The sequence below is a fragment of the Physella acuta genome, unplaced genomic scaffold, assembly GCF_028476545.2.
Source record: "Physella acuta isolate Inbredline_101_S28 unplaced genomic scaffold, ASM2847654v3 ptg000308l, whole genome shotgun sequence".
In the NCBI taxonomy this organism is placed as follows: Eukaryota; Metazoa; Mollusca; class Gastropoda; family Physidae; genus Physella; species Physella acuta.
Genome location: NW_026731827.1, coordinates 1238336 through 1363469, shown reverse-complemented (window position 1 = coordinate 1363469; position 125134 = coordinate 1238336). Strand labels below are relative to the sequence as shown.

The 125134-nt window shown below is 36.4% G+C and overlaps 6 protein-coding genes and 1 long non-coding RNA gene across 16 annotated transcripts; 4 read left to right on the top strand and 3 right to left on the bottom strand.

Annotated features, from left to right (window-relative positions):
* The first annotated feature begins 27510 nt into the window (after positions 1 to 27510).
* LOC131940050 (3-oxoacyl-[acyl-carrier-protein] reductase FabG) lies at positions 27511 to 47675 on the top strand. 2 transcript variants are annotated; one of them, XM_059298598.1, is made up of 11 exons: positions 27511 to 27634; positions 42153 to 42286; positions 42448 to 42543; positions 43141 to 43226; positions 43403 to 43496; positions 43703 to 43772; positions 43952 to 43988; positions 44382 to 44445; positions 44599 to 44805; positions 45047 to 45067; positions 46146 to 47675. In XM_059298598.1, exons 1-11 carry the CDS (start codon positions 27583 to 27585, stop codon positions 46146 to 46148), a joined length of 864 nt encoding a protein of 287 aa, XP_059154581.1. In that variant the 5' UTR covers positions 27511 to 27582; the 3' UTR covers positions 46149 to 47675. The 2 variants fall into 2 exon arrangements, with proteins under 2 accessions (XP_059154581.1, XP_059154580.1); XM_059298597.1 differs by having other exon boundaries at positions 45047 to 47675.
* Positions 47676 to 51512: 3837 nt separating this feature from the next.
* On the bottom strand, positions 51513 to 54641 carry LOC131940009 (uncharacterized). The gene is made up of 3 exons (XR_009386507.1): positions 54398 to 54641; positions 53002 to 53163; positions 51513 to 52871 (listed from the first exon to the last, which is right to left on the bottom strand). It is a non-coding gene; the product is annotated as an uncharacterized LOC131940009 (long non-coding RNA).
* Positions 54642 to 55185: 544 nt separating this feature from the next.
* On the top strand, positions 55186 to 75893 carry LOC131940019 (mitogen-activated protein kinase kinase kinase 4). Of its 2 annotated transcripts, XM_059298556.1 has the most exons (23): positions 55186 to 55252; positions 59096 to 60983; positions 61479 to 61748; positions 62524 to 62682; positions 62882 to 63039; positions 63561 to 63755; positions 63860 to 63959; positions 64141 to 64224; positions 64429 to 64731; positions 66524 to 66673; positions 67312 to 67461; positions 67767 to 67900; positions 68425 to 68506; positions 68652 to 68721; positions 68904 to 69107; positions 72281 to 72475; positions 72582 to 72652; positions 72868 to 72984; positions 73245 to 73404; positions 74042 to 74161; positions 74418 to 74524; positions 74664 to 74843; positions 75259 to 75893. In XM_059298556.1, exons 1-23 carry the CDS (start codon positions 55191 to 55193, stop codon positions 75301 to 75303), a joined length of 5004 nt encoding a protein of 1667 aa, XP_059154539.1. In that variant the 5' UTR covers positions 55186 to 55190; the 3' UTR covers positions 75304 to 75893. The 2 variants fall into 2 exon arrangements, with proteins under 2 accessions (XP_059154539.1, XP_059154540.1); XM_059298557.1 differs by lacking the exons at positions 72281 to 72475; positions 72582 to 72652; positions 72868 to 72984; ... (3 more) ...; positions 74664 to 74843; positions 75259 to 75893 and adding an exon at positions 69921 to 70858.
* Positions 75894 to 79005: 3112 nt separating this feature from the next.
* LOC131940020 (transmembrane protein 161B) lies at positions 79006 to 87816 on the bottom strand. 2 transcript variants are annotated; one of them, XM_059298560.1, is made up of 2 exons: positions 87715 to 87780; positions 79006 to 81662 (listed from the first exon to the last, which is right to left on the bottom strand). In XM_059298560.1, the coding sequence occupies exon 2, from the start codon at positions 81635 to 81637 to the stop codon at positions 80153 to 80155; it is 1485 nt and encodes a 494-aa protein (XP_059154543.1). In that variant the 5' UTR covers positions 81638 to 81662; positions 87715 to 87780; the 3' UTR covers positions 79006 to 80152. The 2 variants fall into 2 exon arrangements, with proteins under 2 accessions (XP_059154543.1, XP_059154541.1); XM_059298558.1 differs by having other exon boundaries at positions 79007 to 81662; positions 87725 to 87816.
* A 74-nt stretch (positions 87817 to 87890) lies between these two features.
* Positions 87891 to 93136, top strand: LOC131940047 (uncharacterized). Its single transcript, XM_059298589.1, has 7 exons — positions 87891 to 88087; positions 88689 to 88762; positions 89434 to 89565; positions 89839 to 89923; positions 90061 to 90166; positions 90393 to 90513; positions 90792 to 93136. Exons 1-7 carry the CDS (start codon positions 88057 to 88059, stop codon positions 92220 to 92222), a joined length of 1980 nt encoding a protein of 659 aa, XP_059154572.1. The 5' UTR covers positions 87891 to 88056; the 3' UTR covers positions 92223 to 93136.
* A 111-nt stretch (positions 93137 to 93247) lies between these two features.
* On the bottom strand, positions 93248 to 100259 carry LOC131940048 (dehydrodolichyl diphosphate synthase complex subunit DHDDS). 7 transcript variants are annotated; one of them, XM_059298595.1, is made up of 8 exons: positions 100235 to 100259; positions 95942 to 96130; positions 95247 to 95389; positions 94984 to 95100; positions 94794 to 94895; positions 94589 to 94703; positions 93806 to 93913; positions 93248 to 93708 (listed from the first exon to the last, which is right to left on the bottom strand). In XM_059298595.1, exons 2-8 carry the CDS (start codon positions 96122 to 96124, stop codon positions 93409 to 93411), a joined length of 1068 nt encoding a protein of 355 aa, XP_059154578.1. In that variant the 5' UTR covers positions 96125 to 96130; positions 100235 to 100259; the 3' UTR covers positions 93248 to 93408. The 7 variants fall into 7 exon arrangements, with proteins under 7 accessions (XP_059154578.1, XP_059154575.1, XP_059154573.1 ...); XM_059298592.1 differs by lacking the exon at positions 100235 to 100259 and adding an exon at positions 99590 to 99726; XM_059298590.1 differs by lacking the exon at positions 100235 to 100259 and adding an exon at positions 98641 to 98719.
* Positions 99721 to 117693, top strand: LOC131940046 (bromodomain and WD repeat-containing protein 3). Its single transcript, XM_059298588.1, has 35 exons — positions 99721 to 99851; positions 99938 to 99996; positions 100072 to 100101; positions 100285 to 100344; positions 101277 to 101427; positions 101522 to 101617; positions 101850 to 102010; positions 102091 to 102312; positions 102443 to 102543; positions 102641 to 102812; positions 102934 to 103073; positions 103314 to 103476; positions 103656 to 103790; positions 103877 to 104005; positions 104108 to 104333; positions 104421 to 104702; positions 104809 to 104950; positions 105152 to 105242; positions 105379 to 105534; positions 105654 to 105694; positions 105800 to 106112; positions 107144 to 107395; positions 107786 to 107910; positions 108028 to 108110; positions 108262 to 108373; positions 108498 to 108559; positions 110930 to 111203; positions 111618 to 111743; positions 111896 to 111998; positions 112215 to 112361; positions 112497 to 112649; positions 112846 to 112958; positions 113078 to 113235; positions 113333 to 113578; positions 113704 to 117693. The coding sequence occupies exons 1-35, from the start codon at positions 99803 to 99805 to the stop codon at positions 114849 to 114851; spliced, it is 6021 nt and encodes a 2006-aa protein (XP_059154571.1). The 5' UTR covers positions 99721 to 99802; the 3' UTR covers positions 114852 to 117693.
* Positions 117694 to 125134: the final 7441 nt, after the last annotated feature.

The window sequence follows — 125134 nt, the reverse complement described above, 5'->3', positions numbered from 1 at the left end:
AAATGTAGGTTCTACGGGCGATCAGAGTTTCTTCCCTCTTCGGGGGGGGGGGGGGGGGGTTTATATAGAAATATATACTTTTACCAGTGCGCCCCTCCCCCCCCTGAAGAAATTTCAAATGCCCCCCCCCCCCCCCCGGAGAAAAAAGTCTGGAAGAAACACTGTTAGTGAGGACGGCGCGTGGAGGGCCGTCAGCAACAACTCACAACATGAAACCGTCAAGTGCCAAGATCCGGCATTCAGCTTTGAGTTTTTGTTTCGCCAAGAGAGACAACCCTCCGCCCGGAAGTCATTCATTCACTCAAGTGACGTAGATAGGTTACAGTTATGACAGGCATGTTCCTAGCCAACTACGGTTTGATTAAGCTAGCTGTCGCACAGCTATCATGACTGATTTTAACAAAGCAGGTGCCCAGGACATCAAGGAAAGACGGGGTTGGAGGGGGGGGGGGGGGGGGCACCAAATACGTACAAACCGTGTTTATAGCGAAACAAATCCATTCTAGAATGGTTTTAAAATGAATCGATTTCACTACCCCCACATACATTTTCTAGATATTTTATTATTGAGGTGTTGATTTTTTAAATATATATTGTCATTGCTGTAAAATTGGTGTATAAAACGGTAGGACAAGACTATAGTCCAACTTGTCAAGCCGAGTTTACTTAAAAACAAAGAACGAAATATTATTTAGGCCTACACATAAAATATGATGACCAGAAAGATGCGCAACGGAAAAAAGCGCAAACAAAATTGCGTATAAATGTGTCATCTAGTCTTTGTGCTAAAATTTCTCTTTGCGCATTTTCTGTGTGCGCGAATTTCTGCGTTGTTTTTTTTCTTTTTGCGCTTTTTTCTGTTTGCGCGTTTTCCCGTTGCGCATCTTTCTGGGAACCTTAAAATACATACCCCCCACCCCCCAAAGAAAAATGTCTGAAAGAAACACTGATACTGAACGATTAGATTTAGTCGGCCTCTGACTTAAAAAAAAAGTTGTCTAATTCAAATCATGTTAATCAACTTCCTGTGGCGAGTTTAGATTATTTTTTGCGCTATTTATATTTGAAAATTATATTAAGTAGTTTCCCCTCCTCCACCTTCACACAATAAATCAACAAATCCTTTAAATAGAGGACTTTTATCGTTAATTCAGATCGATGCTAATTCCAAGTTGTTTTACTTATTGAAGCGATTTAAAAAAAAATATTATTCAAGTTTTGTTATAGCCAACGCTATATCTTTTGTCATTTGAAAACCCTGCACGCATCATTAGGCTTTAGTATTTACTTGAATCTGAGTTGTGTAGTATTGGTGTATCAGGTTGTAGTTTTTGTCTTTACCTCAATCTTAGCTGTAACACACGTCTAATGCAACGGGGTCTTGTTTGATGGTCAGGCTAGAAATCTATGGTGACTACTGAGTCTGATGACACAGGCCAAAGTCAACGGGGTCCCGTTTGATGGCCAGAATTAAATGGCCAGACTAGTGACTCAGCCCAAAGCCTCTCAGGAACTGAATATTAGATGTAGAGTAGTTACCCATAGGCTTGATTATATCTATCGTAACTTGATGAAAATGAAAATGATAAGCACGCGGTTCCACGTCAATTGAGTAAGCCGCCACACTTATCTGTGTCTTGTCTTCATGTGAATGTCACTAAGGACTGCAGTAACCCACACCACAACCACGGAGTAAGTCTCTGAGACCTCTTAATCCAACACTCCACAATCTACAGAGTAAGTCTCTGAGACTCGTTAAACCAACACACCACTCGTGTTAATTCCCCACTGACACACACACACTTGAAACAAAAAGAACACAATCCCATTGCTCGTCTATACAAATATATCAGGTGTATACAAGTATGTGTATACAAGTATGTGTTACAAGTATGTGTTACACAAGGTCGTCACTGCCATATTTTCCTGAAGCTCGGGTCTATGAATTATGGGCAGAGGTCACTGCTAGAATGTTGAGTACTTGCCTACAACGGTTCTCATTCATTTTTAGCCTTGGGACTTCAACTTTTTATCTGCTTTTTGCATTACATTTCGTGCTTGGAGGAAGTATTTGTAGAGTAGAAAATAGATGAGAAAAGAACAAATGACCACTTAAGCTAGGATTGTCGACATCAGGGCCGTGGTTTAGAGGGACCCTGGGTACACACAACGCCGCACACGTCCGGTTGATTTACAGTACGTAAACAAATTAACAAAAGCTGTTCAGATAAGTTTACAAAGGGTTGGTAGTTGGTTTTAGTACCTTGTTGTTCGTACCAATCAAAGAAAAGATTTCGAACGAACATACGCTGTTTTTGTTGTAAATCGTTCTAAGATTAAGTCATATAAATCAAATAGTTATTTACTTGACCTGGATTTCTCGGGCGGTACACACTCAGCTCTAAGTAGTACCCGGCACCGATCCGGCTACACCATTACTGTAAGACCTGGTGGTTGACATAGGGGGTTCTGTTCTTGTGTGTGGGCTGGGGGTTCTGTTCTTGTGTGTGGGCTGGGGGTTCTGTTCTTGTGTGTGGGCTGGGGGTTCTGTTCTTGTGTGTGGGCTGGGGGTTCTGTTCTTGTTTGTGGGCTGGGGGTTCTGTTCTTGTGTGAGGACTGGGGGTTCTGTTCTTGTGTGCGGGCTGGGGGGTTCTGTTCTTGTGTGTAGGCTGGGGAGGTTGTAACTGAGGGAAAGATTGGAGGGGGGTGAGGGAGTAATGTGGGGGGTGGAGATTATTTCAGGTCTCGCCCACGTGTAGATGAATGTGTGCGTGAGTGGCTCGTTCAGCCATATCCTGCCACGTGGACGTCCAGTCCACGTTTTAAGATTTCTCTTACACGTTATGATTTATAACTTTTATTGCTGTCTTAAACATGATTCGTTAGTGGTAAAAATCTGTGACGTCAGGGCATCCAGCGTATGTTGTTTTGGCTACATCAAAGCGCGCCCCGCCCCGTGGGTAAACAATAAAACACGAGCAGATGTCACCGTTCCACTAGAGATAACACGGGCCGGGGGTAAACACAGGACACGCCCACAACATCCTAACTTGCAGACGAGAGTTTTTGCTGGAGAATAATTGGCAATTAATGATATAACACCACTTCTTAATTAGCTGTAGTTGTTTAAAATTGACCTCACCTAACTGCCTCTACCGCTACCTGTAGTCTGTTTTTTCCAGGCATTCCACCCCTCCCCCCCCCCCCCCCCCCTAAGCACGTCTACCGCCCCTCGAACGAAATTGAATTTATATCAAAATATATACAACCTGTGTCCGATCCCCCCTCCTCCCCCCCCTCCCCAACGAAATTTAGCGTCCCCCTCGAAAGTTTTAAGTGTACCCCTCCAGATTACAGAGTCTGAAAGAAACACTGGCTGTAGTTGTATACAATTGTCACACGCCTAATTAGCATAGTCCACTACTCTTTCTGGATCTTAACTAGAAGTCTTTAACCTGACAACTTTTACCTTAATGTAGCTTTAAGGGAGGGGGGGGCGTTGTAAATCAAGAGCTCTGATTTAATGATTTGCAACGTGGTGTGAGAGGAAAATGGGGAGGTTTAAGAAATGTGACACCATCATTGGCTTTTTTACTTTCTCGTATATACGAAGTATAGAGAAAGTCTTGTAATCGTGCAAAAAAAAAAAATCGAGATTTTTGCAAATCTCGACGTTTTGCATCTCACTGATACGGAAAAACATAATTTTGCAATCTTGTCCGTATGTCTGTGTGTCTGTGTGTGTGTCTGTGTGTGTGTGTGTCCGTGTGTAAACACGATAACTTGAGTACCGTTACAGCTAGGTTGATGAAATTTCATATATAAGTATTTTATCAAAATCGTAGATCCGTATCAACTTTTGAGCGATTTCCGATAACCGGAAGTGGTACTTTTCCTACTTTGAATTTTTCAAAAGCCTATAACTTGAGTACTATTTCAGATAGATAAATGAAATTTCATACGTAAGTAAAAGATCTAATTCTCTACCTTCTATTAAATTTTGAGTCATTTCCGTTGACTGGAAGTAGTACTTTACGCTACTTCCGATTTCTCAAAAAACTAATGTAAATTTTAAAAGTAATAATAATATTGCGCACTATTATGCGCTTTTTTATTTCGCGTTCACTTGGTGTGCAATTAATTTGTCTACGAGATTTTATTCTATTTTTAAAACTTTAAGTATTTAAAATGGATTAAAAATCATGTCTATAGCCCGAGTTCCCATCCCCTGTTATTTTATATAAGAATATTCGAGAAAGTTTAGGGGAGATCACTCCCGGTTTATTTCCCACGTTTTCTTTAACTTGCTTTCGCGTCTGTTTGATTCTCCAATCAAATCTTGCGATCGAAATTTCGGGAACTTCCCGGTTAGCTAGTGCGCTGAAATTTTCAGGGAAGCTTTGTTTCCGATGACCATAGAATATTCAATTGTTATTATTACTAAATTGATCCATGGAAACATTTTATTGATCATTTTAGGCCGCTATATAATTGTACAAAAACGTGGGGGGAAAGGGACATAACCCAGTAACTGTAATTTGATGAAATCAAGGTTCGGGACTCTCCCTCTTTTTGCTTACTGACTAGTGTTCACGCAGTGTTTGTGTACAAACAACCAGAACGTAACAACTGGTGGCCAGTATGGGGGAGACGATATGGTCGAGTGGTTGGGCACACGATTGCTATCCCACTCGGCGTGGGTTCAAATCTATGTGTTCTAGTCAGTAACGTATTCACACAACGTGTTTTTTACGAGTTGTCTTTTTACGAGACTTTAATGCTATACAACTTTTACGAGATTTTAATGCAAACAAACAGACAAAGACTAAAAAGTAGAAAATAATAATTATTAAAAAAGTTTTAAAAAACCCACGTTTTCTGATTGAACTAAAAAGTAGAAAATAAATGTTATACATCACAATAATGCAAGCGATCACTCTACTATAAGCGATCAAAAACGTGGGGCGCCGTGATTTTCTTACAGTTTCTAATACTGTTGACTCTCTACAAGCTCCCTAATAAAAAAAACTATTGACAAAATATTCACCCTTAGAAAATTAAATTAAACACACCATTTCATAAACGTATGTATAAACGTTTTGTTGTGTCCATTCTTTCGGTTAGGTTTACCTGCAGTTACCTGCAGTTACCGGCAGTTACCAAGTACTAATTACCACCAATTACAAGCTCAATAGTTCCGTGTGGGTCGAGTGAACTCGCCTATACCACAACACGATCAACTTGTAATCTCGCTAACCGTATGCAACACCTTTCAGTTCCGTGTCACGTATTTGTAAACTACGGCCTCACCTGAACCAGAGCAGGTCGCAGCCTCGGCCTTGAAATACGTGTGACCACTATATTGGTGCGGCACTATTTAACAATCCTAACCTCGGCATTTGTGTTAATGATTTTTATCACGACACGGTTTCCTACAAATAAATGTAGGGCGTCAGTCGGTGAACAAACTTTACTAGTTACCGCACGAAGGGGGGTGGGGGGGGGGGGGGGGTTAAGGCTGCACCGGTTTATGAAAGGGGGAAGGGAATTTTTGTTGCATATAGAAAGACGTGTAAATGCGCGCATTCAAAAATTCAAGCCCCTGCACTGACAGCGATTGCCAAAACGTCAAGGTTATGTGAAATACGATACATTCTCATGTCAGTGTCTTTTGAATCAAACATTTCTTCACGGCTACGTCGTTTTGTCACTTGTATCAAACATTTCTTCACGGCTACGTCGTTTTGTCACTTGTATCAAACATTTCTTCACGGCTACGTCGTTTTGTCACTTGTATCAAACATTTCTTCACGGCTACGTCGTTTTGTCATTTGTATCAAACATTTCAGCACGGCTACGTCGTTTTGTCATGTGTATCAAACATTTGTGCACGGCTACGTTTAAAACCAGTTGAAACGGTTGATACAAGAGGAACTGTTGAAGTTGATAATGGCTGGACTGTGCCTGGGGGGAAAAAAACAAATATGCTCCTCGATTAATAACATGGGGGGGGGGGGGAGGAGTGGGGGGGGGGGGGGGGGAGTGTATACCTAACTTTAGTTTTTAAAAAATCTGAGGTAATACATAAACATTTTTCTTTTGAATTATGGCTATTTATGGATGAAGTGAAGTTGTTTTGTAGCTTTGTAAAGTCACTTAAAGTGAGGTTTCTGGGGGCGATGATTGACGATTGTATTGGGGGGGGGGGAGGAGATGGTGGGGGGGGGGGAAGAATGATTCAGGAGAAGAATCGCGTCCCCGAAGACTGGTTTGGTTGAAGTTTGAATTAACAATCAATATTTAACAAATGCAGCAACTGCCTCGGTTGTGATCAGTGTCTCTTCCAGACTTTTTTCTCGGGGGGGGGGGGGGGGGGGGCACTAGAAATTTTCGGTGGGGGGGGGGCTCTAGACTTTTTTCGGGGGGGGGGGCTCTGGAAGAAATTCTGGTTGTGATCTTATAGTTTTAGATAAGGTCATCTGACATTGCACATTTGTGAATCATCGTCTGCTTTGATGGAGTTTTAGCACGTCTGTATCAGCGTGTGTTGGCGGGGGGGGGGGGGGGGGGGGAGTGGTGTGGCAAGACAGTCAAAAGTTCAGTTCCGATTTTATCTCATGCTTTTTATTATCGAAATTTGTAACATTCTTATCGCTGATATAATTATCAGGCTTATTCCACGACCGTAAACCATTGTTCTTCTTATACAAACAAAAAGAGTTACTTCTCTAAACTCACAGGTTTTTTCCCCTTTCGGTAACCGTATGTATAAAATAAAACGAGTATAAAAATATTTATAATAATAAGCTTTCAAAAGCACTAAAAAAATGATTCGGTCTCTCATAAGATCTCTTACAAATGTTTAGCGACACTGATTTTTATTTAAAAAAGCAAGTTTGTTTTATTTTCTTTATTTTCAGTGCTTTTGAAAGCTTATTATTACAAAGGTTTTTGCTGTGTACAACAGTGTGTGTTGGTCACTGTAAAACTACAGTAAAACTATCACTGCTCTAGTAGATATGTTTTGTTTGTACAAAACCACTAGTCTATCAAGGTGCAAAAAATAAAATTAAAAATGTCGGAATTTTGGCCCCTAAACGGCCTGCATCCCCCCCCCCCCACCACCCTCACTGCGGGGTCTGGCGGTATATTAGTTCCGCCCATGGTGGTCAAATTTGAGAAGAAGGGATTCTAGCTTTTTTATTGACTATTTTCGACGATAGGGGGTGGGGAAAAATATGGGCTAAAATAGCATGGCGCCTCTTATAAAATTCTATGGGGTTGGGGAGGGGAGAGAAATGTTTGTAAAAAGATCCATTAACGAATATGTTCTACAGCAATGGGTCCTACTCTCTATCAAGAGTCCATAGAAATGTACTTTAAATAACGTTTGGTAAACACGATCAACTCTGCTGATTGTCCACCAGCATCAATTAATTAATTAGCTTGTCTCCGTTGATAAGCCGTGAGATAAAAGTGACCGCGACTGAGGTCATTCATCTACTGAGTGGTTGTAGTGACGTCACTTTCTGACCTATAGCTTGATCTGCCCATTCCCCTGGGCAGGAACTTACTGATGAACTTTTAATGGAAGTTAATGAAGACTTAAGGTCATTGCACTAACTAGATGTCTAATGAAGATTTTGAAATGTAATGAAAACCTAAGGCCGTTGTACAAATTTAACGTCTAATGAAGATTTTGAAAATTAATGAAAACCTAAGGCCGTTGTACAAATTTAACGTCTAATGAAGATTTTGAAAGTTAACGAATACTTAAGGTCATTCTACAACTAGACGTCTAATGAAGATTTTGAAATTTAATGAAAACCTAAGGCCATTGTACACATTATACGTCTAATGAAAGTTTGAAAGTTAACGAAGACTTAAGGTCATTCTACAACTAGACGTCTAATGAAGATTTTGAAATTTAAAGAAAACCTAAGGCCATTGTACACATTATACGTCTAATGAAAGTTTGAAAGTTAACGAAGACTTAAGGTCATTGTACTAACTAGACGTCTAATGAGGATTTTGAAAATTAATGAAAACCTAAGGCCGTTGTACAAATTTAACGTCTAATGAAGATTTTGAAAAAAAAATGAAAACCTAAGGCCATTGTACAAATTAAACGTCTAATGAAAGTTTTGAAAGTTAACGAAGACTTAATGCACTAACTAGATATCTAATGAAGATTTTGAAAATTAATGAAAACCTAAGGCCATTGTACTAACTAGACGTCTAATGAAGATTTTGAAATTTAATGAAAACCTAAGGTCATTGTACAAATTAAACTTATAATAAAAGTTTTGAAAGTTAATGAAGACTTAGGGTCATTGTACTAACTAAGCGTCTACTGAAGATTTTGAAATGTAATGAAAACCTAAGGCCATTGTACTAACTAGATGTCTACTGAAGATTTTGAAATGTAATGAAAACCTAAGGCCATTGTACTAACTAGAGTCTGATGAAGATTTTGAAATTTAATGAAAACCTAAGCCCAAGTCTTAACCAAACGCCCAAGTAAATCTGTATTCATCTCCTCACGATGGTTCATCTCTCTCCTGGGTGACCTTTACTGGTTGTCCTCTGACCTTGACTTTACAAAACCTCTCGTGGTTGGTTGAAATGAATTTGAAATACCAGGGCTGTGAGGTCAGCTCAATTCCCTGTTGACTTTTGGAGTACGTATATTAGCTGAGTAGACGCAGGAATCTCCAGTACACCACGTAACAGCCATCTCCACTCTGGCGTTGGTTGAGCTTAGGGGAAATTATTCGTGTGCTCACAACTTTGTTTTTATTTAAACCAGAAAAAAAATACACGGACTATAAAGCTGGTCTTAGTACACACAAAAACATGGAGGAAAGTGGTACTAAAGATTGTCTTGATACATAATGTCAGAGAAACAGGCAATTCTCCCCACTCCAAACAATATCTGCACCTCTCCCTTTCTACTCGACCCCCCTTCCCCACCCTTCCAAACAATAGCTGCACCCCCATACCTCTAAACAAACAATATATAAATCCCTCCCTTAAACGCCGCTTTCCTTACGCTTTGGCCCTAGAGAGGAAATTGACGTATGATATGTTTTAAATTCATTTTATATTAAAACAATTTTTTTTTAAAATTACTGTTTAAAATTAGATTTATCATCTCTTTTTATGCATGTATTATTAAACATATCTAGCGCGTTAATTGGATTTCCATTGATGCACTTGAAAATAATTGCCGTGTTGTTTTTTTCTCAGTCGATTGTTTTCCCAACACTGAGTCTCTCTGGCATTTTTTGTTTTTGAGACTGCCACTTACCCTGTACCACATTTAGCCTAAGTTCGATACACCCTTTGGTGATACACTCCACCATATCATATACTTTCTACCCCCACCCCTCTCCCCCACCACCCCCCCACCACCTCACCACCACCACCCCACCCCCCCACCACCCCATTTATCCACCTGGTCAAACAATCACTCATCCGTGAAAGCCGAATTTATAAAAGTTAATTTTTCTAAGCCGATTGACGAATAAATCAAAGGTAGACATTACTTTTTCTAATCGGGTTGACGAATAAATTACCGTGCAAGTTTTTCACCAAGTTGTTGTGTTACTCCTTCGTGATTCATTCGCCATTGTAATTGTTATGAAGGCTAAAAATCTTCTTCCTAGGCGTCCTTAGTAAATATTTCTGTTAGCTGCAACATTAAAATCTGTAAAGCAAGAAAAAAAAAGCGTATAGACATGTTGTTGTAAGCCAAGGATTTAATCCAGTAATAGATCAACGGTCGTGCTTTAAAAACACATCTGTTACTGGACCTCTTCCACCCCACCCCCACTGGTCGTAACACCACCTCTACCACCCCACCCCCACTGGTCGTAACACCACCTGTTCCCCCCCCCCCCCTCTGTCACTGGTCGTAACACCACAGCGGCCACCCCCCCCCCCCCTCCAAGGTTAAAATATATTTGTTATTTTTCGATCGGATATGTTTAATAGCTATTTCCAAAACTCTCGCAGGTAAAAACTAATCGATGGGGTTTTCGGGACTTCGACTGCCCGCACCTGTTGACTAGTCCAAGCTGGTTGGGATTAGCGGAAGGAGTTAATCAGAGAACAAAAGCTAAATGTAAGTGAGCAGTCACGGGGGACTTGAACACCTGACAGCAGGTGGGAAGACACGGTCCGAAGGTTACGGTGTGGGGCTAGGGTGAGGGCGGGATGGGGGGGGGAGGTTGAGGTAGGGTTGTGGGCTCTGGGTGGGGCTAAGACGGGATGGGGGTGAGGTAGAGATGTGGGTGGGGGAAGTTGGGATGGGAGGTGAGGGTGTGGCTGGGATTGGAGAGAGGTAGGGATGTGTAGGGGGGGGGGCGCTGGGATGGGAGTGAAAAAAGCAACCAACATCCAATGGCATAAACCACCAACATCAAATGACACAAACCACCAACATCAAATGACTCAAACCGCCAACATCAAATGACACAAACCACCCACATCAAATGACACAAACCACCAACATCAAATGACACAAACCACCAACATCAAATGACACAAACCACCAACATCAAATGACTCAAACCGCCAACATCAAATGACACAAACCACCCACATCAAATGACACAAACCACCAACATCAAATGACACAAACCACCAACATCAAATGACACAAACCACCAACATCAAATGACACAAACCACCAACATCAAATGACTCAAACCGCCAACATCAAATGACACAAACCACCAACATCAAATGACACAAACCACCAACATCAAATGACACAAACCACCAACATCAAATGACACAAACCACCAACATCAAATGACTCAAACCGCCAACATCAAATGACACAAACCACCAACATCAAATGACACAAACCACCAACATCAAATGACTCAAACCGCCAACATCAAATGACACAAACCACCAACATCAAATGACACAAACCACCAACATCAAATGACACAAACCACCTTCATCAAACGACATAAACCACCATGATCAAATGACACAAACCACCAACATCAAATGACACAAACCACCAACATCAAATGACACAAACCACCCACATCAAATGACACAAACCATCAACATCAAATGACACAAACCACCCACATCAAATGACACAAACCACCATGATCAAATGACACAAACCACCCACATCAAATGACACAAACCATCAACATCAAATGACACAAACCACCAACATCAAATGACACAAACCACCTTCATCAAACGACACAAACCACCATGATCAAATGACACAAACCACCATGATCAAATGACACAAACCACCCACATCAAATGACACAAACCATCAACATCAAATGACACAAACCACCAACATCAAATGACACAAACCACCTTCATCAAACGACACAAACCACCATGATCAAATGACACAAACCACCATGATCAAATGACACAAACCACCAACATCAAATGACACAAACCACCTTCATCAAACGACACAAACCACCATGATCAAATGACACAAACCACCATGATCAAATGACACAAACCACTAACATCACGTGAGAAATTCCACCCTACAACATTGTCTACACTGCCTGTCCATCACTTTATGCCCCAACTTTGTCTGGCTACACATTCCCACGATAACTCATCCAACGAAATGTTTGCCTTGTTTTAAAAAAAGTGTTAATCTTTAACAAGGTAATGACAAAACGTGCCTGTCAACTTAATCTGCTTGCAATACTCAATTTCTCGAGGGACAATACAACTTCGTTTCCGGAATTAATTAATCAACTTAGCGTTACTTGCATTCGGGAAAACATTTGATTTGTTTATAGGCCTACAGATTATCTCTGATATTTGCATTTTTTTTCTGCCATTTGCACAATCTCGAAGGAGAATGTCCATAATTACTGTGATATGTGCACTATTCACTTGGTATAGGCGTTTGTAAACAGTTAACTATATTATGTTAGTACAATGCTTTTGAAATATGTATAAAAAATATTTGTCATGTGTAAATATTTCCTGTAATGTGTACATTATGTTGACGGTCGCCGCTAAACATGGCGTGAACTTGGCAAATACTCTCCTGGCTTTATGTCTCTCTACAGTCCGTAGTCAAGCCACGAACAAACAGACAGCAACATCGAACCAGTCCCGTCACATTCGTGACGAAAGATCTCCCAGAAAAACGAGGTTAGGTACGGCCCGACGTCAGTACAACACCTTAGTGTAGTCGACAGTCGTTCGTCTGAAAGACGTGTTTGTTACTGGCACAAACCAGACGTCAGTACAACACCTTAGTGTAGTCGACAGTCGTTCGTCTGAAAGACGTGTTTGTTACTGGCACAAACCAGACGTCAGTACAACACCTTAGTGTAGTCGACAGTCGTTCGTCTGAAAGTCGTGTTTGTTACTGGCACAAACCAGACGTCAGTACAACACCTTAGTGTAGTCGACAGTCGTTCGTCTGAAAGACGTGTTTGTTACTGGCACAAACCAGACGTCAGTACAACACCTTAGTGTAGTCGACAGTCGTTCATCTGAAAGACGTGTTTGTTACTGGCACAAACCAGACGTCACAGTACAACACCTTAGTGTAGTCGACAGTCGTTCGTCTGAAAGACGTGTTTGTTACTGGCACAAACAAGACGTCACAGTACAACACCTTAGTGTAGTCGACAGTCGTTCGTCTGAAAGACGTGTTTGTTACTGGCACAAACCAGACGTCACAGTACAACACCTTAGTGTAGTCGTTCGTCTGAAAGACTTGTTTGTTACTGGCTCAAACACGAATGAAAGACTTGGACTGTTTGCTTTGAGACACGGGGCGGCTAGAAACGTTCTGGCACTGGGATTCCTTTATATTTCCAGACATTATTCTAAACAACACGCGTTTCATTTTATATATATATATATATATATATATATATATATATATATATATATATATATATATATATATATATATATATATATATATATATATATATATATAAGCTGATGAGGCTGCAGATTTACATATTTTTTTAAGATAAGAATTATTCCAATATACATTTGGACAACTAAATATTAGCAGTATGCTTATTTAAATTATTTGTTCCATTCAATTTTCCTCAATCTGTTGACAACTTACTCCTACAAATCTCTTACAAATCGAGATCGATTAAAAAAATCGATTTAAAAAAATGTCCAGGTACAAAATGTCCAGGTACTAAATGTCCAGGTACTAAATGTCCAGGTACTAAATGTCCAGGTATAAAATGTCCAGGTACTAATTGTCCAGGTACTAAATGTCCAGGTAATAAATGTCCAGGTACTAAATGTCCAGGTACAAAATGTCCAGGTACTAAATGTCCAGGTACAAAATGTCCAGGTACTAATTGTCCAGGTACTAAATGTCCAGGTACAAAATGTCCAGGTACAAAATGTCCAGGTACAAAATGTCTAGGTACTAAATGTCCAGGTACTAAATGTCCAGGTACTAAATGTCCAAGTACAAAATGTCTAGGTACTAAATGTTCAGGTACTAAATGTCCAGGTACTAAATGTCCAGGTACAAAATGTCTAGGTACTAAATGTCCAGGTACTAAATGTCCAGGTACTAAATGTCCAGGTACTAAATGTCCAGGTACAAAATGTCTAGGTACTAAATGTTTAGGTACTAAATGTCCAGGTACTAAATGTCCAGGTACAAAATGTCTAGGTACTAAATGTCCAGGTACTAAATGTCCAGGTACTAAATGTCCAGGTACTAAATGTCCAGGTACAAAATGTCTAGGTACTAAATGTCCAGGTACTAAATGTCCAGGTACTAAATGTTCAGGTACTAAATGTCCAGGTACAAAATGTCCAGGTACTAAATGTCCAGGTACTAAATGTCCAGCTATAAAATGCCCAGGTACAAAATGTCCAGGTACTAAATGTCCAGGTACTAAATGTCCAGGTACTAAATGGCCAGGTACTAAATGTCCTGGTACTAATTGTCCAGGTACTAAATGTCCAGGTACTAAATGTCCAGCTATAAAATGCCCAGGTACAAAATGTCCAGGTACTAAATGTCCAGGTACTAAATGTCCAGGTACTAATTGTCCAGGTACAAAATGTCCAGGTACTAAATGTCCAGGTACTAATTGTCCAGGTACTAAATGTCCAGGTACTAAATGTCCAGGTACTAAATGTCCAGGTACAAAATGTCCAGGTACAAAATATCCAGGTACTAAATGTCCAGGTACAAAATGTCCAGGTACTAATTGTCCAGGTACAAAATGTCCAGGTACTAAATGTCCAGGTACAAAATGTCCAGGTACAAAATGTCCAGGTACTAAATGTCCAGGTACTAAATGTCCAGGTACAAAATGTCCAGGTACTAAATGTCCAGGTACAAAATGTCCAGGTACAAAATGTCCAGGTACAAAATATCCAGGTACTAAATGTCCAGGTACAAAATGTCCAGGTACTAAATGTCCAGGTACAAAATGTCCAGGTGCAAAATGTCCAGGTACTAAATGTCCGGGTCATAAATGTCCAGGTACTAAATGTCCAGGTACAAAATGTCCAGGTACAAAATGTCCAGATACAAAATGTCCAGGTACTAAATGTCCAGGCACTAAATGTCCAGGTACTAAATGTCCAGGTACAAAATATCCAGGTACAAAATGTCCAGGTACAAAATGTCCAGGTACAAAATGTCCAGGTACTAAATGTCCAAGTACAAAATGTCCAGGTTTGTGTTCAACTTTCTCCCTTACTTGCCACTAGGAAATCCCCTGAGCCGCTCCTTCTTTCAAGCCTCGCCTCCAAAGCTCGAGGGTATTGATTTAAAAATTATTTTGGAACCTAACCCCACAGCTGAAACCAGGTCAAAATTATCGAGTTGGATTAGCCTCGAGGAATAGTGGGTCAAAGTTTCCGTACTTTTGTCTCGTTTATCCCGGAGATTGAAAATAAGATTACCACAGCTGCACAAAGCTTGAATCATGCTTAAAAAATCTAAACTAAGTCATCAAATTAAAGACACACCCTCTCACTTGTAAACCTCTACCTCTACCCCCTCTACAACAAAGCTCTCTAGCACCACCCAACCTAACCTCACAGATCAACAAAACTCTCCAGCAACCCTCCCCACCCACCACATATTTTAAAAACCCAGTAGTACAACGACACATTTAAAAATTGTTCACATTTATTTGCCCAGTCTATCACACATTTTGACAAGTACAAGAGCATATTTATTATTTTTTCAAATTCAACAAATAATTTTTTAACATATATAAACTACCAGATACCATTATCGTTACCGTTACCATTGTCATTACCATTACCATTGTTATCATTAGTATTATTATTATTGGCAACGATGTTTGTTAATATTTATTTTAGCTTTTAGGTCAACACAAACGTGTGTTAGCATTTGTTAGCTACCTGTTACATGGCACCCAAAAGTTAAACACTCAACTACCAGTCAAGGTCTATGTGTTGTTGTGTTGAAGCTTACGTACAGACGTGTGTTAGCATTTGTTAGCTACCTGTTACATGGCACCCACTAGTTGAACATTCAAATACCAGTTAAGGTTATGTTGAAGCTTACGTGCCTGAAATCAATGACAAGAGCTTAGCTTTTGTTAAACCATTTTGGAGAATCTCAGTCACGGCATTGATTTTTTTATGCCACTTTGTGTCTGCTGACTACTGACAATTTGAACATTTTAATAGGTCATTATCGTGTGGTGGTGCCATGGTGAGATGTATTGTTTGGTGTTGGTCCAAGTTGTATGGCTGTGTTATGATGTTGTAGGCTACAGTTGTATAGCTGTGTTGTGATGTTGTAGTGGACTACAGTTGTATAGCTATGTTGTTATGTTGTAGTGGGCTTCAGTTGTATAGCTATGTTGTTATGTTGTAGTGGGCTACAGTTGTATAGCTGTGTTTTTATGTTGTAGTGGGCTACAGTTGTATAGCTGTGTTGTGATGTTGTAGTGGGCTACAGTTGTATAGCTGTGGTGTGATGTTGTCGTAGGCTACAGTTGTATAGCTGTGTTGTGATGTTGTAGTGGGCTACAGTTGTATAGCTGTGTTGTGATGTTGTAGTGGGCTACTGTTGTATAGCTGTGTTGTGATTTTGTAGTGGGCTACTGTTGTATAGCTATGTTGTTATGTTGTAGTGGGCTACTGTTGTATAGCTGTGTTGTGATGTTGTGGGCTACAGTTGTATAGCTGTGTTGTGATGTTGCCGTAGGCTACAGTTGTATAGCTGTGTTGTTATGTTGTAGTGGGCTGCAGTTGTATAGCTGTGTTGTGATGTTGTCGTAGGTTACTGTTGTATAGCTGTGTTGTGATGTTGTGGGCTACAGTTGTATAGCTGTGTTGTGATGTTGTCATGGCCTACAGTTCTATAGCTATGTTGTGATGTTATAGTAGGCTACTGTTGTATAGCTGTGTTGTTATGTTGTGGGCTACAGTAGTATAGCTGTGTTGTGATGTTGTCGTAGGCTACAGTTGTATAGCTGTGGTGTGATGTTGTTATTGGCTACTGTTGTATAGCTGTGTTGTGATGTTGTCGTAGGCTACAGTTGTATAGCTTTGTTATGATGTTGTTGTGGGCTACAGTTGTATAGCTTTGTTATGATGTTGTTGTGGGCTACAGTTGTATAGCTGTGTTGTGATGTTGTCGTAGGTTACAGTTCTATAGCTGTGTTGTGATGTTGTGGGCTACAGTTGTAGATCTGTGTTGTTATGTTGTCGTGGCCTACAGTTCTATAGCTGTGGTGTGATGTTGTTGTGGGCTACAGTTGTATAGCTATGGTGTAAAGTTGTAGGCTACAGTTGTATAGCTATGGTGTAAAGTTGTAGGCTACAGTTGTATAGCTATGGTGTAAAGTTGTAGGCTACAGTTGTATAGCTATGGTGTAAAGTTGTAGGCTACAGTTGTATAGCTATGGTGTAAAGTTGTAGGCTACAGTTGTATAGCTATGGTGTAAAGTTGTAGGCTACAGTTGTATAGCTGTGGTGTGATGTTGTCGTAACCTACAGTTGTATAGCTGTGGTATGATGATGTCGTGGCCTACGGTTGTATAGCTGTGGTGTGATGTTGTCGTAACCTACAGTTGTATAGCTGTGGTATGATGATGTCGTGGCCTACGGTTGTATAGCTATGTTGTGATGTCGTGGGCTATAGCTGTAAATATATGTTGTAGTGCTGTATCTTGACATGTAGTGTCGCCACCCCCCACCACCCGTAAGAACAAAACCTGGTTATGATTGACTTCAACGACCCTTTAACACATCAACTCATACCTGAGCAGGTGAAAAGAGTTACTTGGCAGGTAAGTTGAGGGAGTCACATGACCTTCTACGTGACATTGATGGAGACATGACACGTGGGTGTGAGATTTTGGCGCGTATTTTTCACCAACAAAGGTAGTCAAGGTGTCCATGTCGATATAGAGCTTTCAGATGTAGTCTTATTAATACTACGTCAGCCGGACACTAGGTCAGCCGGACACCAGGTCAGCCGGACACCAGGTCAGCCGGACACCAGGTCAGCCGGACACCAGGTCAGCCGGACACCAGGTCCGCCGGTAACCAGGTCCGCCGGACACCAGGTCAGCCGGACACCAGGTCAGCCGGACACCAGGTCAGCCGGACACCAGGTCCGCCGGTAACCAGGTCCGCCGGACACCAGGTCAGCCGGACACCAGGTCAGCCGGACACTAGGTCAGCCGGACACTAGGTCAGCCGGACACCGGTCATCCGGACACCAGGTCAGCCGGACACTAGGTCAGCCTGACACTAGGTAAGCCGGACATCATGACAGCCGGACACCAGTCCAGCCGGACACTAGGTTAGCCAGACAATAGGCAAGTCGGACACCCCGCACTTCTATATTTTCCATCAGATGAAAAAAATTGTAATGAACTTTATCGACCCCCCCCCCCCCCCAGTCAGCTGTAGACCCACCAAGTTCGATTATCGACGCTAAATAAACTAGTGAACGTAGAGTTGACATGATAAAATCAATATGTTTTATTATAGCCTTCCTTCGATTCATTCTGTAGAAAACACGATAATAGAATTTTAGAATAGATTCGATACAAGGCATAGACTAAACAACTCAATTACCCCACTGTTACCCGATATACATCTCTTCTGTTACCCTGCTGTTACCATCGGCCGTGAAGTTACCTGCCCTGTGATCTTAGGTTACCCTGTATCTAGAAAGATTTAAAGTTACCTGCCCTGTGATCTTAGGTTACCCTGTATCTAGAAAGATTTAAAGTTACCTGCCCTGCGATCTTAGGTTACCCTGTATCTAGAAATATTTGAAGTTAACTGTCCTGTGATCTTAGGTTACCCTGTATCTAGAAATATTTGAAGTTACCTCCCTCAGATGATTGATACAGGGGCCATAACTATAAAGATTATCCTGTTTTATAGTTAACTATTGAATTTTCAACAAGTGTTTCGCTGATTTTTCTATCGACCGTCTTATTCTTTTTTTTTTCTAAAGATAATCCAAGCCAAGCCCCGCCCACCATCAAGATAGCATCCCCCCCATCTCCCCCACCCAACCCCACATATACACAAATACGTGGCTAAAATATGATGGATTGCTGTGGCGTTTTTCTTCACGTCATCAAGTAGCTGATTTGTTGTTGTGTGTTTGTTTGTGGACGTGTGTTTGTGTACGTGTGTTTGTGTACGTGTGTTTGTGTATGCGTGTGTACCTCTGTTTGTTTGTGGACGTGTGTTTGTTTGTGTACGTTTGTTTGTGTATGCGTGTTTGTGTACGTATGTTTGTTTGTGTACGTGTGTTTGTGTACATGTGTTTGTGTACGTCTGTTTGTGTACGTGTGTTTGTGTGCGTGTGTGTGTTTGTGGACGTGTGTTTGTTTGTGGACGTGTATTTGTATACATGCCTTTATTTGTATGTCAGGTACCCATCAGAACTGGGTGGATTTAGGATATTTTACAGACATGAAACCGGATTAGCAGTCGTATGCTCTACCATTCAATCACGCCATTAGTTAATGTTTTAGTGTGTAAAATACATCCAGTGTATGTCTGAGTGTGTAAAATACATCCAGTGTATGTCTGAGTGTGTGAAATACATCTAGCTTACATGTTAATGTGCACATTTCATCTAATAGCTGTGTGAATGTGTATTACAATAGATCTTTGTAGATTATCTTCCATCAAATCTTAATCTACCTTGAAAGTACCTTTCTAGCTAGACAGCCCCTTTCATGTAAGTCAACCTGTTCCATGTTTCCTTCAATTACTCACACTCAGATGCACACCTGCCGTAAAACACATAGATCTGTGTTTTATCGATTGAAAATAAATATTCACTACTGATCTAGTTTGCCACTACACAGAGCCGAACATTGCCTACATCTTGCCAAGTTTCCCCTGAACATTGCCTACATCTTTCCGAGTTTCCCTTGAACATTGCCTACATCTTGCCGAGTTTCCCCTGAACATTTCCTTCATCTTGCCTAGTTTCCCCTTACAAAGCACTTAGCCTTGCCGAGTTTGTCAACATACACCAAATGCCTGAATGACACCAATATTGTCCCCAACAGTGTAATTATAAAGAAAAGACTCAGTGATTCTCAATCTTTTTTACTTGGGTGAAACAATGACAAAGTTATTTGAGTCTTTCATTCGCACACATCACTTAATTTTACACTAACAGTATTCTCCACACCCCCTAGCAGCGCAGTGAGTCAATGTCTCTCTTCTGCCTGGTTGAGAATCCCCGAACTAGCCGTGTATAGCATGCTGATAGGTTGCTCTAAACCAAGTTCTATACGAAGGGTCCAATCACCACACCATGCTGACAGGTTAGTCTAAACCAAGTTTTATACCAGGGGTCTAATCACCACACCATAAAAATGCCAGCAGCCCCTATTGCTGTATTTTTTTTTACACAAAAAAAATGCAAATAGTTTTTTAAAAATTGTCCAAACGTGACTAAACATGACACAATTATTGCACACATAGTTCAATTTCTTCCTGACAAGCAGGCTGTTTTTGGATTGTCATGACGTTAGCAGATTAATCATGACGCTTATATAATCGTGACGTTAGCAGATAATCCTGATTTATGTAGATAATCATGACGTTTGTAGATAATCTTGACGTGATAATATTGATTTTAGCAGATAATCCTGATTGTAGCAGAGAAAGAATCTTGATTGTAGAGGATGCTCATGACGTTTGTAGATAATTCTGACGTAATAATCTTGATTGTAGAGGATAATCCTGACGTTTGTAGATAATCCTGATTTTTGTAGATAATCTTGGCGTTTGAAGATAATCCTGTTATTTTTTTATATAATGCATATTGTAGCAGAGAAAGTACCTTGATTGTAAAAGATAATCCTGACGTTTGTAGATAATAGTCTATCAAAATGGATCAAACTGTTTTCGTATCCCAGTCTCCGTCTAACGTGTCTTAAATATCAAAACAACAGAGTCACATCTCAGTAGAAAGTACGACATCTTAGCTAGAAGTTGTAGCTAAAAGTTGAACAATATCAAACGTGAGAAACATCTTTTTGCCAATGGACACCAGCGAGAAAAGTCTCAAAGGTATTTGAGAGGTGTATAAATTCATTAACAAATCATGCACAGCGTATTTACAATTAATATGGTTATAAAATCCTGCCTGTCTGTTTTTTTTCGGACTTTACTAAAGATTGGATGTATTTGATGTTTATAATATTTTCGGTAACTAAATAAAAATTAAAAAAAAAGCAAAAACAATTTGGTTTTCACGTGTAATGGCGACATAAACATGGCATCCTGCTATTGGATAGGCTGCCATAGATTTTATTGTACACATTGTAAGCTAAAAATAGAAAACTTGGTCATGGGGTTTTAAATTTGCATTGTAATTTAAAAACTTGATCTGCAAAGTTTTGTAAACAAATAGTTATCGATTACTAAGTTACTGTACAGCCAATCAATATTTGTCTTACGAAAGTGAAACATCCGGTTATAACTTAGGCTTGATGAAAATAAATAGAAATGTAGCCTTAAACTCAACAAATTATTTTCAAGTTCTCTGGATTTGCAACTTTTAGAGCATTTATTCTAAGAATATAAAATTTCTAAATTAATTTTAGGCTTAAGTTTTTATTTTTTATTTTTTTTTACGGTCTAAATCTAAAAAGCACGTTTTTATTCCATGACAACAACATTATGGAAGGAATCTCGTCAACTCGCTCGCCTCCATTATAATTAGTGTAAATTTATTTCTAATTCATGAAATAAACCCTCTCCGTCTTAAGTCGTGTTGGAGCCCGCTCAGCTATAATGGGTACCTTGTCACCGGATCTAAAGATGTTGATCTCTGTGCTTGTCCCTTTCTACGTGACCATGGAAACATAAACACAGGTTTGAGATCAATACGAACCAAAGGCCTCGGGTCAAGTGTAAAACAACGAGGCCCCGTCTCAGCACGGGGAGTTTCTAGTGCTGGGTACACGAAATCTTATCTTTAGAATACAGAGAACCATTATCTGGTGGCGGGGTAGAGCGCACAACCCGGAAGTCTAAAGTTTGTAGCACGGGCTCGAGTCTAGTAAGTCCCTGAGTCATGAGTCTCAGCTGTGATGTTAAGTCCATGAGTCTAGCCAGCTCTGGTGTTAAGTCCATGAGTCTAGACAGCTCAGATGTTAAGTCCCTAAGTCTTTAAAGTTGGCTGAGTATTAAGCTAATCATACACACTGTGTCGAGGTTACAGAAACAGATTAACTCTACTTCATCTGCTAGGTAGACATAGTTTAACTTGGGGGGGGGGGTGAGGGGGGGGGGGTGAGAGTAGTGGTTTTGAGTGACAAGATATAAACCCTCCTCTCACGCCTAGAGAGGACGGGTTGAAATCTGTATGACGTCCCTGAGTCCACCCAGCTTTGATGGGTACCTGAGTTACGTTGGGAAAAAATAAAGGCGGCTGAACTTACAGCTGACCTCGCCATCCCTTCAAATGCCGAGGTCAAGAAACATGTGAACTCTACATCATCTGCCCGCTGGATAGCTGGATAAAAAGAGGAACTTTACAGTAAGAGTAAAACGTGTTGTTTTTTTTTACAATGACGTCTTTTTATGGGTGGTGGGGGCGGGGGTATTATCATATTGTGACTGTTCGGGCTAAAGTAAAAAAAAAGTCACATTATGACTTTGTGGGGGTAGGGTTAAAATGTCATATTGTGACTGTGTGGGGGTAGGGTAAAAATGTCATATTGTGACTGTGTGGGGGTAGGGTAAAAATGTCATATTGTGACTGTGTGGGGGTAGGGTTAAAATGTCATATTGTGACTGTGCAGGCTAAAGTAAAAAAAAAAGTCACATTATGACTGTGTGGGGGTAGGGTAAAAATGTCATATTGTGACTGTGTGGGGGTAGGGTAAAAAGGCAACACGAATTGTGCGGAGGCACGTACAGACAACACCATACACAAAATATATGACTGAAGTCATATACATACATACACGGAGACATCAGTCATTCGGAAAAACGACTTTTAAATCAGCATTGAATGTTTTGTTGCAATTAGGTTTGACACACATTAAAGCCTACTCTCCCCCCCCCCCTTTTCAATCTTTTTATTTTTACTAATTGAAGATGCTTATTATAACACATGTAAGTAATCAGATGTTTTGTTTGATGTATAATCTATAACGAAGAAACCCATACGCCCAGTGTAAACATATTTTTGTAGTTTGATCCCTTTTTTTGTTTTTGTTTGATATTAAATAAAACCGAACTTTCAAACGGTAGTCTTGACTTTAATAAGAGGGATAGAAATTATAATCGATAGTGTTGTTAAAATGATAAAATTAAAAGTTGAAATTTAAAATGTACTCTAGTTTTGTTTTACATATTTTTTGGACTGCAATTTACACATCAAACTCCCACACATCCACACAAACCTCCACACATCAACCAAACCCTCACACATCAACCAAACCTCCCACACATCAACCAAACCCCCACACATAAACCAAACCCCCACACATAAACTAAACCTACACACATCAACCAAACTCCCACACATAAACTAAACCTCCACACATTATTCAAACCCCCACACATTATCCAAACCTCCACACATCAAATAAACTCCCACACATCAACCAAACCTCCACACATCAGCCAAACCCCCACACATAAACTAAACCTCCACACATCAACCAAACCCCCACACATAAACTAAACCTCCACACATCAGCCAAACCCCCACACATAAACTAAACCTCCACACATCAGCCAAACCCCCACACGTCAACTAAACCTCCACACATAAACTAAACCTCCACACATAAACCAAACCCCCACACATAAACCAAACCTCCACACATCAGCCAAACCCCCACACGTCAACTAAACCCCCACACATCAACCAAACCCCCACACATCAACCAAACTCCCACACATCAACTAAACCTCCACACATCAACCAAACCCCCACACATCAACCAAACCCCCACACATCAACCAAACCCCCACACATAAACCAAACCTCCACACATCAACCAAACCTCCACACATCAACTAAACCTCCACACATCAGCCAAACCCCCACACGTCAACTAAATCTCCACACATCAACTAAACCCCCACACATAAACTAAACCTCCACACATCAACTAAACCTCCACACATCAACTAAACCTCCACACATCAACTAAACCTCCACACATCAACCAAACCCCCACACATCAACTAAACCTCCACACAGCATCCAAACCCCAACACATCAACTAAACCTCCACACATCAACCAAACCCCCACACATAAACTAAACCTCCACACATCAACCAAACCTCCACACATCAACCAAACCCCCACACACAAACAACTTGCCCAGATCACATTAAAGGTATATTGATCCCACCATCTCTAAAGCCTGTGTGTGTTGACGTGATACAGTCACTACAATTCTAATTAGTTGCCTTCACTCGAGTGGTCTAATTTTGCAACTAATCGGGTTAGGCTCATCATTTAGTTAGATAACCAAGATAAATTTACTCGGAAATAACTAACGGCTTTAACTAATCGGGTTAAGCTCATCATTTAGTTAGATAACCAAGATAAGTTTACTCGGAAATAACTAACGGCTTTAAGTAATAAGGTTAGGCTCATCATTTAGTTAGATAACCAAGATAAATTTACTCAGAAGAAACTTTGTTACACTGTCTTGTAATGTCATCTCAACTTTCATTCGCTTAAAAAAAATAATAACTAAAACGTCTCAATATGTTGCATATCAGACCTCGCAATATGTAATTATCAAAAGTCTCAATATGTTGCACATCAGAAGTCACAATATGTTGCATATCAGATGCTTCAATATGTTGCATATAAGAAGTCTCAATATGTTGTATATCAGATGACAGTCGCTACCTTACACATCTGTTATTTCCTTAAACATCAATACAACACAATCTAACAACATTTAGACATCAAAATCAACATAATCTAACATTGTTTTCACAGTGAATGTTACTTTTTTTTGTTACTGTTACTATATGTTTCGATTTGAGGTCGCCACCTAAATAGTGGTTATCTAACTACTATACTTCAGAGAAAGTAGCAATATTTGTCTAACTACTATAAAGAAATGTACTGTGTTTGTCAACCTACTAAAAAGAAAGTTACTGGTCTGTCTACCTACCGAAACTTGTCGATAGAGACCAGTAAAGCTGCAACAATTTATGATCATCTGGTTAGCAGATGTTTGTTTGATGGTAAAGATGTGTTTCAGTAAATGTGTAGATAGATGTGGTAGTTGTGTGGTTGGTAGTGGTGAAATTGTGAGTGGTAGTGATTGAATGTGTTGTATTAGTAGGGGTGGTGAAAGAGTTGGAATTGATGGTAATGGTGTGTGTGGGTGATAAGTGTTGTAGTGGTGTGGGTGGCAATGGTGTACACCCACAAGTACCCAGCCCCCTTAGAACCATTCACAGGTTCACTAATAATCAGCATCCTTAGAATCACCAACAAGTACCCAGCCTCCTTAGAACCACCCACAAGTACCCAGCCCCCTTAGAACCACCCACAAGTACCCAGCCCCCTTAGAACCACCCACAAGTACCCAGCCCCCCTAGAATCACCCACAAGTACCCAGCCCCCTTAGAACCACCCACAAGTACCCAGCCCCCTAGAACCACCCACAAGTACCCAGCCCCCCTAGAACCACCCACAAGTACCCAGCCACCTTAGAACCACCCACAAGTACCCAGCCTCCTTAGAACCACCCACAAGTACCCAGCCTCCTTAGAACCACCCACAAGTAACCAGCCCCCTTAGAACCACCCACAAGTACCCAGCCCCCTTAGAACCACCCACAAGTACCCAGCCTCCTTAGAACCACCCACAAGTACCCAGCCCCCTTAGAACCACCCACAAGTACCCAGCCCCCTTAGAACCACCCACAGGTTCACTAGTAATCAGCATCCTTAGAACCACCCACAAGTACCCAGCCTCCTTAGAACCACCCACAAGTACTCAGCCTCCTTAGAACCACCCACAAGTACCCAGCCTCCTTAGAACCACCCACAGGTACCCAGCCTCCTTAGAACCACCCACAGGTACCCAGCCTCCTTAGAACCACCCACAGGTACCCAGCCTCCTTAGAACCACCCACAAGTACCCAGCCTCCTTAGAACCACCCACAAGTAACCAGCCCCCTTAGAACCACCCACAAGTACCCAGCCCCTTTTGAACCACCCACAAGTACCCAGCCTCCTTAGAACCACCCACAAGTAACCAGCCCCCTTAGAACCACCCACAAGTACCCAGCCCCTTTTGAACCACCCACAAGTACCCAGCCCCCTTAGAACCACCCACAAGTACCCAGCCCCCTTAGAACCACCCACAAGTACCCAGCCTCCTTAGAACCACCCACAAGTACCCAGCCTCCTTAGAACCACCCACAAGTACCCAGCTCCCTTAGAACCACCCACAAGTACCCAGCCCCCTTAGAACCACCCACAAGTACCCAGCCTCCTTAGAACCACCCACAAGTACCCAGCCTCCTTAGAACCACCCACAAGTACCCAGCCCCCTTAGAACCACCCACAAGTACCCAGCCCCCTTAGAACCACCCACAAGTACCCAGCCCCCTTAGAACCACCCACAAGTACCCAGCCTCCTTAGAACCACCCACAAGTACTCAGCCCCCCTAGAAATAACCCTCTAACGTGCACATTTCATAAATATAGCAGCTGAGATCGCATTCAATATGTTTGTATTTTAGGACAGACGGTGTTGGCTTTTACCTTTTTGTTATCTAAAGCACTCGCACCTTTTTAAAAATCTTCGTAGAATCAGTTTTAGCGATGTTAAAGCTGGTAACAAAATTGGGATTTTCCGGAACAGTTCATTCCCATCAGAATATAGGACATCGTGACTCGGAGAGCTATTTTTAGCTGCTGTTGAATGAGCTATTCCTCTCGTTCCCACTACAGAGATGTTAATTTGTTGAGCTGTCTTATTTGTGTGCATCATTTGTCAGAGTCTTGGAGGTGGGGGACGGGGGGGGGGGGGGGGGGGGGGGGGAGACAACGGGGATAGGGGAGGAGGAGGGAAACTCGAACTAAGCATTTAGCTGTTTGCCGAGAAACATGATACCTCAAGATTTTCTTGAGAACAAATACGCCTTTGTCGTGTCCGTCTCACATTTTAAAAATAACCCTTAATTGGGATAAAATTTAATTAAATCTTCTGACTTTTCTCGGCTCGTCGTTAGAACGTCCTCACAGAAGAAGGCCTACACATAATTTTTTTAAAAATTATTTCACAAAAAAAAAAAAAAAAAACACTGTTGTTATAGTTCAGTTTTAGAATCCAGATTTTTAAACCACTTTCGCTCGTGCGATGCTTTTGTTTTTTGTCCCTACCCTCGGCAGCCTTTGTCCCCACCCACGGGATGTGGGTCACGCATCAATAGCAGAAAATTGATTTTTTTTCTTCAAACGGACGCTCTGAATCCGATATGGTTTCAAAGAACCCGCCGTTATAAAACTATTGTAAAAATAAAAAAAAGGTAAAAAAAAAAAATTACATTTGAATTTATCATGTGCTGGAACTAAATTTAAAACACAATGCGATTGTCGTTCTTTTCATTATAAATAAATAGCTGCTTCATTAATATAAGACAGTGAGACCACTGACCATTGGTAGGATTTCAATACACGTTTAATGAGTCCATTACACGTGTAATGAGTCCATTACACGTTAAATGAGACCATTACACGATCTGTGAGACTATTACACTATCAATGAGACCATTACACGTTGGATAAAACCATTGCACGATCATTGAAACCATTACACGTTCAATGAAACCATTACACGATCATTGAAACCATTACACGATCAATGGGACCATTGAGACCATTGCCCATACAAGCACTGCCACCGCGCTTCTGAAAGCGGCGAAATTCGAAGCGACAGCGCAACGATGGCGGCGGTAAAGCGCGCAGACGAGAGCCGGCGTGTGTTGGGTACAAGCCTCGATGTGGTTATAAAACCCAACAAGCCGGCCAGCGCGAGACAAATTTTTTTTAGCTTGCTCGAGCTTCTGAGTGTAACATGGCCGGAGTAGCACGGGGCAGTTTAACGGGCAAAGTCGCTTTGATTACGGGTAAGTCGCTGGCTTTTTACTGTTTTACGTCTGGGGTGGATGCATGGTCCGCGTTGTAAAATTATCCCATGCCGTGGAATTTATTTTAACAGCGACAGCTAAAAATCTGGTCACATCCTAGTCTAGTATAAAAATAAAATATTTAACAGACTAGATCTATAACTCTATATATATAAGCTAACAGCGCTAATACTAGTCTCGTAATTGTAAACAATAATGTTAATTAACTGTTTAAATAATAAAGGTATCGTTGTTGGTATCATGGGCTAAAATTGATGCGCAGGCAGAAAAAAAATCATCGATTTGCTTAATTGCTTTTGTTAATTAGTAGCGTTGACTGGTGCATGTGCCTACAGTAGCCTACGTGTTAAAGTTAAAGATTGATGTTGTCACTATGAATGAATCATTCATTCTCCGGTGAATCAATATTGCTTTGGAAGCCTTACCGGGAAGCTATAAATAAAAATCCAAGTAAACTGTTAGGACTGTTACCAACCAAATTACAGCACGTTAGGTCTCATATTAGGACGAGCTTGGCTCCAATAGGTGTCATTGAAAAAGGTTAAACTTCGCGTTCGGCACTGACAGTTACGGGGAGGATTGTTATCTTGATATGAACTTGAATAAAAAAATTGTGTGTGATTTCGAGTCAGGATCCCGCCTTGGAGCAGAGTTATCTAAACGTGACTGCGTCCCCGTGACCTTAACGAAGTATGAATGAAACTTGCTAAAAATAGATGAAGGGGTTTTCATTAAATACAAAACGGAAATTTTTTCTAGTTACGCTCTAGATAGTTTTAGAGGCGGGTTGACATCGTGTCAGTGACACAGGTTGCATCACGCGTGACAGTGACAATTGTTATGGTGTAGGTTTAGGTTGTAGGTTTACATTATTACAGTTTTAGGTGAAAGCTTTACATTATTACAATGTGCAGTGTGTGTATGTTTTTCTTCACCCAGCGTGCCTCCGCTAGCGGCTCATAACTCCCAATTTGTTGCTTTTTATTGATCTGCGGAGCACAGACTAATTAGCGGTGTGTTCTGTGTGTTGGGGGGTGGGGGGGGGGGTGCTCACAAGTTTACGGTGATGTGATCTATCTCTGTGGGGTAGTGGGTTGTAGCAAACATTGAGCTGACCCTACTTTTTTTGGTCGTGTTTGATACTTGCTCCATCTCTGGCAGGTCGAACGGAATCGATTTCGCTAGCAGGTCGTAATGATTCGATTTCGCTAGCATTGCCACTGAACCCTAACATCAATACCGACATGTAGGCATAGGCTATCATTAACCCCATGGTGTCATAGGCTATCATTAACCCCATGGTGTCATAGGCTATCATTAACCCCATGGTGTCATAGGCTATCATTAACCCCATGGTGTCATAGGCTATCATTAACCCCATGGTGTCATAGGCTATCATTAACCCCATGGTGTCATAGGCTATCATTAACCCCATGGTGTCATAGGCTATCATTAACCCCATGGTGTCATAGGCTATCATTAACCCCATGGTGTCATAGGCTATCATTAACCCCATGGTGTCATAGGCTATCATTTACCCCATGGTGTCATAGGCTATCATTAACCCCATGGTGTCATAGGCTATCATTAACCCCATAACTCTCATTTAACCACCTAGCTGGCATGGGTTATCACCCCAATGTAATTCAGGTCTATCATTACACTCGCTACACTCTATTTTTTGTCTTGGTTATACTTGGTTATACTGATTATTTTAGCTAATGGTCGGGCTATAGTTATAATCATACATATAACATCTTCTGTGCATGAAAATTTGAAGAAAACTTTATTCAATTTAAAATAATTTAAAACGGTTTGACCTTTTGGGCACAAATCCTCGAATGGCCTCGATATAAAAATAAACGGTAGTGTATCTTCATCTGTAACCCTCTCGCCTACACTACTAAAGTACTATATACTACAACTCTGTCATACAACTCTGTTCAATACTAGAGACCCAACTGTGCCCTACACTACAAACACAACTCTGTCTATTGTCAACCTGTGTCCTACAAACTGTGTTCTACACTACAAACAAATTTGTCCTACAAAATTGAAAAAAAACAACAGCTGTGTTGTCTTGCTCATGACTAGTGCACACACAAACTATGACTAGTGCACACACAGTCTATGACTAGTGCACACACAATCTATGACTAGTGTACACACAATCTATGACTAGTGAACACACAAACTATAACTAACACCAAAGCTAACAACAGGACTACATTATTAACATCTAGACCAACGAGCACTACACTACAGCTAACCGCTGATACAGTCATAAATACGTGTGTGAATTGGTGGGGGCTGAGGGGGGGGGGGGATAGTGAAATGGGGGGGGGGGGGTAAGCCGATGCCACTCAACAGAGCACAGCAACAAGATATCCAACATTCTGTGGCCAAATGATCACGATAGCATGGAATGAAGGGGCTCGCTGAAGACATCAACTCATTTCTTATCAGCTTTAAAAAAAACACTTTATCAATAAAGAGGTGCGGGGAGAATGTGACTTAGATTCGATGCACCCAAGGAAGAAATGAATGTATGGAAGTAAAAAATCGTTTAGTGATGTGAAAAAAAAAAATGAAAATGTAAAAACGTGGTAATTCTATGTCCTACCATCAGCACGACCCCAAAGGGGTAGAGAGATTTTTAAATTAAATTTGACATTATTAAATTAAATTTTTGAAGCTGCGTTTTGGCCTGCATCGCTGGCTGATATGTGTTGGAGGCAAAGCAAATAGACTCATCATACACGGCTTTATAAATTAATTTAACTATTTGATAGATCGAATATATAGAAGAAAAAAATATGCCGTTATAGGCGAATTGTGAACGGACAGTGACCAGTCCTCACCCCCCCCCCTCCGGACTTACTTTCCCTAAAAGTCCAGATATATATATATATATATATATATATATATATATATATATATATATATATATATATATATATATATATATATATATATATATATATATATATATATATATATGGAGTTATAGTTTGCCTAGGGCATAGGAAGGGGTCTCATGCCATCAGATGTCTACCTATAGTAGTTTTAACAAAGTAATCCAGTTTCAACTTCTCGCCTCAACGGATATTACAAATCCAGTTAATCCGTGTTAGTTTTGTTTGCTAAAGTAAATAAGCTTACACGGGTTTAGTAAACTGCTCATCTATCTACTTTGTAACTTTCTCTAGTTAAAACGAAGATTGATTCGCTTTATCCAGCTCAACCCATCTCTTGATTGAAACTAAAATCCGTTAATGCATGCATTGGTCTATGTCCAGGTAATACGACTAGTAGGTCTTATTCAAACTCATAATGCTCGCTGGTTTATACGGATATGAGGAAGTCATTTAAACATCTAATCCACCGTTTCCTAAGTACATATGTATAATGTATCTAATCCAACACTGTATGCTAACTATATCCAGCTAATCCATCTTAACCAACACTGTATGCTCTAACCAGCTTATCTATCTAATCCAACACTGTATGCTTACTATATCCAGCTGATCCATTTTATTCAACGACTGTATGCTCTATACAGCTAATCTATCTAATCCTATGACAGTATGCTAATTATACCCAGCTAATCTATCTAACCCTATGACAGTATGCTAATTATAGCCAGCTAATCCATCTAATCCTATGAGTGTGTGCCAGGAATATCCACGAAATCCAGCATCTAATACAAGGCCGTCTGCTGTGTGCCAGCTATCGTTGATTCTGCGCACAATGCACAAACATGACCTCACAGGATGTCTCATTCATCAAACCTCACCCCCTCCCCCCCCCCCAGACGAACACGTCTAAGACTCTCATGAGCATCCCCTCCCCCCTCCACATTCCTCACCCTTGCAGCGTCTACCTCACAGTGGAGTGTAACGTCGCATTTTGTTAACGAATTCTTACAGTCCGTTATCTCCCGTACCACGTGATAATCAAGTTCCTTTGTCCCTGCCATTCATACCGTGGTTGTCAACAATGGCCGGCCGGTTATTTAATGTGGTGGACTTACAACGTCTGCTTGAGTTGGGCTATGTTCTGTTGGTCGCACAATGGCCGGCCGGTTATTTAATGTGGCGGACTTAAAACGTCTGCCTGAGTTGGGCTATGTTCTGTTGGTAGCACAATGGCCGGCTGGTTATTTAATGTGGCGGACTTTAAACGTCTGCTTGAGTTGGGCTATGTTCTGTTGGTAGCACGATGGCCAGCTGGTTATTTAATGTGGCGGACTTTAAACGTCTGCTTGAGTTGGGCTATGTTCTGTTGGTAGCACAATGGCCAGCTGGTTATTGTGGCGGACTTAAAACGTCTGCTTGAGTTGGGCTATGTTCTCTTGGTAGCACAATGGCCAGCTGGTTATTGTGGCGGACTTAAAACGTCTGCTTGAGTTGGGCTATGTTCTGTTGGTAGCACAATGGCCAGCTGGTTATTGTGGCGGACTTAAAACGTCTGCTTGAGTTGGGCTATGTTCTGTTGGTAGCACAATGGCGCTGTGGGAACACACAAAGGACATGTGGCCAGCGTCAGGTTGGCTTTTTATTTAGACATCTACACTGGTGCATCTACAACCCATCGATCAACCCGTTATGCCGTGAATACAGGAACAATCCTCAGTTTAGTGAACAGTTGTCTGTTAGTGAACAGTTGTCTGTTAGTGAATAGTTGCCTGTTTAATGGCGCTGGCCGGTGTTAATCGTGGCGTGTGTTTTAGATCAAATAGATTGCGTTGTTTATATATATATATATATACAATTAGATAGCATTCTAGTTGCATCTACACTCTGGTCGATTAATTATTCATATGTTGATAATTCATCTTCCCCTCTTTATTCTCTGATATATTGTTTTCCCTTCCTCATCAATTATTTATCTCCGTTGTATTTTCTTTCTAGAACACATTTAGAATTCCTTCTACACATTCTCTGATGCATTCCTCTTCCCTTTTTATTCTTGATACATTCCCTTTTCCTTCATATCTGATTGTTTTCTCCCTTCCCTGCTCCATTCCCTTCCTTGATTCATAAATCCCCTTTCCCCTCTATGTTGTCCATAAATTAAATACATGTATGGTAATTGTTCAACTTTCCATCAATTCTAACTGCTGGGTCAGCACTACCACATTAGAAAACCCACATTTAGCACCACATTTAGCACCACATTTAGCACCACATTTAGCACCATATTTAGCACCATATTTAGCACCATATTTAGCACCATATTTAGCACCATATTTAGCACCATATTTAGCACCATATTTAGCACCATATGTATATGAACCAGACAACTACCAGCTGTTGAAGCTGTCGCTTGGCTGTATGTTGTATGCCAGTCGAGACAATAGAAAATTTACAAGTATAATTCGTCATCAAGACGCCGTGTTGCTTGGTTGTCTGCCTCAATCAGTCACCTTCACAGACGTCAAATATATATATATATATATATATATATATATATATATATATATATATATATATATATATATATATATATATATATATATATATATATGTAATGGAGACTTGGTTTGCACATGTTGGCTTAGAGAGGTTTTATGTATTAATATAAACATGGACGAGGGAGGGGTGTTCATCGAATAATTTTCTCTGTGGGGGAGGATTCACTATACTTGCGATGGCCGGCAATGGTGGGACACGGGGGACTAGGCTAGACCCCTAGCTAGTCTCTATGTGGAAAGGGGTTCTGGGTCAGACCCCTAGCTAATCCCCGGGGTTGGGTCAAGGGACTAGTTCAGACCCCTAGATAGTCTCTGGGTGGAAAGGGGGTCTGGGTCAGACCCCTAGCTAGCCCCCTATGGAAATCCCTCCTCGCCATTGTATAGGCCTACACTGTGTCCTAAAATAAATTTTGAGACAATCAAACAGGGACAGTGATTCCCTCCCCTGTTCTTAGCAACTTTTTAAAAAGATGTTTGTGTTAACGCAGGAATTATGCTTAGGCTGGAGGAGGGGGGGGTGTTGTCTGGAAAATCCCCGCCCTCTGTCACCAGCTCTCAAGACAACAAAAGCCCCCAAGATGGATTTTTTTAGAGAAGGCCGACTAATTTTACATTTGTGTTACCTGTTTAGCATGTGTAATTTAAGATAATCACGTGGTTGGTTGTGGTGGGGAGGGGTGTGTGGTGGAGGAATGTGTAGCTAGTCCAATGTCAAGGTGACTCAAGATTGTAATTTTCTTGGGTGTGGCTGGATACGGCGGTCTCTCGTTGGCCCAGAGGATTGTTTTAGCACACACACGTCCCAAACACACACTCACAAACATCCCACACACACACACACACACGTTAAACTATGAAAGACCGTATGTTTGATAATGCAAAATTTTAAACCTATAATGACATATGGGTGGGTACTACTTGCCCGAGGCAATGTCTGCAGTAAAAAAAAAACCCACGAGACTGCAAATCTCTGGATTATCTTTTTTTTTTTGCTTTTAAAGTTTAGAATAATGCGCTGCTTTGTTTTCAGTCATGGTGCATCAGAAATTTACTTATTGCATTCCATGTGTAATAGGTTTTGTTAAATCTAATTACTTAGTGTGCAGCACGATAGTTTGAATCTATAACCTATTCCCACACTCAAAATATTATGGCACAATAGTGTGAATCTATAACCTATACCCACACTCAAAACATTCCATCATGTTAGTGTGAATCTATAACCTATTCCCACACTCAAAACATCACGGCCGTCGAATATAATAACACATTATATAACGTGCCTGGTTCCGTGAATCGTTTTCACGCCCCCACCCGCACCGCAGGAGACTACTGGTTGCAAGAGGTCACGATAACCTACAATATTGTCTCGTTTGCTCTGTTAGCTTTCGGCATCAAGCATACAGTAGATCTCCGTCTACTGGATATAAAGTATACTGTAGATATCCCGTCTACTGGATATAAAGTATACAGTAGATCTCCCGTCTACTGGATGTAAAGTATACTGTAGATATCCCGTGTACTGGATATAAAGTATACTGTAGATCTCCCGTCTACTGGATATAAAGTATACAGTAGATCTCCAGTCTACTGGATATAAAGCATTCATTCCAGTCCGTCTACTGGATATAAAGTATACATTCCAGTAGATCTCCCGTCTACTGGATATAAAGCATACATTCCAGTCCATCTACTGAATATAAAGTATACATTCCAGTAGATCTCCCGTCTACTGAATATAAAGTATACATTCCAGTAGATCTCCCGTCTACTGGATATAAAGTATTTCCCCAGCACTGATGCCCATGCCTTAAAATTGTGTTGACGTTTTATGCCCCCCCCCCTCCCCCACCCCTCTACAATTTTGTTATGTTGCTTTAGGGCTATCCAGTTCGTTTTGACGTGTTTTTTTTTTTTTTTTTATTTTTTTTTTTTTTTTTGCATGAGTTTTAAAGACGCCCTTGGGTTTGATTGCCGTGTGTTTTTTCTCTAATTATTGCTTAATGGCGTCGCGTCTTGGGGGCCGTTGATCTGACCAGGGCCATCGCCGGGCCATCACTGGGCCATCGCTGGGCCATCACTGGGCCATCAAAAGTGTGGACCAGTCGTGTCATCAAACTATCTGACCAGCTATACGACGCAGTGTTGTCCCATGCGCTTCACTCAGCCCCGTGCTGTGAAAATATTTGAAACTGGAGGGGTACTGCTGATAACTGGGGGACTTATCATTAAAAAACTAAAAAAACACATTTCTATCTCACACTTGATGCTTGTTTTTATCTCTGGGAAAAGTAGTTTGTCAGATTTTTAAAAAAAGACAATTAATTGAAAAATCGGCTGTGATTTAAAACGTATTTGCTGTCATGCCACCACATGTTATCTCACCACATTTTCATCACATTTTCACCACATTTTCATCACATTTCTTCACACATTTTCACCACATTTGCCAATACATCTCTAAACACCATATTTTTCACCACATTCCCTACATTTTCACCACATTTCTCACCACATTTCTCACACATTTCTTCACACATATTCACCACATTTCTAACCTATTTCTTCACTCATTTTCACCAAATACACTTCTCAATACCATATTTTTCACCACATTTCTCTACACTTTTATCACCACCACATTTCTTTAAAAATTTTCATCACATAAATAGCCACACTACAATTTTTTTTTATTAAAAAAAAATCAAATGAAAAAGAAAAAAAAAATGACGAAAAAAAAAAAATGAACCACCATCCGTACTCTCGCCATTATCGGGTAAATCCTCAGCCATCATATTTCTCTAATCTCCCCCAGCAAGCTGTCCGACTCATCTATTTAAGTTTAACCCTTTATTTGACAGCTCTACCCTCTTATCGTCCCTCCTCACGTACCGTATTCCCTCCCCCACCCCAGGTTGCGATAGAATCCATCATCACCACTAGCACCACCCTCCCCATCCTGCAAGCACACCCCCCCCCCACACACACACACACTCTGACCACTACCGGACATTGGACTAGAATTCATGGGACCACTACCGGACATTGGACTAGAATTCATGGAACCACTACCGGACATTGGACTAGAATTCATGAAACCACTACCGCACATTGGACTAGAATTCATGGGACCACTACCGCACATTGGACTAGAATTCATGGGGCCACTACCGGACATTGGACTAGAATTCATGGAACCACTACCGGACATTGGACTAGAATTCATGGGACCACTACCTGACATTGGACTAGAATTCATGGGACCACTACCGGACATTGGACTAGAATTCATGGGACCACTACCGGACATTGGACTAGAATTCATGGAACCGCTGACTCTAATCGATATCGGTGCCCACACGAAGCGGTGTGTAATTCGTGCCCTCGGGGTATGATCACAACTGGTGTTCTCGAGTTTACTTCCGGTTCATGTAAAGGTTTTCTCAGGGGACACGCGACTGATGTTGAAATACACACACACGCGACTTGCTGAAAGCACACACTGACACGTGGTTGATGTTGATGAACACATCACCAAAGAGCTACAGTTTCAAGTATAAATTAGCTGTGTGTAAAGGATAAAAAAAATTGCACGCTGTAGAAAGCCTGATGGTCTGATGTAGACACATGAATCTTAATAGAAAACTATTGACCGCCACTTAATTAACTCAGTCGTCCACGTGTTGCACGCGATTAGACAATGCCACATGTCACAGAGAACAAAAGCTTAAGATACGCGCTAACAAAAGCCTAAGATACGCGCTAACAAAAGCCTTAGATACGCATTAACAAAAACCTAAGATACGCGCTAACAAAAGCCTTAGATACGCGCTAACAAAAGCCTAAGATACGCACTAACAAAAGCCTAAGATACGCATTAACAAAAACCTAAGATACGCGCTAACAAAAGCCTTAGATACGCATTAACAAAAACCTAAGATACGCGCTAACAAAAGCCTAAGATACGCGCTAACAAAAGCCTAAGATACGCACTAACAAAAGCCTAAGATACGCGCTAACAAAAGCCTTAGATACGCGCTAACAAAAGCCTAAGATACGCACTAACAAAAGTAAACTGTCACAAAGACGGTGATAAAATAAAGTAAACATTACATTGTTTCAATCCAAACAGGCATCATCGAAACCCTGATCATTCGTGGTTGAAGGGTTGGACATTCGTGGTTGAAGGGTTGGACAGTCCTTGTGAAGGGTTGGACATTTGTGGTTGAAGGGTTGGACATTCGTGGTTGAAGGGTTGGACATTCGTGGTTGAAGGGTTGGACAGTCCATGTGAAGGGTTGGACATTTGTGGTTGAAGGGTTGGACATTCATGATTGAAGGGTTGGACAGTCCCTGTGAAGGGTTGGACATTTGTGGTTGAAGGGTTGGACATTCGCTGTGAAGGGATACTTGTATCACCCCCTGTTCATCCCCCCTTCCCCACAAAGCTAGTTAAAATGCCTTAAAGCTTTCCAACATGTGGTGGTTTACGACGTCATGTAAGGTCACCAACGCACCGCACCACAGCTACACCGTTGTACAGCATGTTGACACAATAGTGGACACACATGTTTATCAGCTTGAGTCTGATCAACTTAACACGGCCAGTTTAAACTGAGATTGACACCTACGGGCGAGATCAATTCAAATGTAACCTGTGTGAGTGTGTGGGCGGGGTAGGCTAGCTTGTTCAGTGATGTCTTATGGACTCGAACTCATGAACCAAACTCAAAACGTTTGAGTTAGTAATCGTGTACTCTACCACACGACCGAGGCGTCTTGGGTTCACCTGGTTCTGTGGACATGACAACATGACCTGCAAATAGCTTGTTGACCAGCTGTATTCCACGATATCTTCACTCCCTGAGTGTCCTATATTTGACAAGGGCGGTAATCACCGTGGTTTTTTCCCCAAAGTGTAATATCGGCGCTGGGTTTGTTTTTAAGTTTTCAACCGATTTGGAAAACAGCAACGACAGGTAGCGCCACGGTCAACAAAGAAGTGAAAAGTCAGTCGCGTTGGTGTATAGACAGCGCGATCCTTATCTGCAACCAGTCCACATTTTTTACTGTCAGACTATTGAATTCTGGTCCCTGACATTTATTGCTGTGCCATATTACTTAGACACCCCCCCCCTCTCTCTTTCTGATAGCTTTATAGGAAATCAGGTCAACTGGTTTGAATATAACCTTCCACTGGATCTTGTCAGCGCTGTTCACGAGTATTTTCAAGGGGAAGGGGAGAGAAGTCTGTACATTTTTTATATTAAGGCAGATAATCACGCGGGATCTTTATATGTAGTATTAGTTGTTCGAAATATGTGTTAATAATCTCAATCGCGAACGCATTGTAATATAGCTATATTTATATATGTATATATATATATATATATATATATATATATATATATATATATATATATATATATATATATGTACAACAGTGGCGTCATTAGAACGGGTGTCGCCCGGTGCAGTACACTAAGGGTATCACCCCATCCCCACCCCTCCCTCCAGCAATCTAGCATTTTCGGTGTGGTGTTACCCCTCTCCCCTAGGCCTACTATTTAATATCTTGGCTGGATAAAACATTGTTTTTATTTTTGGATTAGGTGGTGTCCAAATAATCAATATGCACCCACCCCACTCACTTCCCCTTACCCCTTACGTTAAAGCATATCGAACCTATTGAGAGACAAGAAAAAACCTATTGCCAGCACAAAGTTTTTGTAATGTGAACTACAGCAGAACAAAAGCCATGTGTATGGGCAGGTACTTGAGTATGTCGACCGTTTTGTTCAATCAACTCAAGTTTCAATGGGATTTTGTTGTGTTTTTTTTTATTTAGTAACATGTAGGCCTAGTGTGCATTTTGTATTGTTTGTTTTTATATTCACGTTTGTGTTTTAACATATCGTTATCCGAGAACTGAACATAAAATGTCGTTGTAATTCCTATATGTAAAAGTAACAGGTTTACACGCCTGTCAACTCATTTTAAATACCTGTCACCTCATACACAGGTTCACATACCTGTTGACACCAGGTTTAGCCTAGGTTTACACCAGTTGTAGCCTAAGTTATAGCCTAAGTTGATACCAGGTGTAGCCTAGGTTGACACCAGGTTTAGCCTAGGTTTACACCAGTTGTAGCCTAAGTTATAGCCTAAGTTGATACCAGGTGTAGCCTAAGTTGACACCAGGTGTAGCCTAAGTTGACACCAGGTGTAGCCTAGGTTTACACCAGTTGTAGCCTAAGTTATAGCCTAAGTTGATACCAGGTGTAGCCTAAGTTGATACTAGGTGTAGTCTAGGTTGACACCAGGTTTAGCCTAGGTTTACACCAGTTGTAGCCTAAGTTATAGCCTAACTTGACACCAGGTGTAGCCTAACTTGACACCAGGTGTAGGCTAACTTGACACCAGGTGTAGCCTAACTTGACACCAGGTGTAGGCTAACTTGACACCAGGTGTAGGCTAACTTGACACCAGGTGTAGCCTAACTTGACACCAGGTGTAGGCTAACTTGACACCAGGTGTAGGCTAACTTGACACCAGGTGTAGGCTAACTTGACACCAGGTGTAGGCTAACTTGACACCAGGTGTAGGCTAACTTGACACCAGGTGTAGCCAAACTTGACACCAGGTGTAGGCTAACTTGACACCAGGTGTAGCCTAACTTGACACCAGGTGTAGGCTAACTTGACACCAGGTGTAGGCTAACTTGACACCAGGTGTAGCCAAACTTGACACCAGGTGTAGCCAAACTTGACACCAGGTGTAGCCAAACTTGACACCAGGTGTAGCCTAACTTGACACCAGGTGTAGCCTAGGTTAATTAAAATCAGGTTCCCTACATTTTGATGACTGACACTGACTGATTATATATATACATACATATATAATACACATGTTATTGTCCCTATAAGCCACTAATATATAACTGTCAGTGTTATTAAAAAATAAACCTCACGATTTGAACCCAATTACTCAGCGAGCTAGCGGACCGCTGCACGACGACATTGTTAGTAAATGTGACCTGGGTATTTAGAGCGTTAAAACGGTGTCACCAGTCCCGTGACACTGAGTAAAAAATGCATCACGACATTACAAAGTACATACCTGATGTAACTTTTCTCTTAGCCGTACACCTTCATAAAGTTTGTCCAGAAATGATGCCACACACATCGGTCGGGGAAGGGATTGGGGGGGGGGGCGAGAGAAGGGGAAGTGAACCTTTTAATACTATGCTATGCAAGGAGGGGGGGGGGGGTGTTAAAGAAATTGCAATAGGATTTTGTAAAATCGTAAAATCGTGTTAATTATGAGGGTGGGGTGGAATATTTACACGGCTTTTAAGAGGTCTGGTTTCATTTACTATGACGTGTGACTATATATTAAACGTAGGTGTAGGATAAGTCGTGACGTCATCTCGGGACGATCCTTAAGATTATGATTAGGGAGTATTGTTAACATCAGTAGCCCTAGATTAACACAATGTAACATAAAACTAGTGTAGGCTCCTACAATAGTTCGAAATAAATCCAGCTTTAATTGAAATGATGGAAACTAAAACATAAGGACACTATTAAGGTCGTGATAATTAAAAACCTAATTTTAAGGAGATTTTTTTAAAGGATAAAACATCTGTAGTCGGGTGTGTAATCGGTAATGTAATTTGTCATGTAATTTGCCTTGTAATTTGTTCTCACGCTTTAGCGCATCTTCCTAGACTACGCTGTAAACAAAAATAATGAGATGGGTGAGGGGAGTTTCCACAGTCGGAATGTAGTTTTAGTTAAGTAAAACAAGCGTGAACACAAGTTCCAATAGGCCTACAAGGTTATCAATTCCTTCACTGGTGTGCGGGGGGGGGGGGGGGTTGTAACCAGATAGCTACAGTATGAACGGTGTTAAGTAGATCATTGGACGATTGGTTGTTCACCCCTTCCTTAAGACATCTGGTGGAGGGTAACAGGACATTAACCCCCCCCCCCCCCCCTTTGGGGATTACTACTGAATGTGCCTTATGCTGATGTTCGATTCTGAGTACTTTAATTTATTTCGAAAGTTCTCCAAATAGGCATTTGGTCTTACATGATATAAACAGTTTAACTATAATATGGTTTTACATAAAAACAATCACAAGGCGTCATCGAGCTCAGGGTGGAGTCCGGGACGCATCGAGTCATACGACCGTTGGGGTACCGGGGGACGCCCGTTGTTCGATTTAGTCATCGATTTTAGTAGCCCGCCGTGTCCTTACGGAATGTTTGCAATACACGACTCTATTGGTAACGTGATCATGAAACTTTATGAAAAGTTTCGTCGCTCTCTGTGTAGGACTAGATAGCGGCAATACGCGACGGGTACGTTAGTGTGTGTGTGTGTGTGTGTATATATATATATATATATATATATATATATATATATATATATATATATATATATATATATACATATATATATACACACTCCATTATTATCCACCACCTCCTCCCCCCCCCAATATCTCACGTGGTAATCAGTCATCACGCATAGCAAGTTAATGTCTTCACAAAACCAAATATGTATCTATTTGTTTTGAACTTAGAATCTTCCTGTACATGTCATTATATTTAGTTATCAAATAACAGAGAGGGTCGCACCCTTAAGAGACAGAAAGATGAGCATTAACAAAACATTTTGTCAGACCTGTGTGACAGGTCTGAAGAATGTCTACCCCCCCCCCCCCACCAGAACGAGATATAATTTATATAGAAGATATATACTTTTACTAGTGTCCCCCCCCCCCTCCCGGAAAACTTAGTCTGCCCCCACCCGAAAATTTTAAGTGCCCCCCCCCCCCCTTCTCCCAGAGAAAAATGTCTGAAAGAAACACTTGGTGGCACACTTACCGCACCAAGTGACACCCAACATTGTGACATCACTAGCTTGAGGTTTCATTTGGAACTTATCTATTATATGCTACTTTGTCTTATATATTCCTCAATTCTAATGTTTGGATAATCTTTATAATTGTAGGAGCAAGTTCAGGAATAGGAGCTGCCACAGCTGTTCTGTTTGCAAAACTTGGTGCCAGATTGGCTCTGACTGGCCGAAATGAGAACAACCTGAAAATTGTGGGAAAGAATTGTGAAAAAGAGAGCGGACACAAAGTAAAACTTTTCGCCCACTTTTTTTTTTAGAACATCACCAAAATCATAATCTGATGTTTATTTGTAAAAAGCTGTCATTCTTCAGATTTTTGTTTAGCTTATTTCTTAAACTTAAGGTAAATTCTAAAAAATAACTGTACTGTATTTGACTTTTTGTGTAGCCTGTCTTGTTGGTGGGAGACCTGACTATAGAAGATGACACCAGAAGAGTATTACAAGGTGCAGTGGATAGCCATAATGGTCAATTGGATATCTTGGTAAGTACCAAGTAAGACTTTAAATAGTAAACCTGTGTAAAAAGCTATTCAGATCTTATTATTTAAATGCATATCAACTGAAGTTTTTTAACAATTAATTTTTAAAAGTTTCGCTGAAATAGTCTTTATGTATGGTAAATGTTTTTTAAGTGTATGTGTTCAAATCAGTGCCAATCTTACTTAGGTATGTTACTTTACTATGTTGGTGTACTGTATTGAAAAGTCATAGAAAATACCATTGTGTACCCACCATGCACCAGATTTCTGTGATCTATCACTTGTTTGTGCTGGTTTAATAAAGGCTGCAAATCAGTTTAGTTTACACACTCTAATATCAATATATAACAAATTTGTTTCCAAAGCAATTACATTACAATCAGAGATAACTTATAATTTTGGATGAAAATATATGTTCTTTTATTAAATAGTGTATTGCATTAGACTGTTATGTGTACTTTTGATAAGTATCAATGTATAGCCTAAAACTATTTAAGATAATTAGTTTATTGAGGATGCTAAAATATGTAAACAGTTGAATAAAAAAAAGATTTGTATTAAAATTGTTATATTGCTTTTCTCTCATTTATTTGTTTGCAGATAAATAATGCAGGTATTATAGCCTTAGGAGGAATCCAAAAGGCAACACTACAGCAATATGATAAATTAATGAACACAAATGTCAGGTAGGTATCTTTTGGAATATAGGTTTATTACTAATAACAAAGTTGCCTGAAAGTGAAAGTAACATTCCTTCATACATTCTAAACAATGCATTTCTATAGTGAGAATGCAGTTTTTAAAGACCCACACAAAATTATTATTTCTATTTTTTAGTAAAATGATATTTCTACATCCTTAGGTCTATGTTTCACATGACTCAACTAGCCGTCCCTTATTTGATCAAAACCAAAGGGAATATTGTTAATGTTTCAAGTATCAATGGACTTCGTGCCGTAAGTAATTTTTTTTTAAATTTGGTTTTCTCTTTTTAATATAAAATATTTACATCAAATAGATGAGCTCAAGTAATCCAAAACTATTTTAAAATTTGTTTTTATTAAAAAAAATTTTTTATAATTTTTTATTTTCAATCTTTTGTTTTACATTGTTTACAGATTAATATTTGCCATAATAATAATTTATTTTTATTTTTAATCAGTTTGCTGGTGTTCTTACATACAGTATGTCTAAACATGCAATTGATGCTTTCACAAAATGTGTTGCTTTAGGTAAATGTTCACTCCTTTGACTTACTTTATAAAACAAATAAAATAGTTGCTGTTCTTTTTTAAATTATGATCAAAGATTTAAATAGCCTTGACTTGCAAAATTGCAAGAATTTAACAGTTTGAACAAGTTCTCTTGCCAAATTTTAAAAGCTGCTATTGTACTTTCTTTACTTTTGTAGATTTAGCTGATAAACAAGTCAGGGTCAACTGTGTCAAGTAAGTTTTATTCAGCTTCAATACTTTTTCTTTGTTATATTAGTGAGTCATATGTTTGGAGGTGAAATCCATTAATTGAACACATCTTAGTCTTTAAATTAATTTAGTTTTAAATTAATTCATACACTTTTATAATTTCCTGTATAATTTTTGTTTGTCGGAATATATTTTGACAGCTTAAATTTTTTTAAAAAGATGTTCAGTTTGATGGTAATATAATATTAAAACTTTAATAAAAATATGTTGTCTTTTTTTTTAAATTGTTTTTTGGTAGTATACTTTAAAAGTTAAAAAATCTGTTCTGTTTGTTATTTTGTGGTGGAATAGTTTTACAACTTGAATAAAATTCTGTTTTGTTCTCTGCAATTAACATTCAGAACTTTTTCTTTTTAGTCCTGGAGTAACTCACACAGAACTTCACAAGCGTGCTGGTCTTAGTGAAGCTGAGTATGAAGCTGTAAGAATATTTTTAATGCATAGACATAGTTGATAGTTTTAAAAACTGTCTCTAGGATTTAAAACAACTAATATTTATTTCAAATTTGTGATTAATCACCTTTTAAATTTAATTACAATGTACAATGAAAAGTGCTTTTATTTTCTATTTCAGTATCTTAAGAGAGCGAGATTCACCCATGCCTTAGGAAGATATGGTGAACCAGAGGAGGTTGCAGACTGCATAGCTTTTTTGGTTTCAGAACAGGCCAAATTCATTACTGGTGCCAGTATTCCTGTAGATGGTGGTAGACATGCCTTGTGTCCAAGTAGTTTGTCAAGAGAAGAAGGGGGCGTTTCAGCAATGGCTCAAAGTGTAGATGTATGATTTTTTAAGTCTTTCTAAAATAACAATTTTTTTATTTTTATATATGAGGATTTTTCAGTTCTTTCATGTTTTCAGAAAATTCCTAAAAAAGGTGAAGAGGTAATCATTTATTATTAGTTTTTTTAATAAAGACAAATGTATTTGGTTTATTTCAGTTTGTTCTGAAAATATTTTGGTTAATTAATGTTATTTAGTATTAAATTTTTAAGAACTAAATCCTTTTTTTACCATCTAGAAAAATGGTTCTAACAGCAAGGTAAATATGGTTTAAATTATGAAATGTCTGGTTTGAAATTTCTTTGCATCTGAGGTTATATTTTTGATTCCATTCTGATTTCTCCCTAGTTATAGTTTTGTAATTAGCTTGGGATTAAAAGTATAAATATAGATAACATCATCTGAACCCTGAAATTCATGTAAAGTAAAACTTAAGGTAAAAACTATTTGACATTCATTATTCCCTTATTTATGTTTATTTTTTCAAAAATCTTATAATTTCTGTTACAGTTTTGTTTTTGGGATTCATTTTTGTTTCATAATTTGGTAAATGCATACTTATTATATTTTATAGGTTTATTTAGGCTTTCCAGATTTTGAACATTAAAAAAAATGATTGTCACTAATAGTTAAGAATGAAATTTTAAATTATTTTTCTTTGTTTAGTTTAATATAACTATGGGTGTAAAACACAAATTCAATAAAATTAATTATTAATAGAGTGTAAACTGAAATTTAATTGCTATAACATTTTATAAAATTATTTGAATTTCTAAATTGATTTCTGTCCATAAAGATGCTAAAAGTATTAAAATACAACTTACGCACAAAGTATTGTTGAAATATAAAATCTAATAACAGTTTCAGTATGAGTTTTGTTATGTTATTAAAGACAAAGCATAATATCATAGTATTTTAAACTGTATAACACCAACACTATTTAATTTTGGATGACAGGAACTTTCATTGTGTAATAGAAAAAAAAACTACTTTGATTTGAATACCTAATTTGTTTCCTACTGCATTTAGCACATCAAAACAAATTGCTATTGAATGAAATATGGCATAGTTTTGTAGTTTAGGAGATGGATGCAATATTCTAGTTAGGATTCTATTTTTGTCCCCATTATAATGGGAATAAGAGCCTATTCAGTGAACTGTTCAATGTTTTAGATGTAAGCATTCCCTGCATGAGCATACCTGAATGTAACATTCCTCATCTGACATCAAATGTTACACAATGGTGCTATCGATTGTCATTACATAATTTTTACCAAAACTTAATTTACTTAAACAGATGATCTTTACTTCATTGTTTAATTATATAATATCTTCAGTAACCAATGAAATGCCAGGGAACAAAAAGTAAACTCTAGGCCACTGATCTCTGTGTATATGGAGTTACCAGGTGGGAAGCTTAACATATGTATAGAAGTATGGCTTACGTGATTTATGAAAGTGTTTTTACAACAAGTTTTAAGATCTTTCATTACTATATTTCATCAATTTATTATCATAGCTGTTAAAGTATGTGATTTATTTAAAAAAAGAAAGACATGAATAAAGCATTTATTTAATTAGCTGTTTAAATTGGAAGCTCAACTTATGTGAAACATTATTTTAAATAGTTTTGTAGTTCAGCCAAATTTTTATTTGCAGATATTAGAAAGCATGTTTTATTTTATTAAATATCATTCCAAAATATTTAAACTAAGTTTGTAACTAATTTGTGTACATATAGTACTTGTAATATAACTGTAACATATGTTTTGATTACACTATGTGTAAATGTGCTAGCTGCATGAAACAGTATTGTTAAAGATTGGGGTTTTGTTTGCTGTTTTACATTTTCCTTTTGAATGATGTTTCTATGAAACATCATTATAAATTATTTTTTTAACATAATTTCCTAAACATCTATCATTGGGTTGCCTAATAAATTTTATTTTCATATTTCAATTTCTGGTTTAAAAGCTGTACTGATTTTTAATGTTAAATAAGTAAATCATCAGGCTTACAACATTCTTTTAGCAAGTGTTCTCTGAAAATCTCTTATGGGTTTAATTTTTTATTTATAAAAATGATATAAAAAAATTCTATTCTTTAAATACCATTTATTTCTTATACTGAGACAGTTTTATATTGCCATTTACAAAATAGTTTTTTGTTTCAAAAGTTTTTATTTTTAGTAGATATAGTTTCTAAAGTTTCTTAATGTTTGACAATGAAATTTTTTTTTAGTTAAATTGAGTATAAATAGTAATTTTATATTTGTCTAAAAAGTATGTTATAGGAATAAATATTTGTTCAAATGTTAAAACGTGTTAAATATAAATTGAATATTGAATAAAATGTTAGATATTTAATAATACTTTAAAAAACTGAATGAAAGTTAAACAATTTAACCTTAAGTAATTGTAATTGTTGACCTTGAAATGTGAGAAATAGTCACAAGAGGTTGCTTTTATTTATTGTCTTGTTGCTCAGTTTAAAACAATAAAGTCACATTGTCAATCGTCTCATTTAAGCTCTTGTCTTTGTACTTAAAGATACAATGGAAAAATGTTCAAGCAATATCTTTTTTATGCGTGGGTATAATTTTTTTTTTAAAATAAAGGTTACGTGGCATAATAATTTAACTAATATGCACATCAATAAATGCTTTAAATTTTATAAGTTTGATAAAAACAATAGTTGAATTTAGACAATGTATCTTTGACAACTACTGTTGAATTTCATTTTATGCAATTGAATGCATCATTCTCAATAATTCATAAGGACAATAAATCGGTTGTGCCTATACATTTGAACTCAGTGGGGAAAATAAAAAATTGTTTGCAAGATTTCAAATAAAAATCATATTCCAACTACATCGTTTTGTCTTTTTTTTTAAATTATATATTTTTTACTTCTTGAAGAGATGCAATTCACTTCTTTTTCTTCTTCGTTGTTCTTAATTTTAGTGTTGGAAGTGATCCCCTCCAACACAATTAAGTATATGTGTCAACTTGTTATGCGCCTTTGAGGCCATTGACTCTGATTTCAGCCTGCTTTTCTTTTTGGATTTACTTCAATAGCCTTTGTCCAACCAAGAACAAACTATGAGGCAGCAGTTGTTGAATTTGGAGTTGTCTCTCCTAGAAAAATTGCTGTTCCCTGCTATTGAGCCTCATCTGCCCAAGGGTTCGAACTGAAGACTTTTCAGTTTAGCAGCCATGAGCTGCTTTTTAATAATTTTGAAATATTAAAAGCAGTTATTTTTAAATTTTTTAGTTTTAGCACCCAGTTTATATCTAATTTAAGTGTTTCTGATTTTTATAATTTTTTTTATCTACCCCATCCTATTTCTTAGAACAATTTTTATAATTAGCCTATATCCAGAGACCACCACCACCCCTAATTTATGCAATCATCATCTTTTCTCATTTGTGCCCAAGACACATGGGGCAGATGAAGTAGAGTCCATCTGTTTCAAATACCTCTGGTCAGTACTATGCCGAGCTGCCTTTATTGTCCCTAACGTGAGTTAGGTGCCCATCAAAGCTGGGTGGACTCTGGGACGTTCTACTGACTTGAACGCTGATTTGAACCCCAGACTTTCTGGTTAGTAGTCTAGCTCTCTACTGCTAGGCCACACTGTCCCATCATGTAATGGAATATTACTAGATAACCAAACCACCTCTAAACTGTTAGATAATTTGGTTCTTAATCGTACATTGGATTTAATGAAACAACAAGTCTGACATTGTTGTTTTTTCTTCACATAAATGTTACAAGCTTATTGTGCCAAATGGCCCATTATATGCATATATATATATATATATATATATATATATATATATATATATATATATATATATATATATATATATATATATATATATATATATATATATATATATATATATATATATATTTATATATATATATATATATTTATATATATATATATATTTATATATATATATATATATATATATATATATATATATACACAACATTAGAAGTTTTGAAATAGTAGTTGTGTGTGCAAGTATGTGTGCATATGTATTTGTGTGCGTTTCAATGAGTGTGTAAGTGTGAGTGTGTGTGTGCATTTGAATTTGTGTGTATGATTTTGTGTGCATGTATGTTTATGAGTAAGTGTGTGTGTGGGGGGGGGGGGGTATATTGATTAGACTTGATTTTAAAAAAAATCATAGTGTACTTGAAGATTGCTGGACAAGGATTCACACATGAAAATGTAGAACCAACATTGGATAAGAAAACTATGTTCTTGGATTAATTGAATATATTACTGCAAGAAAAACACAACAGCTTTATTCTCAGCAGAGAGAAGTACATTGCCTTTATAGATAACGTTCTACAGCCTAAAGTAAAGCAGACCAAAGAAACTATGACTATCGTTTAATAGAAAAATAAATAGGATGATATTGAAGTTGATGGCAAAGAAAACTTATTGTTGATCTTTTTGTACCAAGTGAAAAAAAAATAAATTTAAAATATAGTACAATAAAATAATTTGAACGTTTCTGTATTTAGTTTAGCCCACTTTTATTATTAAACAATAAACACCTTTATTGCATGATCATAGCAATATACAAACATACAAAATCTGCTCATGATATTCTAATTTGGATTTTGGCCATTTACCACAAGCCATAGTCCGAAATAAATTAATTAATAATTTCAGACACACACATAGGCTATATTCCCCCTATAGTTCTATATAATAGAGTGGGGGGGGGGGTCATCCATAAATGATGTCACCCTTTTTTGACGATATTTACCTCCACCCTCCATCACACATTGTCACAAAAAGCCAGACCCCTCCCCCTAAATGACGTCACACCTCAGCCTACAACCCCCTCAAAATTGTAGTTAAATTTTCCTTAAGGTACAATATTTTTCCAAAATCTTGTCTGAAATGTAAATTCCTGTTACAATTTATTAAAACGCAAAATAACAGCTAAAATTAGTTTTCTAACGTTGCTTTTTTATAATGCAAAAGTGTGACGTCACGCCATCTGACACCCCCCCCCCCTCTCGTCACACACCGTCACAAAATTACGGACCCCCTCCCCCTACGAGTGTGACGTCATTTATGGACGACCCCATATTGAAAAATGCATATCCCATTATGCCATCATATAACAAACAGAACAATTTGATGGCCTACTAAGACTACAGCAGCGGTGTCATAAAATAATTATCAAATTTGTTATTATTGGGAATCCCATTTTACTTTTAGAGAAAATCACATTATTATAAGTTAATTATAAATATGAAATTAGGCTAAACAGTATCATAATAATCCCATGCTAAACTGTTAAACGAAGCAACGCTTTTTAAAATAATTTTCACCTCTCCATTGTTAACAATTACAATATTAATCAAACCTATTTAAATATAAAGAAAAATATTGGCCAATAACAAATCAGAATAATAAATTTTTTAAAAAAAGATAAAGACGTCTGTGACCACACCCTTGGCTGGTGACCGGTAGGAATCAATTAAAAAAACAAAACAAAAAACAAAGACCACTCAAAGACCGAAAAAACTGCGGAATTTTTTTTTCTAAACTGCATTTTTGTGAAACCTATGTTCGTTTACAGTGTACATTAACATTGGCAATATATGGAGTTTGCAGAACACACAGGGTCGTCCATAAACCACATGTAGGGGGTTAAGGGGGTTAGAATTTTTTTATTATGCCTGATAGGGGTCATCCATTAATGACGTCACGCTTTTTTGACGATTTTTACCTCCCCCCCTCCCCTCCGTCACACGTCGTCACAAAAGGCCAGACTACCCCCTAAAATGACGTCACACCTCAGCCTACAACCCCCCCCCCCCACCCCCCCCCCCCCACCCCCCCCCCCCCCCCGTCAAATTTGCAGTTGAATTTTTTTTTTAAACATCGATATTTTTTTCTAAAATCTTGTCTGAACTCTGTCAAAATAAAGTATTTTAATTAGGCTGTTGCTCGTAATTTTTAAACTCCACTAATTTCGAGTAAAATTATACCACAAACAAACAGGATTTTTTTCCCTACACATTGATACCAATTTTGTGTCTCTAGCTTAATTAGGAGCTAAGATATGGCCTTTTAAAAATTTGTGGGCGTGGCTTAAACAGCTTAGACCTTCGTAATTCAAGTCTATGTTACGCAAGAAAAAAAGTTGGCACCGATGGTTTTTTCATTGCATCATCACGGATTCGCATTTTTCGAAAAATTAAAAAATTATAATTTTGTTGCATCATCCGGGATTCGCATTTTTTTAAAACTAAAAAATTATAATCAAGCTTAAAGCCTAAGTTATACTGGACTGGATATGATTGACTGAGTAATTTAATGCCATTCATGATTCATTTTTTATTATTGACTTATTACTCCGTGTAAAAAAAATTAATGTAGGTTTAAAATAAACTAGATCTAGTTATTGTAAATCGATTTATTAATATTTAATACTGTTAATACTATTATATAATAGAAATGCATAAGCACATATTACTTCACAAGTTCTTTAATGTAATTGTAATAACGATATTACTTGGGTAGATGAAGTAGAGTAGACCTGCACACACACCACATGGAAAATGGAAGTAGCAACTGGTTGCCTTTACGATACCTTCTCAACCCCCCCCCCCCCCCCCCCTTGATATTCAGTGTCTATATCAGGAGGCCATAATAAAATTATAGATCAAAATAAAAAGAAAATAGCTGTCAAAGTGTGTACCAGTGTTTATTACTACTGAACTATGCATACTGACATTTCAATGTTTGCTAAAAGAAATATAAATCATTAAAATACAGTAATCAGATTACCACATGAATTTTAATTTTGTCTAATAAAATAGAAACATTTAGGAGAATGGCAAAGTAAAAAAAAGATTTTTTGCAATAATTTAAAAATATGTTTATAAGAGCAAAGAAATAAATTACATAGTGACAACCTAAATTTAGCCCTTGTATAATCTACGATCAACACAGTACTGTAAAACAGTTACATAATCAAGAAATTAGCCTCTTCTCAATATGATCCCTCTTAAGAAGAAAAGTAGCATTAATTATCGAGGAATAAACATTAAAATATTGGTTTAAAGTATAATTACTAGTAGATCTAGATCTAACCCATTTATTGAATGTATGCTGGAAAAAAAATAGGTGACGAAAAATTTCTTGGACCACTTTAGTCTCTTTAGTGTTAAAACAATTTAAGTATCAATTATAATTAATCTTTAGATACAATTAGCACATCTAAGGAAAAGAAGCACATTGACTACTGATTCTAGGATTATCTAGCTGATTTCAATTACCCTGAAAAATAAGTTAAGTAATTAATTAAAATGTAATTTTTTTTTACACTATGAACACTAAACTTAATTATAAACATTGTTAGTATTAGTTTTCAAAATAAGTTTACAATTCACAGCAATCATTTTTTCAGTAACAATTTACAAAAACACTAATGTTTAAAAAATAAAGTTCATTTTTATACTAAAAATGAAAGAAGTACTCTGAAATTCTGATTAGCTATTATTCAGAAAGAAAAACAAGATTCCTATAAAGTCAACCACCAGTGATTCTGCCCGATGACTGAAATCCTCAGCATTATCCTTATCCTCTGCCCAGTAGCTTATGGTGTAAAGAGCTGACTTTTGTTTTGTTGCTGGCAGTCTTTTAATAGTCCTTCCACTGTATTGCGACACACCTTGATCACCTTGCTCCCACTTATGAGTCAGCTAGACACCAATCAGATTTCCCATCAGATACCTCTCCAGCTGTCGCACCAAGAAAGGCTCAGTAGAAGTCAACAACGCTTCCATGACTTTAAGAAACAGAATACATTTGATCGCCACATTGCGTTCTTGTAACTGAGCTTTATCGAAGGACCAGAAATTAACTTCCCAATCAGCCTGAGTGCTTGCGGCGCTGCATGAGAACCCCAGGCTTCTTGAGATCTGCAAGCAGTTGAATGTAGATTTTAGTTATGTCCCAGCAGCCACATCATTCTCTTTAAGATGAGCCTTAAATAAAGCTGGATCTCCATGAAAACTACCTGAAAAGAGAAGGGCAAATGGAATTAGAATTTAGCAGACCATTTCACAAAATATATATCTAGCACAACATATTGCAAACTATATAAAATAAATATAAACATTAGAAATACATTCAGTCTCCATACTTACTGAATGTACTTCCACCTGAGACATGGGTTGAACATAGAAAGGGCTGTACACAAGTTCCACCAACCTATTCCCAGTCACAAGCCTGTTCTCCTCAGCCGCTTTATATCAGCCATCAAGTTTCTGATTACATTAGCAATCCTTCTTACACCTTGTTGGTCTTGCCTATAAGCAAATAAGATGTACAAAGAAAACAAACTGACCCAAGTTCTAGGCACACAATTCTAGAATTAAATTAATATTAATAAAATTATCAAGTACTAAAATTGTCCTTAATAGGCCTAATTATGGATATATACATAGGCCTACATTAATTTAAATATATAGGCCTACTTGATGGAGAATTATACCTGCACTAGTCTAAATCTATTCTTAACCATTTAACAATGTCTCACTATTTTTACAAGATCTAGATTAGAATCTAGATCTAGACTAGTACTTGTATGACCTAATCAAACATAATGATTAAATGATTGTGTTCATCTACTAAATGTACTGAATTAAAATAAATAGGCTAATTAATGAATTGATATAGGCCTAGTCCTACTTAATACTTAATGCAGAATTAGATGAACACTTAGGCCTATATAACTATATAATTATATAATTAATTAACTTATCTAGATTCTAGATCTAGATCTATATCAAAATTAACTAGTACCTTTTATTTCTTACTAGAATCTAGATTAGTGTAGGCCCTATACTATTGTATTACTATTAGCCTATAGATTATAGATTTAAGATTAAATTAGATCTAGAATTAAACTAGATCTAGGCCTAAAGCTAGATTATTTTTTACTAGATCTAGTTACTATACTATAGACTATAGATCAATACTCAATAGAGCTAGTAATCTGGATTCGTTTTTCTAAATCCAGAATCTATTAGGCTATCTATCTTATTAATAATATCATCTAGATCTATTCTAGGCCTATTTACTACTAGATATCTATACTTAATACTAGAGTCTAAATTTTCTATTTTCTAGAGTCTAGAAATCTAGAGATCAAAATTTAAGTCAACTTGTGTAAAAATCTTAAAATTAAATTAATGTAAAGTCTAGATCTAGACCTAATGGCTTATTGTCCTAATCAACCGTAATAATTTAGTAAATGTAATGTTACAGTAATGTAGGCTACTTAAACTAAATTATTAATATTAGTAGGCCTATAGTAATACTAATAGTAATCAAGTAATGCGATATTTTAATAATGTAAGAATCACAGGAAATTTGGCGCGAAATTAAGGCTCTATCGCGGTGAGCCTTCCTAGGCTTGCGGACCATTGAAATCGTAATTTTAAAATATAGGTTAATTTTAGAAGACCCAATTATTAGTCTAGTCAACATTTGGGCATGTCAATGTAAATATTAAGTACCTTATTATTTATAGATTCTTACCTTATATTTCAGCACATTGCTCCTCTGTAAGCTAATAAACGAGATCCAAAAATTAAAATAGGTTTTGAATCTAAATCCTCTTGAGGTTAAAACAAAGATGCGCACTGTGTCATGCGTAGATCAGGTGTGCTGTGGTTTCGCCTTAAGCGACATGGCCTTAATTACCAATGGGCAACCGGAAACATGGAATTTAGGTTCAAGGTACAGCCATGATTACCATGGCAACAAAGGTCACGGCGCAAGCTGCGCAACTCGCTATTTTAATCAATTCCTATTACAATTTATTAAAACAGTTTTCTAAAACGCGAAACAACGTCTAAAATATTCGTTTTTTAACATTGCTTTTTTATAATGCAAAAGTGTGACGTCGCGCCATCTGACCCCCCCCCCCCCCCCCCGCCCCTCCTCCCCCCCTCCCCCTCATCACACACCGTCACAAAATTACGGACCCCCGTTCCGCCACACTTTTGCATTTTAAGAAGTACAATAGGAACGATTTGTGACAATGAAAAAAGAATGGGGGGTAAAAGTCGTCCCAAAAATTGTGACGTCATTTACGGATGGGTCGCATGGACTACGTCAATGATCTGAAATGCAAATATTTTAATATGGGATTTATTTTTTACATATAGTAGATCTATCTTTCTGAAACCCGACCCCTACCCCTCTTGGACTAAGATCATGTAGACGTGCCCAAAACAAAGAAAGTATCATAAATAATAAACTCTGCATGAAATAGAAAAATGCGAATATAATAATAAAGTACAGGAAAATGTAAATAGTAAAAATAAAAATGGCGACTCCCAAAAGGAGTTCTTCTCCAGTAGAGGATTTTAATCCATTATCTGATGACCAGTAAGCGATAATAAATTATGATGTAGACTGTACAATTGCAACATGTAGATCTAGATATTTTAAGTTTTAGGCTTCAGTGTATAAAAGTGTTTAAGCCTAGTTAATAGTCACAGTGTAGTAGTGTAGTAGTCTCGGAACTAGATCTAGAAATTCTGAAAATAAGATCTGAAGTAATTCAAGTGTTAGTGTAGACTGTAGAGTGTAGTGTTTAGTCACTGTTTAGTGTAGATCTAGTACTTTTTTTTTTAGTAGTAGTGTAGTCTTCTTAAGTTCTTTGACTTTCTTTTCTTACTTTCACCATTCTGATTCTTTTGTTGATATACATAAAACCTGCCATTTGCCAAATTACATTGGACTTGTGTGATTGTTGTGTGATTAAACCGTTTGTTTACTCTTTACCCTGTAGACTGTAGAGTAGTCGCCAGTTGCCAGTATAGTAGGAAGATATTTATTTTACATAGCAGATATAAAAGTAACACTGCCTTAATAGTTGAGTTAGGGTTGTTGGTATCGGCCGAGTTCTCGGTAAAAACATGACCCGATTTCTCCCATTATTTTCTCCTGATACCGGACACACGAGATTTGGTTTTGCATACTAAACTAATAACTAATAGGCCTAAGTTTTTAATTTATGGTAATTAATTAAGTTTAAAAGGTCATTTCCTAATGTTAAATGAAAAGTGGAATGGTTTTCCAGTAATTTTAAGTATTCAAGTTCTACTTATCCTTACTTATAGTTATATTTATATGCTGAAAATCAGAATTCATTACACAATACTCACATAAAAACATTGATCTGATAACTTCTGTTCACTTTTAACAAAATGGCTTAAAGATGGACTCTATTTCACCTGCCCAAAATAATGGGGCAGTTATATGCATATTACAGTGTTCAAGTCATTTTCTTTAGATTGCTATGTAGTTCTTTCATTCACTGTAAAACATTGCTTTAGAAACATTTTCATATTTGCGCAGCAGTTTTTTTGGGGTTATGGAAGGAAGCCAACACAAAAATATACTTCTGTATTATTTTTATTCATTTCAACAGCATATACAAGTTCTATATATCATTCTAGCTAAACTCAGCAAATATGAACAAAATACAACTGCAAGTAAAATAACTATGCTCAATTTATTCAGGTATACCATGACTTGTCACAATTGGCCAATGCAAAAACAAGGGGATTCCACCCCTCACAAAAAAATTCGCTAAAAAAAACTATTTGAGCTAGACAGAAAATCTTTTTTGTTTTGTTTTCATATAGTTCAGCTCTACAAGAATATGTAATTTTTAGTTTTATATGATGATTAGTGTTTTTTTTACCAAAATCCCTACTAATAGTAAGTTAATAGTATAGGGATGATAATATTGATATCACCTACTGAGGTGTGGTGCATAAAAGGGCTGACCCTGAGAGATAACACTCAATGTAATGACGCTTTTGTTGTTAGAACCTGGCTTTATTGCAAATCTGTAGAACCTGGCTTTATTGCAAATCTGTATATGGCTGATTCATGAACGTCAAAGCCACATGCAGCACTAGTATGATAAAAAAACAGTAATATAAAATATAATGTACAATACCTTCATTAGATCTACATAACCAAGTTAAACAGCTGAACGGTCCTTGTCATCCATAGCCTGGGGTTTGAATGCCGCGGGCACAGGTACAACTACCCAGAGTCTCAGATGTCACATGACATGGGAACACGGGGAACATCGCTCACAGAAGAGCATAAAACAATACATCCATAGTTGCGGTACTACAGGGGCCGCAGCCAAATAAATACCAAATTACATACACTTAAACCTCAATACTTTTTCTTATAAACATATAACACACTAAAAAGTAGCCCTGCACTCTTAATCTATACCTCATTCACCAGTCAAGATAAATGCTTTTGTTATTTTAAGATACATATATTACTCCTAGTCATAAATTGCATGAATGATAGCCAACTGTGAATAGCCTCGGCCTTTTGGTATAATTTTGTTTAATAGGTTTTTTCTTCACAATTTTTGTTGCCCCAAAGATTGTCTTAGTGATGTTTTTACAATGATTGATAGATTCCTCAGACAGTCAGCTAATGGAACACACTTGTGGCTGATGTTTACCTGCACCCCAATGTTTCCTATACATATCACTGTTTTGTAAACATAAGGCCTTTTGAATTTTAAAATTGAACATGCCTATCCAACAATGATATAGCTTTTAAAATTAATTGATTCATAACAAGTAATAAAATAACATTGCAAGAATATGAAGACAGCTCAGTAAGCCATTATAAAATATAAGGTTGAGTTAGATCAAATTTATTCATCACCTTGCCAGGTGGCTAAAAAATGGTTTTCTTTATTTTCATCATCCGTAGAGAGAATTGCAGAGCTTTTAAAAATTGAATCTTTTCAGTCTCTGAAGTAGTTCAATACTTAACTTTCATATTTTATTAACTTGAAATGACATAGGTTAAATAAAAAAATGTTTATACATATAATAGTGGTTTTAAAAAAATAATTTTGTAAATATTTTGTTACAAATGAAATTCTAAAACAAATGATAAATTATGAAACAAAAAGTGGTTCTTTAACACAGTTAAGCTGAACAGAGTTCCAACTACGGTAGGTTAGGCCCAGTAGCTAGGGACAGCAACCCATCTAGGAGAGAAACACTCCAAAATCAAATACTGCTGCCTTGTATCTGGTTCTTGTTTGGACAAGAAAGAACAGCAGGCTAAAATCAGAGTCAATGGCCTATATGGCACATAAAAAGTTGACACATAATATTTAATTCTGTTGGAGGAAATCACATTCCAACATTACAATTAAGAACTAAGTAGAAAAAGATAAATCAAACTAAAAAATAACCATTGATAAGTCATACTAAAAGATAGACATTGATAAGTCAAACTAAAAGATAGACATTGATAAGTCAAACGAAAGGATAGGCATTGATTATATTGTTAACTAAACCTTATAAAAAAACAGACTTATTTTTTGCAATAAATTTAAGTATCTATAACAATTTTTTTTTCATTTAAAAAAAAAAATAAGTAGATCTAGTACTAAATGATATTACAATTTTTATGGATATAGCAGTTAAAAAACCAACTTAACATGAGTTTGTGCTTTTTATTGGTGCATTCAAGCTGGAAGCTTTTCTTATTTCTTTATATTTTCTTTTTTGTTAAGTACATTATTGCATATATTTTTTCATAATAAAAAAAAGAACAGATAAGAGTTAGTTGCCTTTTTTCAAGACACTTGGAGCAGTGTTTCAAACAAGGATAGTTTTTCTCTGCTATTTGTTAATTGAGCTCAAAGTTCAAGTGTTCCAAAACTTTTGATTATTCAAGCAATATAATTTCATTTTATATAAAACATTTGTGAAATTTAAGAAATGTCTTTAGATTATTCATCAGAGCGAAATAAAATCCAGTGAATCACCTAAAGCATAAACCCTTGTGATGATTAATTAACATTAGCTTACCAAGTATGGACTGTTAGTGACATAAGTATGTCAGGGAGAACACTGGTTCAAGCAATATTTAAGTTAAGAACTTTTACTTCCCTTTATATTTTTTTCAAGTCAGAGCTACTGACGTATTTCCTTTGACGACATTTCCACACTTTATCCTTGGTCCTATGCACTGAACATCAAGTAAAATCAACAATATAAACTATACTGTCTATTACCAACTATTAAACTTTCTTTTTTTTTTGCTCATGAAACAGAAACTTTATTACTTGTGTATTGTTTGTGTTTCACACTTTCAGGTTTTTTTTAGAGAAATTTCCCCAGCATTTAAAATAATTTAGTGTAACTTGTGTCTTTTATACCATAGATCCCCTGATCAGAAGTATCTTAGTACAGCAGTCAATGGAGATGAAATATATGATGAAGACTTGAACTCGACAAACAGTTTTGGCTCAGATGAAGATTCTATCAGTGATCAAGATGATGGTAGAACTCTCGGCCAGCAGTATTCTATTACCCCTCCATCTATACCTCGTTCACAGAAACGTGAGAAAAAAGGCCAGACTATGAGAAGTCGTCATGCAGATAGATCTTATAAAGAGTTTCTAATTACCAAAAGACAACAGCAGCCTAAATCTTTTGTGAATGTCATTAAAAATGAGTACTTGGCAGATCCTCCTCTATGTAATCTAATGGAGCTTGACTCAGATGACAACATGGACAGAGACACCATTCGAGGGAAGCACTTGAAGAAGGAGAAAAAGAAAAGGGAGAGTAAAGAGACGAAGAAGACTCTGTCCTTACTGCGGTTCAATGAGAGAGAGGAGAAACGCTTGTCTGAAGACTTCAGCATGCTGCACGTCTCTGAGGCGCTAGAGCAGACTGGCATTAAGCTGGACGGCTCAGGGAGGTTTTCACATCTACGCCAGAAGGTCATTTTACCGCTCAGTCCTGAGTGTAGAGCCAGGCGTCAGATAGCTGAAGTTCCAGAGTGCCAGAAAGAGAGGGCAGAGTTCCACAACAACTTTGCTCTTCTCATCAGCTTGGGCACAGAGGCTAAGAAGGACAAGGAGACAAAAATGTCCTCTTCTAAAAGACAGTTTAGTGTGGAGCAAGATGTCTGGAGGTCAACTTTAATAGAACAAATATGGATAGAGCTGCAGGCTTACATCAATAACAATATCTCGCATGAAGAACAGATAGAACTGCTGAAAAAAGAAAGGCAGTTGCATGAGAGGGTCATTGATGACATCAATAATTTCTCTTTTGCTGAAACAGTTTCTGGGGATTGTCCAGACACTGCTTTCAACACAGACACCAACACGTCCAATGCTTTCTTCTCGGAGAATGGCTGTAGAAGATCTTACAAAGAACTGGTTTCTCGCAGCGTCTCAGCTTCCTTTCTAGATGTTGATCTTACAAATGAAACTGTCCATGTTCAGGAAAACGCTCTCATACAAGTTCAGAAATTGCTTGAAAGACTTGATCATTATGAGAGCGGCTTCAACTCTACAAAGGCTTGTGAGAAAGAGAACAAAAAATACAAAGACCCTGGGTTCCAGCGGAGGGTGAAGTGTTTGAACCTGTGGCTGAATATAACCTGTGACTTGTGCCAAAAACTCAAACTCTTTGGTCGCATCATTGGCGCCCACTCCCGTGGTATACCCTGGCCACTAATAAACTTTGAATTTCCTAAACCTCAACCCCACAACCTTCCAGGCTGTGCCAGAGCAAGTGTTCCAGATGTCTTAGAGACTGAGCCCACTGATTCCTCTGATATTGATGAATCTGAAGTGTGCCCTAATAATTCTTATTCCAAAGATCAGGAAAACGCTGGTGATCCTGGAGGTAATGTGTATCTTAGCCCCAGCCGTAAACAAGTCAAGTTTCAGTTTGGGGATGAAAGCAACAGTGACCAAGGGTCACCCATGGGCAGCCCATCTAATGAAGATCCCAGCAACCCCTTAAACTCTAGCACGCCCATCCGTGGTCTCAACCCACTAGCAACCATCCCCTCTGATGAGTCCTTTCTCCTGGGTTCATCTCGGACTTCCAGTGAAGCCAACATTGAGGACTGCAGGCAGCACAACCATTCAATCTACAGACATTATGCAGAGAAGTGCCTCCGCAAGATGGGCCTTCAGAGACTCAATGTTAGATTAAGAGATTTATTCCACCGTAGTTTGAGGAGGGCAAAAGAAGCTTTACAGAGACCTAAGGATACACTCTACTCAGATACTGGCATGGATGATGAGGTAGGTTTTTATGGTTTGTTTGTTGTTGATATAAAAAATAACCCATAATCATCTTTTCCTTTCAGTGCCCAGGACATATGGGACGGCAACATAAAAATTATACTTGCTATAAAAATAGCTCATGGTCTACTTTAATTTCAATCATAAAATACATTTTATTGTTTACCAGGAAGTTTTAAGTGTGTATGTGGGGGGGGGGGGGGAGGGGGGGAGTAAACGTACTGTATCTTACAGTGTATATACATTTATATTTATACAAAATTTTAGACTCTACGTTCATTTAAAATAGTTGATTTTTTTCTTGAGGTTTTTTTATTTAAAGAATGATTTTGTCTTAATAAAAATTTAAGCAAGCGTTAAAGTTGTTTTTAAAATTATATTGGCTATTGTAAGAGTTGAGAGTATTTAATTATAATTATTGTTTTGTAAGAATTTATTTAAAAGAAAAGTAAATATGATAGTAATAGCACTTTTGAATAATCTTTCTGTTTAAAGGAGCTGCCAAATGGTTCAGAGGAAACAGTTGGTTCTTTTTCCTCTGGGCCAGCTTCAACAGATTATTCCACACGCCCTGGCCTGGCTAGAGGCAGCAGTCTTTCAGAGCATGGAGAATGGAGCAAACAGTTTATTGAGATGGATTTGCCTTCATTTAGACCTACTTATCTGTTTATTGTACGCATTCAGCTGGATGTCATCCATGAATGTTTGAAGCTAAGAAAAGATCAACGGCCAATAGGAGATCCTTCATTTCTCAGTATTAGACAGGTATCTATAGTTTGTTGGTCTAATAAAAGTAGGATTGTCTCAGACAAAATAGGAAATGTAAGGAGACTATATTGTTTTATTGAAAAGAAAGGGTGGATTCATTCATGATATCAGGTTTAGTGGTAGAACACATGATTTCTACTCTGAAAGTCTAGTTTGGTTACCAGTTTCCCAGTCTAACTCTAATTAAAGAAAGTAAAGACAGCTGAGCCAAGTGTTGATCAAACAGTACTTTCATGCACTGAAGTCAAGAAATAGATGAACTGTACTTTCACCCAATGGACAATCTGGTTTTGATTGGTATTTCATTAAGTCAGCCAACACATAGTTTCTATATATATAATTCTCTTCTGGGAGACGTTAGAAAACAAGCTGTAAGCGCGCCGAGCAGTCCCCTCTTTTCCTCTCTAGGCATATCGAAACCACCCCCACACCCACATGGTCTGGTGAGCTGTAGTTCACGCTAAATGTTTACATCGTAGAGCCGGGTTTAGTGACGGCTTTTAGGGGCAGATAATTTAGTTTAAAACTATTTTATACTTAGGGGAAGTAACTAAGGGGGGTAGGGGTTGGGGGAAAGGGGGGTTTTAGTGTTTTAAAGCAAATATTTTCAGTGTACTACGGTACTGTCGAATTCACAAATTATGAATTACTGAAAAGTAGAAAATAAAACAAGTAAATAGCGGCGTATGATTCGCTGGGGATTGGCTCGTACTTTATAAAATGCTAAATGATGTTTCTATTTAAGCATAACTGTTACCTATTTTATGTGCAGCTTATCCGTGAATGTAAAGAAGTTCTGAAAGGTGCTACTCTAGTAAAACAGTATTACCATTACATGGTGGATGCTGTCCTGTGGGATGAGCAGGAAGCTGAGGCCAAGTATGAGACAGATCTAACAGAATTTGACGAGGACATGAAGAATATGCTAGATGTAAGAACTAAATCTGGCATTGTTTACTGTGGAATAAACTTTGTTTGCTTTACGTAAATATTAGTTTGTGCACAATTCTCAGAATTCTGTTTCTACACTTTAATACAATTTGGAGATTATAGTTTAAATTATGGAACTATTTACTTTTTGAGATCTTGTGTATGGTGTTCCCTTTTAAAAATGTAAATCTCTATTGTAGGTATACTTTAACTATTTGCAAAACTGGATCTACATGCTTCAAGGGTTGCCTCAAGCTTCTCTTGGGATGAAAAGTGCCTTAGAAGAAGAGTGGACGTTTACAAAGTCTATCTGTGCTTACATTATGGGTGGGGAGGCAGAGGCAGCTAAAAAGTTTAGGTAACTATGTTCAAACCTGAATACTCTGTTACTATTATTTCACAGCTTTACTTTATAATTTGGGTATCTCTAAAATAACAGTTTAGGTCTGTTATTTTCATGGTAAATGTATTTCTGTGTCTTGGGCACAAACAGAAAGAGATGATGATGATAATATTTTAGCTCAAAACAATAGCATCAAGAAGCATTTTACAATTCTCACACACTTATAAATATCAGTATCTTTTTAGAAAGAATACTGTCTTCTGTAAAGTATTGTAGTGTAGTGAATAAGTAATTTATAAAATGTAAAGTGAAGAGTTTCTTTGGTCTCACTATAATGGATTCTGTGGTCACCACTATACCCAGCCATCATTACTTTCTCCTATTCAAGTTAAGTACCCATCGGAACTGTGTGGGCTCAGGGATGACATATGTTCTTGGTAGTACTGGATAGCTGTTGCAGGCTCTACCACTCACCCTCTACTTAACAGAGTAATGATGGGATGTTGTACAGATAAAATAGCTTTCTCTCCCTACAGTTCATTAGCCAGTAGCCTGCTCAGCTCTATTGCTGATTTTCTGGACAACAATATTGACGAATACACACGCAGTCTGTATGATGAGAGTGTTGATGATGATGAAGCTATGGATGACAATGGAGATGACAATGATTTTGGTGATGACAATGAAAGTTTAGAGAGCAAGAGAAAACTTAGGAAGATGGCAGAAATGAAGTAAGATATTAACAATAGATACATTTTTTCTTCTGAAAAATATCTATTAATTAATTTTAAATTAAGTAGCCAACACTGAAAATTGTAATTCAATTTCTCTTCAGGCAAAATGTGCAAAAGACCCTTAGAAATTTTAAAAACCTTTTCAATGAGGCAAGAGAAAGAGCATCTAAAGCTCTTGGTTTTGCAAAGCTATTAAGAATGGTATGTGTATTAGTTTCAAAAAGAAGAAAATTCAATGCAAAATATTAACCCAAAGTTAGTAAGATACATTTTTATATATATTAAAAAAATACAGTTCATCAATTACATTTTTTTTTAAATTGTACTTAATTCATTATATTTTGCAACATTGATTCATAAAATCATATTAATTTTGTTTTAGGATTTAGAAGTTGCAGCAGATTTTAATATTTCTGTCACAACAAAAGAACTTTTTAGCAAATTAATGGAAACAAGACATGTCCAGGTACACTTCATCATTTTAATTTTTTAAGCATTAATTTATTTTCCACCTGTAAAAAGGTGTAAAAACATTCAAACGTGGTAAAATATATTATGTATTAAAATAGTTACTAATTAAAACTCTGCTACCAATATTAAACTGAGAGTTTAACTGTTTTAGAAGATCCAAATTAAAATAGCCAAGAATGTTTAACTCTCTGTCCTCTAGCTTTGTGCTCCACTGAGCTCCGGCTACATGATGTTCATCCCAGACAGCATCAAGTCCAACAAGCAGCTCATACTGCAGCTGTTGAACGTAACCTGCGGACGTGAAGACACACCAGATCCCGCCAAGCCGGCAGATCCCAACAACTCCAACCACCACAACACGTCTGTCAAAGATGACGGCTACCTGCTGATGATGAGGTGTGAGAATGGCTTGGATCACGTCAAGGAGTGCCCCCGGTGGACAGGGTTTAAACTCCAGGTGGAGCCGACAGCAGAAACAGCTATAGCACTGTCTCACATAGAGGTGGGTAGTTACTTTTGTCCATAACACTGTCTCACATAGAAGTGGGTAGTTAGTTTTGTCCATACCATTGTCTCACATAGAGGTGGGTAGCTAGTTTTGTCCATAGCCCTTTCTCACATAGAAGTGGGTAGTTAGTTTTGTCCATAGCTCTGTCTCACATAGAGGTGGGTAGTTAGTTTTGTCCATTACACTGTCTCACATAGAGGTGGGTAGTTAGTTTTGTCCATAGCTCTGTCTCACATAGAGGTGGGTAGTTAGTTTTGTCCATAGCTCTGTCTCACATAGAGGTGGGTAGTTAGTTTTGTCCATAGCACTCTCACATAGAGGTGGGTAGTTAGTTTTGTCCATAGCTCTGTCTCACATAGAGGTGGGTAGTTAGTTTTGTCCATAACTCTGTCTCACATAGAAGTGGGTAGTTAGTTTTGTCCATAACTCTGTCTCACATAGAGGTGGGTAGTTAGTTTTGTCCATAACTCTGTCTCACATAGAGGTGGGTAGTTAGTTTTGTCCATAGCGCTCTCACATAGAAGTGGGTAGTTAGTTTTGTCCATAGCTCTGTCTCACATAGAGGTGGGTAGTTAGTTTTGTCCATAACTCTGTCTCACATAGAGGTGGGTAGTTAGTTTTGTCCATAGCTCTGTCTCACATAGAGGTGGGTAGTTAGTTTTGTCCATAGCACTGTCTCACATAGAGGTGGGTAGTTAGTTTTGTCCATAGCTCTGTCTCACATAGAGGTGGGTAGTTAGTTTTGTCCATAGCTCTGTCTCACATAGAGGTGGGTAGTTAGTTTTGTCCATAGCACTCTCACATAGAGGTGGGTAGTTAGTTTTGTCCATAACTCTGTCTCACATAGAAGTGGGTAGTTAGTTTTGTCCATAACTCTGTCTCACATAGAAGTGGGTAGTTAGTTTTGTCCATAACTGTCTCACATAGAAGTGGGTAGTTAGTTTTGTCCATAACTCTGTCTCACATAGAGGTGGGTAGTTAGTTTTGTCCATAACTCTGTCTCACATAGAGGTGGGTAGTTAGTTTTGTCCATAGCACTCTCACATAGAAGTGGGTAGTTAGTTTTGTCCATAGCTCTGTCTCACATAGAGGTGGGTAGTTAGTTTTGTCCATAACTCTGTCTCACATAGAGGTGGGTAGTTAGTTTTGTCCATAACTCTGTCTCACATAGAGGTGGGTAGTTAGTTTTTTCCATAGCACTCTCACATAGAGGTGGCTAGTTAGTTTTGTCCTTAGCTCTGTCTCACATAGAGGTGGGTAGTTAGTTTTGACCATAACTCTGTCTCACATAGAAGTGGGTAGTTAGTTTTGTCCATAACTCTGTCTCACATAGAGGTGGGTAGTTAGTTTTGTCCTTAGCTCTGTCTCACATAGAGGTGGGTAGTTAGTTTTGACCATAGCACTGTCTCATGTTTCATGTAGAGGGGCAGTTAACTTTTTCCATTGTTCTTACATATGGGGGAGTACCTAATTATATCCATTGGTCTTTTTTAAATAGCTTTGACTAATTCATATTTTCCATTGTTCTAATAGCTTGTAGTCATAAGTTTATTATTAACATTGTAGTGAATGATATTGTAATGATATTCATTTTTATGTAATGATATTGATTTGTAATGGGTAATTTCAATTTTTTTTTTTTTTTAGTTTTTTTAAATTCCATTTTTTATGGTTCTATTCTAATACAAAATGAAGTAATGTAATTTGACTCTTTGAGGCAGATGTTTACACGAGGCTGTAAAACAAAATGTTTTTATAGCTTCTAATTGTTTTGTTATTTTTGTAGGTGATGGGCCTACTGTTTGTAGTGACTAACTCAGGAACACTTGCCCAGCAAAGAAAAACGTTTGAAAATGTTATGGGGAAAACTATTCAGCTTGTCAATGAACAAACATCATGTCACCAGTCTATAGCAGAGTCACTATCTGAGCTTAAGGTAAGTTGTAGGTTAGGGTAGCTCACAGTAAGTTGTAGGTTTGGCTTAGCTCTAGGTGCTTTTGTAGCTCAATTTATATTTATAGGTAAAGCAAAAACAGTTAAATGTTAGGCTTAGCTTTATGTTAGTTGTAGTTTAGAACTAACATCTATTTTTTGTAGTTACTTAGTTGATTAAAATTCTATTAATTACTCTTTTTCTTTCCCATTTTAACTCCTCTCAGAGCATAGGCCAATGACAACATCCATCCATACTTTTCTGTCCTTTGCTAATTTTTTTTTTCATTTCTTTACAACTCTTTCCAATAATTTTCCTGTATTTTTCCAGTAAGAAAAGATTTTTTAACATGATTGTTTTCTTTTTCAAATGAATAGACTAACACAATGCATTTTTTTTCCAATGAATAGACTAACACAATGCTTTCTTTTTCCAATGAATAGACTAACGCCATGCTTTCTTTTTCCAATGAATAGACGAACACAATGTTTTCTTTTTCCAATGAATAGACTAACACAATGTTTTCTTTTTCCAATGAATAGACGAACACAATGTTTTCTTTTTCCAATGAACAGACTAACACAATGTTTTCTTTTTCCAATGAATAGACGAACACAATGTTTTCTTTTTCCAATGAATAGACTAACGCCTTAGAGCTGATGGTGAAGGTAGCTCAGGCTATCCAACAGGTCAATGAAAAACTGAACTTCAATGAAGTCATCCAACAGGAAGAGAATATACTCAAGTTATATAGGGAAACAATGCTCAAAATTTATGATTTTGGTTTTGAGGTAATCAGATTTTAATAAATCCTATGTTTATTTTCACTTCAAGTTTTCACATTGTCTTCTATCTGCATAAAGATGGGTTTTTGTTATATAGAAATATTATAATTCTTTATCTACTATCCTTTGATTTTCACTTGAAAAATTAGATTTTTAATTTTTGTGTTTAAATGAAACAAAAATAGAATTTTGTTTGGTAACCCCACTAGTGTGTTTGAGTAGATCTGCCCCTGATGAGACACTACAGCTATTCAAAGTTCAAATGACATTGATTACCAAAATAATTTTCCTAATATTCAATGCTGTTTCAGTACCAAAGAGAGTTGATGCGACTGATTTCCCGTGACCAGCGAGAAAAAATGTGCCAGCTGACAGTGTCATTTGCAAAAGACTGGATGAGTTTTGTGATAAACAAGTGTGAGAGAGGCAGGGGAACACGTCCCAGGTTAGTTAAAGATTGGTCTCCTGTTCATGTGTATTTTGAGTTGGCTTTTTTACCAACCCTGCAGTGTGGGAGAGCACAATTTTATAACATTTTATAAAAAGTATTAATTGATCCATGCAAGCGATCCCCCAAAAGCAATTTCTTGTAATGACCAATAAAAGTTACGGGGGTATTATTGTGATTAGTAGTACTGATACAAAGTAAGATATTTACACAGAGGCCTACATTTTGTGTTTTTGTGATAACTGAAAATAATTTCATTTTAAATATTGCACATAATCAGTTAGTTCCTCAAACTAAATTTTAACCAAAATTATTTTGTAAAACTTGACAATTTAAAACCATAACAAATGAAAAAAATTCTGGTCTCTAAAATAAAGATTAACTTTAAAAAAAAAATAAACAAACTAAAACAATATTTCATTTCATACTTATTTTTGAGTCTCATGTATATTTTAAAAAAAAATCTTACATTTAATATAATTTTAGTGAAATCTGTCTACATTTTAACTCTTTTTCTGTAGGTGGGCGACTCAAGGACTAGAATTTATCTCCCTTGCCTGTGAACCAAAGAACATTGTGTACCTGACAAATGAAGAGTATGAGGTACAATAAGCACCTGTTATTGGCTTGAACTAACCACAGTTTAAAATTACTGTAAAGTATTTTATTTGATTCATTTGTTCACTGTAACTGTTTTTAGAATGTATTCCATTTTTGAATGAAAATAATTTCTTTATTTAATGCACAGAATTTCCAGCACCACATGCTGAATTCACTGTCTCACATCATTGGTTCATCCGACAGGGCTGTAGGTCCTGGTGAGTTTTTTAAGTAGATCTTTTGGCTTGCTCAATGTTTAGAATATATTTTATTGCCTTTAAAAACCAATTTCACCATTCTATTAATAACTCAATTTAAAAAAAAGTTTATTTCAAGATTATAGTTTAAGGACATCTAACCCAGCATTGGTTTCAAACGTTTCTGTTTTTTAACACCACAGGGGTATTGTTAAACAGAAGTAACCTTGACCCCTATCGTGGTAGCCAACCATCAATGCAGAGGTTGGTCTCCTGCCCAGAGGCCCGTTTTAGCCGATCGTTTTCATCCCGGTCTGTTCAGAGTGAGCCGCCCAGCGCTCACCACTCCACAATAGGCCTCACGCCTACATCCAGTGCTAGTTCTAATTCATTTTTTGGAGACAACAGTAAGTACTTAAGTTACGAAAAGCAGTTAAGAATTGTTTTTTTTTAAATGTATAACAGTAGCTTTTTACATTTAGGTTCTCAAAAAAAACGTGTGTAGTAAAAATAATTGATGATTCCCTTTTTCAGTTTTATATTAGATGCGTTAACAATATTTACCTTTTTGTTTTCAAAAACACTTGAATGTCCATAGTTATGTGTGCAGCTAAATTTTGTATTAAAATGTTGACTGGGCTCATTAACAATTTTTTTAAATGAATTAGAATCTTATTTAACCTTTGAACTTCTTCCTTGTTTGTGTCTTGTAGTGTGTTTGAGTAGATCTGCCCGTAATAAAACCCTTTAATTTTATTATTGGTTCAATTGAATAGAACAAGAAGAACAATGTCAACAAATACTGAAATTTACTTGCACAGACTAGTTTGTACTTGTGAAATTTAGACCTTCTATACTCTACACTGTTATCACATATGCATATGTTATCATAAGTATTGTGACTAGATACTTACACTGTTATTTATTGCTGGTGTTGCACTCTACCCTATTTAGCATGCAAGTTTAATGATACTATATAAGCAGTCTGCAAATATGTATATATATTTATATATATTTATTGTACCAGATGACCCTGTATGCAATTGTTGAGCTGATATCATTGACCCACTTACATTAACTTTGTTGTTGTTCCATAGAGGAGAAACATGAGTAAAAACTCAGAATTGAAGAACATTTCAGGAAGTAGAGCTGCTATAACTCATATTGTATGTCTTGTATCTAATGTAAACTGGCACTAAATAAAACAATTAATATTCTAGGAGGTTCCAGACACTCCATTCCAGAAATTCCAGAAATTTCTGTTTTGGATACAGCTGATGGTCGAATATATCTTGACATTTCTCAGACTCGTCGGGGGTCAAGAGGTCAGCTGCTATGTCATCTGGCTTATTTTAAGTTGAAAACTTGGGCTAAGCTCTTTTGTTATGACTTTTCTTTCACTGCATGTCTGTAATCATAGAACTTGTTGGAGAAACTGCTTTTGTTCTCAGGTTTTGTTCTTTAACTCACCAATTGGTCACATTTTTAAAGGATTGCAACATGCTAATCATGCACCAGATCTTAGACACTTAAACAAAAATTGTTCTTCTAAATTAATTGCCCATGTTGAAAAAAATTTTTAAAGACATTTTCTAAGGCTTTGAGTTAGGAAATCATCTGCACTTGTTTTGCCTTACACAAGCTGTGCTGATAAAATGGCTTCCCTGTTCTAACAGTCTGGGAAAAAAAATAATGCATGAAAACTAATGCAATTAGGTTACACAATTTCTAGATAAAAGATCAGTCTTTAACCATTTTTTTTCTTTTTTTTAAATTCTGTATTTAATCACAATGGTGCTTCATATTTCTTGTGTTTGTGTTGTCACTATTTCTAGAAAAATGTTTCCTACTTAAGTTCACTGCTTATGTTACATCATGTATGTTTTAATACAGCAAGATTTATTGTGGACAAATGGAACCCTTGAACTACATGCTTTTGATATGCTATATAGACTAGATTACTTAGAACCTAGTTGATAAAGATGTTTTACATTCTTTAATCCATTAGCATTATTCAAACAGAAATAAGCAGATTGTAGAAACAGTATCAACATCCATTGGATATTAATAAAACAAAGTTCAGTCGGCTTCTAACAAGGGTATACTTGTACAGGAATCGGCTAATATTTTTCATTTTAATACATGTTTATCTGCTAAAATCCAAGCTATTAGTATTACAATTCTGCACAATATACTGTTGTGAGATTTTTATTATTATCACAGATAATATAAGCAATATTTCCTATGATCAGGTTGCTAGTTTTGAACCACAAGCTCAAAAACTGTCTAATGCCATGAAACTTTTTTTTTTTTGGGTTATTTTTTTCTTATTCTATCCTCATCAAGCAGTAATATTTATTGTATCAGTGGTTTGACTATTTGTTAAAAATAATTTTTTAGATTTTGTCACTGTTCATGTTTGTTTTATACAGCAACATTTAATGTGTGGTAAAATAGCCCCCCAGAACTGGTTTCCAGAAAAATGTGCAAACAGAAAAATGCATCAATACATATTCATTATACTTATACACTTTCAAGTTCCATTGCACAAATTCCCATTGCGGATTTCTCTGGGAACCCCTAGAACAACATGGTTCTAATATGCTATATAGACCTATATAGACCTAGAAAAGACTTAGAACCTAGCTGTTTTAGGGTGATAAATTGCTGTACACTAAAGTTACAGTTGCCTTTGTTGAGGTTGTGCTTTAGGTCCCCACAAGTTCATGTCCTTTACTTTCATTGTCTAGTGATGTTTAACCCACAATAATCAGCTCAATTTATTACCTATGTTGAACGTATTGTTGTGTTCTACTTATAACTTTTGGACCTTTGTGTTCTCTGAATAAATATTTTATGAAACATAGTTTGAGAATTAAATATTAACATTTTGAAAACATAAGATATTAACTTCACATCTATAGAACCCACCAAAAAGAAAAAAGAAAAACAACAGATGTGTAACTTAGGTTTTTTATTTTTTTTTAATTAACATAAAAGCTGATAATAATAATATCAATGTTATTGGTTTTTGTTAAATAATTTTGAAATGTTTCAGTTTGGTAAGATATAAAAATAATAAGTTCCTTAAAATGTTTCAGATTATTTTTCTGCAATAATTTGTAGTAGTTAGTTAACCTTTTTAAAAAACTTCATTCAGTCTTTGGTTGTAGCTGCATGCTGGGGTAGTCATAGAACATTGTATAGCCCAGAGGTTTGTTTTTCCTAGCAGTTAAAAATTGGTAGTCATAGAACATTGTATAGCCCAGAGGTTTGTTTTTTCTAGCAGTTAAAAATTAGTCTGAAATTTATGTTGCCATCAGATAAAAGTATATCAATAAAATACTAATTGTAATTTAAAATAAAATCAAGGGATATTTTTTTATTGGGTCTGAACAATGAGAAAGTTAAAATTCATATTTTAACAGAAAAAAATGTTATCAGATTTTTATACCACTTGTTCCAAACAATTTAAAAAATAGAATGGGCTTGATTTAATCTTAATGTAACTTTCAATGTCGATTTTTAAAATGTGTTGCGTAACTAAAAGATGTATAATAAGTAGTCTATTATGCTTTAGGTCTGAATGAAGCCGAGAAAGTAAAATCGCGAGCCCAGCGTTTACACGAGCAGATAGAAAAGCTTGAGGTTGACAGGGAGCAGAAGCTGATAGAAAAAAGGATCATAGGTCATGTGACCACCAGGGTACAAGAGCCAGACTACCGCATGAATGTTCGTCGTGTCAACTTCAGGTGGCAGCGAGGAATCAAAATAGGTCAGCAATACATTCTTAATTAAATTTTTTTAATTGATGGGGAAATTTGATTCCGTAAAAGGTAATCCATGTCAAAATGTTATTAAATGTAACTTTTTTTTTCAAGGTGAAGGTCAGTTTGGAAAAGTCTATACTGCAGTCAATATTAATACTGGTGAACTGATGGCAATGAAAGAGGTAACCACTGTTCTTTATTTAGAAGATACAGTGATATATTTTTTTTCATTCATCATACTAGTTAGTACTCCACCTGATTATTAGCCAATTATTTTACAACACTTATGAGATAAAGTTTTAAAAATTGATGTTTTAACATGAATATCATTATCTTAATTTTTGTATCAGAAATGTGTAAAAACATTAAATTTGAGAAACTGTTTATATTTTTTTAGATGAAGTTCCAGCCAAATGATCAGCAGTCCTTGAAAGAAATCTGTGATGAAATTAAAAATTTTGAAGGCATTAATCACAGAAATTTAGTCAAGTATTATGGTGTGGAAGTCCATAAAGTGAGTTATTGTTTCAGAAAATTTGTAAATAATGTTGTCTGAGAATATCTCCCATCCAGAATCAGAAGGTTAACCTTAAGAGTCACTTATAGGTATTTTACCTATGTAAAGGCCCTTGATCATTGTACTTTATTCACAGTCCCTTCATATGTTGTTACCATCAGAACAGATTACCACAATTTTTTTTTTCTATAGGCTTTTAATGATCTATGCATATTATATTTTAACTATACGATTCAAAAGCCTGTCTTTGTTTTCAGGATGAGATGTTGATGTTCATGGAATATTGCGACAGTGGCTCTATAGAAGAAGTTGCTAGAATTGGCCTCCCAGAATACATGATTAGACGATACACCAATGAGATTGTTCATGCCATCGCCCACCTACATGAAAATAATATTGTCCACAGAGACATCAAAGGTAGGTGTTCAACTAGGGGGTAGGTCTCAGATAAGGTTATATACTGAATGTAGATTCTTGAAAAGCCTTGATATGTTCATTTTTGGGTTAGACACACCCTTTGTAAATATCAAAAGATAAAGCATTTTGATTTCTTATAATGAAGATTGAAATGGAAATATTATTTGCCATGGTTTTTTCCAAATGCTACAAAACTCACCTTCATCGTTATTTCTGTGGAGATTAGGTATGCAGCCACATTCTTCATTTTGGGTGATTCCTCTAAACTATGACCTTGACATTCTGGCTACTTTTGCTTTGATCTGATCTTTTCCATGTTTGCTTCAGCCTATTCATTTAATTTGCTGGTTTGGGCAAGACGTGTCAGACTTATCCCCAGTTGCACTTTTGTATATCTTGGCATATCTTGCGTGGTTTTTCCTATAGCTTGATGTAAACAAGAAAGTTGTTTCATTTTGTATGCAATGCAATTACTTCCATCTTTACATATATTTTATTTGTTCTTGAAATAATTTTAGGTGTTCATATCTTCTAACCTAATGTATGTATAAGTATTTGCTACGAGTGCAAAATTGAATTATGTTTATATAAAAAAATAATGTGTTTATTAAGGGATTTATTTATGCTTGTTCATTAGGAGCCAACATATTCCTGACTTCACAAGGTCACGTCAAACTTGGAGACTTTGGTTGTTCTGTCAAGCTAAAGAGTCAGCAGACTATGCCAGGAGAAAATATAAACTTAGTTGGCACAACAGGTACATTCTATGGAATTTTTCAAATAAAAATTCATTCTGATTTAGATTTTTTTTTTCAGAATATTTAATTTAAAAAAGAAATTGTAATATAAAACAATATTAGAAAATATAACAGGATAAATTTGACCCAAAAAGAGCAACAAAAAAAGAGTTTCTAATAAGTTAATTTCAAATGTTTTTATTTTAACATCAACAAAAAAAAACAAAAAAAAAATGTATCACTAGCTAGTTGATAATGAAAAAATAAATTTTGCAGCATATATGGCACCAGAAGTGATCACACAAAACATCCAAGAAGGTTATGGAAGAGCTGCTGATATCTGGTCTCTGGGCTGTGTTGTCATTGAAATGGCTACTGGGAAGGTGAAGGTCATTTTTAATATTCTTGTAAACAGTCAGTAACTTGACAATGTTTAAGTTTTACATTTTACCAAATAGTATTGATTGTATTTGTAAGTATAAATTAGTGAGAGACCTGTATGAATATGTTTTCTTCCTGTAGCGCCCATGGCATGAATTGGAGCACAACCTGCAGGTGATGTTCAAGGTGGGGACAGGTCACACGCCACCAATCCCAGAGTGCCTGAGTAAAGAGGGAAAAAATTTTCTCAGCTGTTGCTTGGTTCATGAGCCGTCTAAACGCTCAACAGCGGCTCAACTGCTAGACCACATGTTTGTAAAGGTAAGGAGGGTCTTTCTACAGCCAGAGGCTCAACTGCTAGATCACATGTTTGTAAAGGTAAGGAGGATCTTTCTACAGCCAGAGGCTCAACTGCTAGATCACATGTTTGTAAAGGTAAGGAGGATCTTTCTACAGCCAGAGGCTCAACTGCTAGATCACATGTTTGTAAAGGTAAGGAGGATCTTTCTACAGCCAGAGGCTCAACTGCGAGATCACATGTTTTACAGTCAAATAAACCTTTCATACAACCTTTTTTGCATATAGACTATAAAATGAAACTTTTATAAAGTAAACACATTCAGGTCAGTAAAGGTTAAATATTGCAAGTATTTGTATGAAGTGTATTGGTAATTTATTATTATTTGTGGCTTTGCACAATGGCATTTGTAATAAAATCTTAACATTTCTTTCCCAGTGTTACGATGATGTTGAGGAAAATGAATCCGATGATGATTCCTGACACTGTAAGGAAAATTAACTCATTAAGTTTCATGATGGTGCTTAAAAAGTTTAAACCACACTAAGTTTATAAAAATCCTGAGTTTTTATGCAGTAATATGCATAATAGTGCTTTAAAAATGTAATACTATTAGTATTTATGAATTTATTTCATTCAGATAAATAACACTGGGATATTAAGACTAGCTGAACCTTAAATGTTCATGTAAACATTTTAGACAAAAATACTTTTATTACTTTAGAAAAAATTTTTTGAAAGAAAACTAGTTTGGTTTTTAAAATTAGTTGTAAAGATTATTTTGTTTCCTTTTGTTTCATTTAGTAAGATACCTGCATGTTAAAAATGTATTGTTTTACTATTCTGATTTTAAAGTTCTCCAGTATTTAGCTAAATGATATTGCATATGGTCATCAAGGCTTTGAATAATTGTCCCTATCCTTAAACTAAAAGAGAGCTGGTCTTTCTTGATCCAGTATTTGACACATATCCTTGTGATTCATTCTTACAAAGCAATAAAACAAAATAATTTTATTCATTTATATTTTTAGATATTTGTTTTCACTTGAGGTAACATTTAGGCAGTCTGTTTTTTTTTTGTGTTTTGAAGTATAGTCAGAGTAGAATCAAGCAAGTGTTGTGTTGTAGTTGTTTTTTTTATCAACAATGAAAGCTGGATGATTTACTAAGAATATGTAAACAAAAGCTTCGTTTACATAAAACTTAAATTCATCTTTTATACTGCTTTTTGTTTTAAAATTTTATCATGCTGTGTTAAAAAATTGTTAATGTAATGTAAATATTTAAAATAATCAAGACTTTATTTCATCACATTGAGAATCCTGAGATGCTGTACACTTGTATGAAATCCAAAATGACATATTTAGTCAATTCAAGTGAATGCAGTGTTTGATGTAAACAGAACAACTGGCAAAAGTAATCAGTTAATCATTGTACATTGTAATGAGTAGAAAAAAGATCTTTAAAATTTAAGAACTAATTTAAGTCCTAATCATTTTCTAATCAGATAGTAAAATGAAAATTAAGATCACTTCTAATTTTTTAAATATAGTTTTAAACTTTTATCTTTAGGCCTATGTGATTTATTTTTTTTAAATAATAAGGGAAATTATTATGTTAGTATTCTTTTATTTAAAAACAATAAGGTAGTATTGTATTTTAGATGAACTTAGCATATTTAGAAAACTAACAGTAGTAATAGTAGTTAATATATTAAGGACTTCCTTAACTGGTCATTTTTTTTTCTTACTTCTGGATATACATTCATAAAAATATTTATTTTTTATAATAGTAGTAGTAGTGTTGCAAGTTATTCCTAATTATCCAGATTTTAAAAAGAATTACAACTGTGATTGATTACAAATTGGCATCTTCGCTGGCGAAGACTTTTCGTATCATTGTTCTGATTTAAAGTAATTGTGTTGTTCTTATTGTTGATGTAATCTTAATCTAACTACAGTTGCAAATGAGATGAGCATTATACACAAGTTTTAATGATGATTCTCATTCAGCTTCATTTCCATTTTTGAATAATCATCTAGACGGAACTGTATGGTTTGTAAAGATTGTTTTTAAACAGTGAACATTGTTAAACTCACACAGTATATTTCAGAACAAGTTAACATCATTTCCTGCTTTAATCCAAGTCTTTCCCCATAGCCTATTTTGGCTTTTTTCTAGAATTTATGTTGCAACTGGAATTAGAAACTGAATGAAAACCTCCACACATGGTAAAATAGATTGTCATATAGCATAATAACACTAATTCACTATTATAAACTTAAACATAGCAACTGTCTCTGTTTTTTGTTACTGCATAAGAGTGCTAGTCAAACTGGTAAAGAAACTGAATATTTTAAATTTGTACAACACAGATATTTTAGCTGACAAAAACTTTTTAAATATTGTAAATGTGTATAACAGATATCATTGTAGCTGACAAAAACTTTTTAAATTATTTTGTTAATCAGTTTTAAACTGGACTAAGTTACTTAGACTTGATAATGCATTTTAGTTTAAGCCTTGAATGATTCAAAGCAAACAAGTGATTGCTACATAATGACTAACAAGAGCTGCACATACAAAGGTGAATTGTCTCATTGAAATTGCATAAAGAAAAATTATTTTCTCTTCAAAAAAACCATAAATATTGTCAGGGACTTGTTTTAATGCATAATTACTATCAGAATCTCCTTACAGTACTTTACTAAGAAGCTAGAGTTCCAATATGTGAAATGTTACAGAAAGCCATTTGTATGCTGTCTTTACATGAAGAAAGTATTAAAAGAATGCCCTTGTTATCTCAGTGTTTCAGAAGTTGAATGCTATCACTGTGATACTTGCAGCTGAGATTTGTTTTTTATTTCAAATTAAATTTATATGTTGAATTGTTTTGTATGTCTGTGTGTGAAGATTGACAGTGCATACATTTTATAACAGTCAGGCTGCTGACAGAGCAATTTCTTTAATGGTGTTTATTGATGCAAACTATTTAACATGTTCTTAAAATATACAAATTTCTAACAAAATTAAACTCTGGTTTTAAACTTGTTTTCTTTGTTGATTATTATTAAAAATGAATACAAGACTTTGTTTGGCCTAATAGCAAGGATCCCCTAAAGAGGAAACACCTAGGAATAATAGTTTGTGACCAAATGTGTAGAGGGTATGGTGTCTGCAGACATGCCTACCGTCCCGCTTTTTCACCTAAAAAATTAATTTGTTCCGTCATTCCGAATTTGACTCAGTTGGTTCCGATTTTTTTGAAAAAAAAATTAATAAAGAGAGGTAATAAAGTAAATTGAAAAAAGGCAGGAAAAAGCGATTATCTCCCTTTGGCACTCGTTTCCGTTTCCTAGTTTACTTACAATATTTACAAGTATCATCTAATTCTAGATCTAGTTAGTAGTATATCTACTACTAGATCTAGAATTGTAACTAGATCTACTAGTAGATACTGAAATAGTGAATACTGATCTATCTTGTACTTGTAAGTTTAACTTAACTAGTAACTAGGAGTTTTACTAGGTAGATCAAGGATCTTTGCTCATAACTTATGTTATATATTACATATGATGAAACCTTCAGCATTTGTTATTCATATAGCCTAGAACATAGCAAGACATAAATAATCAAATCAATATTGTTAAGTCAAAGCTATGATTTTTTTTCGGGGGGGTGGTCTCAGGTTACTGGTTAATTTTTTTTTTTTTTAAATGTAAGCTGACATTAAGCAGTATTTAAATGTATCCTAGAGACTATTTATATAGGAAGAGAAGCCTACTAATGTCATTAGAGTAATTTTTAATTAATAATTTTTATTTTTGACTTAGTAAAGTTGCGTCTGCGCGTATGTTCCTCTTTTTGGCTTCAAATTCCTCCTTTTAGGCATGACTGTTCCTACTTTTGGCTGACAGGGGTAGGCATGTCTGTGTCTGTAATTGGTATGCAGAAGAAATAAAGTTTATAAAGTACTGTGTGAAAATTTTGTTTAAAAAATGTTCATTTGATTATCATAAAAGCGAAGGACGGCAGGGCTTAATTTCGGTTCAAGTTCAACTGAAAACAGCATTCGCTGGAGAGATGTAGTTGTAGCCCCTTGCTCACAGGATTAAGTTGAGTCATGAAATCATAAATAATAAATAGGAAAACAACAAGAATAACAGATTCAATTTTAATTGTATAAAAAAAAAATCAAACAAATTTTGAAAACACAATGGGATGACAGGAGTAAGCAGCATTTATGGTGTGGATGGAATACTCGTTAGTACATTATATGCACAATTTTTAAAATTGTTACATTGAATAATAAATGCAGGATCAATTAAATGCCAAAATGTTAAAAATAAAATAACATTACAATCATACAATATGTAACCACTTAAATATCTATGTGATATATCTAAAAAATCTGCTTACATATTAAAAGAAAGTTCACACTTAAAATAGCATTAAATAACCAGTAGTGTTAGCAGTATCACCAATGTGATAAGAAATAAAGGTGCCCTCTTGCATATAAATAGATGGGATGATGTGGCCAGTTTGATGTCCAGCGACCTTTACTTTCCCTTATGCTTGTAAGGTACCTATCACAGCTGTGTGACCTCAGAGGTGACATCCAGGCTAGTAGTTGTGTGCTCCACCACCCAACCACGCTGTCACATGATAGGTCAAAGGGGAAGGGCTAAAATCTTGTTTGAAGTAAAGTTCAACAATTTAATAAATGCTTATAAATTCATTTTAATTAACTTGTTTATACTTAACTCAATGGACCATCTGAGATTCAAAATATTGAGATAAAAAACAAGACAGTTTCATAGTTAATTACAGTTAACACTCATTTTACACCTTAAGTTAAAGTTAAAAGTACATTAACTCTAGCATTCATTCTGTTTCTGAGTACAAGAATTTTTTTTCTCTATCTTAAACTACACATTGAAAGAAATCCCTCTGATCAAACATCATGTTGAAGGTCATAGTTCCGATGATGTTGAGAGGAAAGATTACAAATATCTTTATTAATCGTTATCAGATATAAAAGTCATTAAACAATGAACTTCTAATAATTCTTATACACAGGCTATCATATCAAATATGCAGATGTTTCACGTGGACTGAACCATACACAAGTTTGTAAATGAACTCTTTTCACACAATTTGAAGCAGAAAAACCTGGCAATGCAGGTGAACTCCTTTTAATTAAAAATGAAAGTACAAATGTATTATTACCCAACATGCATGACACAGCAATTTCTTTATGGATTATCTTCTAGGTTAGTTGTGAGATTATCTCCTACTGCAGGATCATTATCAATGATTAATGTTGAACATCTTAAGAAGACTGTGAATAATACATCACTCCTAAAGATGTACTGGAGAACCAGGCAGTAACAACCCACCAGAGAAAGTAGGTAATTACACCCCTGTACCAGACTGAACTGAAGATGCCTTTAATGTCTCCAAGAGCTCCAGTTAAGTGAGCCGCTGAGTCCATTATTGAGTTCACGGCGCTGCTATCAATATTGATACTGGGATACTTTGTGACCGGCTTTGTGCCACCATTAAAGAATTCCTCAGCTGTTTCTCCAAACAGACTAGACCACGAAAATCCACCAAGTGTTTTAAGAAGGAATGTTGTGAACAGAATCAAAAGAATGGGGGCAGCGTATTGTATGGCTACAACACAAAGATAATAAAAGACTCGAGCTACAGTTTTTTGTAATTCAGTGTTTGATATCCTTCCTGTTTCCTTTTTAATATTCTCTACTTTCTCATGGGCGAGATTGAGGTGAGTCTGGAGAAATACTGGCATTAGCATCAAGCGGAGGCCGCACATGATAATTAGAATATGCAATCTGAATCCATCAAACTGGTTCTCATAAAACAGAGATTTACCAAACCTCATTGTTTTCCCACACAAGAGATCCCTCCCCACTGGTTTCACCCACAACAAAATTAAAACAAACGGAAGTACATAATTAAGTTGCACAATCATCTGCATTATTTTTCTGCCTTGAGTGTACTTAAGTGTGTCAAGGTGTAGTTTTGCCATTCGCAAGCCAGGAAAGGTAAGCAAAGCTCCGACTAACATACCCATCACCGCTAGCACAATTTTAAAGGTAAGAAAAGAGACAGGCCCATGAGAAGATGTCCCTTGTTTTTCTAGAAATTCTATAGCATTTAATGAAAAGTTTTTGTAGCCTTCTTCAATTCCAAATTCAATGATGTTATCACCAACTACAAGAACTCCCATGGCAAACACTAGAAAGAAGAAAGTGAAGGTGAACAAAAGCACCCGCTCCCCTCCTTCTTCAGTCCTCATGTAAAGCCATGCCTGACTTGCCAAGATCTTTACACAAAATGCAACAGCTAAAAGGCACCACAACACACTCAAATTGAATTCAATACGATGAGGAGTGATGACATAATATATTTCAGTCAAAACATAAATGACCAAAGCACTGAGTGAAAAGTCCATCAGCCAAGTGTATTCAGAATAATACTGTAGTGTAACAAGATCGATATCTTCAACTTGAGCTTGGTCAAGCTCAAGAGGAATATTTCTTGGTACAGTGAATGTTTCATCAGGACTAGCGGCCTGTGTGTTTTTTCTACGCTTGGCTTTACCAGACAGATTTGCTGGTTTTCCAGTGGTGTTCCCAGCAGCTAGCTGCTTCAGCTCTTCATTTGTTGGATGTAAATAACGATAAAGTCGCTTTGAAAGAATCCAACGACCTATTGAATAATATGGTGCTAGCTTATGAAGAAATGTAAACATAACTAAACTGAAAACAACTTGGACTCCTAATATTGCCATTGTAAGTCAATATACCTCAGGAAATCTGAAATAGAAAATTAATGTATCAAAGGTTATTATTTAAAAATAAAAATGTAATAGATTTTGCAATAACTGAACCTAATATGAAGCTATGGTTGATGTGGTCTATAAGAGAATGCCAACTCACCATCCCAAAGGCCAAAGTCGTTACATTGATACCCCATACTTATCCTTACTAGCTGGGGCAATAGCCTCCAGTAAGAATGGTCTCAAAATGACATTTGTTTATTTTATTTTTATTTTGTGTGTTGTCATTCAAATAAATAAAAACTTGATTGTGAGGAGAAATTAAAGTTTTTAATAAACAATTGTTTTTTCACATTAAAAGTGAAACTTAAGGCTGATGTAAATAAATAGAAATGTAGCCCTATAGGTTGCAGTATTCAAAGTGCACATTTAGTAATATACTAATTTAAAAGTATATTACCCCTTGCAGACCTAATAATGCATTGAACAGATGACCTTGCCATACAAAGGATGGTGGGGGCAGCACATTAATTTCTTTAAAGTGCACCAGATAGGCCTACCCATCAGAGCTGGTTTGACTTTGGGAAATTCTATATATGGACTCAGGCGAGGGAACCAAGCTCAACACTTACTGGTTAGTAGTTGCTGAGATGCACAAGCTATACCATAAAAAACCACCCCATAATATTACCAGTAATTAGGCCTATTATTGTAAATTTAATTTCTATGCGCCTAATCTAATATTTTATAACATGTGGCAAAATTAATAACTTATTAACAAGTAATGTGTACAGTGCTAGATTATTAATTGATAATGTAATATAAGGATCTTATATTATTACTATTACTAGGCCTAAAGGTGGAGCATGGAAAGTATTGGAAAATAAAAAGTATATTTTAAACAAATTAGGAAAAATTATTTCTGTCAATAAAAAAAAATGCAAAATAAGACGATTTACATCATCTTAGGCTATGAAAGAAAAATATGATGTAGGCCTACGATGATTTCGTTAATGACCTATCAGAGCTGGGATCTGATTGTTTTTAAACTTATGTTTCAATTGTTTGAAATGTTCAAAAATTAAATTGAAATATTGTGAAATGTTTTAGAAAATTGCCACAGTCACCGCCCCCTTCTAAGAGACGGAGTGGTCTAGCGGTAGAGAGCTGGACTGCTAACCCGTAAGTCTCGAGTTCGAATCTGGGTTCAAGTCAGTAGACCGTCCATGGGTCCACCCAACTCTAATGGGTACCTAACTCACGTTAGAGAAAGTAAAAGGCGGCATAGCATAGTGCTGACCACTCTATCTCTTCACTTGCCCCATAGACCATCAGGTTTGAAAGGAAAATTTTACTTTACTTTTTACTGCCCCCGTCTGCTTAATATTAAAAAAAAAAATCACTTTTTTTACTTAGGTGATTATGCAGTTACATTTTTACATTTCTGATACATGTATTTTCCTTAACACAAGAACTGACGATTTAATGTATAACCCACATTTTAAGTGCAGTTTTTTTTTTTAAATGAAAGTATTTTGTTGTTAAATTCAACATGTGGACGTCCATGTCAACCACCACCCCCCCCTCACACAACTGCATTTTCTTTATACCAGACAATAGAATCTTCTTAAAAAGGGGTGTACGGTTACTGGTAGAGAGGTAGTTAACTAAAACACACACATGGCTTGCTAAGTTATTTTTTTTTTTTTTTATTATAGGACATCAGTGTCTTAGTCTAGTATCTAAAACTAAAACAATACATCCAATATATTTATTAGGCTATTAATTTTATTATTAGTTAGTTAGTTAGATCTAGTAGTACTAACTAGGGTAAACCTCCATTTTAGCGTATTTTATTCGCCGTTCACATTCACCTCCTGTTGAGCGTATTTTATTATAAACATAACCAAAACACACAAAAACGTCAGGAAAACACTAGGATTAGAGCTAGATTTTTTTCATATAGATCTATATGAATATGAGTTTTAATTAGAAAAGGTTAAAAAAACATAAAAAAGCATTAGGATAGTTCCAATTAATAGCGTGTGATCCTCAGCGGGGGAAAAAATCCTAACACTGTCGAGGGTTCACGGTGAGTTCACTTTGACTTTATTTTTATTAGCATACAGCATACGTCGTAGCTTGGGCAATAGCTATTAGGAATGGTGTTGGCCTCAGTTTTGGGGTCATCATGAGTTCATAAAAGTTTATTTAATAATATTTATAGTAGTAGGCTATAGCGTATTTTATTCCCTGCTTCACCTTCACCTCCAGTTGAGCGTATTTCATTATAAACACAACCGTAACACACAAAAAAGTTAGGAAAATATTGGGCTTATTAATTATTTCTCTATGAAGTTTTGATTTAGATCTAGATCTAGTAATGATAATTTACTTTTGTCGAAACTTGATAAAAATCCTAATTTGGAATATTGAATGCTAACTAACTAGATCTATAGCCGAGGCTAAATTGGAGTTTTTTAGCCTTAACTACTAAGAACTAAGAAGTTAACTAATAACTAGATCTTAACTAAGTTAAGTACAAAGTACGGTAAAATCTTAGTTTAGCGTCGTAAATTCGGCCAAAACTAGTAATGTGGGAGAGAGTGAATTAATGAATATGTCATTAAATATGAGTATATTTTCGTATATTTTGATAAAATATTATAGATAATTGAATAATAGATCACCATTTATGGTTAAATCAATTTAAGTATCCTGAAATTAATTTTTATCAGCCCTGTTCGAGATAGTAAATTTGCTATTAAAAACTGCAGCCATCTTAAGAAAATGTTATTTAGAGTAGCTTCCCTTTCATTTCTATTCGTATGAAAATGTATTTAAATATGATTGTCTTGTTGTATAGTCCGTATTACAAAGCATTTTTTTTTTAAATTCTGCCCTTTAAAAACTGAATTTCCTAACAAACAACTTTATTAATTCTAGAAGCATTGTGAGATGCAACTTGTATCCATGTATTAAATCACGTTTTTTTTACTAATGTTTATTTGATCTTACTATTACTATAAAGTTTGAGTTTTTTCTTATTGTTTGAATGTTCACTATTTTCATTTCAGGTTTTTCTTTTCATCAATTAGTGATTCTATCGTAGCTTATGACATTTTTTTTTACTTCTCTTTACCTTAATTAAACCCCAACCTCCGTCATATTTTTGTTGTCAATGTCACAACAAGTCATAATGTAAAAAAAATAAGCTTCACTCTGCCTTATCTAAGATCTCTAACCATAATTTTGACAACATTAAATGTTTGTCATCATTTATATATGCAGAGAGACAAAATGTATTATCCACCAGCTTCCCTCGTAAAACATCATTTAAAACAATGAGCCAGTCCACCCCTTAAGTGCGTGTTGTCATTATGGTCGATCACAAGTCTCCACCTGCCAAACACATGTTGGTTATCCTTTGTTGTCAAATTGTTAATATCAAGTACCCAAGTGAGTGATATGGGGTTGTCCATAAATGATGTCACATATGATTTGCTACGAGAGTGAGTGAAGATTTGTGACGTCAACTCAGGCGGCTCTGCAAATTATGACGTGTCGGTATCATGACAGGAGGTGAACGGGGGAAAATACCTAGGTGGTTGACGGAGAACCTCTATAATGCTTTGTTCAATCAAAATAACGATAAATAAGCATTACTATACATATACCTTGCTCAAACCGAATCATCACGAATATTGCAAGCCTGCTAGTTTAAGACATTTGGCAAAACGGCCTCAACACATTATCCCCGTCAAAAAGGCTTGCCACCAAATACCTGCCGATAAATAAGCCGCGTCTAATGCGGGGCGTTAGGAATACGGCCATTAGCATGGGCCGCGTTAGAGCACCAGTAGGCTATCGCGCTTTGTAAGATGACGTAAATACTTAAATTCAATTTCGCTAAACTGCGCGAAAATTTAGTAATGTTCCATCGCTTGAGGAAATTTATTTTCGTGGACTTAAATTGAAATATCATGTTGACTGTCGTTCTCTTAATTTCCGAACATATGTATCAAGATTCAGAACTATAATTTACTTTAATATAAGTGTCATCTTATCGTTTATTGTGCTTTTTATAATGCGCAGAGCAGCTTCGGACGGCCATCCTGTTGTCACCGAGCTTTTTTTGGAGCTTAATATGGGTAGTCTAGTTCTATACGGTGAGAGCTTAATACATTTTTCAAGGACCGAAAGTCTCAAGACAGCAAGCTTGCAGAAATAACCACGTACGTTTAAATGGACAAGTGATAGATGTGTTAGGGGCTGTTTAATCAACACCAACTTATGTAATAAAATTAAACGTCGCTTAAACGTCAAAACGGCAGTGCTTGTTTTTTTTTCTATAAAATTAGCCTAACGGTCGGCGGTACCGGTACATGACGTCACGCGCGAGCGTTAACTCGGTGACGATGTGCTAAGTGGGGGAATGAAAAGGTGGGGTTCAAGAAATGCGACTCAGCATGCTTTTTTACATTTCTTGACCCTTCTTAATAGTTCTATCGTCCCCACTGAGAAAATGGATCACCAATGAATGACGCGTCATACTTCTACAGCTGGTCTTTCTCCCACAACCATCCCCTGTTTTCACAAAAAAAAACCTGACCCGTCTCCAAAATCACATCGCTGAGTTCTACTCAACCTCTCCCCACCACAAATCACAACTAAGAGCGACGTCATTTATGAGCGATCTAATATTGATTTGCTTACTGCAAATAAAGTGTTCACAAGTTCGACCTCCCAACAATTGTTCATGTCAACTATATTTTTAAAAAAAGAAAAATTACTATACAAGGGGTCATCCATAAAAGACGTCACGCTTTTTTTGACGATTTTTACCTCCCCCCTCCCCTCCGTCGCACGTCGTCACAAAAAGCCAGACCCCCCCCTAAAATGACGTCACACCAGATGCGTAGCGACCCTTCTCGGCGCCCGGGGACACACTTTCGATTTGCACCCCCCCTCAACCTTTTGATTTGCACCCCCCTTCAAACTTTCGATTAGCACCCCCCCTCAAACTTTCGATTACTTTTTCCAACCCATTTTGGTGCCCCCTAAGGTCGGCGCCCGGGGACATATGTCCCACCTGCCCCCCCCCCCCCCCCCCATCGATACGCCTCTGCGTCGCACCTCAGCCTACAACCCCCCCACCCCCTCAAAATGGCAGTTGAATTGTTTTTAAACAGCTATATTTTTCCAAAATCTTGTCTGAACTCTGTCAAAATAGAGTATTTTAATCAATTGTAATATCAATATATTAAAACAGTTTCTAAAACACAAAATAACGTCTAAAATTCGTTTTCTAACATTGCTTTTTTTTAAATGCAAGAGTGTGACGTCGCACCATCTATACTCCCCCCCCCTCATCACACAACGTCACAAAATTACGGACCCCCCTCCGCCCTACGAGTGTGACGTCATTTATGGACGACCCCCAGGCATATATTAAATCAATACAAAACAATCATATTAAACCACAAAATCAACACAAAACACATGCGAATAGACAATTTATGGTTTTTTAAACATGGCCGCTGCTTGTATTTACTAATTGTTGTCTAGAACGGGGTAGTTTAAAGTTTATTCCAGGATATTTTTTATTGTTTTTGTCGTGGATTGTGATTTGTTATTCAATTATCTGTTATATTATGTAAAATATGACATAAATATGGCCAAATGAAAGAAATATTCATTAGTTACCTTCATCGCACATTACTAGCTACGTTGGAATTTACGACGCTAAACTAAGATTTTACCCTAAGTAGTAAGTACAAGTAGTCTAGCTACAAACTACTAGAGTCTAGCTCTAGATACTAGATTTTACTTCCACATGTTACTATGTTACATGTACATTCACATTAAATTTAATAAATTAATTTTGTTTAGAATTTTTAGAATTTAGATCTAGTTTTGAGGCCATCAGCAGAGTATCAATCAGACTCAGACCAGACAACATCACATGCTGGAAAACAGGCAGTACCCAGTGTCTAGTCTAGATTCTAGTCCATAGAATATAGATCTACAACACATCATTATTTACACTACGCTAATACTACTAGACTCTAGATCTAATAGCAACATACATTAGTTTACCTCTGCTTCAATTTTTTTATTTTGAATTTTTTAAAACCATGCAATCCTCGTTGCTTCCTGACATTGAAAAGAGGTCAGAGGTCATATTTTTTTCTTCGAACCGGAAGAAATTATTTTAGGCTAACCTACATTACGTTGGCCAATCGGTGATTGTTTAGTATATTTTACAAGGGGGTTTCAGTGTTTTGGTGTAGCCACGTTCATAAATAGAACTGCTAACATTCATCAACGAATTTATCGAAGGTTACACGACTATAATAAAAAATATCCTCATAGCAATAAATGTTAGTTAACTGCACTAACAACATCGCTGTTATTATTCATAGAATACAATGGAAGGAAGATACAATACAAGAAGTCCAGGTAGGTTATACAAAAAATACAAGTTAAATTAAAGTTTATTATTAGTAGGCCTAGGCCTAATTTCATTTATTAGGCCTAAAGAAAGTGTTGTCTAGTCTTTTTTATAGTAGAATCTAGTAGCCAGTTGAGTATGAGTAGGCACTGGGTATTGTCTTTATTCAGCATTTTACTTTTTAGAGTATGATTATCACTATAGTAAAATAATATATACAATACCAAGTTCACTAGGTCTATAAAATATCTTCACAAGAACGCTCTAGAGAAAATACAAGGAAATTATATTAATTTAAGAGTTGCACAGGGAACCTATTGCCACTATTGGAAATTTTCAAAACAAAAATGCAACTATGACAATGTTCATTTTTTGATACTTGATAATAAAGAGACTAACATTAGGCCTACAGCCTAATTTATTTGTCTAATTTTAAAATTGGTCTTCTGCATTCATCTCTTCCGAACCCCACCACCACCACCACCACCAGAACAAAATATGATTCATATAGAAAAAATATACTTACCAGTGTCTGCCCCCTAGTTACAGAATATAGACTAATAGACTACTACATAATCCCTGAGTATTAACAGCAGATATTTTTTTCAGCTGTGAAGCGATTAATGAGAGAGGCTCAAGAGCTAAGTGAACCCACAGATCAGTATTATGCTCAGCCATTAGAGGTAACCTAGGAATATTTTTGGCACAATATAAATATAAGGTCATATTTTAAAAATTAAAAAAAAACATATTAAACAATGGGAGGTACTTTATATTAAATAACTTCTGTATTTTAAAAATAAAACTGTTAAGTCTGTTATTTTATTTTGACTGCAACTTTGTCATCATGAAAAATTAGACTCAAATAATCAGGAGCTTCTACAACTCTCTCTATACGAAAACCGGCTCAGAAGGTTGACTTCCATTAGCCAGGCAGGCCTCATTGTAGCAAACTCCGACCACAAGAGTTTCCCACACATCGGTCGCTACTTCCGTCGGCTCTCACCTGGCTTTCCTTCCCCACCCACCAGACGCAGGACGTCGTCCAACTGCCTGGTACCCAGCTTGATCGTGGGGGGCGTTCGGCCCGATCAAAAACCTCTAGCTGCCGTTGGCTACCACTAGCCATTCCGTACCCATTAGGGGGGTCATGAGCTTGGTCCGACTAGTGGCACTCTTCCGAAGCCACGTGAAGGCCACAGCTTAAAGTCAAAATATCTGGTTAGGGTCGAGAGCAAACCCTTTTTGGTTCCCGGCAGTCTTGCACCTCTCCTCCCCACGCTATTATGTAGGGGACTTGGGAGTCCGACGTACCAGGCTCTTCTATCAGGTTTAATATTAACTTTTTTCATAGGACAATCTGTTTGAGTGGCATTTTACAGTTCGAGGCCCAGCTGATTCAGACTTTCACAATGGAATATATCATGGGAGAATCATTTTGCCTGTTGACTATCCAATGAAACCCCCAAGCATTATATGGCTAACAGTGAGTGTTATATGCAATATGTTTGTATATATTGTCTCTTGTTCAAATTGGTTATCCCTACCAGACAGTTTTTGAAAAGCTGATTTGACCTAATAACTAATACACAACTTAAAAATTTAAATTGTACAATAATTGGTATATTTAAGTGATGAAATTATATCTGTCATTCAATTTTCAATGGTGATTTTTTTCAGTTAGGTGCTGGTAGCATTCTGTGTTACTTGTCTATACATAGCTTTGATGCTCTAATGCCTTTTTGTTTCTAAATTCTAGCCAAATGGTCGTTTTGAAACAAACAAAAAAATCTGTTTAAGTATCTCTGGTCATCACCCTGAATCTTGGCAACCATCATGGTCTAGTAAGAAATGCTTACATTTGAAACTAGATAAATTGTTAAATAAGGATACTCAGATAAAAAAATAATTAATACCAACTGTAGTTCATTTATCAGTAAACACAAATATCTTCATTGTAATCTTTGATATCTGGTTTCAGTTCGTACAGCTTTGCTGGCTATCATAGGATTTATGCCCACTCATCCAGGAGGAGCTATTGGGTCCTTAGACTACAAGCCAGAAGAAAGAAAATTACTTGCTAAAAAGTTAGTTTAATTTTTTACTTTTTACAAAATCTGTCATCACTTTGGTTAAATGTTTATTGTGTATGTTTAATCCTAGAAAATTCGAGGTTTTTTGGTTAAGTATCATTTTGATTTTTACAACAAAGTCACTTTTATGCACAAGAAAGTTTATAGTTTCCACAATGAGTTAATGTTAATGACATCATCTTATTTTTTGTGCATAATTTTGTTAATGTGTTGTGATTAGGAGCAAGGAATGGAAATGCGCAGCTTGTGGTGATATCTCTAATGTTTTGCTTGAAGTAAGCAGTGAATCCAACGAAACATCTAAAGAAGCTAAAGAGTTAGCAGCACAGATCAATTTTCAGGTACTTTGTATTTTTAATCATTATCCTCACATTTTAAATAGGACAAATCAATCTTCATTGCAATCTCCTACACTAGATTTGTTTGTTTACCAGTTGCAAAAGGTAGAAATACTAATAATTTTATGCTTGTGTTAGGAAGTCTATGGAGTCATAATGAAAACTTATCATTGTAGCTAATTAATTCTCACCTCAAATTGTAAATATTTCAGGTTTGGTTATTAGAGCAGACTGAAATCAATACATTTTTAATGGCCCTGTTGTTTATTAATATCTTACAGGGAGAGAAGCCAAAAAGTGCTGAGGGAGATCCTACTGTTGTACCACCCACACCACCATCAACAACAGCAGCTCCTGCTGAGACTTCTCCAAGTGTAACCCCACCAAGTGTAACTACTTCTGTCGAGCAACCTAGACCTGCTGGCCCAGATGTTAACACCTATCCTCATATGATGGGAGCCATGCCAAGCTTTCCATCTCCAATAGGTGTCAACCCTATACCCCCTTTCTTTCCCCAGTTTTCATGGAATCTAGCTTTTAACACAAATGTTAGCCAAGCAGCTGCTTCTCCTGCTCTAATGATGCCTAGATTCCCATACCCCCCGAGTCACTACAGTACTTACTCCTTTTACCCACCTGGCTGTTCCCTGCCGCCAGGTGTGGGCATGTTCCCCTGCCCATACCCAGAACAGAGGACACAACAAACTGCAAGAAATGTTTTTTCCCTTCCACAACATACCCAGATTCCAGTCAATTTTTCAGCAAATTCTATAACCTCTCTTACACCTGGTTCACCCCCTGATGTGCCACAAGGAAACTTGCAACCAAGTGATCCACAACTTGATGCTGTAGCCAGCCCATCCAACCTTCCTAGTAAGTCAGCTGTGAGCAATGCAAGCTCATCAAATGATGAAACAATGGTCAACAAACAACCTCGCCCTACCACTACTGATTTGCCTACATGTGCCTGTCCTCCCAATTCTTTGCTATTGAAAGAGCTTCTTCAAAAGGTTAAACGTGTAGGATCAGATGAGCTAGTAGCTGAAAATGTAACAGCTTATCCAGGAAGTTTAGAACAGCTATCTGTACCAAAGTCAGATTTAACACAAAATACAGAGACACAAGATGTACCAACAGCTGGTCAGGGTGCAACTGCATCACCTGTATCTGAGAAACCTGAGATTGAAAGCACTTCTGGTTCATTGCACAGGGAGGAATCTCTCTCTGGAGTGGCAGATGCTACTGATGTTGACCAGAACAGTGATGCAGATGTGCCTCCCCTGGAGAATTCAGAAGCTGAACAAAGATCTATCTTTGAAAAGAGCACCAGCAGCTCAATGTCTGACTTAGATAAAAAGCGCAAAAAAGCTGCTAAAGGTCTTCGCCAAAGACAGTCAGCTCCTGGGCAGGTACAGGCTGAAGAGGATGATGTTCAAAACTCTGAGACTTCAGAGTTACATAGAATTGAAGCCTCTTCAGGAGACACTAGTCAACAGTTGCCGCGTGGAAATCATCACCAAGGGGCCAGAGGTGTGAATTTAGTACGTGCACAAGCTAGGGGAGTTAGGCCAGTGGCACAAAGACAATCTAACTATGATGCTTCCTTCATTGTAATGCTTGGTTTGAGTGTAACCACTGCTATTATTCTGCTAAACCGGTTGCTTCAGTTTGTGGACTGGTCAGAGCTGTTTTCTAACTCAGTCTGGGAGTAACTGTGTTACACTCTAAGCACTATGGTATACTTCTTATTGATAAGAAAAAAAACATTTAAAATTTCTGAGAATTTTTAAAAATGAAATTTTTTTTTCAAGCATGTTTCTAAGCAATGTGGATATCTGGCATTGTTTTTTTTTTTTAAAGTGTATCCTTTAAAAAGAAAATACTATTTAGTGTAATAAACATAAGGGAAATGTTGCTATCAGACTCTAATTGTATATCAATGCATAAAGATTGGTTTGTATCCCATGTCAAAAAAATATGTAGCTAGTGTGCCACGTCATATTTTAGATAAATAACACTCTTCTAAGTTTTTTAGTTAAATATCTGAACACAAGTAATAGTAATGGTTGTGACCCATTTTCATTGTCTACAAAGCTTTTTAAAATTAAATAAAACCTCTGGGGTAAAAATCTAGTGTTATTTTTAATTAAGACCATGTATAGTTAGAACTTTATTGTATACAAAGTAGCAATCATTGCATACCTAGAAAACTTTGTCTATATTGGGGTTCCTTATGATGGTATGTATAATATTGGGAGTTAATGATGGTATTTACAGTAATTGTTTTAAAATAAATAGAACTTGTGTTGACATTTTTACTAGCCTGTGATAATATACTTTATATTTATCTTATCTGATTTCCTGATCAATTCAAACTTCAGACTAAATTTGACCTTAAAATTTTGCTTTTATTATGTTCAGCTTTTTGTTAAATTGTTCAAGATAATTTTCAATTGCAAATAAAACCGTACTTGTACATTGGGAACAGTTGTAAAACATATGGTATATGTTTAGTGCATCTGCATCCTGAGTAACATAGTTTAGTTGCTTAATGTTTTCAAGTCTGTTTTAATGTGATTTTTAAGAAATAACCAGGACACCAACTGAATAAACTCAAGTCTCTAAGTATGTTCTCGTTTAATTGTAATATACAGCAGAAATTAATGTTTCACACACACATGCAATTCACTTGGAATGATCACATTTTTTAAGGATTCTAATAAATTTCCTTTACAGATAATAATAACAACGAATTTCCTTTACTGATAATAAATTCACAGCCTGTGAAGATCTGCTAGTCCAATATTGAACCACTTTTTTTCCATTTTGTCAGAAAGTCATTTAGATAATGTTCTATTAAAAGGTCCTAGCCTTCTCACTATAAATGTCCATTTCATTCTAACAATTAACTTGTGTGGGAGGCTTGTTAAGCATGACTGGTCGTGATGGGAGCAGGCTTTTGATATAATCTGATCTTTTTTCATACACATGGGCCAAAAAGGATTCTATGCGCTTCTCTCTCACGCTGGCATACTGCTGAACACGAGCCTGTGTGTTCTTCACCTCAGGAACATTGGTGCTAAGGTATGTGGGGGACTTGTCTGGACATTTGTTCAGGTTGGATTCTTCCATCACACAAAGGAAATCTGATTCTCTTTGTAGTCTTTCACGTTCAATTAACTGGTTTTGTTTTGCAATCTAAAGAAAATATATATGAATTAGTATAATGAATTTTCAACAGTGACCATGAAATACAATAATTTACTTCCAATACTGCATGAATTACTTATCTTACCTGGATTTTTCTATAGTTGCGTTGATAATGCAATATAGCTGCATACATGTGCCATATGCTGAATTCTGGCCACAACACTTTCACAAAAGCTAAACAAGAAAATGAACTCTGTGGAGAAAAATATTACTAGCATCATTAAAAAGTAAAAGGGAGTGACCATCCAAGTCCTTAAAACCCATAGTTACTTATTATTAACATAACCTGTATTAAAATTTACTTTTATGATTATTTGATTTTTTTTTTCAAGTGGATTTGCTAGTATTTTGTTGTTGGGTTATTTGTGTTAAATAGTTTTGTGGATTTGTTAGCATCACTAAGATTTCTTCGAAATATCTGATATTTAAGATTTAATGTAGATATTGATTAATCAAGAAAATTGTCCTGCGTGCTCATCTTTCACATGGTTAGAGAAAGTTTATACCATAGATCTAATGACTCCTCTACATTGTGACAGTTATCAGGAATGATAATATGGTTTTAGAGCAAGATATCAAAGAAAAAATTTACAACAATGTAAAGACCTATTTTAAAATTATTATTAACTAAATGTTAAAATTTGATGCTGTCTGACCAACGGCTGGCTGTAAGGTCCCGTGTCCTAATTGCAGAAGTGGCTATTCTGAGCCACGTTCAAATAGATTCAGCCAAAATAAAATTTATTGTTTACTTAATTTTTTATAAAGTTAAGTTATAGTTATAAAATGAAATTTTTAAAAATATACAAATAGAAAAAGTTACTTTTGATATATTGAGATTGTAAATATAAAACTTGCACAAACTTACCTCCCACAGCAAAAAATCACTCAGCCTTAATTCACCAGAGGTGCGTATCAATAGGTCAACATTTCCACAATGAGAGGTGTAAAGGCACTTTTCTAACAGGCTCTCAGAGATGTCACTTGTTAAATTCAAAATCAGAAAAAAATTAAAATAACACACCCATATTAAGTCAGGATTAAATATTTAGGAAAAGTTAAGACAAAATTACCTCTTTAATATATAACCCTCTTTCACTCCTGATGCTAGTTCTCTCATTGCCATACACATGTCATCTCTAGCAGTATAGGCAAAACACACATTTAGGATGGCTCTGAAAATTTTGAAATAAAACTCTGATTAGGTGTTACATTTTTGGTGTTGACATTAAATTGATCTGAGCATCCATTAGTTTAACTAACCTTTTATTTTCTGCTGATATAGCAACAGCTTCAGCCAGTAATTCTTGTAAGTCTCGAGGAAGAAGTGTTATATCTCCAATAATTCGTACACATACTCCGTTGTTATGAATAAGATCTCTATTTTTCAAAATATTGATATAGCATAAAGTAATTTTTTTAAATAAACAGAGAAACATGCTTAATTTCTAAAGATATTAATTTTAAACAAAATAAACTTTTCAAATGAAAATACAGATATTGACTAAAGAATTTACAAAATTCACCTTTCTTGTAAAAGTCTTGCAAACTTCTGTCTTGAAAGTTCCATTAAATATTTGACTTCATCTGAGGATCTTTTAAAATTCTCAATGCTGAATGCATACACAGTGACTTCTGTAATGCCTAAATCCAAGCACCATTCTAGAGTCTTCAAACACAAGTGGGACCAGTGGATAAAAATAAGGTTTATGAATACACTGAACAATTGTTTCAGAACATTTGTACACATATTACAGAAGAAACCTACACATTTTTACATTATAAGGAACTGTTTATGGTAAAAAACTTAGCTCCAACATAAACTATTTATTAAAGAAGTAACCCTTTCCGACCTGGAGAACCATGGAGCAGATAAAGCAGAGTTCACCTATTTCTGTGACCTCTGCATATAAAGGGAGTGTGGTCAGTATTATACTCAGCTGCCTTTACTTTCCCTTATGTAAGTCAGGTAACTATTAGAGCTGGGTGGGCTCAGGGACATCCTATAAACTTGAGCGCTGGATCCGAACTTGAGACTTCCGAGTTAACAGTCATGCGCTCCACCACCCAACTATGCCATCTCAAAAACTGTTTAAATGCATTTTAAAAGTTTTACAATCACTACTTAGGTCTGAGAAAATAGAAAAGGATATAGGACCTACATCTTTTGATACTAATTTTTAAAGTACAGTACTTGTAATAAGTAGCAATAAGTTTATACCTCTGCTAGTTTATCAAAACCTTTCAGATGTCCTTCAGATTTAGCAATACTCTTTTTTACAGCAAACCGCCTGTTGCCATCCATGATAATAGCAACATGTTTTGGAACAGGGCCAGCAGTGATAATTGTTTCGCAGGCTCTTTGAACCCATGTTTTTTGTCTCCTCTCTGGGAACCAAGACATTGATTTCTGTGGGAAAATGTTATATATAAAGAAAAATTTATTTAAGAAGTTTTCTATCCTAAGTCATACAATTTGTATTTTGAAAATAACTATTTTTTGTAAGCAGGGAAGTAAGTAACAAGACAAAATGATAAATGATAAATGAAAGTGAATGTCTCAAAATGAAAACTGTTGGCTAAATTTTAAAAATTATTAAATTAATTTAGTAGGGACAATGTATTGTAATGTTACCACATGTACTCAATGTCTAACTAATTCAACTAAACTCTAAGTCTAAGACAGTCTAACTAATAGAGTCCTTTCATATGACGTCACGTCCGTTCGTGATACCTACGCCCGCCGCCACAGTGGTGTACACAAGACGTAAACACAATCAGCTGTTCGCCAGCGCTGGACGTGTTCACCAGCGCTGGACGCGTTCACTGTATGTAAAGAACCGCACCCGCGGAAAAGGAAAAATACGTTAAAAAACTTGAACTCTTAGGAAATGAAGATCCTTATACTGTTATTGACAGTTTCGTATAAATAAATATGTGGACAAAATTTCTAAATAAAAATACTGTTAGTAATACTGTTTGCGTTTAGAGTTAAAGTAGCCGAATCTGATCAAATGCAGTTCTCGATACTTTGTTTCAGGTAAGGACAGTAAAATAATAAACTTCATTTTAATTATAAAAGATAACTATTAATAAAACAAATATGCTCGACCTTCACAAATACTAATAGTAAAAGACAAAGTCAAAAGTAATAGGCTAATAAGAATAATAAGATCTAATAGTAGGCCTAATACCTGGCTCCGCTGGGTAGACATAGAATCTAGAATCTACTTCTTTACTTAAATTTAATTACTTTAGATCTACATTCGATTCAAAATACACCCATCATAAATCAAAAGTAGTCATAATAGGCCTAATAAAGCATTTAATTGTCTCTAAGATCTAAAATCTCACTCTATTATCTAATCATTTTTTTAGCAAACGAAATTTTCTGAAATTGAAATAGATTATATGACTAGACTTAGATCTAGAATCTGCTACTTAAATTAAATTGTAAAAACTTTATACAAGCATGTAGTTGATATTATTGTAGTAAAAGGCTTTAATAAATTACTAAGGCCTACCTACTTTGTTGTCTTTTTACAGCAATATGTATCTGATACTGGACTGAGTTTAATTAAATTCAAATTCATATCTAGTAATTGGTCTACTAAGTTTTTGTAGCCTAGTAGTACAATCTAGATCATACCAGCCAACAACAAATAACCACATTATTATTATTTGGTTAATGATTTTTTTTTAAATCCACTGTTTATAAAAGAAACAAATCAAGCTAGAAACATTATAAGTGAGATGGTTTAGAATAATAACAATGGACCCAGTCTACAATTGATACAATTGCAGGTCTACATAGGGCCTACAGTCTAGTAGTTTACAGTAGGCACCTAGTGTGTAGCTAGTATACTAGTGTGTAGCTGTCCAGAGTTAAGATTCTTAATGCCTAAATGCTTTCCCCTGATAAGCCATGTGTGCCGTGCTATAAATGACATAACATGACACCGAGGTGAGAAGTGTTGAGGGGAGAGCAGTGGGACTTTCCCCTTTGTTCTCCCTGCTGGGCCCTGAGGGTCAAAATTATATAAGAAATACTATCTCTGTGGGGCTGGGTATCACGGAGGTGAGACATTTTCAGGGGAGGGCAGGGCAGACTCCTCTTTGGTTTTATTGTGGGCTAGATACAGGTGGGGGCAGCCATCATGAGGGTTGAACGTCAGTATTAATGTGTCTGATTACTTCCCTGCTGGATTATAAGGGTCTTAAATTGTATAACATGCTACCCAGATTGGTTATTACCCATGGATTATATTAGCCGTTGTAGTGTGGGTTTTGTAGGAGTTAAGTGGTCTCACGTTTGCTACAGTAGATAACCTCTAATATATTACTGCATTTGATCAGCTTTGTCTACTTAAACTCTAAACGCAAACGGTATTACTAACTAACAGTATTTTTATTTAGAAATTTCGGCCACATATTTATAATATTATCCACGAAACTGTCAATAACTGTATAAGGATCTTCAATTCCTAAGAGTTCAAGTTTTTTAACATATTTTTCCTTTTCCGCGGGCGCGATTTTTTACATACAGTGAACACGTCCAGCGCTGGTGAACACGTCCAGCGCTGGCGAACAGCTGATTGTGTTTACGTCTGATGTACACCACTGTGGCGGCGGGCGTAGGTATCACGTGATTTAGGTCACGTGTTTGCAAGGACTCTATAGTAACTAAGACTCTACTTTTGCTAAATAAATATTAAATAATAAAAATAAAAAAAGTACTAATCTAGAATTCTAGATCTTACAACTTAATTCTAAGATTTATTTGTAGGCCTAATTATTACTAATTAAGATAGAAATGTAGTAGATCTCGATCTAAGTATTAAGATCTAATCTAGATCTCTAGATTCCAAGTAAACTGATGAAATCAAGGAAGCTGACTGAAAACAGGCAACGTAGGCCAACCTTAAAATCCTACTTTCTTTTTCTCAATGTCCACACAACTAGTTGGCCAGATCTTAGAAAAAGCATACATCAAACTAATTTTATCTTTAATTATAATTTTTTTTTTGTTTCGAGTAGACACAAAAACAATAATAACATATATCTAGATCTATGTTATATTAATAGCCCTCTTCCCCATTCCTAGGGGGAAAAAATTATTTAAACAAATACAGAATAGATGACTCCTTGTCGTCATCTTTTTATTTTTGTAACTGTGTAAGCTACTATAACTAAAATGTAGGCTGCATTTATTTTAATTTAATATTTTTATCAAAATTCTTATTATAGTTCAAATTCTATGACTCGCTTTAATTAATAAATTATCAAACTTTTGTAGGTAAAAATATTGTCACAAAACTATCAGCTTTATTAGCAGCTTAATTTGTTATTGTGTTCACAAGAATACACATGCTTTCTAAATTTGTGCATAATATCCACTGCGATTTGAATAATATTGCAGAATCGTCAAATGAGTAGGGCTATAAAAACTAATTTTATTATAGATCTAGCAGTAATTAGCTTTGAAAATAGTTAAATTTATATTTTAAACAGTTGGCCTATGTCCTCTTTTTTAAAAAAAAATATAATTTAATAATCCATAAAACACACGGAAATTCAAAATCCCACACACTTTTGATTAAAAAAAATACCTGATAGTCTAGGCTACCCAAAATTAACAAATGTTATAAATAACTACTAGGCTTACGTAAACAAAGACTGCATAATGACAACCTGGCAATAACAGGTCGGTAGAAAAGTCATTCTCCTACAGCTTTTTTTCCCTTGGCCTACACATCATGTTAACTTAAACTATGGCCTAACACACAAAAAAATAGTTCTTAAACTTTGTTCTGTTCTTTTTTACAACACTTATATTATCATTAAAATTAACGTTTAAAAATACACATACCTATTGTAATCTAGTTCAAGAGAGTTAACTTTCTTTAATAGAAATAAGATATTTAAAGAATGATCGAGCAGCTATTCATCCGCCTACTAGATCTATGGATGTTTAGATGATATCCAAGTGAGTGAAAACATAAAATGGCGTCTATGAGAATCAAGAGACCTGTGTAAAAGTTGTGTAATCCGTGTTCTTTTGGAGTATGATTATTAATATTTTATGACAGGAATGGATTGCAACACATCTTCTTTATCTGTACTTGAGCCTGGTAAGAAGAATTTCATTTTTGTTACTGCTTAATTTATGTTACAACGAGGTCTACTCTAGTTGTCACCATCTTGTTTTCTTTTTCAGAACTTTACTTTCTCATCGCGCGATTTCTTAATAATGGGCCATGTAAAAGGGCCGCTAAGGTATGCTGCTTTTTAATTTACTGATTTAACAAGTTAAATTATTCATTATTTAACTAATTTCGCTTTTCATTTTAGGCTCTACTCGAAGAACTGGAAGAGTTCCAGGTGAGTAGTTGTAGCTGTCTTTTATGCACATTCTTTATTTTCTAACTTAAAAATGCGGGTAATATGAATTTGATTTTCAGTGATTAATAAATGATTATCTATTTCAAATTATTGAAAGAATGTATCAACCAACATATTTTAGAATTTCCTTTCATTATTATTTCATCATGTGACTACTTTCAGCTTTTGCCTCAAAGAGTGGACTGGGAAGGTAACACACACTTCAGGAGTTATGAACATTTGGTAAGTCTTGAAAATACATTACACTGTTTTAAAATAGGACCAACTTTTAAACAATTTATAATTTCTGCCAGAAATTCTACAACTCAAAAGGTAAACATATTTGGGTGTGAAAATAAATATTTTATCTAATGTCAAGTTTTTTTCCTGTATTTTTAATTTGTAAGTTAAAATATATTTTGTTTTTGTAAAAAAATGATTTAACTATTTTGTATAAATTAGTGCATATGGGTTGTGATGTCATTGGACAGATTTCTGTTCATCCAATGACCATGGTACTTTAGAAAAGAATCATCTTTATGTCAAAACCATTTTGATTGGATAGAAGAAATGGGGTTAAATATGTAGGTCAGGTCAAATTTTCACTGTATTGCTAAAACTGTCAAAATGTTTCAAACCATATAATTAAGTGTTACATACTTTCATAGTGAATTTTATACTAATTTTAATTATTGACACTTGAGTAATATTTAATTAGATTAATCATTTTTGCATAGGAATTTTCCTTGGGCTAGGCTAGTTGGGTACATTACAAACATGGCTGGGACTACTTTTTCACAGCTGCTTTTTAACTCTTATTTGGAAGAAGGAAATATTGAGCATGTAAACATGGGAAGGGGAAGGTGGGGGGTTTAATTGTTATAGGCCTAGAGTGTTCATATTTTATGCTTAACATTATAAAAACAGTTATTTTGAGAGGAAAATATGCTAGATCTATCTAGTCTAGATCTTTATGAATTCTTAACACCATTATTAATATTTATATCCAAATTATAAACTATCATAATTATTTTTTTTCATTGACAAATGTGGATAAATATTTCACTATATATCTATTTTTTTCTTCTATTTTTTATTTTAATTTCTGTACTTTTATAACAAGTTATATGTGAAGAAAACTGTTTTTTACAATATTGTTCTTTGCCCATGCATAGGTATACCTAAACAGACATATAAAAGGAGACCATTTACTTCGTATTGTTGAGCGGTTAGGTACTTTGCTTGATAAAGAAATAAAACCAAGTGTTCCAGGAGTTAAGTCCCTTTTAGGAGCTGGAAGTTTATCTTTGCTTAGAACAGCTGAAGGTAAAAACCAAATATTTAAGGAATATGGCCTCCACTGTTACATGATAGAATAATTTTAGGGAAAAAAAAACATCAAATTTTTTTTTATGTTCAGGTATTCGTCAAACAAAATGGAGTTCTTCTCACCATATTGTTCGCCAGCATGGAATGCCAATATATCCACCTGCCAATCTTGCCATTCCTGCAGTCCGTAAGTTCTTTAAATGTTTAGCTTTATGAGATTTTGAAAAAGAGCAATTTCATTGGGTTTTTCTTTTGTCATATCATTAGAGTTTATTCAAAAGTTTAGTATAACATTACTTGGAAATGAGTTCAAGAAATATTAAATTATACCAATTATAATTAGGGCTGGTAAAGTTGACCAAAGTAAAATATTGTTTAATGCTGTATACTTGATTTAAACTACTTGCTTTGATCTTTAGCTCATGTTGCCAAAGCTTATCAGATGTCAGGGGTAGTTCGACATCACAGTATTGCACCAACAAGCCTTTTTAATAAAATAAGCATGCATGGTAGAAAGTTGGGACACCTATCTGCTGTGTACTGTGTGCTCTTTGATAGGACCGGAAATTACATTTTTACAGTGAGTGATATTAAATCTTCTTGCATTTGTTACACCTTAAGAAATCTACTGAATCAAAACTAATTTTTATTTTTATGTAGGGGGCTGATGATGCACTTGTAAAAATATGGAGTGTTTATGATATGCGCTTACTTGCAACATTGCGTGGCCACTCTGCGGAAATCACAGATATGGCAGTTTCATATGAAAATACATACCTAGCTAGTGGCAGCTGTGATAAAGTGGTTAGAATATGGTGTTTGCGCTCAAAGGCTCCAGCAGCTGTTTTACAAGCTCATTCGAGTATGATCACATCTGTTCAGGTTTGCTGCATTTTTTTTTTTTTTTAAATGTTTTCATTAAGTAATAAAAATACTTTTAAAAAATCTCAGGCTTTTTTATTCTCAGCTGTTAAATTTTTTAAATTAACTAACAGTTATTTTGTTTTACTAGTTTTGTCCGAAGGCTCAAGGAGACAACCGCTACATAGTGTCTACTGGCAATGATGGATGTGTTTGTTTCTGGCATTATAACATTCATACAAATGTGTTTAGGTAATTTATCTCTCATTTACAATTAATCTTACTTTTTAATTGCAATTAAATACAAAAATATTTTTTCTATTGTTTGATGTCAAAATTTTAATTTCAGTCTGAAACCTATAAAATTTATTGAAAAATCCCGCGCCGGAGCTCAAATGCTGTGTTCTTCATTTTCCCCTGGTGGTGCTTTTCTTGCCACTGGAAATTCTGATCATGTTGTTCGGGTCTATTTTCTTCATGCAGTGGGCATAGAAAAAATTTGTGAACTTGAAGCTCATACTGTAAGTACCCTTGCAATATTGTCACTTCATATAATCAAATGAATTTTACTTAAAATAAATTTTAAAACTGCTGAGCTTATCTTTTATATAGATTCCAATTGTTTTTGCTTTTTAATTTTAGGACAAAGTAGACAGTATATGTTACAGTAATAATCTAAATCGATTTGTGAGTGGTAGCAATGATGGTACAGCAAGGATTTGGCGCTTTGAAAAACAAGAATGGAGAGCTACTGTTCTTAATATGAATGCAAAAATCAATAGGTACTTTTTTATTGGATGGGTAAAGTAAGGGGTTACTAAAGCAAAGAGCTATTACTTTTTTAAGAGTTGAATGTCTAAAAAATTAACAAGATTAACTCAAATCTAGAAATGTTTATTCTATGTCTGTTATTTGTTCAATTTGTTAATAAAAAGTGGTTTTAGATCAATGTTGTTTTAAATTTTACTTCTTACATACTATTTCTGTCATTAAAATACCACTTTTGCATTTATTACCTTAAGTCCTAGCCAATGTCAAGAGACAAATAGAAATGATGCTAAAGATCAATTGAGAGTTACCATGGTGAGCTGGAGTATGGACGACCAAATGGTGTTGACAGCAGTGTCTGACTTTACCATTAAGATTTGGAATGCATATACTGGGACTCTATTAAAAGTTTTAGAGGTAAAAATGAAGTCTTAAAACTACTAAAAAGTACTAGTTGATTCTTAACTACAAATTTTAATCAATATTCATACAGCTTCCATTATTTTATTATCAGAAAATTTTTCTTTTTCACTATGCTTATTCAAATTTGTATGGTATGTTTAACTATCCCTAATTACTGGTTATTATCTAATTAGGGTCATGAGGATGAAGTTTTTGTTCTAGAAGCATGCCCAACAGATGCCAGAATTTTGCTAAGTGCTGGACATGATGGAAGGATGATTATATGGGATTTATACTCAGGGGCGAAAATTAAAAAATTCTTCAACCTGGTATGTGATTTTACTTTGACTTTCTGGAAAAATGAAATTTGAACATTTTAATTCTGCAATTACTTTTTTTTTAATTATTTTTTTAGATTGAAGGTCAGGGTCATGGAGCTGTGTTTGATTGTAAATTCTCACCTGATGGTCATTCTCTAGCTGCTACAGACTCTCATGGGCATTTACTTCTCTTGGGTTTCGGCACAAATGAGAGATGCAAAAAGGTACACAACAAATCTCAATGCTTAATGTTATCAACCACTTTCTTCTGTCCTTATTTTGTGAAATGTATTAAATTCTAAAAACAAATGGTTCTCCCCATCCAGATTCCACAGCAGATGTTTTTTCATACAGACTACAGACCTCTAATGCGAGATGCAAATAACTTTGTGCTTGATGAGCAAACACAGCAGCCTCCACACCTGATGCCTCCACCCTTCCTTGTTGATATTGATGGAAACCCTTACCCTGCTGCACTGCAGAGATTAGTTCCTGGCAGAGAACACTGCAAAGAATCAAATCTAGTTCCACAGATGGTTGTTAATGCACATGGTAACAATTTATATCTTATGAATTATAACTCAGGATTAAGTTTACGGTTCTAGTTTTCCAAATGCTAACCTCTGAATTTTGTTTTAGGTGAATCTGAAGTAATAGGTGACTTAGACAATGATGTAAGACAAGATGGTGCTGCCAATCAAGTTGATGATTCTGAGACTGAAGAAGAAGCAGATTCTGTAGATGTTCGTCCAGGTGCTGTTCGCAGAGGTGGCGCACGGCCTAGCATAGATGTTATGATACAAGAGCTTCAACGACAGCAAGATCAAAGATTGCACAGAGAATCTGGCAGTAGCAACAGCAATGTCATGTCTCCACCATACTTGCCATACTCACCTCCAACACCTCGATCACATATGCAAAGTTAGTTCCTATTGTTGTTTTTTAATTCATTATATCATAATTTTGCTAAGAATAACCTATATACATTACAAGATATTTCTATAAATACTAACTTTACATGGAACAGATCGAATAGGCATGCGCCGTAGTGGAGAAATAGAAGGTGTGCGGCAGTCGCTAGGGAATGTCTCTGTCAGGTCCACAAAGAAAGAGAGAGATGCTGCACGAAGGCATGTAACTGTACGACCATTAGACCCTGAAATGCTGAGGTAAAAATGCGAATCAAATGTTACATTATTTTTTTTTTAAAGCTTTCTGAAGGGTTTCATAAATATAACTATGATGTAATTTTGTTGTGCTTACTAGTCAATTACCATTGTGATATCGGTATAAAACGCAAAAAATATATATTAGAATATCTTGAACTTTTATATTAGCTTGTGCATAATTTTCTTTTCTTATCATTATAGAGCATCTGAAGAAAAGAGATCAGCTTATACAGAAGAGGAAATAAGAAAATTTGTTACAGAAAGGAAAAAGAAACTGCTTTCTCCCCATGATGTAAGTGTTAGGTGTATGCTTTTTTTGGTGGTAAATAAAAAATTATAAAATATATTTATCTAGGGTAATATTCTTCTCTAACTACTTTTGTTTAGATGTGTTGCTGACATTACTCTTTTTTTTTTATTACATGCAGTTGTCATCAGCTAGTGTTTTAGTAAACAAAAAACGAGGCCAAAAACCAAAGAAACAAACAAGTGGTGATGGTCAAAGAATGGAAGACATCCCTGAAAATATGGAAACAGCCAGAAACAGACTGACAACAAGAGCATTGTATGACACAGAGGAAGAGGTTTGTTGTAATACTTGCATCCAGTTAGTGAACTAAAGCTAAATATATCAGTGCAAATACAAATTTGTATCATGAAATTCTGCTTTTGTTAAGAAATGTATATATTTTTTTGTTTACAGGAAGATGAAGAAGGTGGATCAGATGTAGATCTGTGGGACAGGTAAACTAAAAAAATTAAATGTGCTTGTAAACTTAGAAGATTGTTAAAATATTAATGTTAGCCTATTATTTACTGTTTTTTTTTTGTTCAAATTAATTTTGCCAGCGATAACAGCAGCAGTGATTACTCAGACTGGGTTGGAGATCAAGGCAGCAGCAACTTAGAACCACCAAAACGAAGGTCACAGCGAAAACCAAAGAGGCGCAGATTGTCTTCAACAGACGAAGATGATTTAATAGATGTTGTCGAGGCAGATGAAGAGGAGATGGATACAGAAGACACTACAACATCTGATGATAGCAGTAGTGAAGAAGAGAAAGAGAACATTGAGGGGCCTTCAACTTCTACAAAACGAGAATCAAAACGACGAAAAGCAAGCCAGAAGACATTTAGGAAAAAAAGAAAAAAAGCAGAAAGGGTAATAACTATTTTACAATAAGTAAAAGATATAAATAGGAGACAACATGGTAAAATGGTTGAGTGTTTGACAACTAACCAGAGTAGTAATATGTCCTTGAGTCCACTCAACTTTGATGGGTACCTGACTTAGGTTGGGGAATGTAAAGGCGGCTGGCTGTCAAAGAAACAGGTTAACTCATTCTGCCCTGTGGGTCGATAGGTTTTAAAGTGAACTTAACTTACTCAATTAAAGTTTTAAATAAAATGTAAGAGGTCATCCATTTATGACGTTCACATGGGGGAGGGGTCAGAAAAAAATTGACTTTGCTGACTGTGGGTTCGGGTTATTGTTGACGTCCACGTTTAATTTATTTACCTCAAAATACTAATATTAAAAATAAAACTGCACATAAAATTTAGGTTGTACATTAAATCTACAGTTATTGTGTTGAATATCCCCAGCACAAAGGGTGAATAAATGTATCAGAAATTCAAAGGTAACTGTATATGGCCCGAATAAGAACAGAAGGGGAGATTTTTTTTTTGCAATCGGAAGGGCAGGGTGGCGCAGTGACCTCGGCAATTATATAAAACATTTCATAAAATTTCAAGTTTATTTTTTAAACATTTTAAACAATTAAAGCATTATTTAAAAAAACAATTAGCTCTAGGCTCACATCATGTAACTAAATCATAGTCTAAATCATGAATTTGTGCCACAGCCTAAGACGACGTTTGAAATGTGCTTTTTTTTTTCAACACTTTCTAGGCTCACCTTTAATTTTATTATTTAGGCCTAGTAATAGATGCTACCTAAAATATCAAATTCTATATTAGATTAGCAATTAATACGTTAGCAAGGTACACATAACATGTATGTTGATGTATTAATAATTTTGCAGCATGTTTTGAGAGGTCTACTAAATTTGGGGGGGGGGGGGGGTCTAAAATTCCAAATTTTTGTGGACGCCATAAATGGACAACCCCTAATATAGAGCAAGTGAGCACTACTATATGCTAGTTACTCAATTGACTGATTTGTTTTCACAGAGGAGGAAACCTCGGCTTGTACCACCTGATCCCAATCTCAAACCAGTTACAGAACTAGATGAGAAAATGAAACCACCAGAATGGATTACATCTGTGATACCCAGAAAAGCACCTTTTGTACCTCAGATGGGAGACGAGGTGATGTACTTCCGCCAGGGCCATGAGCAGTACCTGCAGGCTGTTTTGAGGAAGGAAGTGTACAAAGTAGATGTAGACAAGAACCAACCCTGGCATAAAATTCCAAACCTCAGGGTAAGCTTTTATTCTTCCTTCCAGTGTTTTAACAGATAATAATTACAGTAATTTCAATATTCTCCTATGAACTTTTATGATAAGGCAGCTCAAAATATTACTTTATTATAAAAGGAATAAAAGAATTTCCTTTTTAACCTAACATACCATTGTCAGATGAAGTAGACTTTACCTGTTAATTTGACAGCGTTTTATGAAAGGATTGTGTGGAAAGCACTGCACCCTGCAGCTTTAACTTTCCCTAATTCTAGTCAGGTATCCAAAGAAGCTTGGTGGATTTGAGCATGAGATCCGAACTATAGTCTAAGGGGATAGCATTTGTCACTTTGCCATCCAACCGTGCCAACCCACTAATAGGACTTACATTTTTCATTTGTTTTATATACTTAGGCACACGAATCAGTAAAAATAGTTGGAATCAAATGGCTGATGAAGCCAACTCGACTCTGCTGTTTGAAACTCGCATTTATGGATCCTAACTCAGGGAGACTTACTGGCAAAAGTTTTACCATAAAGTAAGTGGTTGGTTTTACAATAAGGCTGGAATTATAAATGTGTATAATTCTGTTAAGATAATATGCTTGTTTATAGAATCATTTGTGGTACAGAATTTTCCATTTCTGCTTACGTAGATATCATGACATGCCAGATGTGATAGACTTTTTAGTGCTCAAACAACATTACGACATATCAGTGGAAAGAGGCTGGAAGCCAGGTGAGTTTTTTGTTTGCCATTTTACCGACTTTGTTTATAGAAAAATCAATCATCATGGTGTGTTATATTCTAGGTGAATTATTTACATTTTTGTATTCTTATTATAACCTGTTACCATGCCAGTAGCTCAATTTTAAAACTTGATTTCCAGGTATGAGGTTTCGTTCAATGATCGATGACCAGTGGTGGATGGGAGCCATTAAATCACAAGAACCACTGTATCCTGAGTTTCCTGACTGTTTATATCAATGCTTTAATGTGCAGTAAGTTATTTCTTTGTAATGTTATTAATGGCTAAAATATTTTTGAAACAACTAAAATTAATCATAAATTAAAACTCTAAAGGTTTTATTGTCATATTTTCTATTCTTTCTTTCTTGTGACTAGATGGGACAATGGAGAATTTGAGAAGCTCAGTCCCTGGGATATGGAACCTATAGATCCGAAAAGTAAGTAAAACAATGCCGGCCTCTGTGTGGTTTCACACTTGTCTTGTAGGGTGTGTGAGTGGTAGTCCTCTCTCAAAACTCATAAAATTATTACTCATTACTCTTAGCAAGAGATCCTATTTTTAACTGCATTAAGGGAACAAGATACCCATGTTTTCGATAAAATGTTAATTTTGCTACCCAAAATTTTTATTTCTTAATTCGATACTAGTACCTTTTATCTATCTAACCCGAACATTTCGGACTTCTACAGCTTACGGTTATCCGTTTATTGCGATGTGAAACCTGGTACCCCCCGGCAAGTTTTCACACTACTACGCGGACAGCGGCTATCTTCGAGCGGGTATTACATCATTTATTGCCCGCGAGGCACCATAAGTTTTACAGCAATCTAAGGGCCAAGCACTCGTGTACCCGCTGGTGTAGTGACCTTTTCTTTTGTTCTAAAAATAATTGGGATAGAAGTTGTTTTCTACAAAGTAAAATTTTATATTAAACTCCATATAAGGGCATGCGCGTAAAATTTATGAATGAGAAGAGGTTCATTGATACGCTTGACCAATCATATTATAGTACAGTAAATCAAAATAATTCACGATAGGCTGCAACTAACCACGTGTGCTAGGCAGCCATCTTGTTTCTTGATAAACAAAACAATCGCCTGTCTCGTTTGTTTACCCCATTTGCGTATACTCTTCTATTTGTTGTTTTAAAGTTATACAACAACATTAAGTTTAATAATTGAAACTTTGCCTAGAAATGTACTGTTGATTATCACTGGAACAATATTAAACACTGTTGCGTACGCTTTAAAATTATACTAAGCTGAAACAATGCGTCATGGACATGACTATCAGTTTGAAGAATGTACTGTCCATCCCCTTTACCCCTTCATTCCCTTCTCGCCATTCAACCAACGGCCGGTTTATAATCTTGTTACGGCATGCTGTGATAGGCTTGAACGCGTTCATCAGGCTTTACACCAGACTGTATACGACACATGTGTTAATGTGTATGCCCATCTCTCCGTATAGGGTGTGCTAGCAACGAATGTAAATACTAGATAGTAGTAGATAGGATAGCTGGGAAGCATTCACTTAGGCCCTGTACTTGACCCTATCTACACAGATGTGTTATTCGCGGTTGAATGAACATTGGTAATCTATGGCTCATCGGTGCCTCATGCACTATCCAGCCGTGGGATGGGGTGGAGGGGCGTGTCTAGCCTCAAGCGTTGTACCCAGTGTTGTGTTGTAGGCTATTATCATAAGGCAATAAACTTGTGTAAGCTACAATTTGAGTAGAGAAAGACATTGTTTTGAAGTGAGAAGACCGGCTAACAAACAAAACTTTATCTGGTTTGATGATAGCTGTTCTGAGAATACCGCTCGATTGATAGGATGTGTAATACTTAATAGTCATACATTCATTACCTGTTGTATACATATTTTCTGCTTACATAGAATAAATCTATCTAAAGCTTACAACATAAATCAAAGCGTATTTTATTAGACAAATGGTTCTTCCACATATAACAAGACGTTTTTTTTTCTGTTTTCTATAAGAGAAAACGCACCGCGCCTTTTCCCGCTCTTCTTTTCACGTTTTCTCAACTTTGCATTTTTACTCAAAATTCGACATTCAAATCGCTAAGGCTTTGGAACCCTTTGTCATACAAGAATAAAACATTCCACGTGCGTTCAGCATTATACCATCTACAAAACTACGTTTGTACATTAAGTTTACTACAATACTTAAGGAAATATTGTTATTTTTGTAACACCACCCCCTAATTTTTGTACATACATTTACGTAAAAATTTGTATAAAAAATTGAGTACAAGCTATCGCAATGAGTAAACGTAGAAATGTATAGTTTGGTTTGAGAAATCTAAATCTTTCATCCGTTTTTTAAAATCTCTTATGGGAACAAAGCCTTAGCGATTTGAAAAGGTGTTAGTTTTCACACCTTTTCGCTGTTTCCATGGCAACCAGTACTGCTATTGACGGCTATATATTATTTTTGTCTATAGTTTAACAACTATAATTATATGAACTTATTAAACATCCAGAAATGTGTTAAATAAAAAAAAAAATTTTATCCGTGGTGCCTATCCTTAAATAAATGGGTAACAACAATGCTAGAAGTTATCCAGTTTTGTTTTCAATGAGAAAAATCTCCATAGATTTAGGACATATAGATTGTGATCTAAATTATTGAATATCCAGATCAGTGAGCTGATCTAATTACATCTACTTGCATAGATTAAGCAACATCATCTTATGGACCATAATATTTTTTTTTTAAAGATACAGCTACAATAAAGTGATGCTCAAGGAAAAAAGATTTGATTTTAATATTTTTTTTTAGGAAAACCAGCTGTTGTTGGAGGGGGAGTTGGTGTTACACAAGAGGAATATAAATCTCTGTTATATGTGCCAAAAAAAACAGAGTGGCCATCCTGTGGCAGAGAAGCTGATTCTCAGCGTTTGATTCGGGGATTGGAAGCTTTGATGCAGCACTCAGTCGCTGAGCCATTCATAGCCCCGGTAGACCTGCAGCAGTTTCCTACCTATGCCTGTTTTGTTTCATACCCCATTGATCTCAGTACAATCAAAACTAGACTGGAGAATGGATTTTACAGGTTAGTTTGCATAGCTGGTTAAGTTTTTTTAAGTTAAACCTATTTAAGATTTTGATTTTTTATGATTTTTAAGATTTTTGATGAAAACTCATTTTTAATAGATCATTAATTAAGGCTACCTATTCATTTTGCATTTATTTTACAAGCTGTTCAAAAAAGATTTTCAAATGTTACTTCAGGAACTCTGTTAAACAAATCAGAGAGTTTTGCTCAAATTAGAAGTTCCAAGCATGTTTTGTTTAAGTCTTATTTCTTGTATAAACTTTAGAGCCTTTTATAGGGCTATAATATATGAAAATAGCCTTTAAAATATAATTTCCCCTAAATAGCCTGTAGAATATAGATTTCCCTCTATATATTTTACACCAAAAAATTCTTTTTGATAGGAACATTTATTTTAATTTTTTTTTTTAGGAGGGTCACAGCTTTGCAATGGGATGTGAGACTCATTTCAGCCAATGCTAGTATATTCAACAAGTCAGGCAGTAGCATTGTCAAAAATGCCAACGCTCTTTCAGAAACTTTACTCAGATTTATTAAGTGGGTTTTTTTTTATTTCTGTATTGTATACATATAAAGAATATACACATTGTATTGATGGAAAGGAAAATAAATTGATTGTTGTGTCTGTCTAGGTGTTTATAAATATTGTTCACCCAGCTAATTTCATACCAATGTGGTTTTTATTATAGGGATCATGGTTGCCAAGATCCACTTACTATTTTGAGTGAATTAGCACACAGTGATTTTAAAACTGGTTCTAGTGATGATGAAAGTCAGCCAGGAAATTCAAAGGTACGCCAGTTTGTTTATTCTGTGGTGTGTTTTTCCCTAATCTTAAATTGACTTTTTGTTGTTTTAATTGTTGTATTTATAAAAGTGCTCAGTTATATTTTACACATAGATTAACACCTAAATGTTTAAATATTATGTCCAGCGTATTTCAAAGTGTTTTACAATTACTTTTATTTTAAAATTAATTTTTTTGGTTATTGTTTTATCAATCTGTAGACTCACAGCAGCCCTAGAAAGAAAAAAAGGAAAAGGAAACCTAACCCAGAAGCTTGGCTGGAACAAAGCGAGTCACTTCTGGCAATGTTGTTTGATTGTGAAGATTCTGAACCATTCCGAATCCCTGTCAATCCTGCTGATTATCCGGTAAAGACAACCGTTCACTTCATTTTTACATATTACTAATCCATTTTAATGTGAATTTCATAATATAAATTATAAATTCATACTCTTTAAAAAAAAAGTAGTTCCTCACAGCAGATGTTTTTTTTTAATCACAAGGATTATGAAGATATAGTTACCAACCCTATGGATCTCACCACTGTCCACACTAAACTTGCCACTGGGCATTATGGAAATCCTGTCGATATGTGTCGTGATATCCGTCTTATTTTCCAGAATTCCAAATTGTATAATATCAATAAACGCTCAAGGGTAATTAACTTTTACTGTATTATTCTTACTTCATTTTGCAGTTATGGTTTTATCTGGCTATAAATCTAGTACATTAACACTGGTAAAGGGCAAAAACTCATAAACACAAATAAACCTTTACACATAAGTAGCTGTCACAAAAAGTAAATAATGTTCTTCTGCATATTTATGGCATCATTAATCTTTGTTCTAACAGATTTATTCCATGACCCTTCGTCTTTCTGCTTTGTTTGAGGCCCAGATCACTGAAATTATTAACACCTGGAAATCTGCTCTTAAAGCTTCTGGACGGATTCGCAAACAGCCCAGGTATTACAGTACCAACAAAATCATTTCCTGATTTACTACTGTCAATTTTTTCCAATTTATTCCTACAAAGTTTTCTTGCGGGATCAAAATTGACCAATGATGATTTACTTTGTTGCCAGGTCAAAGCATTCATCCTCACCTCAGCCCTCAGCATCATGGGATACTCTGACTTCAAACATTCTTGATCCAAACCAGCCTTCCACCTCAGGGTATTCTAATGGAAGGCAGACCATCAATGGTGCTGGTCCCTCAATACACAGTAATGGCCACATTGCAGGTATTTCAATATTTCAGTGTCAATTGCTGATATGACTGTCTTAAGTTAAATTAACCTTTAGAAAGCCTAGTATTAAATGAGATGTATATCTTGCCAGGATCAAGCTCCAAAAGTAAAAAGAACTGCATACTGACCAATGGCGATGATTCAGATGCAACCATTGTGGATGATGATAAAAAGAGTGAGGATGTTGACACTGAATTTTGTGATGAAGATGCTGTGAATGGGATTGTGAATCATACAGACCATGACAGTGATGATGACATGGGGGATGATGATGATAGAGATAATGATTACAGACCAAGTCAGTACGTGAAGAATTTCTCTAAAGCACCACCAAGAGGTTTGTTCATTAATTATTTTTTTCTCGTAAGCAGAGGTCTAAATTTAAAATCATAATACTTTTGTGACTGTTGACTGTTTAAAGCTATCACAAATATTAAAATCAATTTTTATAATCTGTTTCAGGCAAGCCTTCCAAACGTGGCAAAGGCAAATCTACCAGACCTCTGCCTCCACGCTTAGCTAGTGAACGCCTCAAGAAATCCAATATCTTTTATACATCAGATGGGAATAGTGATGAAGATTTCCTCTCTGACGATGAAGATGAGGGCAATGAAAAACTCACCAAACGAGGTTCTAAAAGCAAAGTGAACCACGTCTCACGTGTGGTGTCTGATGACAGTGACTCCGACACCCCTGTTCAGCCAGCACCAAGGGGTAGGGGAAGGCCACCTAAATCTGCCACCCTTAAAAAGAAAAACTCTGTGAAAACAAAGAGTACCTCAAAAAAATTGACTTCCGACAATGAAGAAACACCCATTCACAGAAAGGTTCGCAGTACCAGGTCTCGAAGGAGAATGATCAATTCCGAGGACGAAGAAGGAGCCAGTGCATTGAATGGTAGCAGATCTCGGAGGAGACGTATCCATTCTGAGGATGACGAGGGGACAAATGAGTTGAATGGTCTGGAGAAAGAGAACGCCAGTGCCTTAGCGCGGTCCTCTCGGTCTGCAAGATTCCAGAAAAAAGACTACAATGAAGTTGACTCAGATGCAGCAGATGAAACAGATAACAGCCCTGACAACTCAGAGACGGAGGAGGAGGAGGTAAAAGATCACACTGAATCAGAGGAAGAATCAACAGAAGAGGACTCTGATGATGAAATAATGAATGCTAGTCTGAAAAGTAGCACCCAGAAGTCTTCAAAAAACAAAAGCGCAAATGGTGTTCTGAAACGTTCAAAAAACTTTGAGGACAGTGACAGTGATGCTGTTGTACCTCACAAGCGGAAACGCTTGCGATCCTCTTCACCTGTTAAGGTTACCAAAAAAATGCATCCAGTCAAAACTAAATTTCCCAAGAAAAATGAATCTCGGAAAGTCCGAAGCAAAGACAGTTCAGGTAGGCAAACAAGAAACAGAGGCCAGCAGAAGGTGACCTACTTGGAAGACTATGGCACAGATGATGATGCTGGTGACAACAACACAGATGATGATTCTGAGAATGATTCTGAAAGTGAGAATGATACCATGGCTTATTCCAGGAGCGTTAGCAGTCGTGGTAGAGTGAGAAAATTAACCGCTAGAGCAAAAGCAAGTTTAAAAGGACACTAGTGCTTTTTCTTGCTATCAACCTTCAGGAAAACTAACTTATTTAAATAAATTAAACTGACATTTACCTAGGTAGGGGTTGAGCACCTCATTTCATTTTCATCCACATTGCTGCCATTCCACTAGCATTAAATTGTTCAGTAATTACAAAACCTGATGTATGCTTAAAAATAAGTCTTTTTGAAAATAATGTACATCGAACCTAATTATAATTATCAAGCTTGGTGCATCTGTTTTTGTTTTTTTTTAACGTTAATTACTATTTGAATAATTAAACAAGTAAGTTAATTATTGCTGTTAGTCTTCTAGATAGAATAATTTGCTTTACATAATCCAAGGCAGAAGTTTGTGTATGCAATTTTTTTTTAAAATCCTCTTACTACTAGTATAGTTAGTTTAAAGGGGAGATCACAGCATTCTAACGACTTCCTGAGGTACATTATGCAAAGCTGCCAAGTTCAATTATTTAAGTCATGTCTAATCATTTTGACACTCTTTAAGTTGTAAATGTGAGAATTTTTTAAATAAGAAATTTTTTTATAATTTCCCTTACAACCACCTAAGGCTGGGTCCAGCTGTACATTAGAACATCATTCCTCTGTGCCTTTGTTTCTCAGGGAAACACCATCATTTATGCAAGGAAGTTGACATTTTCATTGCTGTAATCTTAAACAGGCATAATCCTAGTTCCACAGGTCAACTGGGGGAGGCATGATTTACTGTAGTATGAGCTTTGTAGTTAAACATTTAGATTAGTACTTTGTATTAGAGTAAGCTCCATGGTCTTCCTAGTCAAAAGTGTATAGCCATCAAATGTTATGTTGGTCAACCAAATGTTATCATCTTAGCACTTTGTTCTTACCATCAGTGTGCTAAACATTTCAGCTTTATTAGTGAGAAGTAGTGTACAAATGTGCTGTTGATAAAATATAGGAATAGTGTTTTTAGGGGTGTCACTATGTTAGTGGCCATACAGAAGTGTGTGTATGACTGGTGGTGTATGACTAGCATGCTGTATGTCATGGATCCATATTAATAGTGTCACAAAGTTGTCACACTTTATGTTGTATGATATAGATTAATTTCCAGATGTATGTACATGAATACAACAAAAAGGATGCTGTGAAAAAACTGCTTGTGTTATCCAGTTGTCTGTGTATGAATGTGACTTATGGATATTGTGGAAAAAACTACTTGCACAACCCAATAGTCTATATATGATGTGACATGGATTTTGTGGGGAAAACTGCTTTGTTATCCAGTTGTCTGTGTATGAATGTGACTTATGGATATTGTGAAAAAAACTACTTGCACTACCCAATTGTCTATATATGATGTGACATGGATTTTGTGGGGAAAACTGCTTTGTTATCCAGTTGTCTGTGTATGAATCAAGAATGTGACTTATGGATATTGTGAAAAAAACTACTTGCACTATCCAGTTGTCCATATATGATGTGGCATATGGATATTGTGAAAAAAAAACTGCTTGTGTTATCCAGTTGAGTGTATAAATGTTGATGAGGGCATTGTGGTGCAACAAACTGATTGTGTACTTTAGTTGTCTATATATGAATGCAGCAAGAATATTGTGAAAAAAAACTGCATGTGTCATCCAGTTGTCTCTATATAAATGCAGCAAGAATATTGTGAAAAAAAACTGCATGTGTCATCCAGTTATCTGTATATGTATGTGACAAGGATATGTCTTCCTTCTTGTGCTTATATAAAATCTGTATAGGACCCCTTTCTGGGATGTTAAAGCTCCACAGCGCCAAAACAAGCATCACTTTAAAAGCTGCTCTAGCTTGCTATTTTTAGGTTGTGATACTGATAGTGAAACTTGCTCTGTAGAAGTCTTTCATCAGTCTGTTTCATAATAGTAGAAACTATTTGTTCTTGCAGATTATTAATTTTACATTGATAGATGATTAAAAAATACTTGTCACTGCGATATTATGTCGTATATTCTTCAACATTAGAAGTGGACGTGATTTTCCTGATAAAGCACTCTAATGCTTGTAAGCTTTTAAAATAAAAATCAGCATCCATTATGTTGGTTGAAATTTTTCTTTCAGACTCAGCTATTTATTTCCTAGTGCTCAGCTCTGTACATCACTTATGATGTGATTCCACTGCTCAATATTTTCTCTAATCAATCTATTGTACCATCCTGGTTTAAGAAAAGATATTTTATACTTAGACCTATGATCTAGCTTTTCCTTTACCTACTTATTTATTTTAGGTGTTGTATTTTGCCATACCCCATTTACAAATGCTTTTTTTTTTTTGTCTGCCAAGCATGTGTATTTTTTCTTTTGAGTTTGTGAGCCATGTAGATCCTAGTTGTCATTCTAATGAGTTTATAGTCAAGCCGATCCATGCTCAGCATAGGTTTTCTTAGGGAATAAGTTAAAGTCAATCCCTATTCAGTAAAGGTTTTCTTAGGGAATAAGTTAAAGTCATCCCTGTTCAGTAAAGGTTCTCTTGGGGAATAAGTTAAAGTCATCCCTGTTCAGTAAAGGTTCTCTTGGGGAATAAGTTAAAGTCAATCCCTGTTCAGTAAAGATTTTCTTAGGGAATAAGTTAAAGTCATCCCTGTTCAGTAAAGGTTCTCTTAGGGAATGTGAAGTGTGAAGCAGTGTAGAAAGGTCACATATCATTTGAAGCTTCGTTTCTGTTGGTCAAGTTTTCTATTGATATTTAAAATGTTTAACATTAAAAACCTGCTGTACATTCATTGACTGTAAATATTAACTGCTTGATTTTTGCCTGTAAATAAACCTATTCATGATATTTTGTGCCATCTCTAAGGCAGCAAAAATAAATTGTTTTTGTTAACAAGTTTTAATAATTGGTGTGGTTTTTTTAAATAAGAGTCAGATAAAATTCTGCTTCAGAACACTCGTGTAACATGTTAATCAATAGTTTTACACATTTTGTTTTGTCTCACAGTTGGGTTCCCAACATTCGGACCAGCGGCAATGTTATTCTATTATTATACAGCACTTAAAACACGTCTGTATCGGATTCATAAGCTAACGGGGAAGGGGGGGGGGGTTAAATTTTGATAAAAATTGGGGAGAATTGAAGGCTGTCAAAAGTTAACGTTTTTTTTTTTTTGTATATTTATTTTGTGGGGAAATACGAAAACGTCCCCACTTAAACTATGAACGATATATTTTCCGTGTACTGTATAGTAGTCCTGCAGTTCAACTAAATGTTATAAGGGGTCATCCATAAATGACGTCACGCTTTTTTTTGACGATTTTTTACCTCCCCCCTCCCCTCCGTCACAAAAAGCCAGACCCCCCCCCCCCCTAAAATGACATCACACCTCAACCTACAACCCCCCTCAAAATTGCAGTTGAATTTTTTTTAAACATCGATATATTTCTAAAATCTTGTCTAAATTATTACAATTTATTAAAACAGTTATCTAAAACGCGAAATAACGTCTAAAATTCGTTTCCTAACATTGCTTTTTTATAATGCAACAGTGTGACGTTGGAACATCTGAACCCCCTCATCACACATCGTCACAAAATTACGGACTCCCTTCCCCCCTACGAGTGTGGCGTCATTTATGGATGACCCCCTAATACCTTTGGTGGCAGGTTCATCAGTGCGAGAGATAATCATTACAGCAAGTCCGTGTTTATGTTTTGTTGTTATTCTGAAGGTGTCGTCAACCCATCTCTCCTCAAAATACCGCGTCACAGGTTTTTACATGGAATATTCCAATTCTAGCGTTACTTCCCCTTTCATGAACTCTCACTCATCCACCTGTAAAAACACAATCGCATTTGTTAATTAACCTTGAACTGTCCCGTGGGTGGGGAGGGGGGCTACCTAAACTAAACAATAGTGTGGGCAGAGGGGTGTCCGGGAAGTTATGACCTCCCCCGTGACCGAGTCCTGCCTACGCCCCTGAAACAAACCATTACCTTATCGACTGGCATAGGGGTCGTCCATAAATGACGTCAGAGGGGGTCCGTAATTTTGTAACGGTGTTTAATATGGGGGGGGGGGGTCAGATTGTGTGATGTCACACTTTTGCATTATAAAAAAGCAATTTTAGAAAATGAGTTTTAGTTTTAGCCGTTATTTCGCGCTTTAGAAAACGGTTTTAACAATTTGTAATAGGAATTGATCAAAATACTCTATGTTGACAGAGTTCTGATCAGATTTTGGTAAAATATGTTTTAAGAAAAATTCAATAGCAATTTTGAAGGTGGTTGTTGGCTAAGGTGTGACGTCATTTTAGGGAGGGGGGTCTGGCTTTTGTGACGGAGGGGAGGGGGGGGGAGGTAAAAATCGTCCAAAAAAGCGTGACGTCATTTGTGGATGACCCCATACACACCAGTTAGGCCTAGAGATCTACATAGAAATTTAACAACTCGACCGTTTGGTAAACTTAAACAAGACTGGCCAAAACAAAGTTTCTAAACTTTCAACTACACAAAGCCTTTATACAGTTTACGACTACTTAACAACAGTGTAGGACGACTACAAAAGAACGCGTCTGTCTAGTGGAAAAAGAAACAAAAATTCAAGACAAAAAAAAAAACTAGAGCCCTAGGCCAAAACTAAAATAAGGGTTTTAAAAGGACAGACATCTGTTAAAAGTGATTTGATGTAATTTTCGTGATACACTCTACTTGAAATCGGACTTTGACATGTAAACAACAATACATTACAGTTGTTCACTTTACGGCCTTGGGTTTTTTTTTATTACAGCTCTATTGCGACAGCCATCTTGCCTTCTGACTTTGATAAGTTGGACGAGACTTAGGGAACAAGAACAAGTGGCTGCGTGACAGGTGCCCCTGGAGAGCAGGTCATCATGTTAAAGGTCTCCTAGAGAAAAGATGATCACGTTAATGTCACCGAAGAGGAAATGACCACGTGACATGTCCCCGCGGAAACAGCTACGTGACATGTTCTCTAAGAGAGAAGATGATCACGTGGCAGATGGGATTATCACGTGATTATATCTTCTCCCCCTCCAGACAGCAGATGACAGCGTGACATCTCTCCCAAGAGAGCAGGTGATCACGTGACAGGTCCCCATCCAAACCACTGTGTAGGCCACAGACTCTTCCGTCAATTGTAAGATTTTCTCTGATCTTTTGTTGAAAGTTTTTTTTTTTAAATCTCCCCCATCCCAACCACTACCAGCTAGCGGTGGTAAGCAAGAGGAATTAAACCTTAAGCAATATAACTTTTACAATGGCTTTTTCCAGAATACAACACCAAAATTAGCATCTTCCAAGATTACACAATAATCTGAAGCTGGACGAGTCCAAAAGTCTAGGCAAGGGTGTCCAACTTTTGACCTAACGCTTACAGTATTTTACTTATTCTATGTCTTTGTTTTTTTTACAAACCGTACCATATTCCCTTTTAGTTTGCTGTATGTTTCTTCAACTACCTATACATTCATAATATTTTTTACCCTTGTATTTTCGGACATTTTTAACAACCATGCACCACCACTGCAGGTAGGATACCCCTATGAACCATTACCACGTCATGCAACTTTATCTTAGAGTGCAAAAAAACAACCTATTACTAATTATATTACATCAGATTTAAAACTAAGGCCACATTAAACCACAGGTTTGTCGAACCCTGTGTGTCGAAACTAGCTACAAACGTGAAAAACAAAATTCCACACAGCTCTGAACCTTCTTTAGGACACGTCTTGATCAGGGTTTCTTTCTGACATCTCTTGGTAATGGGGGGGGGGGCGCTGTACACCAAATCCAAGTCGACAGGCTAGTCTTTATACAATTCGCCTATGTCCGTCTGCGCATATCGAATAACATCATATTGTATTTTTTTCAAAGCCATTTAAAAAAAAATCAGATTTCAAAGTAGACCGTAAACTTTCAACATCATTTTATGAACGATTTTTTTTTTAAATCAATAATTGACTTACAGTGAGCTTGTTAGGAGGCTCGGTGCAAGATCACATTCAGAGTTACAGGAAGCTCTTCGGAAGGCGGACTCACCCCCCCCCCCCCGCCCCGAACGAAATTTAATATGTATAGAAAATATATACTTTTACCAGTATAGCCCCCCCCCCCCCCCCCCCGAGATAAAGTCTGGAAGAAACACTGATTTCATTAACTAGATACGAGTATTTTAGAAAAAAACTTAAACATGTAAGAGAAAAGCAGAGAAAGTGTTTTAAAAAATTTCAAACAGCTTAAAAAGTATCATACAAACTCCAATAAAATAACAGGAAATAACATACTTGTATAATTTCAAAACCAAGGGGGAAAAAAAGTACAATTCTGCGTTCTTAACGTAAATCATCATACTGTACCATTTCAATAACTACTACAGATTTTAAAGATATGTGTGACAGATGAAATTATGTAGGCTACAAGTTACATTTGCTCCGAGGGGGAGGGATTCGAAACTTCTAAGGGGGGAGGGAGATGTTTAAGCATATGACTGCTACTTAAATAAAAATATGTGTCTACTTCGTCTGGGTGGGTGGGAGGCTGGAACGCTAGACGTGAACCCCCACCCCCCCCCCTTCCCAACCCTGGTAATTTTTTTATGACCAATATCTTTGAACAACGCAGAAAACTATATGCCGGTGGATATATATATATATATATATATATATATATATATATATATATATATACTAGCCGTCCCGGCCAGGCCCTGCTCTGGCTTCTGTGAAAAACCTTTCTGTTAAAGACCATTACCTGTGTGTTTAGTAATCATCATAAACCCGGCATTGCCCACCCAAACCACAACCAACCAAAACAACAAAACGCAAACATAACGCTAACACAATTACAAATACAAACGAAAACAAAAACCTAACAACAAACCCAACCACAATCACAAACACCAATACAAACACAAAGAAAAAACAAACAAAAAGCAAACGAAAACAAAAACCTAACAACAAACCCAACCACAACCACAAACACCAATACGAACACAAAGAAAAAAAAACGAAAAAGCAAACGAAAACAAACCAAATCCAAACGCAAAACCAACCACAAACACAAATACAAACACAAACCCAAAGAAAAAAACACAAACGAAAACGAAAAAAGAAAGAACAAAAACGAACCAAATCAAAACGCAACCACTAAAGCAAACCCAGCCTAAACACAAAGAAAACACTAACGCGAACATAAACGCAAAGTGCTCACAGTCTAGCCCGGGGCAGAATCGCCTGTTTCAGCTTAATAATCGACTATAGTACCCCAACTTATTCATAGTCTTTTGCACTCACTTAAACGAACGTAGGTGCCAAACCAAACCAAATGATCAATTATAATACTCCAAGCTTATTCGTAAAATACCTACAACATTTGCACTTGATCAATCCCCGCAAATTATGTAATTATTTTTTTCCCAACACCAAAGCAAAGTAATAAAAAGTAAATTCTTTTCCACTAATGCAATGTTTTATAAAGGGAAGTAATTGTGTTTTCCTAATTTATCAAAGGGAAGTAAGTGCTAAAGAACTAAATATAAATAATTTTCAGACATAATTAGAATTTTTGTTATTTTTTAAAAATTGTGTTTAATGAACATGCCGACAATTATTACTATCAGTTTGAAAAATGAAAATTATTTCCCAAACACTTTCAATAGTAATTTTTTAACTCATAAATGTTTTTTTTTTTTCCCAACACCAAAACATATGTCCCCGGGCGCCGACCTTAGGGGGTGCCAAATGGGTTGGTAAAAGTAATCGAAAGTTTGAAGGGGGGGGGGTGCAAATCGAAAGTTTTTTCAATTTTCAATTTGCACACCCCCCCCCCCTCAAACTTTCGATTTGCACGTCTTAAAACAATATTTAACACTCGAATCACTTAATCAAGTGGAATTATCATTTTTCTCTATTTATTTTGCTTTTTTTTTGCCTTGGTGTCACCCCCCTAAATGGTGTCACCCGGTGCGGTCCGCACCCCCCCCCCCCGCTTCTGTATATATGTATATAAAGTCTACAATGGTTGAAAATAATGAGCTCCCTCTCACTTAACCACATCCTGCTTAGCCATTGGGTACGCCCTATACATCCAGTCTATATAGTCTAGTCTTGCTATTATATTTAACCATTCCAAACCTTTGGTCCACTAAAAAAATCTAATACGCTTGAAATAGTCGATTTCGCGTAAACTAAAGCTCATGCCTACCATACAGTCGCGAAAATACTGTAGGGCTATGCCTATCTTGTTTTCATACAATGCCGCAAGCTGCGTAAAAACTATACTACGCATCAAGACTAACAGAAAAATAAATAGCTATAGTTTTGCGTTTCTGGTTATACCGGTTGATTCTTTTGTAAATTCATACTAGCTGTTGAACCGTCTATTGATTTGTCAATAGATTATTTATGTTTGAAACCCCAATATAAATATCAGAACCTATAGTGAGTCGTGAGAAAATCCCTCATAATTCAACAGGAAACAATGCAGATAACAATTAGTAAACTGATATCTTTAGTATGGAAAAGAACGAGTGACCTCTACATCACGCCATCAATTGATGGGTTTTTGTTTTGACTGGTTTAGATTAAGTGAGGTTCTTACATTTGTGTTCTGGCCTCATCTGCCAGCAGTTTATTGTCAATGTTGTCTAGGCCTAATGTAGAATAAATAATAAATTACCCTAGATTCGGCGTGGTCAGTGAATTTGGGGGTCATAAATGACGCCACAGTCGTAAGGGAGAGGGGGGGGGAGAGTCCGTAATTTTGTGACAATGTGTAATGAGGGGAGGGGGGGTTCAGATGGTATGACGTCACACTTTTGCATTATAAAAAGCAATGCTAGAAAACGAATTTTAGACGTGATTTTGCGTTTTAGAAAACTGTTTTAATAAATTGTAATAGGAATTGATTAAAATCTATCTATATATATATAATTCTCTTCTGGGAGCCGTTAGAAAACAAGCTGCAAGCGCCTCCTTGCAGTCCCCTCTCTTTCTCTCTATCACTATCACTATCACTACCACCCCACCCCCACATTGTCTGGTGAGCTGTGGTCACGCTGTTTACATTTTACAATCATAGAGACGGGTTTGGTGACGGCTATTAGGGGCAGATAATTTAGTTTGAAACGATTTTAAACTTAGAGGAGGTAACTAAGAGGAGGCTGCTTTCACGTGGGGGAGGGGGGGGGGTTAGTGTTTTTAAGCAGATATTTTCAGTGGCAGCATTGGTGCTGTCGAATTCACAAATTATAAATTACTGAAAAGTAGAAAAAAAAAACAACTAAATAGCGGCGTATGATACGCAGCGGGTCGGCTCGTACTCTATATTGACAGAGTTTTGACAAGATTTTGGAAAAATATCGATGTTTTAAGAAACAATTTTGACGGGGGTTATAGGCTGACATGTGACGTCATTTTAGGGCGGGGTCTGGCATTTTGTGACAGTGTGACGGATGGGAGGGGGGGGGGGTAAAAAGCGTCAAAAAAGCATGACGTCGTTTATGGATGACCCCTTAGATAAACGAACAAGGTTGTGCTATACGATCCTACGTGTGTCTACCCTACAGTACCACTCATATCCAGAAAACAATAAACACAGGCTACTTTATGAGAAACGTTGATGGAAGAGTTAGTATAACAGAAATGACAAGATATAACATTTTTTTTTTATCTGTCGAAACAACGGTTTAAACGGACAGATTTTAACTTACTTTATAAACTACAACTATAAATGCATTCGTTTATAGATTTATTTTCAGAATTCTGTGTTTATTCTCACATTGCTACCCAGTGGCTTCATCGGGTCGGGTGTCATCCGGTGTCACCCCCACCCCTCCAACAATTTAGCATTTTCGGGTTGGTTTCACCCCTCTCCCTCCTATTTTATTATTTTATCTGGATAAAGCGTCGTTTTGCCAGTAATTTTTTTGTATCACCCCCTCCCCTTCCACGGTGTCACCCGGTGTGGAACAAAACGCCCCACAATACAAAAGTTACTGAAAGCTCAGGGTCAGTAGAATGGTAGTGGTAGACTAGAATGGTAGTGGTAGACAGGTAGTAAATAAAATTTTGTTTAGTGGTATGGGTACACGTTATGGGACGGATTGGTCTAGCGGTAGAGAGCTCGACTGCTAACCCGTAAGTCTCGGGTCCACCCAACTCTGATGGGTACCTAACTCACATTAGGGAAAGTAAAGGCGGCTGGGCATAGTGTTGACCACACTATACCTTCATATGCCGAGGTCACAGAAACAAGTGAACTCTACTTCATTTGCCCCATAGACACGATGACTTGGTTTGTGAGCATCAA

Bases quoted from the DNA above. Each gene is read 5' to 3' on its own strand.
- LOC131940050 (XM_059298597.1), top strand. From the start codon at position 27,583: ATGGCCGGAGTAGCACGGGGCAGTTTAACGGGCAAAGTCGCTTTGATT. The intron at 27,635-42,152 runs GTAAGTCGCTGG...TTATAATTGTAG, and splicing joins CAAAGTCGCTTTGATTACGG to GAGCAAGTTCAGGAATAGGA. The intron at 43,497-43,702 runs GTAAGTAATTTT...ATTTTTAATCAG, and splicing joins GTATCAATGGACTTCGTGCC to TTTGCTGGTGTTCTTACATA.
- LOC131940019 (XM_059298556.1), top strand. From the start codon at position 55,191: ATGGCGACTCCCAAAAGGAGTTCTTCTCCAGTAGAGGATTTTAATCCA. The intron at 69,108-72,280 runs GTAAGTACTTAA...ATTATGCTTTAG, and splicing joins TTCATTTTTTGGAGACAACA to GTCTGAATGAAGCCGAGAAA. The intron at 74,162-74,417 runs GTACATTCTATG...TAAATTTTGCAG, and splicing joins AAACTTAGTTGGCACAACAG to CATATATGGCACCAGAAGTG.
- LOC131940020 (XM_059298558.1), bottom strand. From the start codon at position 81,637: ATGGCAATATTAGGAGTCCAAGTTGTTTTCAGTTTAGTTATGTTTACA.
- LOC131940047 (XM_059298589.1), top strand. From the start codon at position 88,057: ATGGAAGGAAGATACAATACAAGAAGTCCAG. The intron at 88,763-89,433 runs GTAACCTAGGAA...CTTTTTTCATAG, and splicing joins ATTATGCTCAGCCATTAGAG to GACAATCTGTTTGAGTGGCA. The intron at 89,924-90,060 runs GTAAGAAATGCT...ATCTGGTTTCAG, and splicing joins TTGGCAACCATCATGGTCTA to TTCGTACAGCTTTGCTGGCT.
- LOC131940048 (XM_059298595.1), bottom strand. From the start codon at position 96,124: ATGTCTTGGTTCCCAGAGAGGAGACAAAAAACATGGGTTCAAAGAGCC. The intron at 95,390-95,941 runs GTATAAACTTAT...TTGTGTTTGAAG, and splicing joins GTTTTGATAAACTAGCAGAG to ACTCTAGAATGGTGCTTGGA. The intron at 95,101-95,246 runs GTGAATTTTGTA...TTTGAAAAATAG, and splicing joins GCAAGACTTTTACAAGAAAG to AGATCTTATTCATAACAACG.
- LOC131940046 (XM_059298588.1), top strand. From the start codon at position 99,803: ATGACAGGAATGGATTGCAACACATCTTCTTTATCTGTACTTGAGCCT. The intron at 104,006-104,107 runs GTACACAACAAA...CTCCCCATCCAG, and splicing joins CAAATGAGAGATGCAAAAAG to ATTCCACAGCAGATGTTTTT. The intron at 108,111-108,261 runs GTGAGTTTTTTG...CTTGATTTCCAG, and splicing joins GGAAAGAGGCTGGAAGCCAG to GTATGAGGTTTCGTTCAATG.